The 144,179-nt window shown below is 41.4% G+C and overlaps 3 protein-coding genes across 26 annotated transcripts in view; 1 reads left to right on the top strand and 2 right to left on the bottom strand.

Moving 5' to 3' along the window:
• Window positions 1–18,981, bottom strand: part of CYB5R4 (cytochrome b5 reductase 4) — a gene marked incomplete at both ends in the record, with an annotated part of 46,303 nt that extends 27,322 nt beyond the window's left edge. The window contains 6 exons of the mRNA XM_081998194.1: window positions 393–447; window positions 7,037–7,078; window positions 11,199–11,283; window positions 13,396–13,496; window positions 17,490–17,643; window positions 18,907–18,981. Coding sequence (XP_081854320.1) covers window positions 393–447; window positions 7,037–7,078; window positions 11,199–11,283; window positions 13,396–13,496; window positions 17,490–17,643; window positions 18,907–18,981 — 512 coding nt within the window. The remainder of the gene's footprint in view (window positions 1–392; window positions 448–7,036; window positions 7,079–11,198; window positions 11,284–13,395; window positions 13,497–17,489; window positions 17,644–18,906) is intronic.
• A 2,054-nt stretch (window positions 18,982–21,035) lies between these two features.
• Window positions 21,036–23,000, bottom strand: RIPPLY2 (ripply transcriptional repressor 2; the record flags this gene model as incomplete). The annotated part of the gene is given in 4 exon segments (XM_081998668.1): window positions 21,036–21,201; window positions 22,462–22,526; window positions 22,667–22,982; window positions 22,984–23,000. Coding segments are annotated over 4 exon segments (564 nt in total).
• Window positions 23,001–73,295: 50,295 nt separating this feature from the next.
• Window positions 73,296–142,631, top strand: SNAP91 (synaptosome associated protein 91). Of its 24 annotated transcripts, XM_081997592.1 has the most exons (28): window positions 73,296–73,993; window positions 92,848–92,990; window positions 94,170–94,245; window positions 96,058–96,160; window positions 98,117–98,210; window positions 99,444–99,555; window positions 100,987–101,093; window positions 102,484–102,525; window positions 107,090–107,160; window positions 108,561–108,588; window positions 110,533–110,642; window positions 111,860–111,960; window positions 116,854–116,868; window positions 117,014–117,184; window positions 123,296–123,403; window positions 123,941–124,198; window positions 124,405–124,482; window positions 124,590–124,661; window positions 125,096–125,179; window positions 126,108–126,191; window positions 131,916–132,053; window positions 133,336–133,485; window positions 134,843–134,873; window positions 136,098–136,209; window positions 137,079–137,102; window positions 139,110–139,193; window positions 139,264–139,368; window positions 141,623–142,631. In XM_081997592.1, exons 1-28 carry the CDS (start codon window positions 73,864–73,866, stop codon window positions 141,713–141,715), a joined length of 2,724 nt encoding a protein of 907 aa, XP_081853718.1. In that variant the 5' UTR covers window positions 73,296–73,863; the 3' UTR covers window positions 141,716–142,631. The 24 variants fall into 24 exon arrangements, with proteins under 24 accessions (XP_081853718.1, XP_081853735.1, XP_081853736.1 ...); XM_081997609.1 differs by lacking the exon at window positions 137,079–137,102 and having other exon boundaries at window positions 123,941–124,195; XM_081997610.1 differs by lacking the exon at window positions 137,079–137,102 and having other exon boundaries at window positions 124,405–124,476.
• Window positions 142,632–144,179: the final 1,548 nt, after the last annotated feature.

Here is a 144,179-nt window from a genome sequence, read left to right as displayed (position 1 = left end):
TGGACAAATTAACTAAAGTAAAAAAAAAAAACAAAACCACCACCAACAAAAACCACCCAAACCAGCCCAGTTGGCATCACTTTCCAGGAGTTTTCTCAAGAAGGAAAGCTGAAAAGCCTGCAAATACAAGCCGTACGTATGTATATGATGCAAGGCAGTGCAAGTGTTAGAAACCAACAAAGCAAGCCAAGAACCTTGCATCATCACCTGCCTATATGCTTACCATGAACTTTGGCAAGTTGTTTAAACCTGAACCTCAACTTTCTTACCTGTAAGAGGATGGTAATGATATACACTCATTCAGCTGACATTTAGCTGAAACATCAATTACTAAGAAATGCACAGAATTATTAAATAGAATGTTCAACAGACAATGAAAGACAAAGGTTTACCTCGGAGTTAAATCTTTAGCAGAAGCGCCCGGCACTTTCTTCTCAGGAAGCATACCTACAAAGAGCAGAGCATCATCAAAGTATTTGTTGTGATACTCACTGAATAGAAATCATAATCAGAGATGTTTTGGGTTTTTTTTAATTGAATGTTCTAAATACCCCTCCACATTATTTAGTGGCTTTATTTCCACAGGCAGCCAGAAGTATCCATGTTCTTTTTAAAGGCTGCTGTTACTCAGCACTTCCTTTTGGAGAGCAGGCTTCTAGAACATGAAGTTCTACTTCAAAAATAAAGAGTTCCATATACCACAGAACCCATGTGTGCAGCCCTTTTGGTACATGTAGCTTGGTCTCAGTTTCATCTGTTACTAGCTTGTGCTTTCACACTCTGATAGTGAAGCATGGAAAAAAGGTTATCTGAATTAATTTCCTTTAACAGAACTATTTGTTTACACAATTCAGATGAAAAAATTCAATTTGGGACATCTGGACTAATCTAATTCACAAGTAAAATTTCATGTCAGTCAGTTACACGAAAATATCAGCCTTAGTCTCTCTACATTGCACTTTGCTAGGAATTTTCACAGAATTCAGCTACTCACTTTAATAATTAAAGAACAGGAAACAGTCTGAAAAAGCCTTTGCTAGGAAGCAACACTTCGTCAGTCTTTGTAAGTGTCAACTGTACTAATCTCCGGCCTAATAAAAATGGACTATATTTGGCAAAAATATGAGCAGAAATGACAGATAAAAGCAACTGCAATCCTTCATCAATTTTAACACAAAGAAGTTATATAGAATCATGATGGAGAAAGCTGCACAGACTGAAATACAGTATGATTCATAACACCACATGAACAACAGGAGTTTCCCTGGACAATGGTTAGGCAGAAGCCTAAGATAACAGTTAGTGAGTGCTGGTTTCAAGCCCATTCAAAGACAAACCTTGAAAACCTGAAATGGCTACGCATAAAATAATGAATGTATGAATTCTCAGTTACCTAGATGATTATCTTCCAAATGCCAGTAAGTTTTGTAGTTTGACTACTATAAAATTACACCACAGTAATTGAGTGGCTCCACCATGTGGGAAGCAGATAAAAACAGAGAGAACCATTCTGGTCTAATCCAATCTGTCAAAACTATTTGATCATCCAGATGGGGGAATTAACCCAAAGCAATTAAAACTTGCTGGAATTACTTATTCTTTGATCCTTAATTGCCCCTAAGTACACACCATCTGCAGCTGCCAAAGAAGCTAAATGGCAGAGCAGTCAGATCACTGCAAAAGAAAACCAGTCACCTAATGTTAAAAGCCTTCTCAAAGGCTAAGCCTTTCTTGAGAACACATATCATATGCTTAGGTTGGCCTCCATGGATAAAAGGAATGCGTGGTCATACACACTCCTGGTTGCTTTTGCAGGTCAACAGAAATATATGAGCAGGCACAATAAGATAGAACATTCTGGCAAACCAAGTTATTTATGAATTATTCTGAAATACTATTAAGACACTATGTGAAAACAAGAAGTCACACTGTAATAAAAAGACAATGATTCAGGTGATCCATGAATCAACTAAGGAAAGTGCTCTACTGGTCATGATGGTCATAAATAAAGAAAAGCTGGTGATGAAGCCAAAGGGTGATAGCAGGCATGAAATGAAGGAGTTTAAGGCAACCAGGATGCACAGCAGAATTACAACTCTGTATCTCACGAGAGCAAACTTCAGCTTGTTCCAGGAATTGCTCTGCAGAATCCCATGGGATAGCAAGGCTAGTGATCCAGTTTCTCACACTATCCTCAGAGCCACATTGGAGAAAGCTGGGTTTGACAGGTCGATTAACAATCTGGCTAGAAATTTAGTAGGGCTGCCAGTCACAAAAGGTGTGATCAACAGTACAAAGTCCAATTGGTGGCTAGTTATAGCTGGTATTCTCTAGGGAATGGGGAATGCCAATACTGTTCAATACAGACATTAGCAACCTGAAAGGCACACACTGTCCCACTGTCACAAAGTACCTGAGCAATAACAAATCACAGGAAGCAGTCGAAACATGAAAGATTATGGCTACCATTCAAAGGGACCCAGTCAGACTGAAGAAATGAGCTGACAAAAGCTCCATGAAGCTCAAAAGCAAATACAAAATTTTGCACCTGGTTGTTGCGTTAAGAGGTAGATGCCCAAAATCAGCGTTAGTAGTCCGGTCATGCCCAACCCCTTTCGCTGGACTCTCACGGGTCCGGATGCACTACTAACATCACACTACCTGCTCAGCCGGACACCTCCTGAACTCACATGGCCACACAGAGGTACAGTCACGTTCAGGGACAACACACACACAGCTGAGTCAATCAATAGTGCGATTTATTGAAGCAACAGATGCACAAGTTCTTTGGACTGCCAGTGATAAATTCACTGTCTGCAAGCAAGTGCACTAAATTGATTATGGTTGGGTTACACACGCGTGGGGTGATGAAACAACTCTAGAGATTCCTAAAATTCCCGTGGATCCACTCGGGATAGCCGAGTGTTCGAATCTTATCCAAAGGTGTCTCAATGGAGGGGGAAGAGAGGGTCAGCCCGTTGGCAGATCCTAAAAGTCAGGAGTGATGGTGTCTTCCCTAACATCCAGCTCTTTTCACACTACTTTATAGTGTTCTACTTTGCAGGTGGAGCTTGAGTGACTCTAGTCATACATACCTTTATCAGGATTGGTTCAAAAGTCTCTCGCTTCGCGTTTAAATGTACAGACTAGGAAAAATTCAGTGCACAAGCTCATTGAGGGGTGGTCGCACCTTGGGAGGTGGGCAATTTTGAGAGCGGTATGCATTTCAGTATTACAACGATATTATAATAAGCAAAGTTCACTCCAAGTACAGCATTTCATCAAAGTTGACAGGTCATTGATCCAGGGCATCACATGTGCAGCTTATTAATGTACACACTGTGTACCTTTAAATTCCCTTGTTCACAGAGCGTGGCCGCAACGTCTCCACTCCACTCTCCATGCAATTTCTCTTAGTCAGCACACCAAGTTCCCCTGATGTTGCCAACATCTAGGGTTGCCTAGGGAATTGCCACGGTACAGACTCATTGTACACTAGCTACGTTCCACCCTGTTTCAATGCTGTTCTTAGTGTAAATTTCCAAATTGCCCCTCAGCAATTACTCTACACTGGGAAAAGAAAAAAAAAACAAAACAAGTAGGAGGCCTGAGTGGATATAAAGGAGCTTTGCAGATGGGCAGATACTGCATCCTTGTGATGATGAAGGCCAACTTTATCCTGGGCAAGAGCATAGCAATCAGTTCAAGGTGAGCAATTCTTCCTCCCTGTTCAGCGTTTGTGAGACCACATCTGCGGTACTGTGTCCAGTTTTGGCTCCTCAGTGCAGGACAGACATTGATATACTAGGTCAGCTCCAGGGATAGGCCACCAAAATGGTCAGCAGCTGGAGCACAGGATATATGAAAGGAGACTGAGGGAACTGTGTTTGTTCAGCCTGCAGAAGAAAAGGCTAAGGGGGAAATCCAACTGCAGTCTTCAACTACCTAAAGAGAAGGTGGTGGGAGAAAAGAAAGTATAGAGAACATAGCCAGACTCTTCTCAGAGAAGGTCAAGGGGCAATAGACAAATATCAGTGAAAATTCGGGGTGGTGGGGACAGAAACCAAAATACCACACCTCTTTCCTTCCCATGAGGGTGGGGTTGCTCATGAGCAATCTGATCTAGTATTGAAGTTCACTCTGCTTTGAGCAGGAGACTGGACCGAACAAGCTCCAGGTGTTCCTTCCAATCCAAACTCCATCCATCCATTTAGGATGCTCTGAAAGCTTTCTGTACCTATAGTTTTCTTTGTTCTTAGAACGCCCAGAACAAGCTTGACGCATATTTGTAAACTCCAAATATTACTAAGAAAAATAAGAACACTTGTATTACTTATGCTAAAGAATTCCAGCTGGTTGAACCTCAAGATTTAGTTTTCTGGACTTGAAACTCTAGCTCAACCACTTGTCTCATCACCCTTTTCCACATCATCAGTTTTTTCAAGGTCTGATGTGCATATACGCAAACACCAGCTTGTTTTCACATAGTGGAACTGCCCAGGTAATTTTTTTTTAAACTATTAATATTACAAAAATCATCATAATAGTTTGGGTGAAAGAGAAATTCAGTCTAGCTCAAAAATGCAAGGCTGAAAGGATCATTCTTAAAATACGTCTTTGATATATATTTGTTCTCAAACATGAAGTTTTCATGCATGAAGTTTTTAATGGCGGCATTCTGAAATTTTGATGTCTTTTGTTTGAAACTCAAGCACGAACAGATGTTGAAGAGCACATTAGGCTACACCCTAACAGGCTGACTGTTATCACTAGGAATATATTCTGGAAGCTTCAGCTTTAACTGACCCTAACATTACATACAATTGATGTTCACAAAAATCAAGGATACATTTAAGTCGATTGATCTGAGAACACTCCAAATACAATTATTGTTTATACATTTTAGATTGATAAGACAAAAATGTCTTTGTTAGTGTCAACAACTTCCAAAAAAATCAGAGCCCATGCCATAGGCCTCTCCCACTTTCAGACAGCAACGCTTATTTCTAGACTCATTTTGACTTAAGTTTACAAGAGCTAAGCACCAAGACGCAACAACTGAATATGAACAATCTCATGGAAGAAAACCTCAGGAACTGATCTCTCCTATTTTGGAAAAAGTCTTGCCAAACAGGTGAACTGAACACAACAGGCAAGCATCAGTATCTTGGCAATTTCATTGTAAACTATCATCAGAATAATTTCCTATGTCTCCTGTCAAGTCACATAATCTGGACAAGAAAAGTTATTTCTAGGAACAGGAGGGGAAGCAAGACAGAAAGAAGAGAGAAGGAATATCACTTATTTCTCTTTACCTGGAAACACTGAGAATATGAAAGTTGCCTAGGAAAGCTCTGGACAGCTAGACAAGCATGAAAACTAAGGAATTCATGAACCAAAATAACAAAGATGGTACCATAGATGGTAAAATTAGTCTTCTACTTGAATACAAAATATTTATCGTGTATTTAATGACTACTAGCTGCTAGTGATATCATTCTGATAGAGTAAAGCAGAATTTGTTTTATAATACCCCCAGTCCTCCAAAGCAAGATCAACAGGTTCCAGCAACCTGTTCGTTCACGAGCAAAAAAAAGGAAAGTCAGGTAGCAGATCCTGTCAAAGTTTAGCTTAACGTCTTCTAAGGTCATAGAGCAAAACAGGAAGAAGTAAAACGTCTTGCTCACTTTTACATGATATATGTTTAATTTTTTGTGCAGCTCAGTGCTTGTGCATACTAAAAGGTAAACTGCCTTTTAGAAGTCAAATACAACATTAACAGAAAACAAAGGGAGGGCAAGGAAGACAGTGTGAGAAAAAAGAAAACAAATGGGAACTCAGATTCACCATAGAAAGCATGAACAAGTTATCTTCCCATCACTGCCTGAACTTGCTGTGACACCACCCTCAGAACTTCTCTCTGGCTTCATCTTCATCATGTGTTTGTTCAGCCTGCAGAAGAAAAGGCTAAGGGGGAAATCCAACTGCAGTCTTCAACTACCTAAAGAGAAGGTGGTGGGAGAAAAGAAAGCATAGAGAAGATAGCCAGACTCTTCTCAGAGAATATCAAGAGGTCAAGACACATTTAGGTTTCTGCTCCTCCTGCTGCTCCAAAATTTTAACTGCTCTAGACTCCTTTTCCAAAGTTTCAGCCTAGACTTTTCCATGACCAATTTGCACCTGTCCCCCCTTTCATGCCAATAGATCAGCCTTGAGTTCAAAATGTATTATTTCCCTTCACAGGTGTTCATCCTATTTGCTCCACCAACACACCCCCATCACACCTCATTCGATGGGACTTCATGAGCCATATTCTTTTAGGAAGCCTCTTACACTAATATGACTAATCAGTCTGTAACATTTCCCTAAAATCATCAAAATCAAATGGTTCTTGATCACTAGCAACCAAAGCTACCTCCAGTACTCAAGGAAGGGCTCAGTGAAGGCCTGAATGCTTCCCCATCTCTACAAGGACTACCGCCAGCCTCCTGATACATTCACAGGACTGTAGCTGCTTCTCTTAAAGCTACAGCAATTGTCAGCCCAGTCACTCACAGTTACATCTCAAATAGTTCAGTCATGCTGTGATCAGCTAATCTACCTCCATCGCAACTCGTCTCCCAGTGGTGATCTTCCAGCTTTTCGTAGAGACTTATTAAAGTCTAAGTGTCCCCCAAGATTTTGACTTGTCTCTGCTACTTTAGCCCCATGGCCACCTAGCTTTTCTGATCAAAAAGCCTGGCAATTTTATAGTGGCAGTAATTTGTGACCTGTCTGGTCTGACTTGAGCAGAAAGCTTGCCCATCTTATATCTCCCTTATCTATACCACTCTACTGCAGTCTTATAATACTTTTGAACACTGGATTCACAATACCTGATAAGGATTTTGCCTTCTGTAATTTCCACAGATCATTACAGCGTCAACATCAGATTCAAATATAAAGACAGACAGAAGTCTGGATAAATACTGCTCGTTCGGTAATATTCAGATAAATTTGAGATTCAGTCCCCACTTCACTCCAGGTGAATACTTACCATTAAGCTGTTTCTTCTCTTCAGACAGAGTAGAAGAAATCTCTACAAGCATTAAGAAAAAACGAGCACAACAGTAAGAAGTTACAGCACAGTACTTGTGCACACATGCAAAAAAAAAAAAAAAAAAGCCAAAGTAAGGATCTCCAAATAAAGCTTCCAAAATATTAATAGATTGACCAGGACACTTCAGCTCTCAAGAAGTCACAAATAAATGCAGCACTGATTACCATTGCAAAAGATTGTGTATAATTAAGAAAATACAGTGTTAAAAATGCCAAGAATTGCACAGCACTGAAGGGTAGGAAATGCTAGCACTGTGGCACTTCAAAACAAACATCACAAATTATCTTGTGCAGTTATAAACTTCATAGCTAAGAAGCTCAGTAAATCTGTCAGACTTTCGATGACACTTGTGTCAGGACAACACAGAGTAGACACTGAATCTGATGGCAATCTAAACCCAATCCTTGGCAGAAACCCACGGGAAAAAAAAAATAAAATCTTCCTCTAAGGTCCTTCTGTCAAATGGTTTTATTTGACAAGTTATTATCGGAGTTTTTCATTAAATCTACAGTATGCTGCAACTAGTCTAAACACACACACACTAGCAGACAAAAAAGAAGATAAAGACCAAGCAGGTGAATTACATAGTGTCAATTCATATATAAGGTGCTCAACTCAACTGGAAAGTCAGAGGACCTCTCAGGCACATATCCTTCTGCTCATAGCAAATCTGGAGGGAAACTAGTCGTCTGGATGTACCCTAGCCCCTTTCCGCCTTCTGTACATTGCACATCTCAGAATGTCCTAATATGAAGGCCCATTTTATATTCTTCTTAATGGGAATCAGGTTTGGGGAAGTTGGAGAAACCAGTATGTTCTTCCTGCTCCCTTATATGAAAACCAAAATGTGAATGTTTCTCCCCTGTTCTGAATCCCTCCCAGTGCTCTGCATCACAGCTGCCAGTGTTAGAAGAAAAATGCCATTATAAGAGAAGTGAAGGAAAGGCTCCTGGAACAAAGCACCAAACATACAGCATGGCAAAATTACTTCAGAGCTGACCAAGAATTGCCTTCATCAGACATTTTCATGTTGTGCCACTATAAAGTAAAAACAAAACACTCTACAAGATGGATGAGACAGTTCACCCCAAATTTTTGATTGAGGCTGTATTTGTCTGTGTATTCTGCTATACATCACTTCAAGCTTTCTGCCAGGATAGGCAAGTCATTCACAAAAACTCATTTCTGACTAAAGGTAATTTTTTGCATTCAAAAGTCTACTATCATTTCACTACATTTTAACACACCACACTGAAATTGGCACTGCAATTTTAAAGACATTTCCAAAAGACAGCCCTACGTCTCTTCTTTCGATGACACTATAGCTCTCAGTCTAAACTCACTGAATGAACAATAATAAAACATGCATTCCGACTCACAGATTATGTTACCACTGAAATAACATAGGGACACACGTCTGTGAGAAACATTAGCAGTACTAAAAGATGCCAGACAACAAGCCAGTGCACATTTCAGTGCACAGCTCCACTGTAAGAGCACAGAAAGGACACTTCAGAATTTCCTATCAGTTCCTACTATACCATCAAGCAGTGATCCCAAAAGACAAGTTGACAAAACATTAACTATCACCAGCATCTTCAAAAGAGTCTTCTTTCTTAAAGAAACCCTGGAGTATGCAAGGACAAGCTTCAGCTTCCTTAAACTGTTCAGTGAGCAAATAATTGTACCATCTTCCAAAAAAAAAAAAAAAATCGGAACACAGGAAACAAAAACTAAACAACCACAGATCTTCCAGCCATGCCCCAACAAACCTACAACTGCGTTACTTGCACTGTACTGAGACTGTACCAAACAGCAAGTACCAATGCTCACTCTACTGCCAAATACCCTCTGCCAGAAAAAGTAAGCAACGTATTCCATAATTTGAAGTCCTGTCTTTCCTCTATACTTATGGGCCCATTTAATCCTATATTCAAAAACATGCACCTTAACTTAGTATTTTATTCTTCTAATTTCAAAAGCAAACTTTGCTGAATATGGTCTTCTGGAAGGATGTGAGACTAGAATTACTGCTGGCTGATAGTGAAATTAGTCAATCACATTCTTGATAATTCAGAAGAGGAGGATATGTAACCTACCAGGAATCAAAGTAAACTTTGAGAATTCTACAGCGAAAAATTTCAATAAATCCAGTCTCATCAGTTTGATTCTCAATTAATGAAATTACATTCTCTCACGTCTGAAGTGGCTAAGAGAGACACAGGCAATAGAACTGGTTTTAGACAGTTGGAAACATTTATCCTGCAATTTTTACTACAGCAAAATGGATAGAACAGTCCTATTACGGAGGAAAGCAGAAAAAGTGAACAGCAGAATCACAGAATTTTTAAGGTTGGAAAAGACCTTTAAGATCATCAAGTCCAACTGTCCACCCACCACCACCATGCCCACTAAACCACGTCCCAAAGTGCCACATCTACACGTTTTTTGAACACACCCATTGACAGTGACTCCACCACCTCCCTGGGCAGCCTGTTCCAATGCTTGACCACTCTCTCAGGAAAGACATTTTTCCTAATACCTAGTCTACACCTTCCCTGGCACAACCTGAGGCCATTTACCCTCATCCTATCACTAGTTACTTGGGAGAAGAGACTAACACCCACCTCACCACAACCCCCTTTCAGGTAGTTGGAGAGAGCAATAAGGTCTCCCCTCAGCCTCTTCTTCTCCAGACTAAACAACCCCAGTTCCCTCAGCCGCTCCTCATAAGACTTGGGCTCTAGACCCTTCACCAGCTTCGTTGCCCTTCTCTGGACACGATCCAGCACCTCAATGTCCTTCTTGTAGTGAGGGGCCCAAAACTGAACACAGGATTTGAGATGTGGCCTCACCAGTGCCGAGTACAGGGGCACCATCACTTCCCTACTCCTGCTGGCCACGCTATTTCCACTAAAATGGACAGAAAATGGACTGTCATAGCTGGCAGGGGAAAGGACTTGTTTATTTTTTACTGACTGGCTGTCACAAGAATTCCTTTCAGTTGTAGAAGAGTTAGATTAATGAAATTGGCAAAAGTCAGGTTTACTTCTAAAGTTCAAACTCAGCTGACAAAGTAGCAGTAACCTATCTGTAACACCTCAACTCCATGAAGCATTTATGCTGTCGAGGTTTCTCCATACTTTGCAGCATTTACCTTAAAAGCTCGACACTGGAATTAGCTACCTAGCAACATGGAGACATAAAATACCATTCTCCTTCATGTACAGACCAAACTCAACGTAACTGTTAGGCCATGTGATCTAAGCGCTAAGCATATATGCAGTGTGTCTTGCCAGAAGCTGAAGAGCTACAAGAGATGGCTGAATTTGTGAACTAAAAGATGCCACAGAACTTGATAAAAATAGTTGCAACCAAGAATTCTTTCATGTTTTCACTGCAGTTTTGCTAAGGGTCAATATTCAGTAATAGCGTCTGCTTCCTAAGTATAGGAAATTTTTGCTATGGCCTACAAACCAAAACAAATACTGAAGATTAAAGTCTCTAGAAACCATCACCAGCATTTTAAGACAATATACTACATCTCTTGCTGTCCTGGCTCAGAGAAGTCTGTTGTATCAGCAAAATTTTCTCCACGTAAATTCAAACTGAAGGACCCAATAAAGTGTTCTGGAAAGGATAACTGTCCATAAAGTGCATTGAAATATCCAAATACATATTCAACTTGCCAGACCTATGTCTGGTGCTGAAATCACCACACTGAAAATACTGACTTTTATTCCAAGATAAGAGTGCTGCCTATGACAGCTTGTCCCCTGAAATCAGAAGAAGAAAGAGGGATCTTGGGAAAAAAATATTTATTTCTATATACATACACACATAACACACACATCTGTTTTCTCATGACTAAAAACTGAAGAAAAGTGTAGTAATACATTACTTATAAAAGTTTTCATGCATAAAATAGTCTCGTCTTCAGGTATCTGCTGTAAAAAGACTGAATATATGCAACAGTCTTCATCTTTGTGCAAGAATAGAGACTCTCCTCATAAATATGATGATTTAAGATTTCTCATAATTTCCAGATAACTTTGAAATAAAGCATAAATAGAAATTATTTCATTCTTTAAAACCTCACCTTTTGGAGCAGCAATAGGCTTGACAGTCATCCTCCCAACAAGACATTCCTTCAGCATCGATTCATAATTGACCCAACGATGAACCTATATTAACAAAATTGGTTTTCACTAAATTTGTAATTCTTACTATGTTGTTCTATGCACTGAAATAGAAAAGTTCATTTTTGTATAGTGGCTAATGTAATTTAGCAGATTTTTTTTAAACAGACACTCATTATTGTGTCGTTCAGCACTTATTTTTACTTCTATTATAGAAAGCATGTAATTAAGTGGGGAAAAAAAGTGACCGTGAAAAAGTGACAATAGTTTAATTTATTCATTTTGTGCTTTGCAGTATGTGAACATCATAACCTTGAGCTACAGCAAATATTTCAGAAGAGTATTTTTATGATGTATGCTACGCAATTAACAGAACAAAGACATCTTTACCACAAGGGTAATTAGTCTTGTTTAGATACAAGTGAGGGGAAAAGGGATGAAGGAAACAAAGTTAAAAAAAATAGTAGTTTAGACACACAAACATCTCCTACCAAGTTTGTGTATTTCTGTTTGTTTCTGTCATACTATCACTGAATTATCTGGAAATTACCTATTTTAGAAAGCCAAATAAAGTGAAGAAAAAGTAGTAGCTTTACAGACCAGAACTGGAGAACTTGCAGAGGAAATGGATGGCAGAAAAGCCAATTCTGATAGGGCATCCAGGATAACATCACAAGAAGAGAAAAGGAAATTAAGTGCTGCATGACAATTTCGAATGGTACGTAGAGATTTAAAAATAAAAACTTTAAATTGGACAAGCTAAGGAGATGAGGCAAAGAATCCCACCCACAAGTTGCAGTTTCCCCATATACAGATAACAGAATGAAATTAAGGATTTTGAATGACAGTTAATTTTTCTAGAAATTTGAGAAAAAACAGCAACATGCCAAATTCTTCAAGAGATCAGTATCCAACAGACACAGAATTCTAAAGCAGAGGGGATAGCAACAGAAATGTCTCCAGAACAGGAAAGATATCAGCCAGAAAAAAAAAAAACCATATTTTAAGGATCTGAACACTACTTTCCACTCCCAGGACAAAACAGACAACAAGAACAACAACAAAGTAGCAAGTATTTATCTGAACTTAGTAACAACTTGAGGGGCTTCCCCAAGTATCCCTGATGTCAAGACTCCCATTTCTGAGAACATCATAATTGACAGTGAACCAGGTACAGAATTCCAGGCCACAACTTGATACTGGATAAACTTTTAGGAGAGAAACTCCAAAATTTCTTGAAACCAGAAAATTATGCCCACATCCAACACTTAATTTGTGAAAGGATTAACCAAAGAGAAACTTAAAGCTAAAACAGCATTACATCTTTATTTATGTTCATTGTTAAAAACATTTTGCAAATAAAGGCATAACATACTGTGATGCACAAACTGTAAAGAGGTAACAGATTTCCTTTCAGAAACAGAGGAGGTTTCCTTTCTGTTCTTTCCCAGTTTCTCAGACAAACCTTGTGAGCCAAGGAGCCTCAAAAAATGTCTGTTTCTAAAAAAATACCAACTCAGTGAATCATCTTTTACAGCAGCAGGTTTGCAAGCAATTTCCTACAGAAAGTACACCCATTCTGCAGACCCTTTATTTTCTGAGTCTTTTCAAAACATTTGAAGAAATGGGAAACAAAGAAAAGTCCAACTGTCATGTGGTGATTTGTTCACAATGGGTTAACAGCAGCCCCAGTATTTTTTGTTAGTACTTTGCTCGCTGATAATGCAGTGGTCAAGTTAATAGACAAAAGAATACTACAAGCATTTTTCAAACAGTGACAGTTCTGAGAAGAAAATGCTTCTCAAACGACAGCAATTAGTTGTTGTAGTAATTTATTAAAAAGGTGCTATCTCAAGTTGATGCTAGCTTTATTGCTATTTCTGCTAAAAAAGTACTTTAATAAAATGGTCAAATTGAAGCATCATTCCAACAACATAAAGTGACATTTTCATGATTGTCTTTTCGACAAAGTTTAAACTACATGCCCCTTTCAGCATACCTAAGTGCCATTCTTAGCAGTAATGCATTGCCTTTACTTAGACCTGAAAAACTTTGAATCACCTTTTCCACTGGAATGCCCTAAAGATAATCGGGCAACTCTCGTTTTTCCGAAAACCTTTCAGTGAGCAAGTGTTGTTCGCTGCCAGTTGTTCTCACCTGATCAAAGAGATCTGTACCATCAGTTCCTGCTGCTTTCATCAGTTCATCCTCACCACCGGGATGGTATTCCATGTACGGTGTGACATTATATACAAATCCTACAGGAAATGGAATATAAAAACATGAACAGCATCTTTACAACAGCTACAACCACTCGTATCTCCAAAATCAGCCAAAAGGTTAGTGTATATTAAACACTGTAATGGCAAACAGTAGACATGACTGGAACAAAAAGTATGACTTCCCAAAACCAGAAACATGTGTTACACAATCATATAGAGCACAAGATATATCTTATTACACAAAGAGCCAAATCCTACAATGCCATACCACTTGTCCCTGTGAATGTCTGGAAGAACCTGCAGGGTTACAACTTTAATAAAATAAACCCTTGATGTTGAACATAATGTATCCTAGCAAGGGGATAAAAGAACCAGAAGCTGGTTTAAAGAGAGACATAAAATTGAGCCAGTTAACACACAGAATTCTTTTCACTGTCCTCTCCAATTAAGTTACTCCTAAAGTGCTGTCATAGTTGTTTCCCTACCACCCACCATCTATGGAATAAAATGCCTACAGGAATGAACTGCCTCCCATAAGGAAAAACTGCTACCATCAGCAACAAAACTCCATTCTCCACATTCGTCAATATAAAAAAACTAAACTATGTTCATTAAAGGCTTACAACTCTGGTACCAAATTTGTCCCAGTAAAAGGGCTCAGCATTCTTTCTACATGAGTACCAGCCTCAGTATTTCCAGGGAGATAAAACAATTCTTCTTCATAGGTCTGAAATGCTGAAGTCTAATTATTGTTGCTATGCAACTGGAGTAATTAGAGCCTGGAGAATGCAGCTATAAACAGATTTAACTACCAACATATAGCTGCTAACAAGACTACTGCAGGTCTACCTAGCAGAATATTTAAAGATACATAACATTATCAAAACAGGAAGCTACCAGAAGTGGAACTGTGCCAGTGCTTTCGTAAGAAGCTTTTAGCACGTTAAGAAGTGTACATAAATTACTCTAGAAGGAGAGGTAGACATTCAGCACCGGGCCGGGGGGAGACATACTCGCAATAATCCTAGTTGGTAAGAACAACCATTCCAGACAACAAAGGGAAGGGTCTTTGCATATTTTACTGACCTGATCGCCTGATGGATGTATCCGCTATGCCATCTTGTGTGCAGCACAGATTACTGCATGCAATAAAATCTAGAGTATCTACATAGTTAGGACCTCCTGAGTGTTAGTCAAATGTTCAATTTACTATCAAACTTGCAGGAGCAAAAGAAATCTCATTCATATACCCTTCACGCTTTTTTTTGACTCCCCTGACATCCCACTTGATATATAAAATTTGTGGCCTATATGACAGCTTTGATGATCATCATACGGGCTTTTTGAAGAAAGTTAGCTGTTGCTGTTCTTTTACTTCACATTCCTCTCATCAATCTCTGCTCCTTCTTATAGAGACGCAGTCTATCTACCAATGCAGACACCTCACTTAGCTTTTCCACAATGGTGTTATTTTACTACCTGTCCACATATCAGGTCTACAGATAATCTACCAGGATTCCCAGTTACACTGGTTTTTTCATTAGTAGTCCTACAACAAAGAAAAGGCAGAGATGTAAAAATTTAAAGACAGGTACAGAAGCAGCATGATGGAGTTCTTGTAAAAAACAACTTCAGAAATGCAGTCAAGGGGGAATAAGATATTAAAAACAAAACAGAAGTGTTTTTAAGCAGTGATTCTGTCTGCAGTAGATGTCTCTTTTTGAGAGATAAAAAAAGAACAGACCTCCACAGTAAATAAGCTTTCTTTAGCTCTTCTCCCACTATAGTTTTGCTAGCATGTGCAAAAGCAGCACACAGAGCATTAACAATCCTATTATTTTGTTCAAAAGCCAGTACCAAATGACATTTTACCCTTGCTTTCACTCTCATCCCCTTTAACATCCAACAAAAACACAGTTGCCCTCAAAGAAATTCTTAACTTTCTTTTGCTGGAGTTCAGAGATGACATTATGTTAAATATCAGTGATGTTCCTTACCAGATCAAAGTTAGCACTAAACGAACCACTCTTCCTAGAGTAACGTCACACTAGCTACTCTGATGTTCTTAATCTATCTTCATAGAACTGCTACTATCTCATAACAAATTTAAGGTGGTATTAATGTATTTTAGCAACTGAATGATTAAACTGGAGAGCGAACACTTTACTCCTTTCTGTAGGACAACTAGGAACATCCTTTTCAGCACTGAAAATACGCTTCTAGTCACAGCTATTGCTCCAAACCACCTTTCACACATTGTTAACTTATAACATATGATACTTTCAACTTTTGAGCTAAATTTTCACAAAAACAAGAACATAAATAGAATGGCTTAGTTTCCAAAGTGTATTGGGTTTACATGGCAAGGTTTTGGTAGCCGGGGGTGCCACAGGGGTGGCTTCTGTGAGAAGCTGCTAGAAGCTTCCCCTGTGATGAAGAGAGCCAAAGCCAGCCAGTTCCAAGATGGACCCCACCGCCAGCCAAGGCCAAGCCCATCAGTGATGGTGACAGTGCCTCCGGGGTAACAGAGTTAAAAAGGGAGGGGAAAAAATCTGCGTGGACAATAGCAGCAGAGAGGAGTGAGAATATTTGAGAGGAACAGCTCTGCAGACACCCAGGTCAGTGCAGAAGGAGGGCCAGGAGCTGCTCCAGGCGCTGGAGCAGAGACTCCCCGGCAGCCCCTGGGGAAGCCCATGGCGAGGCCGGCTGTGTCCCTGCAGCCATGGAGCTCCACGCTGGAGCAGATCTCCACCTGCAGCCTGGGGAGGACCCCACGCCAGAGCAGGGGGATGCCTGAAGGAGGAAACCCATGCTGCAGCAGGCTCCTGGCAGGACGTGTGGACCCGTGGAGGAGCAGGTTTGCTGGCAGGACTTGTGACCCCATGGAGGCCCCAGTTCCTGAAGGACGGCATCCCGTGGAAGTGACTCAGGATGAAGCAGTTCATGAAGAACTGCAGCCCGTGGGAAGAACTCACAATGGATAAGTTCATGGAGGACAGTCTCCTGTGGGAGGGACCCCACACTGGAGCAGGGCAAGAGTGTGAGGAGTCCTCCCCCTGAAGAGGAAGGAGCAGCAGAGACAGCGTGTGATGAACTGACCACAACCCCCATTCCCCATCCCCCCGAGCCATTGGAGGGGAGAAGGTAGAGAAATCAGGAGTGAAGTTGAGCCTGGGAAGAAGGGAGGCATGGAGGGAAGGTGTTTTAAGATTTTTTTCTTACTTCTCGTTATCCTACTCTGATATGATTGGTAATAAATTAAACTAATTTTTTTTCTCCAGGTTGAGTCTGTTTTGCCCTTGACAGTAATTGGTGACTGATCTCTCCCTGTCCTTATCTCGACCCAAAAGCCTTTTGTTATATTTTCTCTCCCCTGTCCAGCTGAGGAGGGGAGTGATAGAGCGGCTTTGATGGACACCTGGCCTTCAGCCAGGGTCAACCCACCACACACCAGTATTTGTTATGCTAGACAGAAATTTCAATCGCTCTGTGTGGCAACTGTAATTTGCCTTGCTAAGTTTTATGAAGTAATATGTGGGCTTGCACACTTATTTTCGAAAGACCATTCTACAAGTTTAAGTAACATTTTTAATATTTATATGTCTCTGGATACTTTAAAGCAATCACTAAAAATAGTCAACCGGTAAGGATAATAAATTATCCAAGACTGAGGAGTGTAAGTACATGTCAGCATTTTCAACACCTTATTCTTGCTAAGCCCTTGTTATCTGAGACATAACCTACAATCTTGTGTTTTATTATTTTCATATGCAGATATAAAATAGGCATAAAATATGCCCACTTGGAAGACTTCTTAAGAAAGGCTTGAAAGCAAAGAAAATCTTTGTAACACAAAATCTCTAACTTGAACAAAGTTGCATCCAATTATGTCAATTGGCCTAAACATAGAAGGCGCATAGTTTGTTTTGGGGTGTGGCTTTTGTTGCTGTTGTTTGGGTTTTGTTGCTTCTTTAAGTAGAGAAGAGAGAAGCTAGGCAAAAAAAGCAGAAGAAATATCAAGCAACGAACCTCTTATACATATCCAGCAGTCCTCCTTTGTGTTGTGTTTAGCAAGCTCATCTTCAGTCACTTCAATTAGCCTCCCTTTTAAACCAGTCAAGTCCTTCCCACTTTTAGATAGTCGAATCCAATCCATAAGACTCCTTCCTGGTTTTAAAGGTACCTGAAAAAGAACAAATGTACAAACATTTTTAAACTCTAAGGGAAGAAAGAGCCATTCAATACACTTTTCTAAGCTCCCTAGGACAACTCAGACAAAACAAGAAATAACACAACCCATACTCTTCACTGATATTTGGGAGCCCTACATGCAGTAAGGGTGCTTAAGGAAGTGTCCTATCTAGTAACCCAGACAAGGGAATTATTAAACATCAACAAACATTTAGATGACTCTTCCCAAAGCAAATTGCTGATACCAAGTCCTCCTGTGGTGGTAAAAAGTTTTTATCAGCATAATTTGAGAAATGGCCTGGGAACATATAAGCAACAAAGAAGAGAGATTTAAAAATCATGGCCAGGTAGGACAAGGTAGGAAATTTCACCTTCACAGCATTCAGAAAGGCTTTCCGCAAGCCCCACAGCAATGGGAAATCTCACCCAGAGAAAGCTGGGACTGAAGTATTCTAGCTTACCAGGGATGTACTACACTGTCCTGCCTGAAAGGCAAAGCAAAATCTTCAGGGTGTCTAGCACCTTCCTTTTCAACAGCACCACACACTAGGAACCCCTTTGATCCCAACTCTAACAGCAGGGAGCAGGGTTAAAGAATCGTGGTCTTACAAAACTGCAGCAAAACCAGAAGCAAGAAAGCTAAAGAGTGCATAGACCCACAAGGCTTGATGCTACTTTAGTCAGAGTTTGCTTTCCAGGTGATGTCTGCAGCCACCAAGTGCCCCCAAAACCACGCCAAAGACCCAACACATAAAGCGTAAACTGTGCGCAGTAATCTCAAGCTGAAAGTCTCCGTCTCTGCACAGGAGGAACCCGGGACAGCCTGGGAAGGCACAGCAGAAAGCGTTATCACCGCCGCCTTCTAAATCGAGAAGTACGACGTATTTTTCAGAGACGCTGCGAAGCCGGCCCCTCGCCCGGGGGCCCTGCCACAGCCGCCGCGTCCCCTCGACGGTGGCTGGAGCATGAGGCGTCTCGGGGGAGGCGGCCAGAGGCAACCCTGCCTCAGCCACAACCGGGAACCGACCGGCAAGCCACAGCAGCTCCGCCGAGAGCGCAAGCCACGCAGCCGGCCCAAACTAAGCGAGGGAAAACGCCCCGGCCCGCGCCCTCCACCCCCCCAAGCGACGGTCACCGGCAGCCCCGCGGCCGAGGCATAAGCAGCCCCGCAAGGCTCTAAGCCGCTGTGCCGGGGAAGGCCCCAAAGCCGACTCGCCACTGACTCCCACCTCCGCGGCGACAGAGCGGTCCTCACCTTGGCGCGACCGCCCGCAGCCACCCGCTGCTGGGAGCCGGGCGCGGGGAAGGCCTGCGGCGGCACGTTCAGCATCCTGCGGCCCGGGCCGCGGCCTGCGCCCCGGCGGCCTGGCGGGCGGAGCGCTGCGGCACGGCGCGCAGGCGCGGCGGCGGGCGGGGCCCCGGCCTGGGCGGGATTCAGGCGCGTTAGCGGCCTACGGGTACCGGAGCGGCCGCGTCGCTTCGGGCGGGCAGGAGCTCGGTGGAAACCGCCTGGGAGTAGACATCCCTGCTGCCATCTCGGTGTCCAACTGCGGGGCGGTGACAGGCTCCCCGAGGGCAGCACAGGCGGGTGTTGAGGAGAGAGCACGGTGCACCATGTAAGGCCTTCCTCTTGCCTCCCACACAGAATTTGTCTTCCATTACACTAAAGTTGGTTTTAACGTACAGGTCGCCCAGCGCTGGGTATGGTTCTTGAGCTCGAAGGTTGTTATAACAGGCACTGTTGCTGCTACCCACACTCTGAAGGTAAAATAGTGAGAACAGCTGTGCCTGAGGAGTTGCTCCTTCCTGCCAGGCTGTGCCATAGAATCACAGAGTCATTAAGGTTGGAAAGGACCTCTAAGATCATCAAGTCCAACCGTCAACCCAGCACCACCATGTCCACTAAACCACGTTCCAAAGTGCCACATCTACACGTTTTTTGAACACACCCATTGACAGTGACTCCACCACCTCCCTGGGCAGCCTGTTCCAATGCTTGACCACTCTCTCAGGAAAGACATTTTTCCTAATATCCAATCTAAACATCCCCTGGCGCAACTTGAGGCCATTTCCTCTCATCCCATCGCTAGTTACTTGGGAGAAGAGACCAACACCCACCTCACCACAACCCCCTTTCAGGTAGCTGTAGAGAGCAATAAGGTCTCCCCTCAGCCTCCTCCAGACTGAACAACCCCAGTTCCCTCAGCCGCTCCTCATGCTCCAGACCCCTCACCAGCTTCGTTGCCCTTCTCTGGACACGCTCCAGCACCTCAATGTCCTTCTTGTAGTGAGGGGCCCAAAACTGAACACAGGATTCGAGGTGTGGCCTCACCAGTGCCGAGTACAGGGGTACAATCACTTCCCTATTCCTGCTGGCCGCACTGTTTCTGATACAGGCCAGGATGCTGTTGGCTTTCTTGGCCACCTGGGCACACTGCCGGCTCATGTTCAGCTGGCTGTCAACCAGCACCCCCAGGTCCTTTTCTGCCAGGCAGCTGGGAGCAGAGGTGAAAGGGCAAAAGCTCCAGGGATGCTGTTGACATGCTGAGCCAGCCCAGCCTGCAGCAACACACACTGCCCCCAGCACACAGGCAAGGGCAGCAGAAGTATGCAAACAAGCTGTAGCCCCCAGAGGCATCGGCATTTGAATTCAAGTTTTGGATTTTTTTTTTTTTTGTCGCTTTAAGGGCTTTGGCCTGCATGATGACGGGTACCAAACTTTGCTTCAATTATCAAAAGCAAACTCACAATCAAGACAACTGATGTTAGAGCTTTTTCCTCATTTCTTGATCTCCACTTTACAAACAAAACTGGTAGTTTCATACTGTATTTATGTATAACAATACAGCTCATGTACATGAAAGAGCATGAGTGACTCAAGGCAAACCCCTTCTTTAAAAGCAAGAACTAGAGTAGAACTTAGACACTTCTCTCCATCTGGAAAACAGCTATATCGTTTCTCTTTTCCATGTTTGAAACTGTTGTAACATTGGAATACTTAATCCAATGATTCCTTAATATGCTTCCCCATGGAGCCCACTAAATCACAATGAAAAAGCTTTCCTTGTGTCCTCAAACTTTGAAGACGCCGCATAACCATAGAGCCCTTTAAAGCAAGGCATCCGTTTCCTCTGCTCCTAAAATTGATGTCCAAGTTGCGGTCTACAAAATATAGGGCCTCGGATAAAATTACTGATCAATACTTTCCCTGCCTAAAACAGGACAGGAATAGAACAAAGAAAAAAGGCTCAGATAAAAGTACAAAACATTTCAGTTTTATTAAGAATAACTTACATACAAATAAATTATCTTTAAAAATACTATAATACATGTTTATATTAAGTTTAAATTAAGTATTAGAAGTTGCGTTGGCCTTTCCTGCAATCAACAATCCGATTCTGTTCTTGAATCTTGTTCCAGTTCATCTTCATCATCTTCGCTATCCGAGTCTTCGTAAAAGGAAATTGTAGCTTGAACTGGAAAGTTTTTCAGAAGTGCTTCAGCTTCCTGATATAAGTAATCATAGCACCTTGATTTGGGCCAAAATAGCCTGCAACAAGCATACAGTAGGTTTGCTTATTGTTACATATTCTACTTGGAGGATGACTGACAACAAAATTTCACTGCTGATTCTTAAGACAAGCATCCTACAGAGTTTTTCCTCACATGTTCAATTCCTAAACTGCTTTCTACATTTAAATATAAAAAGTGTTCTCTGGATTCTGTATTTTTGCCTGAAAAGATGAAGATGCACTTAAAGTGCTAGTATTGCAGCAAAACTACTCTAAAGCCCAAGATCCACTGCATGTGAAACTTAGCACTCCAGCACCTCCAGTATTACCTGGGGTTGAGATCCAAATCATACTGCCCTCACTAGAACTATTCCTAGGGAATATAGCAGGTCTCAAACAGGATCCCAAATATATTTGCATTAAATTAGTATTTTTGTTACTGAAGGTCCCCAACCTAGATGGTTGACAAATCTCAAAGTGAAAGGAGTATTAAATGTGTAAAAGGGGATCAGGCCTTGATATTTCACCCAAAACTCCCACTTTTTCAAGAAGAATCATCCAACAGAAGATGCCCCATGGGTCCACATTTTAGTCTGTGTTGTATCCAGAAATTAACATGAAAATTGCTGATAATATCATGGTGTAGCAAGGCCTATCAGCTAGTGAGACAACACACTGCAGTTAATATACTCTATATATTTCCTTTTCAGAACTGACAGATACTGGCATTACATTCATCGCTAAAGCAGTAGTCATATGAGTATTTTTCTCGGCAACGCTGGCTTGGTCAGCCCATGCCGTCTCCTCCCGGCCACTCTTTCCCCGTGCCTGCACCTGCAGGACACTGGAGGTCTGCAGAGCAAGACAGCCTAGGAACCACTCCCTCTCCTTTTTTTAAATCCTGGGCACAGGAATGAGTAGCAAGGTGCTTCAGCCAACCATGCCACCACAAAAAAAACCCACCAAAACCCCCACATAACAGTGTAACACGTCTAAGTCCCACAGCACAGCAGAATGTCAACATCTCATCTGATAGATCTGGTAAATCCACAAGTGCGGGCAATCATTTGCCCAATGACCTGTCACTTCAAAAGCACTTAGATGGCTAAATCTCTCCGAAGGCACTTTAATATCTACACAAACACACGGGTGGGAACAAAAGGGGCGCGGCCAACCCGGCGCTACCCCGCCGAGCAAGGGGCTCGGGCCGCGCAGCACTACGGGCCCGGGCAGCGAGCGGGCCCGGGTGCCCGGCGCTCCCCCGCGGGAACCGGCGTCGTCCCGGGACAGCCACTTACCTGACGGGGTGCGTGTACTGCGCCAGCTTTCGGGAGGCTCCCGCCAGCCCGCGGGGGCTGTGAGGCTGGGGAGGAGAGAGAGCAGAGATCAGCACCCGGCCCGCGGGGGGCCCCACCCCGCGCAGCCCCCGCCCCCGCTGCGACTCCCCTACGCGTTCCTACGGCCGCGCCGGCGGCCGGCGCCTCCCCGGCCCGCACCACTCACCAAGCCGGGGCCGGGCCGCCGAGCCGCGTCGCCTGGCGCCGATACCCAGGGCCTCCAGAAGGGCGCGGACCTGCGGGGCAAGGGCAGGGCTGCTGGGGCCGGGCCGGGCCGCGCCCCGCGCCGGGGTGAAGAGGAGGAGGAGGAGGAGAGGGGCGAGTAGCCCCGCGGGGGCAGCGGCGCCGAGGGCGGGCGGGGACAGCCGCACACCGTCCCTCCGCCCTCCATCATCCGCCGGTCCGCGGCCGCTCGCCTGGCCCGGCCCGCCCCGGGCCCGGAGGCTTTTATAGCCGTCGGCGGCCGCTGCGCGCTGCGGAGCCCACCTCCCCCGGCTCATTTGCCAGCGCCATCAACAAAAAGGCTCCGCGCGAAGGCGCCGCTGTGTCAACACGGGGCGCGGGCGCGTGCATGCCCCAAATGGCCGGGGGGGGGGGGGGTGCGTATGGATTTAGCAAGTGGGTGTTAATCGCACTTGAGCAGACACATGGCTGCTGCCGGCGCGGGGGGGGACTGCCCCTGTGGGAACGGAGCGGCGAGCGCGGGGCGAGGCAGCGGCGGGGCCGTGCCCGGGCCGCCCTCCCGCCCCGGCGGCGGCGGCGGGAGGGGGGCGTCAAGCGGCCGCGAGCGCAGCCTTTTGTTGTTAAACCCGTGTTTGTTTCTCCCCTCAAGCGGCGAGGCGAGGCGTGCGGGAAGGCAGGGCCCGGCCCGCGCCGCGGCCGGCAGGGCCCTGCGTTGCCCGTCCCCCGGCCGGGGGGAGCGGGGCTGCCCCGGGGGAGCTCTCCCCGAGGCCCCCGCGCAGACACAGGCAGGGGGTTTCGCCTGGCGTGGTGCAAAAAACGACGCTACTTAACGGGGTCGTTACTTCATAACGCGTCAGCCCCCCAGTAACATCTTCCCCCGCGAGGTAACATCGCTTTCTTAGTTAACGTAGTGGCCGTTTTTGTCTTTAATAGGGTATTTCTTCCGAGGAAACGTGCCTGCCTTTATTTCGCATGTGGGCGATGCTTCATCCCACTGCCAGCACCAGATGCTCTTGCTACCTGCGCAAGGCTTTATGCCAAACTCGTACTGTTTCCATGTTCCCTGGTACCAAGGGAGCTTATTTTTATTCCCTCCGCCCCCCCTTTTCTTTCTGAGATTGCAATCACTGATGCATGTGAGGGGGACAAACAACGAAGTGATCGCATATAAGAGCCAGTAAACAGTAATAATATCAGCCCTGGGGAAGCGAGGAGGGTTGGTGGGATGGAACTGCCCTAGATGCTGAAGGAGGGCTTCAAACCCGGGTAATTTATAGGCCCGTGAAAGACTCACGTTACTGAGGTACCGCCAAGACTGAGGCACTGTACTCTTTGGATTAATATTTTGCCTTTTTGAGCGTAGCCATAAGGAGTGTGTCTACCATAGCACTGCCCAAGAGTAGCTGCAGATAGGTTGCTTGTGCCTTCTCCACAATATCTTCAGCACAATCCGTTTCACTAAATAGTATCAGCAATACCATTTGTAAAAAATGTTACGTATTTGAAGCTGTGTGGGAAATGTAATCAGATTAATAGCATTTTTTTCAGATGTTTTAAGTCAAAACCAGATGTAGACCGAATTGCTTTTCTGAAGAAAAGCAACCTCTTACTTCAAAAGAGAAGTAGATGGAAGAATGCACACGTTTAAGCTTGTGCATGCTGTGATATATTACAACTTCATCAGTGGATGTATGCTGTCCTTTTGGAGGTTTCTGCCATTTGACTGCTTGGAAAAATTGATAATTATGACTGTAGGAGTTATTAAAGGACAATGTATTTCATAGTGAAAAGCCCAGTTTAGTAGCACATTAAGCTTAAGCCCAATGTTTAAAAGATGTCCAGAGTAATTTTACTGCACTGTGATGTTTGTAGCCGTTTGCATTTTTTCCCGCCTCATTTCCACTGTGGCCTGGAGTCATATTAATTAAAATCAGAGTGAACAAAAGGCTTAAACTCCCAGTAAATATTCGTCTTACAGTTAAGAAATGAAGAATAGAGCAAAGTAGCTTGCGCAATAAGCTGAGTTTGATCATCAGCAAAATGTTATCTATTTTTTCCTCTGTTTCCAAATGGTTACTGTGAAACCTTGTCAGATGAGGTAAAGTGTAAAACAGATGTTTAAAAGCTGTCTGATGGTAGATTCTTCTTTTGCCTAAATGAAGTGAGAGTAATCATTTTTGTAGTTGGTATTTCTCTTTTGAGAAATATAACACAGGCAGTGTAAGGAAAAAAAAAGAAGAGGCTAGGTTCATTGTCTAAAGAAGAAAAGCAGAAACATCCTCCATCACTTTAGTAGCGACAAAGGACTAAGAGAAGATAACATCAGCTTTATCTGTTTGATAAAGCATAAAAATGAGTTTCAACATCTACAGTAAAATCAACAAGAGAAGGGGTATCTTTGGCTAACGTCTCTTAATTGTCTCAGGATTCTTCTTAGTACCTGCCCGAAATGAGAAAATGTCCTAGGGAGAAAGTGTGATTTACCCATTAGAGGGCAAACTGAAACTGAGGTGTTGAAAGGATAAGGAGAAAATAATGACTAACAGCTGTTGTTCCCCTGCATATTTTCACACTATATGACTCTTCTTGGCATTATAATTCAGTAATGCAGTCCTGTTTATTGAGAGAAATACAAATGTCTGTCTTTGCAATAATAGCTTGTTATCATTGACACCATAACCTCCCCGCAACCCTAACATTTTGCTGTATTCCCACTGACCTTCAAACACAGGCTAGAAATTTTTAAATCAAGGCTGGAAGATTCTTTGTCATGGCTGTCTTTTCTTCTTCGGTTTGTGCATGGAGCAAGAGTAACAGTGCATTGGTAAGTTGCTATCCAAGCCACAGTTTAATCGTGCTAAAACTTCTGTAGGTGGGAGCTACATACAGCCATTGAGCAAATAGTTGGTCAAATGGGAGTGATGGAACATGCTTAAAAAAATATTTTTTTTTATATAGTAGTGGAAAGCATAGTTCTGAATTCAACACGAAGTCTGATAGAGGCAGTCCCCTCATGCATTCTTGACTCATCTAATTAAAATGGTATTCTCCTTTCTGTGCCTTAGTTCCTGCTTTTTTGTATTTCAACTTTAAAATAAAAGTGTAACTCCTGAGATGAAGGTTGTTCATGGTTGTATGTGTATAACTGGTTTGCCTTTAGTAAAGCAAGGCTGGGAGTCAGGATCTAATACACTGTGCTTTAAATATTATAGTGGAATGAAAACTGAAATATGATGTTATATGGTTTTATTTACTATCTTATGCAATAATAAAAATATCCAGCAGTTCTCAGCTTCCTGAAAATTTCTGTCAAGATCATAGACACTTATTTCCTTATACCACTTTCCAAGCAGGTCATAGCTGGCAGTTTACAGGGTTCAATTCTGTTTAGCCACAGTTTGATTTTTATAGGGATTTTTTGTATAGTTGCAATTGAACAATTTCAGATGCAGTACAAAAAAATCTTGTACAGTTACTCTGGATTTACAGCAGTAGAACTAAAAACTCAATTTTGTTTTCTCAGAATGTATACCAAGAAGTATTTATAGAGAGTGAAAGTAATTCACTTGGTTTGGTTTAAATTGATTAAAAGTGCTTTTGTGGCTTTCTACAGTACGACATCTTGAAATGTAATGCACTGTTAATAGGATACACAGAAGAGCAAACACAGAGGTCTGTGCAGATTTGAGTGTGCTACTATAAACAAAGAAGGTGTTCACAAATGGCTTAGAGCTAAATTTGACAAGACAGTGCTAATCACACTTGGACATGGGAATATCTGGACAGAGGACACTCAGCTGGCTTCATATTTGCCTCTCTGAAGGCAGAGATAGCTCTCACTTATTAGTAAAACAGGGACATTGTATGAAAATTATTGCATGAGTTTATATAGGGTGAGAATTGGCTTGATCTTGTTAGGACTTTGTTTTAGTGAGAAAGGCAAGGTCAAGCGTGTGGAACTCTTCCTCTACTTACTGAGACTGGATGAGGAAATTGATTAACAGGCAAAATTTGATCTTGAGTATTCTATAGCCTAGCTTCATCTTGATGCTTCCAATTTTGGCAACACTTTAGGATAGGGTTTTGGAAATTAAGTCTATGCCTGGTATTTGCATACAGATATTGACTGTGCATGCATGTGTCATTTTTTTGAAATGTTTGGTCTTTTAACTCATAAATGGATCTTTTTTTTGCCAGTAAATGCAAAGTTTGCATAGGAAGTTTGTGTGCACAACTTTGGTAGATATTAGTCTGTGTGCAATTATAATTACTTTACTGGAAACTTTGCAGTAGTGTCTTATGAGGCATCAAGCATTTTTTAGTTGTGATACGATATGTAGGGCATTTTTTCTGCTATAATGTGAAAGTAAAGCATCAGTTTGTAAAGAACAAAGAGCAGCACAGATGGTTTTACCAACCTCTATCCTCACCATTATTTGTTTTTGATACACTATTTCCAATATCACTAATGTACCTGAAAGTGGGCTTGGTTCAACATTTCCACAAATGATTTTTTTTTGTCAGTAAATAATATGAGATCCAAATTATGTCCTAAGAACTGAAATAAATACAAGTTAAGTTTTCTCATGAAAAAAAATAAAAATAAAAGGAACAGAACTTAATCAGCAGATTGGTCTATTCATGTTACCAATGGCTAGAAAACTATTGCTTGGCTAAGAAAGACCATGCTTGTCCTACTGCTGTTGTGTACTTTTTCCATCCTATTTATATAAAAAAATGAAGCACTTACTCAAACAGTGTAATTCCACTTAAGCCCAAGTGCCCGGTGTTTCCTACAGAGATGCATGCTTGGAGTCCTGAAGATGGAGATATCCATCCCACTTCTCTCCATCTCTCTGGATTTTGACTAGGCTGTAAGAGTACTAACACCATTCTTTCATTGGATGGAGAAAATTATTCTTCCTCTCTTCTATTCAGCTGGACATGAAAGGTTGCAGGAACGTTGGAAGGAAAACTTTGTGAAAAGGAGGGATGCAATTTCCAGGAAAGCACATGTCTTTCCACCCTCTTTGTGCCGTTGGGAACCTGGTTCCTGGTGACTTAGGGTGAGAGGGTTCAACAGCAAATGGCCTCACTTGAAGGTGCAACCACTCTACAGTCCGCTCTGTCAATGAGACTGAAAACCTCCGACTTTCCCAGATTTATCCCAGCCCCGATGCTGCCACAAACTTTGTGGTCCCATGAGCACGTTTGGGGATCATTGGTACCTGCTGTGGAATAAGCAATAGGTTTGTGTTTGTGTGTGTGGCACACGCACGCCTACTTGAGGCCCCTGCGTGTCCATGTGGCAAGGTGTGACTCCACACAGCAGGTTGGGCTTCTTCATTTCCCTCCCCCATGGCACTCCGCTTCCAGGCCCAGGCTGGCAAATGGTAAAGGATAACGTATCCACATGGGAAAGCGACACATTAAGGGACTGAGAATGCGTAATGGGATCAGCCACCGGTTACAGGGGTCTTTTAAAAAATAGGAGTATCATTTGCTGTTGAGTTCTGGGCACTTCACATTCCATGCGGATAAGAGAGAGAGAGACATCAGTGCTGAACACCAATCTTGTAACTTCTTTTAACAGAATGGGAGTCAGTGAAACACTGATACATCATTAATGCCGGGGCTCAGCAGAAGTGTCGGGCTCGCTCAGCTAATGCAGCATACTGTCACAGCGTTTGCTGCGGTTGGAGCGCGCGGTGCTGCAGTGTGGCACTGGCAGCGTTTGCCCTCTCGCCTCTAAAAAGAAGTGAGAGGCAGCCAAATGAAATGAAGTTGCTCTAATCCAACAGCTATTGACAGAAGAGATGAAGAAATTAGATAACCATTGGAATGTCCTGATCTGACTCCTCTGACTGGTAATACAGTCCCTAGCAGTGTCATCGCTCCTCTCACAATGTTCCATTCAATTAACTGTTTCTTCACATTTATTCCTTTCCTGGCTACAAAGATAGCCATGGAAGCAGAGTGGTTGTTTTTCAATTTCCCCTGTGTCTCTAAGACATCAGCACAGCATCAGTTCTCCAAAAGAATGCATGCCATTAAGCTGGGGATGTATATAAAGCAGCATTTAACTTCTGGCGGGAGGGAATGATTTGGAAGAGAGAGAGTGATGTGTGAGCCGTACCTCTGGCAAACAAGCACCTGAGAAAGGCAACGTGAGCCCTAAAGATAGCGGTGCCAGCCCTGAGGAGTACACGCGGTATCTTGTACTGCGCTGCGGGGATGTCGGAGCTCTTACACAGGCGCCCGGAGATAAGCGCTGACAGAGACCCCCTCGCCCTGCGGTTCCTCCCTGGCTTCTGGTGACTGATGTTGTGAGGCTGCAAATTCCATCGTGGCAGAATCTCAGTACTTCTTCATGGCATGCTCACGTCCCGGTGATCCGTAACAGTAGCACTGAACACAGGGAATAGGGAGCTCATTGTGCGGGCTGGTAGCCTGCCTGTCTTAACGAAGATGCAGATAAATGGCAGAGTAAAAGTAAATGTTGGTATCACTTATTTTTAAGACTGCCTGTCAGTTCCCTTAAAAATCACATTTTCGATGGTTTATAACTTTACAAATTTTATTTGGACTAGATTTTTCCCTGGTAGGTTTATTCCGGCTTAGTTTGGGGGAAAACTGCGATGGAAATAAGACAGCTCAAATCATTGAGCCATTTTCAAGAATGAGGGAGAGATGGTAGAAATATCATCTTGCAACGTAAAAAACTTCTAGTGCCTTTTTTGGGGTGGAGTTTAACAAGTACAGGAACACTGCATGGTTTTGGACCATGAAGTTTGCCATCGCACCAGGAATTTGCCTTTTGTCTTTTCCCTGAAAATCCACTCAAATTCAGCTAATTTCCAGATCTATAAAAATGATAGTTCTGAGTCGCTTGCTAAAATGACTTTGAAGAATTTACGTACTAAATTCCTTGAAGAATTAAATCGGCCTGTGTCTCATTTCATCCAGAACTGACCAGGGCTCTCCTTGCAACCTAAGCTTTGTGTTGCTGGAGGCTGGGGTAGATCTTGAACTGAGTTATCTAAACTGTGAGGCCCTTGCTTGTCTTCTGCTCTCCTCCACTTCCTTTGCATAGCCCGAACACATGGGCTGCAGCAAGAGGAGGACAAGTGGAGGAGGAGAAAGTGGAAGAGGTGGACAAGTGCTTTGGTGGCAGACACACACTGGGAAGTGGGGTCGAGGCTGGGTTTGAGAACCAGGGGCTAGAAATTATGTTCAGGGGAGACAGTGGGGGTGGTTAGTTAGCCCAACAGAAGACTAAGCCTGGAAAAGGAGATGAAGGGGAATTGGGACAGGGTGGCAGGACCCCGACTGCACTAACAGGGTCTGCAGCTTCTCTTTTCTCCATTCCTCTGCTTACAAGAAAAAGATGTCTCCCCATACTTGGAGCAAGCAGCCATACACTGCTTGGGGACCACGGCAGACACCAGTCCATCCCCAGGCAGTGCACCAGCAGCCAGGCATGGGGCCTGCGGGAGGACATACCACCTGGTCACTTGGGCAGGCGGGTGGCCCAGGGCATGGGCCGATGCCGTTGATTACGTTCTGGCCTGTGAGACCTGTGACCACACCAAAGGCCTCTGCAAAGGCCCGGGGGCTCTCGGAGACTCTCTCCACACCCACCTACCTGTGGCAGCTCGCGCCCATGGGTTTCAGAGTAGACCTGTCCCCTCACAGGGGAATGCAACCATTCTGGTAATGGTGGACCTGTTCGCCAAGACAGCTGAGTTTTTCACCTTCTGAGTGTTGCCCATGGCCTTGCTGACTGCCTGACTCTTCCTGCCATGTTTTCCCATGCCATGGCCTCCCACATGGTATCATTACCAAACAGGGGAGCCCATTCACAGATTTTGGAGGGAGCTCCTGGGCCTCCTCCTCTAAGGCCCACTCACCTCTCCTCTTCATGCCAGCCCCCATCCCACGGACAGACAGACAGTCAGATCCTGGAGCAAAACCTCTAGAGTCACAGCAACTTCCTCCATGCTGAAGAGAGGGGTCACCCCCTCTAGCAGAGCCTGCCCATAAAGATAACGCTCCCATATCTGCATGGCAGAGCCTGTTGGTGCACCCAGAGCCCTAACACTGGAACCAGGCTGGGTGTGGAGGGAGGTGAGGAGAGAGAGACCCATGTGTCCTGAGTCCAGGGGACAGCTGGACCAGGGCTTGAGCTCATGAGGGAACCTTGCAGCTGGCTGATCAAAGAGCTTACATCCTGGGGAGGCATCCTGGAGGAGCTGTCTCCAGTAGATGTGGGGAAGGGTAGCTTGAGGATGTGGGGAGAATAAATCACGTTTGAGCAAGGAGACTGGATCCAAGTCCTCAATGGGTAGTGGAGAACAGGAGGAGGGAAGGGGCAGGAAAAGTCACTGAGGAGTGAGGTTGCAGGAGCAAAGCAAGAATGGGTGGAACAGGAGCTGGCGAAAGAAGACATTGAGCATGGGAAGGACAATTTGTACTTGAAAAGAGTAACGTGGTGATGTCAGACAGGAATGGGATCTGTGTGAAGGTTCTGAAAGATGGGTGGGATGAGAAACTGGGAGAGAGGAATAGCACTAATAGGGTAAGAAGGCTGAGGTGAAGGACTGAGGACAGGAAGAACTCCAAATGCCTGCAAATGGGGAAAAGACTGGGAAAACAGTCAAAAGGCATGAGACAGGTTCTTCCTAGTGAAGGACATTGGGCCTGGATGTCTTGGTCCCAGAGGTGGTATGGAGAGAGGTTTACAGCGTAGAATCTGGGGCTGGTTAATAAGAAGTGAGATGAAGAGCCAAAATTGGGCAGAGACATGACTGAAGTATTAGTACATTTAAGGGGAAGCGAGAGAGGAATCAAGTTTGGAAAGAAACAGGTGTAGGAGTTGTGGGCCCAGTGTATACCTTTCCAAAGCTTGTCATGGGTCTTGGGGGGCCCTACCCCAGCAAAGCCTGAGAAACCTGCTGGCACGGTGCCATCACCTTCTAGGGAGGCTCCAAGTCAGTACCACTGACAATTATTCTGTTAGCTCAAGGAACAAGATCCTGCATCACAGACCTGAAATTTTCCTATCCTGGTGCTACTATTGCATTACCTGATGATTTTTCCCCCTCCTGGTTGTTCCGTTTGCATTTGTACAAAGTCAGGAATTCGCCTCCAGACTGCGATGGGGAACACCTTTAACACTACAAAGTCAATCACTCAAAAATCCTGAAATTTCTGGAAAAAAAAAATTCACTGAGGTTCACATGTGAGTTATATCTCATCTAATTTAAATGTTTGATGGCTAGTCATCTAAGTCTAAGATGGTGAATTCAGGCTGCTGTTAGATAGGAACCTTCAAAGGACAACTAATTTCATCCTAGGATGAGATGTCCAGGATGACTGAAATGTACAGGGCAGGCAAGATGACAAGCTCTCTGGAACAGTGTATGCCTCTCTATTGACTCTAAAAGATGACTAGTTCAGCTTAGAAATGTCTAGTTTAGCTTGGAAATAGCTTTTAGACGTCTCAAGCTAGGTAATGTGAATCCCAATCACATGTTTCTATATTTCTATGTCTGATATGAGAGTCTGCAGTATGACTTGTAGACATGTTTAGAAGTCAAGCCCTCCCAAGGTTTGTAAGTGCAAATTTCCTCTTGCATTTGTGTGTCCTAAATAGTTTGGATGCTATGGATCTGAGGCTCATGACTGCAGCTGAAATCAGTGAGAATCCTGTCTTAAAGGCAGTACTATGTAATTCAAGGCTATGGAAAAATGAGATCATCATTATCTCAAACTGGCCAGCCAGGTTTAAAGAGCCTTTTTAACATTAGTGTGTGTCCTGAGTTACCTACATATAAAACGGCAGCAGCAGTAAGGCACCCCCAGTCCGTAAAGGCTCTGTGTAGTCTGTTCATTCATTCCTGCAGCCACCGCGGTTACTGGCACTGCAGAAAACTCATCAGAGCAGCATTTTGAAATCCTGTCTGTAAGTTTTTGCTCTGCAAGAAAACCATCAGAGTGTGCAGGCTGTACAGAGAGCAAATGATATCTTGAATAGCAATTCCATACATTGTCATCACCTATTCTGGGCACCGAGAGAGGGAAGGGGCTTGTGAAAAACAGAAGATGGTGATGCCATTGACTGCCTTAATGCATATACGCACACGAACTGAGTTTAAGCTGTGCAGACAATCATTATTCTGGCATTTTTCTAACTTTCTGGTGCTCGCTATCACAGTCTTAATAATGATGTTTTGACACACAGTTGTCTGGGAGTGTGAGACAGATGTGTCTCCGGTTTATTCCATCTGGAGATTTTGCCTAAGATCCTCCCTTTTTAATTTCCCTCGAAAGCTTCTGTGTATGTCTTTATATGCCCCAGCTTAATATTAAAGATATTGGAGTACTCACTATAAAATATATCAAAACATTCAATATATTTTATATCAGGTGATAAAAAATGTTTGGTTTTGATATGAATACATATACTCCAATTACTGCAGGGAAAATTTTCAAAGTAGATGATAGCAATTTTCTCGATAGGCATAAATATGTCATTTTTAAAGAACACAAAGGTCGCTATCAAAATGTCTTAAAGCTGCATTCTCAATATTTTTATCAGCTTCCTCTGCTCAACATTTTATTGATTTCTTTCCTCTTTAACTTGCAGCCACAGTCGCATTATCACACATTGCATTCTTGTACATCTTTGCATTCACAATATGAAATACAGAATAGCAAATCAGTGTGATATTATTGAAAATTTTCTTGTCTCATCTTTTAAATTTTCTCCTGACAGATTTTTTTCATTAGGATGCTTTAAGAATTCCACAGAACCCACTTTCCAAGTTACTGATGTGGCTTTACCCTGTGGAACAGAAGTCTCTGAATAATTAGCATTTTGTTAGTCAGCCAAGTATCTCTCTGGCCTCCAGGCATTACTGCAGCATAAGTATAAAAAAAAGTCTGACATTTTCCCCATTATATGTACCTCCTGTCTTCTTAAACTAGTTCTTTCTCCAAAATAACAGTTTGTATCATGTAATTTTTTTTTAATTGAAGTACTTTATGGCTATACTAGACATTGTAAATTTTTGCTGTTGTTTTTTTTTACCTTCACAGAATTTCTATTTCTATTTCTATTTCTATTTCTATTTCTATTTCTATTTCTATTTCTATTTCTATTTCTATTTCTATTTCTATTTCTATTTACTTATACTTATGTTTATGCTGTGAAAATATATTCGATATCAAATATATATTATATAGAAGAATATTTACTCTTACCATCCCACAATATATATAATATGTGCCGTGAATACATATAGTATGTGTTTATATATATATATCTGAAATACGTATTAAATTAACTTTTACCTGAATACATATGACCTAGTTGGAAACTGACACATAACAAATCTAAACCTTGTCAGGTATCTCTTCCTAAGTACATAAGTTTTGACAAATATATATTTTTTAAAATGGTGCTGCTGTTAAGAAGAAATAATTTAAAATGCAAAGAATGTTCAGAGTATTTTCCAGCTGAAATGCAGAGCTCATCATGGAAATTATTACCTTGGGTCTTCATTATCTCAGCACTGCAAGAGATCGCTCATATCATCCGTGACATTAGCATTCAGCAAATACTCCAAAATAAAATAGTTTGACATGCACTCCAAGTAGCTTTTTGTCTGAAATAAGTATTTTAAATACATTGAAACACCTATATTTGATGGTGGTGTTATTTATTTACTGATTTACTTCGAGAGGATTCAGAGGACATGAATAGGGAGTGCTAGGCATAGTTTTACAAATATTAAGTGAACAGTCTGTTAAAGCAGCTTTTATACATATACGTTCTTAAACACCTTGTTGAAACAGTCTTTTTCTTTGAATTTGGACCTATATTAGTAATGGATGAAAACCAGGGCTATGTAATAACTGCAGAATAGGTGGGGACTGCATTTCCTGGTGCATTTTTTGCTTTAATCCAAAAAAACCCTCGTGTTGACTGGCAGCACGCTGGCAGTCTAGAGGGGATTCAATGGCCTCAAAAGGAAACGCAGTTTTAAAGCCTGCCCTGGCTCCCTCTGCAACCTGCAGTGGCTTTACTTTGAACTTCAAGGGAGTCGTGTCGATTCTCAGCTGATGCCGCAGTGCCAATAAACACGTTCCCGTCAGAGGGAGGGAAAGAAACTGTCTCTTGACACTGCAAGACCCGTGTCTGCTCAACCAAAGTGAACATACCAGCTTCTGAGGATCCCTCCTTTCATTTCAACTCTTCAAAGAACTTGTAGAGCTAAGATGTCCTTCACAAGCTTGCTTATTTCCATGAGCGAGGAAACAGTGGAGGAGCCGTGCTTGTTTTTCTCCACGCTGAGGCCAAGAAAAAAATTGTTTGAAGAAACACCGATGGAGCCTTTCTAAAGAGGTTGCTATTTTTCTTTCCTTCCCTGCTACAGCCTCTGTTCTCTCTCATAGCTCTCTTTCCATGGTAGGAGAGCAGGTGCAGGGCAGACGCTTTGGCAGATAAAGATGTTCTAGTACTATAATTATAATCAACGTTTCTGTGTAAAATACCCAAGGGTTTCTGCATGCACAACACATATAGGAAGTTCCACATGGCATTTTCCGTTCTTTGCTCTCAGTCATCATATCATAAATGCTAACAGCTATAATCTTCCACAAAATTACAAACTGGGGGGGGGGGAGGCAGGAGTTAATATCCCTGGGAAGTACTGGCTTGACCAGGATTAATCCTCCGTTGCATCCACGATGTCCTTGGCGTAGTGGAATGAGAGAGGAAAAGTTGGGAATACTTTGCAAAGGCTTGGATTTATGAACGGCACCAGCCTCAGCCTCCCCAGCACACCCTTTAGGTTTGTATGTAAGGCTGAGGGTGGAGAAGGAGCCGCGGCATGCGTGGCATCAGGCTTTGTTATTTTCCTGCGCTTCGCACGGGCACGAGATTCCCTATCACAGGCCAGGTAGCAGGACAAATCTGGATGGATGTCAAAGACAGAAAGCAGCGGTGGAGTAAGCTTTCTGGGAGCACTCCCTGGAGGAGGAGGACACGGGTTTTGTGTCCTCCTCTGTGCTGCCTGTGCAAACCATAGCGACAGTTGGGGTAATGGCTTTCTGAGGCAGACACAAGAAATTAGCTCAGCTTAATAGCACGCCTCAGGGAACACTGGAACCGAGGGTATAATTTTCAACAAACCATTTACTTCAAAAGGTTCATCTCTGTGTGCGCGAGTGTGCGTGTTTCTTTATTGTTGTAACATAACTGTGAACAGGCTGAGAAGTACTTGAATTTTGTTTGTCTATTTAAAAACACACATCTCTATTTTTAATAAATTATGCACAAACTGGGTTTGCCGTTCCTCCTGACCAAGCTGAGCTGTGTTGAGGAAGTCTGTCAGAGAGATGGACAGACTCGCCACGTCCCTCTGCTCTCTTGTACAATTGGACTGCTATGATTAAGTTTCCCATGAGGACATTACACACTTTCATATTTATCAGTTAAGATTTCTATTCCCTGAAGATCTCCAGTATTAAGAGTCTTTGTTTCCATAAACCAGCATTCCAGTAAACAGAATAAAGGCAAACACAGAATGTGTGAAAACCCCAGTTTTCAATGTGCAGTGGAAGGAGTCTGCTAGGACTCAGGATTAAAAAAAGACTTCTTTAAAGACTTTTTTAGTAGGAGCATTTTTGAGTGGAGGATTGGGGACAAGATGACAGGTGCAGAAGAGCATGCCAGTTGGAGTGATTCATTATCAAAAGGGTAAAACTGAAAACACTCTACGTGCCTGAGAGAAGATGACAAAATCCAGATAGGAAACAACAAAGATTGGTGCAAACAATCCAAAGAAAATCGGGCATACTAAAAGGGATTAGATCAATATTCCACATGAAAGTGCTCTGTGTGACTGCTGGGAGTCTAAGGATGGAGATTAGTGAACTGGAACATTTAATTTTAAATGTTTGTAATAGTAGGCATCTGCTAGAAGATAATCAGTGGGATGCTATAATACAGTAGAGTACAAATATGTCTGAATAACAGAGAAGATTACACCATTAGAGGATCAGTAAAAAGAAAGCTAAGTTTCAAATGGGTAACAGAATGAAAATGTGCTGTAAAATCAATTTGGGTTGAAATTCCCTAACTGAAAAGGAGCAACAGCCAAAACCCAATTGTCCTGTACTTGGAGGTCAGACCGGCCTATCTAGAGGACAGCCCACCCCATCCCAAGGCAAGGCTCCAAATAGGTGGACTCAGCCCCACTCTGCAAGTGCCTGTCCCTCTCTGCTGACGACAAGCTCAGGAGCTTGCCTGGAAAGCTCCAACAAAATGCTTACCCATTCAGCAGGTAAAGTTAAGCATGATAAATCCACCTGATGATGGAGGCTGTGCTGGTAGAGACTTGACCAGGTGGTGACAACAGCTGAAAAACACCCTCAGATAAAAGGCAGCAAGGATCAGGTGGGTGCAATGGGAGACTTCAGCTGTCTGCAGGTGCATTAGGAAAAGTTCAAAGAATGGTATTATTAGGAAAAGACAGATTTTGACAGTTTTACTTCTTGGCCCAGCTAGTCAGATGATCCACAAGAGGAAAAGCAGAGCAGTCTGCAGGAACTATTTCTACATATGACGACGGAGGAATAACTCTGTAGCCGTGAGTCTGAGGTATTAAAATCCAGTATCCCTGCAAAAATGGAAGAGGCACCAACATCCCAAGTCCACGAAGGGAGCTGCTTACAAGTGACGAAGCCAGTCAAAAGTAAGTGACAAGAGTTGTAAACGAAGTAGAGGTAAATGTTTTATATGTGAGGGCATAAGCAAGGCTTGTAAAGTTTGAAGTCATGTTTCACCAATGTACCAGACATTGTTTAAGGTATCAACAAACTCATTCAGTGCAGATATCAAAACAAAACAGAACCCGTGATTATACCACCCTATGAGCCACTGGTGAAGCTGTATCTTGAGTATTGCGTGGACTTTTGCTCCATTGATACACTATAACTAGGAAAGGTACAGAAAGGCAGCAATTAGGATCAGAGACTGGAAACAGCGTTTAGGCAAGGGGAGGAAGCATTACAGGACCCTTCAGCTTAGAAAAAAGGTGACTTAAAGAATTTTATTGGATATCTATAAATCATTAATGATACAGAGATAGTAAACAGCTATTTCTCATAACCCAAGATCTAGAAGCATCATATAAAATTGCAATGCAGCAGACTTAAAATTAACAGAAGATGCTTTTTCATTTAATGTGTAATTAGATTGAGAAACTCATTGCCACAGGGTGCTATAGAGACCAAAAGCACAGGGAAGTTTTAAAAAGTATTAGACATAGATAAGGCAGATACATCCCAGCCTTCTCAGCATCCAGTGTCAGAGACTGAACTGGACAGGCGCCCTGCCTAGCCAGGGGTAGCTGTTCTTACATCCTAACCAAAGTCATTTAAAAGTTGGAGGAAAAAACGAGTTATTATTTTCTCCACTTCTACCCATCAGATAATAACCTTTGATTATTGCAAACCGGGCTGGATTCCAAGAGATAATTTCAAGATGAACAGCTCCATCTTAGTTCTCATATCCCAAGGGCTCTCATTTGTAAATGGAAAATAAACATGAATACCAAGTCTTTCCTAACTGAATGAAGCACAGCAGCCCCCTGTCTGGTTATTTCAATGAAGATAAACATCTCTAATTCATATGAAATATATCCCTTTCAGTGTGCAATTCAATTATTTCCACTTTCGCATTCTTCTGTTATAGTGAGAATTTGGTAAGAAAAAACGTTAACAGTAATAGGGTTATTTTCAGACCAATGCTCCCCCTCGTCACAGTTGGCTACTCAGAAAACATGGAAAATGAGATTGTGCTTATCTGCCTTTTTCTGGTGACTCGGTGCATTGTGACTTGTCTTGGGACACCGTGAGCCAGGAATGATAAATTTAATTAAGCTCCTTGAGCAACAGTGTTCTGAGTCAGTAAACATTAACACTTCCCCTTATGCCTGAGCAAACACGAAGATCTGATCTCAGCTTGGGAATAGTTCAGAGTGCTAATACAAACAACACAACTTCAGCTATTTTTGCAAATGGTCCTGAAAGATTTTCTAGCAAGTGTTAATCACACATCTAACTTAGGAAGGTAATTTTACTCTGTTATTCTGTATCTTATGAGTGGAATCTTTTGTGCGAATATGTGAAATGATTTCTTTGGGATGAGGAGGTGGGGATCTGTGCTCAGAAGCATCTAAATGGTCATCCCATAGGTAAAAAAACCACAACAAACAAACAAGCCCACAACCCAGCCCCCCAAGTAACTAGAACTTAAATCTGCAGATATTCCCCAGTGATATGGAGTAGGTTGGATTTTTTTATAGCCCCCCATCACAGTCTGGAGGGGCTAGAGTTACTTTTGTCCAAGTTTGTATCAGACCAACCTACATTTTGCACAGATATGTAAAAGGCACACGAACACAGGCATGTGCATGGTTATACATGAGTTCATGTATTGATCAATAAGGGCCAACACTGGCACACGAGCATCTCCTAGAAATTTGAGGTGGCCATATCAGCACGGGGGTTGCATCTCTGTGCCAGACCAATCACTTGCTCACGCTGCCCCAGCAGGCCTTTCTCCCCATCCGAGGGGCTGTGTAACGCTCCACTCTTCAGAATTCACTTTATTTGTGTTGGTTTTTTAACCGCTGACTGGTGTTTGAGGTGGGCAGGTGGGAATGCAGAGGAACCATAGAGGTATTGCCCATCCTGATACTGTGGAAGTGTGATCGCACATGTTTGGAGCTCCAGGATCTCTTGGGGAAGGAGGACTCTGCTCAGGGCATACTCAGAGAGGAACAGCATTGCAGCCATTGACTCTTTAACTCATTCACAGGAAGAAGATTTGGGAGCAACGATGTGGTAGAGCGATGGCTTACTAGTGACACCACGGCTGAGGTCCTGTGGGCCTCCTGGAGGGTCTGTGATGCTTCCCTAGGGGTTTGGAGCAAGGCAGCTTCGGAGCACAGTGGGGATGTGTGCATTGCACACTGGCCCAGTGATGCATCAGAAAATGCATTAATTTTAACTTAGAACTAATGAGACTGAGCAATGACGTTGGATCTCATTTCGCTTTTGAATTAAGCCATGTTTAAACTCAGCAGTGAAAATATGGTAAAATGGGATTTTTTTGGTTGTTGCTTCTCATGATATTCTTATGTAATCTTATGATTACAATGTAGAAAGACAAAGCTGAAGGGATTTCTAAATTGTCAGTATTTCTGTAAAAGGAAACCAAAGCACCTGCATCCATTTGCACTGGAAGACACCAGGCCTCGGCCTGGGTACTTGCCTTGATACACTTTATTATTTCTATTTCATCCAAATGGAATGCAGAAAAACCAGTTGTTGAGTTTTTGTGCTTGTCATTTTGTGTTCTACTGCTAAGTGGCAAATTTCATGTTGCAGAATCTGAAAATAAGGAAACGCTTGCGTCCAAGATTATTTTTCGTTTGAAATACAGGATAGGAATATCATTTAAATAAGTCTTTGAAGTTTTATGAGCACTGAAGGCTCAGTTGACCCAATTAATGTTCTGTTCAGTCAACACATCATCTAGTCCTTACCCTTTTCCTGACTCCAGACGACATCTTGTTTACAAATGCATACATGTTTAGCAATCAGCCTTTTTGGCCTATGTGAATTTTGGGTCTTGTAGGTTCTGCGGGAAAGTGCCGACTGGTTTAAAGGATCCCTATTATTTCACTATCTTTGTTTGCAACTGTGTTTTGTTTCCTTTTAGGAGTCCCACTCTCATTCATCAGGTTTCTTTTGTTCCCTTTTATTATCAGGCCGTTGTCTAAGAGAACATGAGCTAAACACCAAACGCCTCTTTGTTAGTTAGTTGTTCTTATCGTTATCATCAGGATCAGTTCCCTTTACATTTTCGCGTCTGACCAGCCTTCCTGAAAGTCAAAATTATAGTACAATTAGAAATGCCGTAGACGTAATGTGCACAGGAACTTCCTATTCGTATCCACAGAGTTGTGTATCTTAAACCAAGCAGAAAAACAAATCACTGCGTTTGGAGGGCTAAATTCAGGAATAAGGCAGTGTGGACCACAGACTGCTGTGGGATATGTCCATTTTATCTGCCTTGTTTATCAGCTGAAGAGGGGTTGGTGATTCTTACAAACCATCTGAGAGATCTCAGCTGAGTTCTGCCCCAGGATATATCTGTTTAACTGTTATCTCAGGCTGAAGGAACTGAAACTCAGGTTTTCAACTTCTCCAGAAAATGGCCTAGTCAGGTGGCAACAGGCCATCCTGACGGGAGAGGGAGAAGGTTTCTAACTCTCCCAAGGACACGTTTTCTGTTGTACAGAAAAGTATTTCAGGATTCACTGGCCATAAGATAGCGGAAAGCATCTCCTGAATCTGCAGAGGCAAACAGGAGAGGACAGTAGGAGCCCAAGCCCTCTCGGCACGGGTAAATGGGTGTAAGGAGGAGGATGCATGGAGAAACATCTGAGGGGTGTCGGGGAAGAGCAGCCAGACAGGGAGCAGAGGCACTGATCTGGCAGGAGAAGACCACAGCTGTCGGGTGTGAGTGCCTTGCTACCGAAACCTCCGCCTGCAGTCCACGTGAGGAGGTTGCTGTGAGATGCATAAACGTGATTTATATCTATTGGCATGATTATCCTGGGAGTAGGAAAGTTGCACTGTTCTCAAGATCCTCCTTCATGGGTTAGGTAGTTAAAATGTCCTTTGTCGCTCAAATATGTATATTTTTCCTTTGTTTTCAAGACTTGTGCGGAAGCATTTCCGACGTCTTTTTTCCTCCTTGAGAACCTCACTTGCCAACCATGTCACCAATACAGTGTCTCTTGGAGCTGATTTTACCTTATTCTCCAGCTCACTCACCTTCCCTACATTCAGCACAGGGTTTCTGAGCTCCAATTTTAACTCTGCCTGTCGGCATTTCTTCAGTATGAGAATGACATGCCTTTTCTCCAGAGATCAGCAGAGAAAAGAAGCTGAATGTGTGCTGTCTGTATCTCTTCCCTCATTATCTCTCCTGTTAGTATGAAACCTTTCATTTTTTTCTTCCTCTCTGTAAACCTCAAGAGTGTATTTTGATAACCTCAGCAATTCTCCGAGCAGATCTGGCTGTACCTTCAATCGACACAGTGCACAAAATGAGGCAAGGAAACTATAGAGTTTGCAGGTACTATTACTTGTAAGTATAGACACTGCTTGTCTTTTTGTTGGGCAGCACCTATGGAGAGACTCAAGGTGAGCAGTCTTTTGGAGGATGACCTTTATGTTCTCTCCTAACCCACGGAGATTTTGTGTAACGTTCTTAGGCTGCGTGTTTCCATAGTGTAAAATAAAAATAGGTTGAAAGTACATGCCTTGCTCCAGGTGCACAAAAAGCATAGTGGGAAATCTGCAGATCATTGTGTTGCACCCAATACCCTATGTATTGTTTCTCATATAACCTTTCCTTTCTGAAGAAGATCCTCTGTGTCTATAAGAAAAATTCTATACAGGTATTGACGTTTTGATTTCTTGCTTTCCAATTTTTTAATAGATCAAGATTAGATGCCAACATTCATAAGCCAAATTTCACTCCCTGTGCTAATATTGATTTAACAAGAGGGCAGTGGAGGAAAACAGCAGTTGGGATTGAATGATGTCAAGACTTCTTCATCAGGAAATGATATCAAAACTGGAGTCACACCCTGACAAGAAAGCAGGTGACACAAGGCTGGTCCTGGGGATTCGTTCAGTTCCCAGAGCATGCCTTTGCATTGCCATGAACTGTGCTATGCTGAGCAGAGCTGGTGCTTCTCTAACTGGGGGATCCTGCTCCACTGCAGATCACCTGCCTCTGCAGGACAGTTTGCACAATCTTATGCAGAAAGCATAGAGTCCAGGGTGAAATTTTGGTCATAATCTCTGATTTTGTGTGTCTCAAGCCTGAAGAGCCTTACATAAGATATTTGAACACCTTCAGCCTGGTGAATAAACTATCTTTCAGTAAGTAAGGGATGCTGACACTTTTTAAAAATGCCTGACATAGAAACAGATCAATTTGAGATTATTTTTCTTATACTCAGACCATTCTGCTTTCTAATTCTTTTCCTTATTTGAGAACTGAATGTTTTACTCTTTGTCCCGTTTGATACCTTAGGGCTGACTCTATATCATATAAACTGAGGAAAGAGATTATACAATGTGGTTGCTTGTGTTCCTAAGTCAAAAGGAGTTTTGCCATCAGTGAGAACGGCATCATATCATAATTCCCACGATAGATTATGATGACAAACAGGATTACAATCTGTGCCTTAGTATAGGAAAGAAATAGTGGAAGGAAACAAAGTCTTAAGAAACAAAGATCCTGTTTTCTTTCATCTAGATTTAACAGCACAAAATAAAGCAACGTCCTGAGAATTTCAATTTGGGGGTCCCTTTTTATCCCGAAGATTTTCATCATCTCTCTTTTGTCACAATCGCTAAAGCATCAAAGTTGGGGTTTGCTAGCTGGCAAGTACAATTATATGTGTTACACTTCATGATACGAAGGAGGAGAAATAAAAAATCTGAAAAATTAAAACCTAGTAACTGAATCTAAGGTAGAAGGCAAAAATGTAGATCTTAGACCTGTGATTAAATCTCCCCTAGTTAACTTCAGTGGAGACCAGCACTCACAGGGGTATTGGAGCATCTAAGACAACAAAAGCTGAAGCCCTGCAATGTCACAAATCAGGAGCCATCTTTTTAACTTCTCAGCCATGCGGAAAGCCTCAGAAATGCCCATTCAGCCTGTTCTAGTGCAGACTTATTTACACTGGACACTTGATTAAAAAAGCTTTTTAATGATAATGTTTCATTTGAGCATGTTCTGTACTTTAACGCTTATTCTCTTTTCTTGCTTTACTAGCTTAGACATATTAGAGATGAACAACTTTTTTTAAACTTACTGCAACCAGATCATTAGTTCAGAACCAACTGCCAGTGAGGAGTAACTCCTGAGTTACAGTCTCACATCTTTTAAGTAAGTAAAGCACTGCCCTTTAAATAAATTGTACCCCATTATAGCTGTAACTCCCATATGGGTGTCCCCTGGGGAAGCAGCATCAAAAAGATATTATTCTTCCCGTGTTCAGATCAGCTCACTGAAAGCAACTGCCTGTGATTGCAGACTTTGCTGACCTGTCACTCAAAGCATTCTTGGGGATAGCTGTCATTTCAGGCCAAGGTGCCGTGCAGACAGCAAAGTCCCATGCCCTGTTAAAAGGATCTGGGGACAAAACTTCCCTACCACTCGCCATCCGTCGTGGCTCTACTTGAGCACTGTAAGTTTTTGCATCCTCCATGCTACCCACAGAAGGAAGTAAGAGATGGTTTGGAAAGCTAATTGCATTTCTAACAAGAAGCCAGGGAAATACACCTTCTCTTCTCAAACTGCGAGGTGTTTCATTTGGTATTTTCATCGTCTCCTCTGTGTCTCCTGGAAAGAGGAGTGGAGGAGCTCCCACACAAAGCAAATGCATTTACAGATTTGTTTTATAATAAAAGCAATGCTTTCCCAGACCTACGCTAACAGTTTTATCGCACTATGAATACGTGCGACTTGTGTTAATGTATCTATTGAATCACTGCTTGTCTAGGGAATCTGTAATTCTTATGTATAAAAAGCAGAGTGGTCTAAAAAGGCTCAGTTGGGATATTTAGTTGTTTTGATACTATGCATCTTCAATATTTTAGCAAAACCACAGCTCAGCTGAAAGAAGCCCCAGGCATGGAGGACCAGTAATTGCTCTCAGCCTGTGCGTGGATCCAATGTCAGTGAGACTTCCCAGATTTTGCAGTTCCTTGAAGGGCTGGCTTGGTTCCTTTAGGATGAAGAATTCACCTTTAATTATATGTTTATGATTATATTGCTTTTCAGCTGCTTCACATGCTTGCCCAACATAGGCCAGCATTTAATCAACATATTTTAGCATTTCTCATCTGTACTGCGGACACAGCTATTCATTATAAAAAATAGGTTCATGTTTACTATTTCCCCTTAGCATTATATAGCTTCCGTGAGAATGTGTCTCACTTAATGGTAGTGAGAGGATATATATGAATGCTCTGACACAGTAAGAATGAGTTAAGCTCACACATGCATGCCTTCAAAGGTATATTAACTTAGATGCTGTCAGGTAATTTAAGTCCAAAACAGTATAATGCAATGTTTAAGCATATCTGAGCATATCTCTCGCTCTTAGTTGGACATGATTTTGTCTACCTGCTTAGCTCTTGTGGACAATTTGGTTAAAACATCAGAAGTGTTTTCCAAAACCAACTGGCAGCAGAAAGCCTTTCAGTTAAAGCAGCTGGGCTTAGGTTCACATCCGTAGTACATGAGAACCAAACCAATTCCCAGCACTTTCATACCATGCTGTGAACGTAGTTCTTTAAGTGAAGTTTTCTGAAGCTTCTGGAACAGGTTGCCCAGAGAGGTGGTAGATGCCCCATCCCTGGCAATATTCAAAGTCACGTTGGACGGAGCTCTGAGCAACCTGATCTAGTTGAAGATGTCCCTGCTCATTGCAGGGGGGTTGGACTAGATGACCTTTAGAGGTCCCTTCCAACCCAAACTGTTCTATGATTCTATGATTCTATTATGTCTCCCCAAAACCCACTCCGGTGATGGATGTAAGCTAGCCCATGGGCATCAGCCCACACGTGATGCCTGCCCCAAATCCACTCCAGTGATGGATGTAAAGTAGCTGTAGGAAGCCTATTTCCACACTGAAGGCAAAATGGTCTAAATAATCTCCTCCCATTTATGTAATTTAAAATTCAATACACTAAAAATTATAATTAGCATTTGGTGCAACCTGAGAGCAAAATACTGCAACAGAAAGGCAGAGTTCCCAAACCACAGTCACCAATAACATCTATATAAATTAGGGTCTCTTGGGGAAGGCCTGATGTCAGTATCGTAAGTAATAACTGTGGAGAGAAAACAGGACTGGTAATGCAATTACTGCCAAGATACACAGTAACTGCTTTGCAATCTGCTAAATTTTGTAGGGCTTAAATACACCCTGAAGATTAGAATTAAGTGTTGGGGAGATAACAAACTGTAGAGCAGGGGGGAGTAAAGGCACAGTGTATCATTAAGCAGTGGTTAAAGTACTAAAACCAGAAATGCTGCTTTCTTTGCAGCTCTCCAAATGCTTAGAAAAATCAGCTGGTGAATCACATTGTGTCTGATCAGAATGCAAATCCGAAAACTGGAAATCAAGTAGCTGAAAGGGAATTCGGTTTACGGCTGCTTCTCAAGGGGAAGCCGAAGATGAAATGGCCGTAAATGTGCCATGGGCAGCGGTGAACGCGGCAGGCACCAAGGGGTGTGCGGTGCAACGCGTAGCCCCGAACGCCCACCGCCGCAGTGGTGAAGTTCTCACATGAGGCTCAGATTTTCTCCGTAGACTTCAGGGCTGTGAAAGAACAGCCTACGTAGGGAAAAAGAAAAGCACAAACCACAGCAACAATTTTTCAGCTGGCATAGAAGTTCTCTCTTTCATTTTTATGAAGTTAACACAGGAGAATGCAAAGCGGTGCCTACTAAATGTAAACACTTCCAAATGTACAGGTCTAGAGATTTCACACTAGGGACTTTGAAGAAAATATTTGAAGAGATCTTGTAACCACTAACACTAATATTTCAATGTATTGAAACACTTCAATGTTAAAAAGAGGGGAAAATATATGGAAGGTAACAGGCAAAACGCTGGAACGGTTTCTGTAAGACTGTAGCAGCAAAGAGGTAGAGGCTGAAAATACAAGTAATCAATGCCGTGGTTTCATGGGAGGTAGATCTTCTCAAACAAAATTTCACTGTCTTTGACTCAGATACAGTTTGGGCAACAGTATCAGTATGTCAATACCATCTACTTGGGTTTCTGCAGAGCATTTATATATATATTTTAATATATATAATATATATTTATGTTTTTAGATATAAAAGCTTTTATATGATGAAATTAAGAAGGCAAGTGGTAAATCCAGACATTCATAGACATGTGTCAAGCTAAATGAGAATGGAGACCTCCAACAAGCCGCACTGGTTTTGCTGGGTTTCCCACCATTCAGTTTCTAGTCCAAGGCTACTCAGCATTTATGTTGATGATTCACAAGGTGAGTCACAAAGTCTTTGCTGACAAGATTTTGGATCTCAGAAGATTGCATCAATACCACGTACTAGGAACTGGCTACTTAGTGCTCTGGATCTGCTGTGTACATGGTCCCGGTATAGCAGGGTTTGTTGTAACATCTACAAAAGAAAGATCCAGTTATTGAGGGGAAAGGCTTATTTCTACATCTGTTTTCAGCGTGAGAGAATATGGTGGAAATGAGCAACTCTGAGGAGAACAAAATGGGAAAGGGAAGCATGGGGGAGAAGACAAATCATGGTGCACCACTGCTTCTGCAGCCGTAAGGAAGGAGAGGTCTCCTCGGTGGGCGGGTGGCCTGTGAGCGAGGAGGCAAACCTGCCCCACATGCAGCCCAGCTGGGAGAGTGCCCGCACTGTGCCGGCCATCAGAAGAGACCCAGAAATAATTCAGAGATTAGGAAAAACCTTTCAGAAAAGGAAGCTGGGAGGTGACTCGATAACCTTGTCTCATATGGAGAAGCTGGGGTGGTTTCATCCTTGGAAAGAGGAGTGAAGCGTGGTCCAGGAATTATAAACTGAGCTTAGATGAAAGGAAGCTTTCTTTGAACAGAAAGAGGAGTAAATGACTGAACACCCAGGAAAGCAATAGATGCTGCTCACGTGCTTTCAGGTGAATTAGCTGTCTCCCTCCTGCCTGTGGGTGTGGTAGGGAAAGCTGTGTGTCTGTCTGCGTGTGTGTGCATCTGAAATCCAGGGCTCACCCCATAACCCCACTGGTGGTCTTCTATAGAGAAAAGGAAACTCGCTGCTATGCTCTTAATGCTCATAAATTTTGCAGCTCTGCAATGGGACAATGATTATAATCAAATCTCATGCTTCAAGGCTTCAGGGTCAGGAAAAAATAACACCCTCCATGCCACTGTCAGTACATGCTCCAAATCCCTCTGGCATCGGATGAGAGAGTCTTTTCATTTTCCATGAGCTCAGGCATGCTGGGGACCTTGGGAACTTCCTACCTGCCTGTGCATATGGAGATGGTTTTACTGCCTGAGATCATACAAACCCACCCTCAGTGCTGCTACGTTTTGGAAAATGGGTAATGCTCAGCCTATCTAAAAAGCATCAGTTTGATATTAGGTGTCCTGGGATCTGGAGGAAGGCAGGTGAATTTATCTGGTTCTCTGGTTTGGACTTAATTTCTGTGAAGGAGATGACAGAAAATAAATGCCAAACTGAAGGTGAAAATATTCTCCTTTTTTTATATTAATATTAATTGAGAGGGGGTCATCAGTAATACAGAAAAGCAAATCAGAAGGAAAAAAAAAGACTGAATGGCTAAAAGGAGTGGAAAGACAGGTGAAGTTCAGGAGAAGCCATAAAATACATTTGCTATTACATTATTAAACAAACAGAAAGAAGGATAGAAAACGGTTGTTTAATTCCAGCAGGCTCAGATAAGGGTAGTGGCCAGTCTAGTTATCCTGCCTCTCCTTTCTGTTTTCCTGTAGCGAGCTGACATTAATCAACATTTCATTCTGTTGGACAGTAATGGAGAAATGTACTTTAAAGAAGTAAATATACTGATGCAAATTACAGAAAACTTGTGAACATGGAATCAGCTGTTATGTGGATGCATCACAGAAATCATGTATGACCAGTAGCCAATACGCTAGGAGAGGGATGCTTAGGATATTTTGCTTTGTGCTAATTGAGAGAAGAAGTTGTGATATGTGAGCTTGGATATCAGTTTATCTATTTGACAATTTATGCATATGCTCAAATAAATGTTGGTGTTAGTCAGAAGCCTTGAGACTACATTAGCTTTGCCACCACCACCTGGTCAAAAGGAAAGAAAAAGATGTCAAAGACATGAAATCTCTAAGCAACAAGAGCTATTAATCCTCAATTATTTAAGAAGATGTAACTTCTCAAAGTGCATTTTACTACAATGTTGAGATGAGTTGAGCATAAGCAGGACATAAATCAGAACAAGAGCCTGAAAGCTGCAGATGTAAAGCAGTATCTCTTTATGTTCTCCCTGTCCTTTTGCCTTCTGCTAGGATGAATCACAGAATCACAGAATCATTAAGGTTGGAAAAGACCTTTAAGATCATCAAGTCCAACCACCAACACAACATAACCATGCCCACTAAACCACGTCCCAAAGTGCCATGTCCACACAGTTTTTGAATACTTATGAAGACCTTATATGAATTTTTGGGCTGAGCCAATTGAGCCTTTTTTAGATTCTAGTTCTGCACTTTGTGTTCAATCTTTACTGAGGCAAAACTCCCAACAGAATTGTTATTGATTTCATAGCGAAAGTGTTCTACAGAATACACAAGACAATCCTTGATTTCTGGATCTTGTAATTTATGTTAAATGAGAGACCTATGCTGAACAAAGTCTTAAAAATCTGAATCTGTGTTTGCAAAATAAATTTGCCCATCCTGTTTCCATATCCATGTGGAACATTCTTCTTTTTAGTCCCAGAAGCAATCACTCAGTATCAGTCAATATTCATTGACTAAAATGAAATGGAAATTCAATGAAAGGAAAGGAAAGAAGTCCTCTCAGATGTAACACTGTACATCTGAGTTGAGGGTTATGAAAGCAGACATTCATACCCAGCAACATGCAAACTTCCCAGCCCCTGTTCTTAATTGAGGATACACAAAACTTCACTTTAATGTGTGCATTTAAGTTTGCAAAAAGACTAGTAGAGCTGGACCAGAGTATAGTAGCTATGCTTGGGGACAAACTAGCCACCTCTGTGTAAGTACTGCAAATGCACCTCCAGCGTTGTCAGTACACCAGGTTGTTGTTTAATCTTACCGAGTCTCAGTCTCCTCTTTTCAAAATAAATGACCTATTTCAGAGAGGAGAGAAGCCTGAATGGACCTCTGCAAAGTCTTTAATAAGTCCTCCAAATGGAAAAATATAACCTCAACTGTACAAGGAAGGCCTGGTGAGGGGAGTTTCAAGGTGGCCATAAACTGAGAAGGATGAAAGGAGAAGGAGGGATGGAGAGTAACAGCACATTGTGCCTGAAGGCAAACAAATGATTTGAAGGAGAGTACTCTGAGAATTGCTGGAGCATCTCTACAGGGATCCAGTTTAATGGCTAAGCTTGGGGAATGGGAGTGCACTAAGGTGCATACAGCTGTGGGACACCAGTGGGTGAGGGGAGAATCTGGCTAGCATGCTGGAGGAGACTGATGACCCTAATGGCAAGACTCCAGGACAACAGGTAATAGCGTGAAGACAGTTGAGAGAGGCCTTGAAGTCATGTGTCGTCCACAACGCCTGTTTTCTATCCTCCATGGTATGCTCCTAACAGGCAATGGCAGAAACTTCCAAAGCTAGTTGAGAGACATAGTCTGCCCCAAGCCATCTGCACCACTGCTCAAAGCCATCACCCCTTCTCCAGTGATCCCATTGCCTCACCTTCCTTTCCTGTTTACTCCTTACTCATGGCCTCCAGATGGCCCTCAGCAAGCCTTTACCTGGGCTGCGATGCTTTAGCCACAACAGCAGCTCGGCATTTTGTTGGGAGCCAAGGAGTGAAAAGCTCTGGGCATATCTTCAGAGTAGGGTCATGAAGGCTAAAAAGGCACATGTCTTCCTCTGAAGCCTGTGACCACATGGCTGGGAGTCACACAGTCTAATGGGCCTGATGGGAAGCTCTGTTGGGCAGGAAATACAAGGTAGGGAGAAGAGCTATTTAGGTTAAAACACAGTGTTAGTACAGAAATGAAAAAAGATAATATGTCCAGAAATGCATCTAAGCTGGAAATGAAAACATTTCAAAGCTTCAGAGAGGCACAGGAGCAGAACGCCCTCCTGATAACTGTTGTGGGAATAAAAGACAGTAATTAGATTTTAAGGTAGAGCTTCATCAGTTTATGAATAGGATTACTTTACCTAATTGTTTGCAAAAGCAAAAATTAGGCTTCATGACATACAACCCTATGCAACAGCCTATGCAGACTTCAGAAAACGATGGTCCTTCCCTGTGCTCTTTCAAAGTGCCAACATACCACATCCATGACTGTGGCAGGGCTTTTTTTTGTGCTGCTGTGTATTTAAAAAAAAAAAAAAAAGCTCAGAAAGGCTACTTGATTTTTGGGGGATATACAGAATCGTGTCTTGGACGAAGGAATTGTGAAATTTCTAGCATCTCATGGCAGACAGTCTGTTTGCTGGGGTGCCCCGGGGTACAGGCAGAAGCCAACAGCCTCAGCCGGGCTGCTCCAGCAGCAAGAAGGGATTGCTCCGCTCGTGGTGGTTTGGTGCCATCTACGGCCAGATACTCGTTCACACATCCCAGGATCATTTTAGGAACGCAAGCATACAGATATGTTTTAATGAGATCAGCAACTACACTGATAAGCAATGCATCTATAAATATATCTGTGGATATTCACGTTTCACTTCTCTGCCAGCGGTGAGCTCCTAAAGGCTGTTAGTAGCTTCTGGAGACTAAATACTTTTCAGATTTGCCTTCGTAGCCAAAGCACAGTATATTAATTTGGCGTATGGAGTTAGGAAACTTTACTGGAGAAAAGGAAGCACGATGCTGGAGAAGGTACAGCATCTGTTTTTCTACACAAATGATGTATTCATTACAGACGTCAGTTGCTGTGTCATCCCCTTCTTCCTCCCACGTACCCTCAAAGACAAGCAGCAGTCAGTGCCATGGCCAGAGGTGGTTGGGTTGTTTCGGGGGTTGCTGTCTGGCCATGCCCATGGCTTTGCAAAGACGGGTCTCAGACGGAAAAACTACGGAGTGGCTAAGCAGAGGCCTTGGTGGCATCGTTCATCCCCAGCCGTGCTGCAGCACGTCTGTGTGTCCATCTCTTGGCGAGCAATGTCGGCAGTGCTGCCTATTGACCCCCTGCCCAGCAGCAGCTCCTCTGCGGGCTGCAGCCAGCGGCGCCGGCAAGGGCATGTGCACCAACCCAGCGCTGCCCGGAGAGCTGGCCCGTCCCGAGGCAGAGGTCTGTGTCTCCTCTCTCCTCCCTCTTGGCTCAGTCCCGCTGTCTGACTCTGTGCTTGTGGACGGCCGTGAGGCTTCCCAAAGTATCTCTGGAGAAATTTAGGGCACACCAAGGTGTGGACCAACCCTGGGTATGCCTAAACAGCCTCTGAAATGAGTCTGTCTCCTAGATGTCATACAGGGAAGGATGCAAACACCTGCACATAAATGTCTGCATATCTAGGTCTACACGTCAGCCAAGCGTCCAAACACCTGCACCACTTAGAGCGGGCATGAGTGAGATGCAGCGCCCATGCACAGGCACCTTGTGCCATTTGAGATGCTCTTGTGTATCCCAGTCATCCACACAGAGCTGCCACACATGACAGTGGGACCTGCAGGAGACCCAAATGCTTCTGCAGCAGGAGCTGGCGGCCCAGCAGGACACCCAAGGGATGTTCAAAAGGCTCTAGATGCCTGTGTGTGGGCAACAGTAGGCACTTAAATTCAGGTGTGTTGACCTGGAGCTGAATCCCACTGACTGTATTGCTGTCTTTTCAGAGCTACTGACAACACGCGACCAGCTGGTGCAGCTCTGTATAAAACAGACCTCAGAATTTCCTCCAATTGCTCATAATATTGCACCAACAATTTCTACTGACATAATTAATGACTGCAATGCCAATTAGTCAGTTTAGGTTGTGGGAACTTCTACTGGATTGAAAAGAAGGATATTTTAACTGATTATTTAAATAGCCAAATTACTAAAAAATTGTCTACAGATCCATATCTGGTCTTAGTCATCTGATGTTTACTTATGCAGCGCATGACAATACTTAGAAAATGACAATACTTAGAAAGAGGTATTGCTTCTAAGTATTCCAAGCTGTAGGAACCAAATGTAATGAACCAATGCTAGTTATCTAAACTGTTTGAGAGATAAGTATAATAGAAAGCAATAAATGTAGCTGGGAAGTAGGAAAAAAACCACTAAAACAGATTTGTATCCCCGACATACAAAATACACAAGGATATTAAAGAGAAAAAAAAGCCAACTATGATTATACCAAAAGTGGGTGCAGGATCACTGAAAGAGAGAGTACCGGGACCTTTTCCTCCTGAGGTGAGTAGGTGTAACATTACAGCAGCACTTATAAAGAATTTTGATGACTTTTGTGATATCGAAAGTACAGGAAATAGGATTGGATATGGCACTGTAAAGAGTGTCTGAATTTGATCAGCAATAGTAAAACTATCGCCTAGTAGTCTAATAATCATAGCAATTTCGTAAGAGGTCTTTTACTCAATTATCCTCCTATTTTCCAGTTTAGGCCAGAGGCAGAAGTAAGGCTGGACCAGGCAGACCTCTCTGGCATGCTGTCATTCTCCTCCCGCCTGACAGGAAAGGAAAAAACAGAAGAGGGGAAAACAAGGTACAATGAACTTTAGGAATACAGGTATTTTCACTGAAGTGACCGTGTTGGTATGGCGCAACTGGCATCGTTTGTGGTTTGAGCATGGTGTATAGAAGGCTTGAAGAGGCTCCTGGCTTTGGAAAATCAAACTGATCAATACATAGTCAGAGAAATAACGTTTTAAGCTTTACAAGTGCAATCACTTTAAGGGTAGGAGACATTGTGGCCAGCCTCAGCAAGGTACACCTGAAATGATGGGTTTGGTCTTCTTCAGACGACAGGATTGTAATACTTGGCACTTACAAGTGCACTTACTTCAACAGGAAGGAAAACCTTTTTTGGTTTCGGATAAGGAGGTGAAGCAGCACTGAGTCTAAGTGAATCCTCCAGGTCATCGGTCATGTCAGAAAGGGCAATGCAGAATTCATATGTCCTGGGTCTAATTATCATGAAAAAACACAGCAATTTTATGCAAATCAAACATGTGAAAGTGAATGCAAGTATATGAATGCCATGTTATCTTCTTTCCCGTTTGGATCTCAGCACATTCATACCATTTTTTTATTAGGCTGATCACTACAGCACAAAACAGGTCCTAAATCCTTGCAGTAAATGTTTTAGAATTTATTTTCTGGATTTATGGCCTGGCATCTATATTCTTGTAATTAGATGATGAACTTTTTAGCCTAGTCATTTATAAGGAGTTTATCATTTTTCTCTTTTGCATGAGGGTGTCCCAATCTGGGATCTGTAGCCCCAGCAGAGACTCACAGTAGATCATACAACGGTATAACTTCTGTCAGCTCTCTCACAATATTGCTTTTTAATGCTTCTTTCGACCTTTGTCACACAACAGACCCATAAGAGGATGGAGGAGGGTTTTCCACATTGCCTCAGTGCAATAACTGATTTAAGTCAGCTGCCTTGTCTTCCTAAGCTCTGTCTCTGCTCAGTTGCACTAGACAGGCCCCAGCATCGGCCACCCCTGAGCAGAGGCCAAACTAAGACACTCTGGACCAGACACTAAAGGCTTCATCCTCCCGAGAAAGACCAAGAAGCCCAAGCTCTGTATTTGGATGGCTAGGGCAGAGGGGTATTGACATAATCTTTGTTCCAGGATGAGGTTGTTACAAACTCAATTTGGAATTTAAGGGTTTTCTGAATGAGAAAGGCATATACCAGGGAAAGTTGATAACCTGGAAGCCACTCATTTATGCATTTCTTTTCTCTCCATGCTCACAGGAGGAACTGATATTTTCAAAGAGCTAAAGAATAAAATTAATCATTATTATTTGACTATTCTTGTGGCTTCGCTGTACATACTCACTATCAAAAATATTTGAAATATTTGATGTTGAAATCCTTTTGAGGGCTATTTCACAGACTTTCTGATCAATTGTACATTTGTGGTTTTGCCTGGAGGTGTGCATTCATCTTGGATATATGTCCATATTTTATTAGATCAGGTTCGTACCTTAGAGGGACCTCTTGCATTGCGTGAGCCGGTGCCTCAAAATGGAAACAGAAAAATCAAAACTATGCTTTCAGTATCTGCAGTATTATCAGAGCATTTGCTGTACTTGACCTTTAAACCCAGAATATTTTTAATTGTAGCAAAATGTTCTAGCTCTTCTTAACATGGAAGGGGTTAAATAACTGATCAGCCTTTTATGTGCAGAGTATGCTGCAGAGATAAAAAGGAAAACATTTGCAGATTTATAACATTTGAACATGTCTTTATTAAAAGAATCTAGTATATAGCCAGCAGCCTCACTTCTGGCAAGGCATCTAGATGCAGCTATACAAATAAGCCAGTGTCTGAAGTTGAAGCAATAGTCAACGCCGCTGAAGCAGAAGAATCTATCTTTTCTCTTGGCTCATTGACAGAGATGCAGTCATCTCCAAAGCCCAGAATTATCCACTGCTGTTAATCCTGCTTCCCTTCACTGACAACGCAGATGACCTTCAATTTGCTCCATCTTTGACAACTTCTCTCACCTTCAATTACCAAAATTGCATCCATTCTTTCGGCAAAATGTGGATCCTCTCATCTGCTGCTTTCCAAAGCCTGTGATGCAGCCTTGGTTCCTGCTGTACATGGGGTTATGTCCCAGAAGTGTACTATAATTAGAACTGACCACACAAATGTGCTTCAAGAGACTATGCAGCTGAAATGCAGACAATACTCATTAAAAAAAAAAAAAAAAGTAGTTGGTTTCAACCTGCATCATTGCTGCTTTCTGTTGGCAGCTTTCCCCCATAGTATTGCACATCACTCTGCCTCCATTCATTTGAGCAGAGGTAATTAATACCTTTTCCATTATAACCTTTTCCATTATTAAAGCCTTGAGAACAGTAGATGAAATCCTGCCTTCGTTCAAGTCAATAGCAGAACTCCTGTGAACTACAGTTCCTTGAGTATCAGGCCAAAAGGGATCTTCAGATCATCCTGTATATCACTGATATTGATGTTGTGTTGGACTACTGCCTATCCTCCAGACGGCATCCAAGCTGTGAATCCAAAGGGACAGAAAATCCACTGCTATCCTTGGCAGTGACATGTTCCCATGATTAGTTACCATCCCACTAAAACAGATCCTATCCTTTATCCTATTAAGCTTGCCCAGCTTAAAATTCCAGGCACTGATCTTTTTATAGCTTTCCTTCCCAAACTGAAGAGACTTACCCTACCTATCATATTTTCTCCAGAAAGATGCTGATTTATTGCAATTTAATCTCTTTTTAAAATTCTAACATCTTTGTTAGATACCCCAAGTATCGACTGCAATTTCTGGTACTTTGCCAGAAATTACCTCATTTCTGTATCTTTTGCCTTTTGCACTTTTTTTCATTCTCCCCTATCTCCCACAGATGTGTACAAAGGACTCTGTGTGGTGTTTCAATATCCATCTCACCAGTTCCACCTACAGCATTATCTTCCCACACTTCTGCTGGTTGCAACCCCATCCAGGCACACTGTGCGTGGGGCTGGGTTCTCACGGTGAGCTGCGTGTCTGCTGTGGTCCTTACATCCTCTTCTGGACACATCTCCCTTATATGTAGACACAATTTGAGTACGTTGTTCCCAGATGTATAAGACTGCTTTGGGCTATATTAAAACATATTTTGGTGCGGTTAACCAAGTAGTTCAGATCGGTGTGTATGATAGACCAGTCCTCATTATTACCATATTGCCAGTCCTTGTCCTCTGCAAACTGGGAGAGTTATAGATTTGCTATAGATCAGGGAGAGCATTGCATACGCTGCAGCCATGCATCCTGTGTAGAGCCCCATTCGAAATATTCACATCAGATAGTAATCCCCAATGATAATTCTGAAACGCTTCATTTAGCTTGTTCTCAATCCTGTTTAAATATTCCTTATTGGTATTTTGTGCTGCTTAACCCTATTCAGAAAGCCAGGTTAATTTCCCTACAAAAGTCTCTCAGGTGTCAATCACATAGCTACATTTATCAACTGAAGTTAGAGTCTCACAGAAAAATGGAATATGTGGGGCCAGGCTCCTGAAGCCAAGACTCTTACAAAGATGATGAAGCAACGCCTACAGCCATAAATGGAACAGGTAATGAATTTGCCAGAAGCATGGTATTAAATACATAAAACTACAGTGAAATTCAGTTTGGATTCTGAGTCATCCCAGTTAAAGGCAAGCTGTATGTATTTACTTGATGTTCCGCGTAAATACAGCTCTGAAGCCAGGCAGTGATGCTGGGCGTTTTATAGTAGCCATCAGAGCCTTGGTATCTAATCATCATGGTCAGGAGAAGGAGAAAGAGTGATATTAATAAAGATATCTTGTACAGCAGGTAAACAATTTATAAAGCCTTATCTCCTAATACAAGTATACCATTATTAGTATTACATAGCACCACTTTATGTTTGACACCACTATTGCAGCATGCTATTGCATAATACTTCACACTTTCATAGCATGTTCCACCTAGAACTCTGACCCTCTACCAAGAACAATGAGCCAAGCACCAGAAAACCTCCCTGAAGCAGACCTTGTGTCAGTCCCAACCCCAAGATGATGAAAGGGAATGACAGCAAGGATGACGAGTGCCTGAGGTCATAAGAAAGTCTATGGCAGAACCGATTCTGGAACTAAATTTCCTATTTCCTTGCCTTAGGCTTTCACCACAAGACCACCCCTCTCTAGAGCATAACACTGAGGGGAAAAAAAAAAAAAAGAAAACGGACTTTTATTAAGAAACAACTTCAATATTTTGCATGGAGATGGCCCCAGGAGGTTAGTGCATTGATGTACTAGAGAAGGCTTAGGTAGCATGCAGTGAAAGAAAGCAGCGTTTGCAACGTCAGGCTCTCAATAGCTGGGAAATGCTAGCATGAAGGTTCATGTGCAGCTTGGTCTGTTTGCCTCATGGTATTTTTCTGAAGATCGTTCTTTCTCTGTACCGAATAAGTGGAGATAACTAGAAAAAAGTCATATGCAGTCATATAATTAAAGAGGGTTTCAGGGTCATGTTAGCTGGTCTAGCTGTTGTCAGTGTGACTCCTGCTTCACTAGCTCCAGAAGTTATAAAACGTGCAGTGAACAAGGTGGAGGACTGCAGGCAATTGAATGCTGCCCTGGAGAGATTGAGGCTATCCCTGCCTCTGTCATTTTTCATTTTCTTGTGGCCCAGCGGCAGACATCTGGGTCTAAATTAGAAAAGGGCTGAACATTCACAGCTGCACTTAAAATTGCTGCAATTTGAACACAGAGAAAAAATCAGGCTCTGAGCTTCTAAAATTGGGCGCCTAACATTGAGACAGTACTTGATAATTCTGAGTTTAACTTTTGTTCTTCAGGTCTCTCTGTCTCAGGTCCCTGGGCGTAAAATTGAGGAAAGAGTAACTTCAAAACAGAGCTATAGGGATACATTAATTAACGTTGGTAAACAGTGATAATGTTGCAAAGAGATCATCATAGTAAATCTCATGAGGAGATTAATAATTCAATAGAGAATTTGAATAATTGTGTTAATAAGGTGTAAGTAAGGCTTGAGTTTACTGAAAGTGGAATATTTGATTAGCTTGCCCCTCAGTGAGGTCCATCCATCCTCCAGACAAAATGAGGCAGGAGTGCTGTGGGAAAAGGACATGACTGTGTCATTAGGTATGGTATTATTAACTGTACTCACAAGTGAGATAAATTCAAGTTACTCTCCTAATTTTGGCAGTCCCTAACTTTTAAGAGGCTAAATAGCTCTTTAAAAACATTAACATTCTTTTATTACGTGCCTCTGCATACTAAATGCTATGTATACTAATTTTTTCGTATAATTTGGGTGTAATTTCCATATACCCAATGGCAAACAGCAGCTCCCACAAACTTGCAATTTATGTGACGAGTACTGGGAATTATGTATAGGGAAGGTAATCCAGACTGCTGTTGTGAACAGACTGAAAAGTCATATACAGATAATGATCAGTGATGACCCTTTGTTTTAAATAGGTACTTTTTACGCTGCCTTCCCCTGCTCAGGCTTATTTACTATGAAAATCACACGTTTCTGCTGCTCCTGAGAAGCTGGTATACTTTCCGTATGGGAAAACCTTTGGTCTCACGGTGGGAGCACAGGCTGTTACACGCGACATACAAACCGCTGCCTTCAATTACGCAAGCGCCGCCTCCGCAGCATCACAGAGCAACCTCCATGAGGTCCTCGACAGCCCACCAGTGGGTTTTGGCAGACCGCGCCCCGGCAGATCCACGCCAGGCAAAACCAGAACGTGCTGATTTGGAAGGGATTTTGGCTAACCGGCGCATGGATGTCGTATTTCAAAACACAGGCGGCGGAGGGTTGCTGACAGCAGCTAGCAACCGCGGTGCTGCCGTTCCTCTGCCCCAGGAGAAGTCCTCCTAAGGCTTTGCCACCGCGAGCCCTCCCCGTCCCCAGAGGGGGTTCCCTGGCAGTTTCGGGACGCGGAAACCCCATCCCACTGTCAGGAAGCACCAATATAGCAAGGCTGGAATTTTTTTCACTGATTGTCATCAGCCTGCTTACGGGACGGCCCTGCGGCTGCTGCTTGAAAACCAGGCTACGCAGAGCTGTGGCCACGACAGACGATGGGTAATATTTGGAAAGGAGGATGCAGCTCGATGAAACGCCGCGTTTTGGGTTTGTCTTCTGTCTAGATGCACAACAATACAAGCTCCAGTCGATTCTTTCGACGCCACCGGCTTCTCTTCAACTGCTTCCAGGTATTGGCAGCGCCCATCTCAGTTTGGGGCCAGACCTTGCAGCCCGACTTCCACAGCACTAGGAAATCGTTCTGGTACTTTTACTGATTTATGTCTACCCAAATAAGAACGGGACTTTCTTCTTTTAAAAATCAGTTTTTTACCTGACAAAATTACACAATGACAATAATTAGAACCCTGTTATCTATTCCAACACCAAAACAGATACCTTATATAGCTTAATTCTGATGCCAGCTTGTAATGAAATGATCTGTTTTATATTGTTTCTGGTCTAACTTCATACAACAGATTTGAATGGTGTTGTGGGTTTTTTTACAGTATTAATTTTACAGTTTTAATTTGGAGAGGAAGGACTTTTTCTTCTAGCTTCAGAGAACTTTTAAGGCAGTCAGCCAACATAGAAGGTGTATTTGGAAACTTTCCCTTTGTTCAATTAAGATAGCTGGGAGCAATCCAGATTCAATGCAATGCTTTCTTTAACCAGCTCTCATCAAATTTATTATTCATTTTTTTAGCATAGCTTTCAAGTAAAAGTGATGAGGATATTAAACTATGAAAAAAACATCCAGATGAAGGGCTGACTTCATCTCTCAAAAAGCAAGAGAGCCAAGGTTAAAACTGTCACTACTAGGAGACCTCTGTAATATTAAGGAGACACAATGAGAGCAAGCTGAAAATGATATTTTAGGATTAACTAATTTTTTTTGTGTGTGTTTGCAGATTTATTACAGAACCAGCTCCTACTTATGTTAGGTGACTAATCTCATTGCAATGTAATAACTTGCGTAAGTAAGGCAAATAGGACTTAGCCTTTACTGACTGATAGCCCACTGAATTAAATTATCGTTTATTTTAGTAACTCTTTAAATATATAAACCCTTATCTTAACAGCTACACTGATCTGTATTTTCAATATTTGGTCCTAACAATGACAGAATGAGTTGGATTTTAGAGGGAAAAATCAGGAAGAATAACTATGTAAATCACGTTCAACAAACATTGCTTGGCATGCTCTGAGCACTGCCATCTCACGTGAGACAGAAAACAAGCATATCAAATCAATGTCATATTTAACTCTGTCCCTTTGTCTTACAGATTTTTAATTAAAAAACAAAAGGAAAAAAAAGATTAACATCTGCCATGTGTGCACAGATTGGGCTGAATTTTGGTTTTACAGTGGTGAATTGTTCCATGATTGTGTTTTAATAGTAGAATTAGTCTTATGTCTAACTGTGACTTCAAAACTTGTAGCAAGGATGCTGGTAGCTAGTGATAAAATACCAGCTTGTTTTATTACAGAAACATGACATGGTAATTTGGAATGAAGTATGTACCTTATTCGTCATCCATCAGTATGCAAAAAAACCCAAAACAACAACCAAAAAACCCAAAAAAGATTTGTCAGAAGGTAAAATAATATTTATCAAGGTTTTATATTAGAAAAAATAATATTTATCAAAGTTTACTTCCCAGAAGTGAAAGCATTGCTTTTTTACACTGAAGGAACTAAATACAAGAAATATAAATATACTAGGCAGCAATCAAATGCATCGTGAAGTCACAGAAGGTACTGCATTGTAGAGAGAAACATTAGATGAAATGAAGACTCTTTTCAGTTCTGACAGATTATGCATTAGCTCTTTGTTGCAAGAGTGTTGGAGCAGTGTATGTCATGAGGATCTATGCCTGCCACACCTATGCAAGTTCAAAAATTGGGGAAAGGAAATCTCAACAGGAAATCTAAATATTCAGGATATTCTCTTAAATTCTAAAACTTTTATGCACATCAAAGAATAATTTATTGCCTTCATAGTACCATAGTCAGCAGTCACCTTCCACAATGAGTAACTTTTCAGTAGATACACAGTGACCTGCATCTTTCCTACTAGTCGCTTCCCTGATGCTTACATATAAGCAAATTAACTTCTATTCTCCTTCAAGGAAAGATTTTTTCCCAAGTTTATATGAACTTTGAAAAAGCACCGAGGGCTACTGTGCAGGCATATCTTCATATATTTCCCCTGTGTTGTGGTGCCTTCTTGTTTTGTGTGATCATGAACTCTAAAATCTCCATCGCATTATGTGTGCTTGTTGGCACACTTGTGCACATGCACACGCACACACAAGATTCTCCCACTACATTTTCTTCTGACATCCCCACTAGCTAAAAGGCACTAGAGCTGCCACCAGGTCTGTCACTGCACTGGGTACAACAGTACAGACCATCTTTTCTAAATTTCACACACAGTTTCTTCTCCTAAGATAGAATAACTTGATTTACACTGGATGAAGACCTTAGCGCTGTTCTAGTAAAATCTGTCGTATTGAAGTCGACTTGCTGAGGGAGTGGGATGGTAATATTAAAGCAAAAGTGAAATATTAAAGCAAAACCCTTTTACCCATCCTGCACAGCCACATGGACAGGGTGGGGATTAGCCTGTGGGGTGCCTGAGCAGTGTGGGAGGGGAGTCCCTGAAACAGCGATGTAGTCAGCTGAATAAATCACAGTAACTTTCTCTGCTCTAGTATTACTGGGTCATGTTAAGTAGCAGGAGTTAAAAGAACATGGCACAAATAGGTCAGAAACCCTTCTGATGGTCTCTTCCAGGGAAGCAGCCACTACTGCAGCCCACTGGAGGAGCAGATGTCCTGTTCATCCTCCATCTGCATCTGCGAAACAGAGGGAATTTCCTTTCCCTTCTATTTCTCCACCACTCCCACTCAGTTTCAAGGAAAAATATTAAAGCCCATTTACTCAGGATTTGTGGAGAGTTATGATTTCGCCCCCTCTAAAATCTCTTTTCCTTTTAGAAGAGGACTGCAAAGAAGGATGATCTGAAGTATTTTCAGCAGCTCGGCGGGTCTCATGTTTTGTGACCTTTGATACAGCCTGGAGCCTTTATTATTGCTGAAGATCAAGTGTTCATCCTGTAGCCTCCAAAATTGTCAGCTGTAAGGAGCTGATGACACTCTTGATAACCCTGGCAGAAGCATATGAAGACGCTTGAGAGGTTCCAGTGTTATGTGCTTTCCAGAGCTAATACTTGTCAGTTGTCCTATCCCTTCATCTCTGCTTTGCATCATCCATTCAGGGATAACAACAGTGTTAACGGGGAAGTAAAAGGCATGGAGTTTTAATTACATTAGTGAAGCTGGGACTAAGATTCATCTTAGGTCACTTTAGATGCCCACACCATGGCTATCTGTGTGTAAGCTCGTTACCTGGCTTTCCTTTATTGTCAAGGGAGAGAAATATGAGGGATTCATCTGATCTTTATGAAGACATCCGTTTTATGATAAGATGTATTGTACCTCAGAATTGCCACTTTGTGGCTAAAAAGCAGATAAATAGCTCAGATAGTTGTCCACATTTCAACAAAAGAATCACGTTCCTAGAACCAGATCTCCACCTCTTCAAACCTGTGATCTTGCCAGAGCAATGTACTCTGCTATAATGATGACAGGAGTGTAAATGAGAACTAACACCACATGTAACTTTGAAGAAGGTTATAGAATATAGAAACAGCCAAAGACAAGGATGTCACCCTTCTGAGTGAGAACTGGAGAGCAATGTTTCTGTAATGGTCTCGTGCTTCCCCAGTTACAAGTGTCTAGCTTCTTTTATTTTTTTACCCTTTTTTTGTTACTTTTTTCCCCAGTGATTATTTTTTTAGGAAAATTTCATATTGTTTACTCTTTTCAAGACAATCCTTACATGTTAGGTACTGTAAAAACCAACATGAAAGTCTTCCTTGTTTAGGTAACCTCCTCTCAAGAAACCATCCCCAAAGTATCCTCAACTGATTTCAGACTGAGTATGACTCACCTCATTTTTTTTAGGTCATTAAATGTTAAGTAGTTTTTTTTTACTTACCCCTCGAGTGGGTGCTTGAAGCAGGTTTGCTGCAGATTTTATTATTGTTTTAAGAATATGCTATTTTATTTTCCCATTGCTGTGAGTTTTTGTAATGTAGTATTGTCCCTTTGGGAGAACAGAAATATAATGACCCAAGCTGGAATATATCCAAAGCCACTCAAAAATATTATCTAATTCTTTATTTGTTATGTATGTTACCTGGAGAAGAAATGCTTAGTTATCCTTGCTTTAAAAAACCCACAACCTGAAGATGCATATGCACTTGAACAGGTATCTCAGCTATATAATTTTCCCTTAAAATACCACAAGAAGTTTCTTGTTGCTGTGGATTGAACATGAGCCAGAGCCAAGTTTATAGACTCGCAGCACTTAGCAATTGTGAAGAATCCACCTTGTTCAATTGTCCAAGCAAACTTCAGTGCAAAACTTAAAGATGGCTCAGTGAGTTTCAGAGAGAATTTTTCTTTGTCGTCAGGGTTGACAGCAAAGGCTATAATTAAACCCAAATTCCAGACCCATGAACAGAGAGATTTCTGAAAGTTTTGATAAAACCTCTACAGCAATGCAAATGACAGAACTGTAATAAAAAAAAAATATTGTGTCCAGGTTCTTCAGATTCCTGCATTTGTGTGGAATTTTGCATTGTAAATATAACGTGCTTGACTTTCATGAAGACTTCTGTCTTCCTCAACCCCACTCTGCCTCAGAAGAATTGCATCGTTCTTACAGAGCCTTTTGTGCAAGGTCTTACACTTACTGTAATTCAGACCAGTGAATGAAGCCCCTAAAACCCAGGTTCTTCTTTTACATCTGCATCAAACACATACAGAAAATCTGCCAAATTTTAACATTTTCTATTCTGTACTTTTATATACCCTTCTCTTACATTTCATGCTCTCGTAAAATGCCTATATGAAAACTTTCTACAGGAATACTGGGCCAGAGCATGGCTGAGTTGTAAAACAAGGCAATCATCAGGTATTTACCCTTCAAGGTAACTAGCGTGGAGAATTTTAACTGTGCGAGAGATGCACGGTCAAAGCTGCCTGTGTCTGATTTATTTGGTTAAAGAGGTGTTACCTCATGAACATTTGCTGACAGTGCACAAGAGAAAAGCAAGCTTGAAGAGTTCTGGTTCTGTTTTTCTCAGTTTGTGATCCAGTGGTACAGGAGCAAACTTCTTTTTCTTTCTTCAGAATTTTTTGAGGCAGTTGAATAACATTTCAAGGTTAGTGTGTTGGTTCTTCACTGAGTGCAGTCAAGAAACAACACACTAAAAATCAGTGCATGCAGGGGCATTTCTGCGTTGTCTTGTATCATCCAAACAGTCTAGATGCTATGGCAATGTCTAACAGTTTGAATTAACTCTACAAACTGCTCTGGCATTTTAAATACAGGCTTACCACATAATTTAGGCCTAGCTTCATCAATATGGCTGAGCTACTGTCTATTTGATGCATTGCAGTGACCACTAAAATTCTCGTTGGTGCCCCACGTAGCTCAGAAAAACCATGATGAAGGGCTGCAGTGTCCCCATTACTGTCATTCATGGTTGCGATCAGCCATCTTTCCTACCCAAGGGCTGGAAAGAGACAGCATGCCATCCATATATTTTTTTTATGCCAATAGAAATACTTGTGGTATGATCCTGGTAGTTTTCCAGTTTTCTTTTATGGGGCAGGAGTGGCACGAAAGGGTGGAAGCAAACTGGAAATCCAGCCCCACTATTCCGCTCAGTTCTTTGTTTGCTGATGTAGATCATTAACAGCTACTTTTAATTTTCAAAAATGGGTGTTTTAAATTAATAATGACGTTGACAAGATGCAGCCTAAATTCCACTTCATTACATCTATTCCAAAGTCATTATCGGAGATCAGAATGACTATCAAGCATTCTGGATATCAAACTTTCATAATGGATTCGGTGAACTCTCCAACGTCAGTCTTGAGAGAGAAGGAACAGTTCATCTCTATCGAAATATTAATTTATTTAACAATGATACTATTAATGTACATAAAATGCATACATTCCAGGTTTAAAGGATGGTATGCACCTTCTGTCTTTTTCATCAGTAGTTATCAAATAGCTTTATAATTCCAGTGAAATTTAGTGTAAGTAAAAATCAGTGTCTAATCCAGATACAGAAAAGGCTGTTTACTCCTGTGTATGCTAAAGAGACATAAATGCATATCATTAATTATTGAAAAGACACATAAATATCAACATAAATATGTTAGCATTATGCAGTGGGGTAGCCTCCATCTACAGTAGTCCCATTCAAACTCATCAAGATGAAACACCCACAAATACTGAGTGTTCTGCCCTGATCTGCCAAGTCTGACACTGTAAATGCAAAAAAGATGCAAAAGGATAAACTTCCATATTCTCCACCGTTAAGTACAGCCGTAAGACTCATTAACTGCCATTTACACAGCTGAAAGCCACACATGTGCATCCATGTGCTTATTAATATTGTTTGTACACCAAAATATAAATGGAGTGTAACATGGCATATGTATTTTCTATATGACATCCTTGCTGTGTCTTTTTATTATTTTTTTCACCGAGCTGCACTTTCCTGCCCATTTTTAAACTTACTGCCTAGAGATTTACTAGCAGAATTGTTTCACATTGAACAAAGATAGCACTTCATTGGTTTTGCTCCTTAGGTCTCTAGCACCGCAAACAGCTTATTAGTGAAGGTCTCTAGCAGTGCCAGCTAGCCTAGTAGAGCACTTCTTCAACATAAAGAGAAAGCAGTCCCTGGGGGTATTAATACTTACCTTCCACACAGTGAAGTCGGGAGGTTGAATTAGCATTTGTGAAGTATTTGGATTTCTTTGAATGAAGGATGCCATAGAAACGAAGGCTAAAGCAAAGTACCTTGTGAAGCAAAAATGTCAACAATCAATGCTATTCAATAACGGCCATAATTTTTTAATTAGCAACACACTGAAATGAGACTCATGCTAGATCTGGATCAGTTATTATTTTAGACTGAAGTCTTCCACACAGGTACCTAATTGTATACCCAGGGATATGAACAAGTAGCCCAGTAAACATGGTCAGATAGGCAATCCCTGTCCACATCTTGGTCTCGATCCATGTTTGCTTCCAGAGGCTGTTCCTCTCTTTCAAGCATAAGCGTAATAATTTGTAATTGTCTGTAGCCTCCTGCTCTTGCAGGTTCTACTATGCTTTCTTTTTCCGGCCTCACTCTGTGAGAATCTGATTATCAAGTCACTTCCTTTATCACAGTTCCTCCTAGAGATCATTTTTGCCATTCTGCCCACCGGAAGCAGCATTTCTTCATGAAACCATGCATGCTATGTATGTAAGTGTGCATACTTAACAGCATTGTATTTTCTACGCAGGAAGTCAGGAAGAAGGAGTTGACTGACTACATCCCACCACCAACATGGCCCTTAGGTTGCCACTGGAGGCCAGTACAATCAAAAGTGTCCTCCTGTGGGTGGACAGATTCGCTTAAAGAGCAACTTCAAGCTTGGAAGAGTAGGAAGTGAGAACATACCGAACCGTACCGGTCAGGCTACCGCTTCAAAAGCATAGCTGAAGAATTTGGTTTTACATTAGCAGACTGAGCTTTATGCTCAGAGGCCTTAGCAAATTTATAATGTGCACTGAAAATACCAGAACTATTAAAATATTAGGGATTAAGTATTGCTAAAAACATAGAAAAAAATCACTATGATATACATATCTGCATATATAAGTTTTAGCATACATTCATGTATCTAATTGCCTAATCCAGCGTCTTTTCAAGTGAACAGAGGTTGTATTTGGTCACAAGGTATTATAATTCATAATATCCCTCCCCTATTAAATGCATGCTTTTTTTTTCCCCTTAAAACTTATTCTACTCTCTGGGTTGAAAATTTTACTTTTATTTGACATGTATCTGACATCTATTGAACATCTGCTGAACAAATCTGTCACTGAAATTATAACTTCACAAATTTCTTAGCAGACTTTGACAATATTTTGCTGTCACGTTGCTGTACAGCTGTGTATTTCTGAGCCCAGAGCCACAGCAGATGGGGCACGCAGTACGCGGTCGAAAGCTCCATCCTAAGTTTGGATGGTACCACACTTCCACTGACTGTGAGGAAAATGCATTATGCTAAAGCCTGGCAACCTCTTCCTTGTAGTTCAGCTTTTTTCTACAATACACCGAGTTCTTATTTGGTTAAAACTTGCTTCGAGGATGCCAAAAAACTCAAATAAACCATTCAGGTCACCTGGCAGAGCTCTTGAACAGGAGGTGTGTCATTCTTCCTGGCCTGGATTGAATGCCCACTTTTATAGCTTTTGCCTAACACTCTCTGTCCCTCAGCTCCTGCAACTGGAGCTGGACAACACATAAAATAAAAACGTGCTGTAAATGCACATAATTCACCGGTAAGTATTCAGCACATTAAAGTTACTGTTCAATGGCAGCCCCCCTTCTACAGAAACGGACAATTTGCCACCTAGATGTGGTGGCAAAGAGCCAGACAAGTAGGTGAGAGACCAGGCGTACCCTTCAGGACGGCAGCTATGCTTCATTGATTTAGCACAGCAAAGAAATGAAATTGCCTTCTCTTGACAGGCTTTTCTTTTTGCAAGAGCATAGAGAAGATTTCTCCTTTGCCAGCCATGGCTAACTGCTGCTCAGCCATAGTTTCAGCCACTTGGGCTGCTTCCCCTCAGTGTAAGCTACGGCAGCAAAAGGCTTGCATGGGCAGAGCAGGCAGAAGCTGGACAAGTGACAGCCACTGAAGCACCCCTGGCCACAATGGCCATAGCCAGAATACGACTGCAATTGTCTTAAAAGACAACTATTGCAATTGTACAATTATTGCAATTATCAGTACGACAGCAATTCACCGCTGGCAGCAAAATGCTGGCACTGTGTCAGCATGAATAACAAAATAACGCACCTTTACCAAAAAAAGTTAGTTTTGCTTGAGCAGGAAAATTTAATGACTGCAAATCCAAGGCAGGCTAAAAGCCTGTTGCCTGTTCCATGGATCACAATTTCTTGTTAAATATGGCACATGGAGAAATCAAATTTGGACTTTATTTCAGGCAGCATCCTTCCCTCTTGGAGGAAATGATGCAGCTGTGATCAATGCGTTCAGAGTTACTTTGTGTTCTGTCAATTAGTCAATGAGTAATAAATTTTAAAAGTCAATTAGTAGTAAATTATCTGTTTCTCTATACTCCTGCAAATCTGTTTCATGCTAATGTCTCTGAAGCCTAGCACGACTTCACCTAAATTGTTTGACGGATGTTCCCCTTCCTGCTCTCAGCAGTTTCAATGGAATATTAAATATTTGTATTTAAGCTGACCAGTGGACTTTTTAAAATTAATTCTCACATCTGTCTAATATCAATATAAAGCTGCTATTTCTACATTGAGTATATTAGAATCCACATTAGCAATAGAAGCAGCAAGCTGGGTAGCTTTTGGTACACAGACTTGTTTAAATAAATCCATAGAATAAGATTAGTGCTCAGTATAAAAGGAAAGGTAAAAAAAAAAAATAATTAAGCCCAGCTTGAGTCTGTTGTGTAAGACTGCAATATACTTCATAACTCCAGACTTTTGCATTGGAGGTACCTTGGTTTACTACAAAGATCATAAAATTAATGACCAAAATCAATACCAAATAGTGAGGAGTTTCATGGATACTGATTTACTTGATTACAGGACTTTTGTCCCACTTCTGATACGTGTGTCCATCTGTCCCATTTCTGGTCTATTAAATTTGGTGTTATTGCCAGACCCAAGCCAAAAGCTACTCCAGCAGCAAAAGTTATCCTTGTGATGTGGATGACTGGGTCCACTAATGCATCAGATGACAGAGATTTCTAAGATTATGCAGATTTTAAGGTCATCCTTGTGGCAGCCAGCATGCTGGATCAGGGGAAGGAACATACCTGGTTGCTCCGTACAGAACAGCACAACACGTACCAACTGCCACCTAAGTCTGCAATATGCCAATCGCTCCATATTCTGCAGAACATGACCTTGGTTTGACATGGTTTAGAGACCAGTAAAAGAGCCTGTTAGCTATACTTTGTAAAATTTTCTTCCTCATATTACTTGTCTCCCTTATCTAAATTATCTTTTTGCATGTTTTAATTTCTTCATAAGCACAAAAAAGGCCTTTCCTACGGGATATAGAGTATATACACCCACTTCCTAGCCTGTATGCTTACCACTGTGTATTGTTACTCTCTTAGATTCATACACAGGAAAAGTAATTACAGAATCACAGAATCTTTAAGGCTGGAAAAGACCTTTAAGATCATCAAGTCCAACCATCAACCATCAATTCAAGTGGTCCCCCAAAATTTAAAGAATAATCTACTTGGGATGTATAAGCGCATCCAGGCTCCGTCCTTCTTGGGCCATCATTCTGCTGGAAAATTGAGCCTGCTTTAATTTCTCAGTGGTGCTTTTCATCACAGGAACCGAAGGAACTGCTGGAACAGCTGCCATGAAAGAGGGCAAGTACAGAGGCTGAACGAATTGTTGTGGACAGAAGCCGCACAAGACCGAGTGATGAAGTTATATTTAACAGCAGAAGCATAGAAACTCCTGGGTATTGCATGATTTGGGTATCTATTGGTGTTTTGCAACTTCTGCTGCATGTGCCGTAGAGGGAGACTATTGCTACCTACCTGGCTCCATCAACCTGATGCAAAGTCGGGAGGACGCTCCTCCTTTGAAAAGTCATTTTCTCCCCCTTCCCAGAGCTAAACAGATCTGTTCAGGATGCTGCTCTCACTATGGTTACAGCCAGCCTCTCTGGGAGCTCTGTTTGTACCACTCCTGTTTTGTAGAATTGCTGGGTTTTTTGGGGGGATGGTGGTTATTTTGACATCCAAAAGCAATACAACTTCAGTAAATCACATCCCTTTACTCTGAATTTTTAGAGTACTGATGTCTTCTTCTTGTCTCATCATCTTAAAGCATATTACGTTTTCAGAAAGATCAAAAATTCAGATGACAAGCTTGTTGAAGAATGAGATTTGTCTGAAATACCTCTTGAACCTCTCAGGGTCAAGTAAACCTGGCTCAATAAAATCTTTGTATGCAGTGGTCAATGGAAGTCCATCCACTGACTTTAACAAGAAATACAGAGGACTCCCATGTAGAGCAGTACTGACCAAACGTGATACAGATGTCAATAAGACAAATTTTCATAGCGGTTTTTATTCATGACACTGGTTATTTGTTGCTGAATATGCAAGTAATGGCAGATAAATTACCGTCATAAAAATGCTTCTGTAATTCCAGTCTTGCATTGTGTTCCTTTGCGTACTCCAGCTCATGACTCGGGAATCTGCTGGCTTATAACCAAAATACTGGAGTTATTTATTTTTTGCATTTAAATTCAGTTTGCCATACATTAGTTTTAAAGGCAATAGTACAAATTGTCTGACTTATCTTTTGCTTAAATATTTTGCCAATATGAAAATATGAAATGAGTTGAGTATTAACAAACCTAGTTTTTGGTGACACAGACGAGAATCTCAGTGACAGAAACGGCTGATAACAATATGGACTAGTTCAGAAAGTATCCAGACCTTCACATTAATCTTAGTTCAGAAGATGTACACTAGACATTAATAAGAAGTTGCATCGCTAATTAAATACTTTGCCTAGCATAAAGTTGAAAACTATCTTGCTTGCGGCAAGCAAAGCTACTCTAAATTTCTGCTGGGTGAAATCAGCAAACTCTGAAAGGATTTGTGTATTTTTTTCCCTATAATATACCAGTTAAAAAGAAGTCTCTTGTCTCTTTGAAAGTCAAGCCATTCTAAACTCCCCGTCAGTATTACCAAGAAGAGTTCAGAGGCACTCTTAATGCCAGTAATGGAACATGAAGTAGATCCCAACTCTTTCTTCCCTCCGAAATCAGTTGGCACTATGACCCCAATAACTGACCGTGAAGCGCAGAGGGCAAACTGTTTGTATGCCTCTACTAACACATGCTTCTAGCTCCCCCAAATCAATCCGTTAACGAATGATGAATCTCTAGGAATGGAAATTAACATTTCTGTGGTAAGTGAAACACGGTTTCTTAGTACTAAAGCCAGAGACTCCAGTAGTGCTAAAGAAAACAGTGTTATATTATTTTTCTGTGCAACTTCAGCATTCATTTCTTCGTCACTCATTACTGAATGGAGCTGAAAAACGTGGACACTATGGTTATACACGTTCTCACTATTGGAATACGACAGTCTCACTTATGGGAACACTCAAAGTTTGCAGACCCCTAATGCTTATTGATAGCAGTCAGTAACATACGCTTTATGATTTTTTTGAAATGAAATCCCTCTCCGTATTCAAACATTGCATCTGTGAAATCCAAACATCTCTTATCAGCTCTGCAGAAGTGAAGGAGATTTAACCAATACTGCAAGCCTGAAAATTCAAACCCCTTTCTTTAGTGGACGCAGGCACAATTTGAACAGTTATTTTAGAAGAGATTTTCCATAGACGCAGTAACTTGAACTTTTGAGCACTGTTTTAGCAGATTCCCAAGCTTTCAGGCTACCTAGGACTTTAAAATCTCTTGGTTGTTAGATAAAAAAAAAAAAAGAAGTAGTAAAAAAGCTGCTGTTTCGTACTGCCACAGACCACAGCCCTTCGTCAGCATTTGGCTCCTGGCATAAGTGAAAATGGTGCCGTAAGTCTTTGTATGCAACACAAGCCAATTATCTTCATATGCACAAATCTTCAGTACTGACTGGACGTCCTGTTTTCTTCAGCTAATTACATTGTCTTAACACGCACTTCACATCGTCTTCTGAAATTTGTTTTAACGGCAGCTCGAAGTAATTACTACCACTACCATCTCGTTCAGATCCCACCCACTTAAATCACTTTACCCCAAAACTAAGTTCAGCCGATTTGAGGTAATACACGTACACCGCGTTTCTCCCTACTCCACAGGTCACTCCGCTAGGCTTCAATCACACCGTAAAACCGTGGCAATGCGTCCTCACTAGCCTTGTAGCCAAGAGCTTTAGGATTCCTTGGGCAACTGAAAGAAAACCCTCCTGGGGACATATTTCGGATGTCTCTGATGACAACATCAGAGTTGTTGTCATCAGAGGCAACATTGTCTCTCTCTGAACAACAACGTCATAAAAAGGTTCTGGAGAAATCTAGCGTTATGTTGCAGTTTGGGGATCCCTCGGTGCATTATTTTAAGCGTGAATGACAGGACCACGCTGCAAACAGGGCTCCGGCTCCCCACAACCTCCGGGCCCCGCCGATCCCCACCGGGCTGCCCCAGATAGACCCCACCGGGGAGCAGCTCCGCTCGCCCGCCCCCGGGAAGCGGGAGGCGAAGGGGGGGATGGGGGTGGCGACCCGGGCCGGGCCGCGCCTCGCCGCACACCGGGCGGGCGGCGGGGCGCGGCGTCCCCTTTAAGAGGCGCGGCGGGGCATGGGGCGGGGGGCTACACTCTGCCTCACGGTACCGGGCGTCCCGGCTAGGCTCGTCCGCGCCGCGTGGGGTCACCTGACAGCGCCGGGCCACCGACCTGCGGCGGCAGCGTCGGCCCGCTCGCTCCGCTCCGCCCCGCCCTCCGCACCGGGGTAGGGGCGGCGCTGCTGCGGCAGTAGCGCGGGGATTAGGCTGCGGGAGGATTAAGCCGCCGGCTGGAAATAGCAGCGGCGGCGGCTCCCGGGCGTGGACGCCCAGCGCATCCCCGGCGGCGGCGGGAGGGGGCAGCCCGCATCTGGGGCTACCGGGGCCGGGGGGAGGGGGGGGGGGGGGCTGCTGCGCCGCGGGGCGCCTCGCCTAACGGGCCGGGCGGGAGGCGGCGGTGCCCTCCCCGGAGCGGCGGCCGGAGGACAGGAGGGAAGGACCCGCTGACAGGTCGGCCGCTGGCGCTCGCTTCATCCTCTTCTCCCCCCGCCGCGCCGGCCTGGGCTGCTGCATGGCGCTGGGTGGGGAGGGGGTCCTCATCGGGGCCGGGGGGGGCCGTGGAAGGCACCGGCAGGGCATAACATGGCGCAACGGTGCCATAATCTCCCACCGGGGAGGCGGCGGGGCGGGCGCTGCGGCGGGGCCGGGGCGCGGCGGAGGCTCCCCCGGGGAGCGGGCGGGCGCTGCCGGGGCAGGTGGTGGTGGTGTGGGGGTGTCCTTCCTCCCGTCCCGGGGGCTCGCACGTTATTTGTGTGCAGCCTCCTCCTGCCACCGTCATTATTTCTCCTTCGTCCTTTCCCTGCAGCGCCTAAAATACCCTTTTTTTTTTTTTTTTTTTTTTTTTTTTTGCCCCAGGCGCCTTCTAGCGAGGCTTACACAACGGGGCGGGGGGGGGGGGGGTGGGCGCTGCCATTGTGCGTGCGGCGTGACTGTGTGTGTCCGCGTGCGTGTCTCTGCCGTGCCCCCCCCCCGGCGATAAACCCGGAATCTCCCCTTCCCCTCCGTGTTTTCCGCCTCTGCAGAGCAGGCAGCAGCAGGCACGCCAGCGAAGATGTCGGGTCAGACGCTGACGGATCGCATCGCAGCTGCTCAGTACAGCGTTACGGGATCAGCCGTAGCCAGAGCCGTCTGCAAAGCCACCACGCATGAAGTGATGGGGCCCAAGAAAAAGCACCTGGACTGTGAGCATCCCTTTTCGTATCCCCAGCGAAGACCCGGGGCTGAGGAGACTGCTCACGGTGCTCTTTAGTGTGCCCCTGAGCAGCCGCGCTTGCTGTAATCCAGCTTGCAAACCCTAAGGGTTATGAGAAATCTGCAGGAGAGGATGAGTTATTATTGCATTTCTTCTCTTATTGCATAATACTCTTTTCAGCCTTTTTTTTTTTTTTTTTTTTTTCCCCTTTTCCTCATGACCTCTTGCTTTTTATCCGGGAAGGCAGTTTGAAGCGTGCCTTGCGGAGCAGGGTCTTGGAAAGAGGGGAAGGAATTGGACGCAGGGCAAAATGGACACGCGCTTGTCGCTGCCTGCTTCGGTCAGGATTAAGCTAGGCAGAGACATAAACGCTATGCCAGGAGCTGGCCAAGCACCAGTAGGAGTGCGGGCCATCTCCACAGCAGATTTCTGAAGAGGTTTAGATGGTGGTGTGTTTAGATGGCAAGGCATTTGGACAATGCCACGCTGTAGATAGGGACAGCCTTTGGAGAGTGTAAGGGCTGTTGGTGAGGTTCCAAATATCAGAGAGCAACTTCGTGAGCTGCCTGATGGTTTGCATCACGTTTCATTGAAGATGGCTGTAGCTTTGTCTCAAAGATTTACGATCAATTCTGGACTGGCATTAGCTAGTTAATGCATGCAACAAGGTTGAAGTCAAAATGTTTCTTAAAAAACAATGAGCTAGGGATGTTTTGTCTTGACAATTTTCTTTCTTTTCAACCCACTCAACTGTCAGTCCCTGCTTGGAGATACCAAGGAGTAGAATGGTGGAAGAATTTAATTGTATGATGTTAATTGGCCTTGTTTACCAGTAGTAACTCTGTCCAGCATTGAACTCAGTAGATCAATAGCAGGTTTTAATGTCTAAAATTAAGTGTTTTTTCCAGGTTTTTTGGGACATGCTAAGAAACACTTTCAAGTAAAGATCAGCAGGTTTTATATCAAGCAGCCTCTTGGCTGCTGGCTGTTACTAAGTAATGCTGGTGCAGGTGCATATAAGTACAGTTCTGATGATGCTGTATTTCTTAAAAGAGGTAGTATTATCTCTGAAAATAACTCCAGATTTCAGTGCTAATGGTTTCATAGCTGACCCTTAAAGTGGCAAACAGTATGTGGGTCTTCCAGTATACGTAAATACTCTTGTATATATATCTAAGAGATGCTGACCTAAGCAGCATTCATTAAAGACTGACTTGAGTCTAAACCATCATTTAAATAGATCGACTGTCTTGATATCATGTATTCTCTCTTGTTTATTTTAAAAAATTATCTTGATTATTGATATCTCTTATGTTGCTGTTTGGTAGCTGTTGACACTTCTTAATCTGTAGGCTGTGTCGGGACAGTCCCTGTTACTAGAAGCTTTAGCTTAACCACACGAGCTAGGATTTTTTTTTTTAAAAGCGTGCTGTGTCTCTCTGTGTGTATTTTAACATGTATACACACACATACAGAGGAACATATATATATTTATAAATAAAGTACTATCTGCAATAGGCAGGATTAAAGTGAGGTAGAAATAATTTACTAGTGCTGTATTAAGGTCTGGAAAGGGATTGTGTTTGGATATTTGCGCTAATACTACTACTTCAGAAAATGAGCGTGGGAGAGACTGAAGCCAGTAGCATTCCATACAGTTTCATACCCACCTGCATGTAGGACACACAAGAGGAAAAGAAATTATCATTTCTTGGGAGGATGCATCCCTGATCAGTTTTCCTTCTATTTTCCAAGCTGTATAGAACAGTTGAGAGTTTAACTAACTGGTATCATTAAAGACAGAATCTTGTCAGTGGGAGATACACACATTCAAAGTTGTGGACTATAAATGAAAATCAAGTTCATGTTTTAGAAGAAAAAAATATTTTCAGGCTCTTAAACCCGAGTCATCTCCTCAGAACTATGAATTGCTAGGCAATTCCTTGCACTCTGATGTGTATCGTGTGAACAAGTGTTAAAATAGGACTTATATATTGTAATGAGAGAGTAAATTAAAAGTTCATCCTTTGAAAGAGGAGTACCCCCAGGCATGCAGGAGGTGTACTGCTGGGTGGAGATAGATCTGAGCCACATGGCTGGCTGCATTTAAAGTTGGATAAGTAGCATTGGAAGATGTGACATAACTTTCCAATGCCTTAAGGTAAGTTTTAAGTCAAGATGTGAAGCATTTAGATGATTAAAACTTAAGGTACCAGAGAGCAGTGGTTGGAGTGATGCTTTATGAAGAGCTGTAATGCTAGCATTGGTGTGGGAGTTCTGCGTCCTTAGGGTACTCCACAATTTTTATTTTGTGTCTTGGTGGCCAGGTGTCATGTCCCACAACCTATCTTCTGCTGCCCTGTGTAGCAGCTGGGCTTTGTAAATTAAATGGAGATGTCAACTATTTAACATGAGTTAAATAGTCCTGTGAGGATGGGACACAATGATGCCCGTCCTCATATGTTTTCTGCAGAACGTATTAGTTCCAGATGGTTATATAAAGATGACAGGTGACAAGGTGTGGGGTGGTTTGGTTTTTTTCTTGTTTGGTTGGTTTAGGTTTTTTAGTTTCCCTATTTAGAGGGAATTTGCTCTGAGGAATAAAAAGCATGATTTTGTTATGAGCGCATGTGCGTGAGGAAAGGAGAACAGAATAAATGCCTTCTGCAGAACAAAAGCTGAGCTGCTAGGTGTTTACCTTTGTGTGGTTTTCTGTATTTGCATGGCTTACAAGTGTGCAGGCTTTAATATGGAAGTTGCATAGTGACAGGAATGGGCTCTGGGTGCTGCACAGGCTTGTCATGTAAAGAAGTACTGAAGTATGTTTAGGTTGCTATCATATACTCATCAGTAAGATTTACCATTTGCTTGAATTCCAGCACTCATACCAGTGAATTGCCAGCAGCTGTGGAAAGTAGTGCCAGATGGCAATAAAGGCATTTTCCAAGTGCCTGTGGGGAGAAAAGGAACATAAGTAGGGATGCTCTGATGGTTTGGGGCAAGCTGTTGCAGTTGGCACTTAACAAACTTGTCGTCTTGAAGCCATATCATTGTGGTGACTTTATCTCCCTCAGCTGACCATGTTATGTTGAATAAGTTACAATTAGGTACAGCAAGGGAAGCATTTCCATGGAGAAGTGGGGATTAGCAACTTGATTTTGTGGTAGTGAGAAGGGCCATTGCAGAATGGGTGAATGAGGTATATGGGCTATGGTAAGGATAAATGAGCTGTGGTGATTTAACTGGGAGGGCAATCCTAGCGCACAGCGTAGAAGTTACATCTTTCAGAACAACCTGAGAATGAGTTACGGCTTCACTGAGGGTTTAAATATGTGGGGCAAGTAAAAGGCAGCTTCCAGCCACAAATAGGGGTTACTGATGGTGTCAGCAGGGAAAAGCTTTCAGAGAAGGGAAATAACTTGACTTTCAAATGTTAAAACACATGATAGATCAGGGAAAAATAGGTAGATCTGAGCTAATCTCCTTTTATAAAGGATCTCACTCAGAAACAGATTGTCAAGCTTTCATTTAGAGAAGTAAACTGGAAACCAGTGAGGTGGTTGTGTCTGCAGTCGGTCCTAACAAGTTCCTGTTTCTGAAAATGATTAAAATGGCTGGGACTTTCCTTCACTTAATTTGTTGAGTGAACTGCTTTGGAGCAGGAGGAAGTTCTGGAGTGTGCAGTCTAAAAAGACTACATGGTGCCTCCTTACTTCTTCAAAATAATTCTCGGAAGGTAGAAGACCCTTCTGGTGGCCTGATCAAGTGCTGGGAGACTTTCATGAAATATGGGAACAAAGCAGATGAAGATCAGGGCTTGATTTTCTGTGGCTGTGGAGATGACCTGTGTATCTGTAGTAACATCTTTCCATCACAGGTCTAATTATTAATATTTGTATGTGGCTGACAAACAAAAGCTCTAAAAGGAAATTTATGGTTTAATTCATGCTGGTAACTGCACTGCAGGACTGGTGTCAGTATTTTGCTTTTACAGACACTTTTGTTCCTGCAGTGTTTTGCCTTTCTCCTGAAAACTGTAGGGATCTCTAACAAGTTTGAATCACTGTGGTCTCTAGTGTTGAAACAGAAGCGACTGTTGACCAAAAGCAATGGGTTAAACTTTTTTCCTGGGCTCAGTAAAGATAAAGTTGCTGGATCCCACAGGTTAGTCTTAAAAACCTCTATCTCATTCCTGAGGAATATGTGTGTGTGTCTGTTTTTTGGGGGCAAGGTAGGGGTCAGTGGAGCTATTTTGAGTCACTAGGCTTCAGTGACTGTTAAGGTTAACCTGGATGCATATTTCAGAAGTTGCTTGCTGTGAAGTGATTTGGGGAGTGTTCCAAGTCTGTTGGCACTTGGGGCCCTTTCCTAGCAGGAGTAGCGCAGATGTACAAGTACTGCATTGCTCTGCAGTCCAGGTGACACTTTGTCTCTATGGCTGTGGAAGTACCTTTAAGAAAATTGCTAAGAAAGGAGTCACTGTACAAAGTGGGCTTAATCCTTCACACTTCACTAATGAAAATACTTTTGTATGTCTCGCTGTATCTTGTATTGCAGTAACTTGTCACAGTTTCCACTTAAGAGAACTGTCTTTGTTTAAAAGTTAGCATTGAAGATCAGCTGTAATACAGTGTCTTGGTTTTTATTGTAACAGCTGGGGTGTATTCTAAATTGTGAACTCCTCCTTGTCACTCCAGTGAATCTCTTTCACACCTGGAAAGAAAAACATCTAAGCAAGAAATTCCTTTCTTTAATTCATTAATGGATATTGGATTAGCACTGCTTTTTGTGTGTAAGGACTTGTCATCAGTCTCTGTGTTGAATAACACTGTTCCTGTGGGCTTCTCTCATGTCCTTTCCCAAAACAGTACTAAGATTCACTTCATTTGGATGTGTGTAGATCTCTGAATAGGAGTAGAAATGTCCGTCATGGGTGAGGGGAGCTAATAAGAAAGCATTTTAGGTTAGTTGATCTTTAATATTTCATTGGCATTAACTTTCAATTTCCCTCCCCCGGCCCCATACTGTTTTTAAGGCATGTAGTACCAAGAGAAGGCTGCCCTTTTGGTTAAGCTAAGACTTGGCTAACTAATGATTTTTCAAAATATGTTTGAAGCTTGGGTAGAAGTTTGAATTCCTATTAAGATACAAAGGTTGAAACACGGGCAGGATCACCTGATCCTGTGCATCTGAACTCTTCGGTGTTTAAGTCTTCTTATGGTACAATGCCTAAGGAGATGGAGGATGAGGAAACAGAAGAGTGGGTAGACACTGTAATATTAAACTGCCATTCTTCCAAACAGTGTAACTTGATAAAGCTAGATTGACTAGTCCTACCCTCCTTCCCCTTGGCTTTTGCTCAGCTGAAGGCATGAATTCTTAGGCAGTTTTCAACAGTCATCAAGATCCTTAGGTTAAACATGCTTCGTCAAGGTCATAGATGACAGTCTGGGACAAGCCAGGTCTTTCTGCTGTACTGATTTCCATTAGTAGACTTTGATAATGGAGCAGCCGTGTCTGTCTTTGAGGCCCCTTGTTCATGAGATGGTCTGTAGGACAGTGACCAGTCCATAGTTTTAATCACTTCTATTTAGTATTTGAATATGTTTAACAATAGTCACATAGTGTTACTGCCTTAGATCCTGGATGGCAGCAATTGAGTATCTTTTAAACAAACAAAAAAATCTGCAGTTTGATTTCCTGTGGTTTGGTTTGATCTGTGCCTCTGATTTCCCAGCCTGGCTCTTAAACCTTCCGTCTTCTGTGCATGCCTTACCTGGGCCTGTCCCACTAGTGAGGAATTCTGTGAAGTCTCCAGAAAGGTACTCTGTTAGTGTGGTCAGTCCATGCTTCTGTGTCTCTGTCCCATGAAGGATCCTCTGAAGTGCTTAAAAGAAGATGACAGTCAGGATAACTCTGAAGAGTGTACAGCATTTTGGGTGCTATTCGTCTACCCTGCTTCTTGCTGGATGGGGAAGTTGGTAGCCAAAGATGAGGATTTGCTGCCCGTTTAGTCCGTACTTCTGAAGAAATGGTAATACAGCAGAGGCGCACCTGCCTGTAGTATTTTTCTGCTTACGTTCAAGATACTTGAGACTACTTTGCTCTTCCTACCCTACTTACCTTTCCTCCAGTACTGGGACCCTGTCCATGACAAGGTGTTGGCTGCAGGAATGGCCTCTGAGAAGAGACCAGGGCCTGCTCCATGCTGGACACAGCTGGCTCCACAATGGACCCACCATAGGAAACAGCTGAGCCCGTCCATGAAGCTTGTGGCATCTCCAGGAAAACATACTTATAGGGCAGAAAACACTGGACAGGCAGAGGAAGAGGAGGAGGGAAAAAGTGAGAAATGGCAGAGGGAACACCAAGGTCAGAGGTGGAGCAGGTGATACTCCATGGTGCTGGAGCAGATACCCCTTGCAGCCCATGGAAGAGACCCTTATTCTTCAAAGTCACAACTGCAGCATCCCCTCTGCTACCAGTACCTTGCCATGTGCACCCAGTATACCCTCTTTTCCCCCAAGAAAAGAAAGGGAGAGACCTTCCTCAGTCAGCTGTGGACCTATAGTATTGCTGAAGGAGCTGGCGCTACTGTTTTACAGGGGTGGGGAAAAGTTTAGGGTGGGGGACCACATTATATCCCTTCCCTTAATCTTACTATAGTCTAAAGATGAGTCAGTGGTACCAAACAGTATCATTAAGTTAACATTCCCTGTTCTTTTTTGGAGCTTCTTTTCAAGCCACAGATCAGAATGCGGGTAAGGGTGGAAAAGCACAAGTTCTGGTGTGTGCCTAGGGGAAATGCAGTAGTCTCACCCATGAGTGTCTCATGAGACTTGAATCTTTAAACTTCAACACATGGCATGCAGATTAGGAACGGTATTCTGCCTGGCTTGCAGAGAGGCGTTTCAAATACCATGAAAACAAAAAAGCAAGGAATAAAGCAAGCCAGGAAGTCAGGGTCTGAATCTCAGCGCAGGACGTCTAGTGTGCTGACAGAACGGGTCATCTAGCACAGGGCTGAACCCTGAACTACAACTAAATGATGTAATAGAAGAAGCTTTCCTAGTAGGTTTGCAGGCAGTGATCTGTAGCACAGGGTTTGCAGCAGTGGTTTTGTTCCCCTGAATCAGCAGCGCCAGCAAGATTGCAGTGTGAAGCTTTATTGGTAAGTTGCTATTAGAGTATCCCACCCCATCTGACTTGACATGGTTGCTTGATTTTCCTACTAGCCAAAATTTTCCTTGGGTGAGAGCTTGGTGGCTTAAAACCTGAAAAAAACAGATGTCGGCAGTTGCCAGAAGGCAATCAGAATACTTGGCAGAGGCTGGCTTGTCACTTTACGGAATATAGTTAAGTTTGCCTTTTCTGGAGTTTTGCAAACCGCATGCTAGACCCTTAAAACTGTTTTTAATACTTATAATCTTGCTATTTTGACCATGCTTACTTCTGCAGAGCTGCTTGAAAACACTGAAAATCAATACAAACCGAGTTTTGCAAGGGTGGGCTCAGGTGTATATTCAACAGTCATAGCTGGTATCCAGTAAGCTGCTTGTGCTCATAAATGCTTGTCTTTAGTTTGTGAAACACATCTGCTGAAGCAGTTGAAAGTTGTAGCCCACTAGGAGAGGGAATATACCAGCAATCTGGCTAGTGCCACAAATGGTATTGGACATCAGCCTTGAAGTGTCACCGTGAATGTAGGTGGAAGACTAGAACAGTGTTTTCTAGGCTGCTGGCAAATGGTGCATCCACGGGGCGTCCGAGCCTTGCAGCTCAGTTGTAGACACAGTATAGGAAATGGCAGTGCATTGTATTACCACCAACTTGCAGATGAACCAAGCAGAAATACCCTTCTGTTCCTTCTCTCTTCCCAGGATAATGCAACCTCATGCTTTGTTTTAGATAATATTTGTATCTTAACTTAGTTTAATGAAAGGAATTGGATGCTGAAAAGTCCTGGTGTCGTGCTGATGTTGTGTATTTGTGTAGTCTCTACTCTGGGCATTTGAGTTGAGGCAGTGTGTCGGTTGCCTTTCCTAGAGTCTGTTTTTTATAGCTATTGATAAAACTGAAATGTGTTACAGTATTTCTTACAGAGGAGATTTTGCGAGTATACAGGCATGATCATGCTTGAAGGCCACCAAGAAAGCGGACCCTGCCTCTCATATGTACACACCGTGTCTGCAGCTCGGGTCTGACTCGTGGCAATCAACTGTTTTCTTGGTCGTAAAGCAATATGCAAAATTACCACAGGTAGAAGGCAAGTTGTCAGGAACTCCTGTGTTGTAGTTGGGCCCCAGAGCTTTAACAAAACAGTTGAGCTGTGTACTTCGACAAAGTGGCTTTACTTTCTCAAAGAAGGAATGAAGAAGAAAGCAATGCTCTTTGCTAGTTGTCTCTAGGTATTTAGGAGACTAGGTTATACCTGACATGTGAAACACCTGTAAGGGTAGATCAGAGAGTTTGGTGTCCACTTGAACTAAGATTGTTCTACCCTATATTGAAAGGACCAAAGAACATGTCTTTTCAAGAAAGTTTCTTAAACTTTGCAGTCCTAAAGAGGTGGAACAAGACCGTGGCTTGACTACGGATAGTATAGTCAGTCACTTCAACCTGACTCTTGGCTTGGCACGAGCACAGATGGCACAATGGCAGTGGGCGCTTCCATAGCAGATGGTCAGCGGTTAGCCTGCAGAGCCTGGCAGGCCCTTAGTGCCTCTGGCATAGCTTTGTTATCTCTTAAGTCTCCCTGATAGTTTACAGAATGTTCTAAAATGGTCCTTCATGAGAGGAAGACATGACTGCTGAAAGCATGAATAAAACATGGTGTCTTGTCGCCCACATTCTTAAAATGTATGCAAGTTTACAAGTTTGGAGGAAGGTCCTCAAAACAAGGCAGTGGTTGGTTATCTTGCCACAGTGCAGGACCGCTAGCTAGAGCATGCGTCTTTAGACATAACTGAAGAGCCTACATAGATGCACTTAAGTGGGAGTTCAGACTGTTTTTAAAAGGACTCTTCCTTTCACTTCTTGTTTCAGAGAGTGTAGGACTTGTATGGAAGGGGGAAGCCAGCTGGCTTCTGTTTCCTGGCTCTGAAGGCTGCTGTTTCTCATTATGTAGAGGTCGAATATAGATACAAGCTTTAACATATCACTGCATCATTTCTTTAACAACCCTGAGTTTTAAAACTGAACGTTTGCAAATGGAGACTTGGTTTTGGATCTTGCTGCATGATTCTGGAATCCAAAGTACAGTTTTTGTCCCTGTAGCTCTTAATCTAAGTTTTATAGCTTCATCTAAACCTATTTATAGGAGAATGTACATTCTGCTAAGGGGCAACAAGCCAGAAGAAGTCAGCATATCTAGTGTTCCAGTGTTTTGAAAACATATAAATTTTATCATGAGCGATGTTTTGTTACTGGCATCTGAAACAGAACGCTATTTTCATATGTGAACCTTGCCTGTGACTTTCTGATCTGATCTTGCATTCTGAGCCATTTGGAGTCTTTCTAGTTTTGCTAAGCTTGATTTAAATTTAAAATTGCTCTGTTTTTTGTGAATGACAAGAGTACTAACAGGCAAAGTTTGTTATGTTTGGAATAGGTGAGTTTAAAGAACTTCCTCTTGTTTATCAGGAAGCTGGGAATTGCTTAGGCAGTAGTATGCGAAACCACCTTTCAAAACTCGCCTCCATAGCGTGCTTCGCAGTTTGACACATCTGGGTATTCCAGTCGAGAGATCTGGCTCTGCGTGAAGATTTGCTGCCTGGATGTGAGCCTGCGTGATGGATTCCAACTCCCGCTCATCAACAGCTTGATAGGAAACTTCCACTGCCAGTGGCAAACACATCTTCCAGAGACATTGGTGACTTTGAACTGTTAGGTAGCAATGTACTCCTGTCAGGTTTTTTTAAACGTTAGTAGCCCTAACTGCATCTTGCACCTCTCAGGTGGATGGATGTTCCATTGAGTTTAACAGAATTCTTTTGTGATGTCAAGAAATCTGCAGTATATGAAAGGCAGCAGGCTCATGTTGAAGAGTAGAGTCTACTGGTAGTTGGTGTTAGTTTTTTCAAGATTTTGGAGACTTAAACTCACCTGTCTGTACAGCAGAAGTGAAGGATTCTTGTTTAACTGGTGTAGTACAGGGGAATGTACATAAATGAATTACACGTTTGATTTTTTTTTTTAGCAAGGAAAGAGTAAAGCTCCATCTCATCATGAAGGATATCAGTCAGTTTGTAAAAACAAAACCAAAAAAATCCCAAAGAAACCCCCAAAAACAAACACCACCCTATCACCACCCCCCAACTGTTTTAAGACACAGCACTTGCATGTGAGGCAGCCATCTGGTTTTAAGAACACTTACAGTCTTTATTGTGTTATAGATAGATGGTTACAAGACAAAATGGATTTGAAATGGTTGTACCCATGTTATAAAGTACTTGCTGTTTAGTTGCAACTGCTTTGGTATGCCTCTAGGAGGTCATACTGTTGCACTGACTGGACGGGTTTGCGTTGCACTTGGTTTCTTTTTCCTACAGATATGTTCATGTTTTCAACAGGACTGTCTGCACAGTTGTGGGCATTTCATTCTCAGTGAAGAATTTGAACTCATGCTAAGCTTCTGGCGGCTTATCAGCTCGACAGAGTGCATGGGCTCTGGCCTTGTTTGGTTATTTTTCAGGCTGACCCTACTGAAGGTTGCATTGTCCCACGACCTCCACTGAAAAAATAGCTGGACTTGTAGAAGACTCTGGCTGAGATAGTAGGAAAAACACAGACCATTAGATGTGTCAGCTGCTGAGCCTGCCTACTCAACCGACCTGTTTCTAGCATGCAGGCTGTAGCTAATTAACATGTCACTGAAGTTGCTTGCATGTTGCTTCATCCCCACCCCATTTTCTTTATGTATTCCCAATGTGTGACAGCTAAGCAGTGCAGCTGAAACATCAGGCTGCTTCCAATATATTTTCAGTTTTATTCAGACCTGTAGTGGATTACAAGTTGCTGTTCTGGGCAGAATTGATAGGCTAGTGACAGTTTCACTTCTATAAGTTTATTAAAAATGGTTTTCTGAGGAACGTAGATCATTTTTGGGGTGGATAGCACTAACCAGGGTTCATTCTTCTCAGAATAAAAATGACAGCAGCATGGCAACTGAAATAGCTCATGTACCATGCCTCAGTTGATTGCCACTTTCTGCCAGATGTGGCTGGAGTGTAAGATCAGCCCAACATGTAAAGGCGGATTAGAAAATGCTCTAGGGCAGCGTTTACAGTAAATGACCCCATGCTGCTGTGGAAAACATGAAATCCTTGCTTTTCTAGTGTAGCTGTGCGGTTCCTGATAGAAGCTGCAGTTAATCCTGTTACTGATACTCTAGTAAACAACCAAGTGATAAGAGTTACAAATTGATATAACCAACAGGTAATGTTAGGGGTTGTTCACCCTCATGGAAGGATAATCACAGGCCACAGCTGGAATCCTGATAGCCAGTTACAGTAGTCAATTAACTAGACCTTACTGGCTTTTCTCCTAAGCAATAATCTTGCAACAATATAACCCCTTTAAACTTGTGCTCTTGTATGCAGCGAGACCTAGGGGCTGTGGCTTTAGTGCTTGCATGGATGGAGAGAACAATTCTACCCCTTAGAGGAAATTGGATAAGTGCTTTGAAGGCTTGGCAGAAGATTGGCTGGTGGCCGCAGTTTCATATTTCTTCTCTAAATTAATGTGTATTTTGGTCACGGCTTCCAGGTTTGAACTGCTGAAGGAAATGGCTTGTAGAATGAGGTCTGAGATTTGCCATGGGGCATAAAAGTTCCTTTTTATGCAAAAAGTTGTTGGTCAAATGCTACTTGTAATGTTAGTAGGGTTTTTTCCATGTCCCTGCCTGCCCTAGAATTTGGCATCTAAGATGCCGTATTACAATAGGATTTGCATTTAGGAATAGCATTTCTCCAAGACAATTTTTTTTAACCTTGTGACCATTGGTTGGTGCCCACCAAATGCAAATGGCATTTTCTATATCTTAAACTATTGAGAGCTATGCAAAAAAGGTAGTACAATAGTGATTTGTGGCTCAGCTGCTATTTGCAGAAAATGAATAAAATGGAGAAGTGGCACATCTAGCTTCAGAATTACTGGCTGCTTCATATTGACTTAAGCAGAACTGCTCAGTTCTTGTCTCTGAGCAGAAAAATACACATATCTGAGCTATTTGTGGAGGAGGACTTAGGTGGAGTGAGAGTCTGGAATGGCGCCTCTGGGTGAGAAGAAAGGAACATTAGAGCAGTGATTTCTCCTCTTTCTCCTGCTTTGCTGAACTTGTATTCTTGCCTGAGACAAATTCTTTAGTATTCAAAGTGAATGAATTCTGTACAAATGAGACCCAAGACTGAGCTTCTTACTACTTTGGACAGGGGAAAGACTCCATGTTTAACAGTTAAGGCTTTTGCTGCGCTGGCTGGGGTCAGGAAGAAACCAGGCAGGATTCTTTGACCATGGGGCCTTTTCCCCTTTGCTTAGTGTTTTGGCTTTATGCGCGCGAGGTTAAAAAGCTGCTTTCCTTACTGCATTTGTACTAGGGAGTTTGTGTAGCCTGTCTTCTGGGTGTCAGCTCTATTGTCGAGATACTTAATTCCTGAGTAAAATTGAAGCTTTCATTCTTCTGAATAGTTGGATCATGGGTGTCAGTAAGGTCTTGGACCTTGTCCATAAATTATATTCATCACTAATTAATTAGCAGTCTTAAAGACCATACTTAAAACCCCAATGACTGCTGCTTAAACTTGAGCTTCTACAGCTGGCCTGAAAGTTGTATTACCCTGATGGAGAAAACTCAAATGTAAACACTAAAGGTAATGCACATTATTCTTCCCCAGAGTCAGTGGAGCTGTAAGTTTTTTGGGAACTTTTATTTTAAGGAAAAAGTATTCATAGTTCATAGAACCTGAAGGAGTTGCTTATGGCAAGAATTTTTTTTAACACATTATGATCACGCTTTTTCCCTGTTATTAATACTTAGGGAAACAGCTGCCTTCGTTGCACCCTTTCAGTTCCAGTAGAAGACTACCTGCCAGTTGGCTTTTATTTTCCCCTTCCCAGGAGAGCGGCACCTGAAGCTCTCAGGAGGAAAAGCTGTATTAAGGACAAAAAGGGGACGCAAATCCAACGTAACTTGTTTAAACTGCTAGTGAGCTGGGGTGGTTTTTGCGCCTGACTTAAAGCCAAATACTTTGCCTTGATATGGTGGGGGAGGAGGGGTGCAGACTGTGTGAAGGTGCATTGGAATAAAATCCAGCAATGTATATGGGCAGTAGATTTTTGAGCTTTGTTTTCAAAACAGGTGTTTGATATATGAAGTGGTGCCCTTTTGTATTTAAAAAGGAGTAGTGTGGTAAGATGACTCTAAGGCTTATTAAACTTTCAGTTTGAGAAATTGGAGGAGGCTCCAAGAGAAATTTGCTGGTACTCAGTCATCTGCCCTGTCTCTAGCAAAGTTTTCATGTGATTGATAGGGAAGAAGAGACTCTCTCTCTCTTTTGCGAAATGGGTAGTACGACTATGCCTACGAGTAGACAGAGAGGAAGACATTGTAAAATGTTGTCTTGGTGTAGGATGCGGTTGTGTGGTTCGAAGTCTGACTGCCATGACCTCTCAAACTTCAGGATCTGCAGCAAGTATTTGTCCTTGCAAGAGTCTGAGATATGTTTGGGAAGAAGCAGGTCTGTGAAGTAAGGCTGGAGAGAGGAGGTAGCAGTCCCCCTAGTTGTTTGTAGTCATAAGCACTATAGTTCAATTACTGGGCGAGTCTTTATAGTATCCGGAGAGCATGTGCTCTGTGGAAGATTATGTTTATTAATTGATTGATTGTTGAATTTGCATAGGCATGAAAGTGCATCAGCAATATCTGGAAGATGCTGGACTTTGATGAAGGGTAGGCTTGCTGGGATCAAAGTGAGATGTAGTAACTCCTGAGGTAGACTTTTGGGGAGGAATGAATTGCTGTTCTGCTTGGGAAGATTATTACAAGCCAAATTATGATGCATGTTTGTGGAGATGGGGCAAGCTGGGGGTGAAAAGAGGAGATGAATAAATTCCAATTTCCAATTTCAATAAATTTATCCCACAGATAAATTCCCTACTCTTGTTTGTGGAATTGCTTGATAGTCAAAGACAAAAACATTACAATCATCTAATGTTCTCATGAGCAATTATCATAGAAGCAGAAACAGATAACTTTGTTCTGCTTTCCAGTACTGTTTTGTGGTCAGCCTTCTGTAGACCTGGAAGTTCACAATGGTGTAGTAGCTTCCTGATACAGTTCTGTCTTGCAAGGGAGGACTTGTGCTGTTACTTGGCTATTTAACTTTTTTGGTTAAGGCTTTTAAGCTCTTACTTTAAGCCACTTCTTTCTGTTCTTGACTAGTCTGGATTTGGAACGATCCTGCATTTCCTTTTCTGTAGGTTCAGGACGTTATTTAAATACTTACAAACCAGAAAAATAACTTGTGAAGATTACTGTAGCATTCAGCGTAATAGTAAGGAAGGTCTGTAAGGGGGTTACTCTGAGATATTTGGCAAAGTGTAGGAACTGAATGTATGACATAGCTCAGATGCTGAGGCAGCTCGCCTGTTAACTCAACCTGGAATGACAGCTGCTCTTAGGCTGGCATCAGTGTCCCTCTGAACAGAGAGGTCTTGTACTCTGCTGCTGTTTCTCTACATACTGAAATGTAAATTGTGAATAATTAACTTTGAACTGGGGAATCCCAGGTCTGTCTATTACAGTAAAAAAAACCCCAGCAAAACAAAACTAGAAAAACAACTCTGCCCCAATCCAGAATACAATCTGAAAAGGTAAAGGAATAACTTAGAATCTTTAAAGTGTTGTAGAATCTCTCTTGTTAAAAAAAAAAAAAAATCTCAAAATCAGAAAGTAGTTTTCAAGTAGTAGCTTCAAGTAGTCTGAAAGTCTGAAGACAGTGAAACCTTCTTGCTGTTCTCTTTTTTTTTAACCTTATGAGCTTAACAAACAAACACCAAAATTAGTTAGATCTTTTAATGGTCTCTTTAAAAGCTCACAAAGAGTTAAGGTGTCTTAACTTAACTTTGGTCTTCCTCATTGAACCCTCTACCAATCTTCCTCAGTTTGGCAGGTTTGTCGTACTATTAACGAAGGTGTTAATCATACTCTAGCCTTGCTTCTCTTCCCTGAATAAGTTGCAGGTGTCTTAAGGCTGAGGCAAAGAATTGTCTAGTCAAAGAGTTTATAAGCTGGTGGTTAGATTTAAGTTATGGTGTCCAAGAGTTGATCAGCCATTTATTCCTTCAATGTGTATAGGTTTTGCATCTGAAAACTTAACTAGAAAAAGTATACATTTAATTTAGACTCGAATATAATTTAAACAAGGATCTCTAGACTGAAGGAGTGTTCAAAATAGCAGCTAGCAAGATGCAAAGAGGGGAAATAGGAGAAATCATGGATTGTGATTTGGCAATTATAATTTAGTCCCACAGTAAAGCAGATTCACATGAAGGGCATAGGTCGTTTTTCTCCAACTTATCCACTTGTGTGAAAGTTGTTATGAAAGCACTGGCTGCTATTGCCGTACCACTCCTGGTTTCTTACTCTGCTTGGAATTTGTATTTGAGCTCAGTTCTTGGGTTTGGGGATTAGCTGTTAGTGTGTGTGACATGGATGCCTGCAGTAGCAGAAACTTCATCAGGAAGGTACCTTTAATCCTTGTTTTACTACTTCTGTGTACCCCAAACATAATCACCTTTGTAAGCGTTGTTCATATGGCTTCTGATGGGCTGTGCTTCACCTGATATTTCTGAACATGATCTAGTTCATGTTAACAAGTCCACCTGTGACTTGCTTGGAAGACCTTGAACTTGATGTCTCTTTTGAAAACTAAGTTTCTGTCCCATCAGTAAATACCTGAATCGTTTGAAAATGTAGTTTCTAGATTTTCTTTTTTCTTGTGTTTCCTTTTTCCTTGTACCTATTCTTCCCTACCACACTGAAGGCAAATTAATTTTGCCAAGTCTTATTTTAAAATTCAGCTTAGCCACCAAACTCTGCTGCTCAGAGTTCATTAAAGTTAGCTATGCTTCTGAGTTGCTTCAGATGCTGACGATTGCTGGTTAAGCTGAGATGCTATGGTATGGGGGAAAGAAACCCAGGAAGCTTGAATTCTTTAACTTTGTGGTGTGACTTAATGGGAAACAGCTCTGCAAGAATTAACCCCCATCTCTCTTCTCATCTCCCCCCCATGATGAGTAAAATCTTCATGCGTGGTTTAATTCTTTTCTGTGCACTGAAAGTAGTAGGCTTAAATTTAATCATACCTCCCTACTCAGCACACTATAATTACTCGTGTCCTAAAACATTCAGAGCTGCAGACTGAGATGCCGTACCCTCCAGCAGTTTGGGGAGGAGGCAGGAATGGCTGGGTGACTTCAGGAGAGCTGCAGTAGCGTATAGGAGTACTGCCTTGTCGCCTCTGCCAGCATTGCTGTGGGTGGATTCCTCTGAGGTTTCATTATCTAACATCCACCGATGGAATACATAATTTATAGCATCCCTCTTCCATAGTGAGCTGCGTACTGAAACTTAGGACTGAAAGCTTGCAAATTTGATGCGTATTTCCTTATACTAAGGATAAACGCTGTCATCTGCAGTAAAACCTCTGAACGGGGTGAACGGTGAGCAAGCCACTTGTGACTTGCTTCTAAACCTTTACACACTACTGTCTTCTATAATGCATTAATCAGCAGTACAGCATAAAAGATTATTGGCCTGTATGTACAACAAGATCAAGGAGAATTGTTGGGGCTCTGTGAGCTTGAACTGCTGTCATTCAATAGCATGGCTTTACTTCTGTAATACTTTGTCTGCAGAACTGCCTCCTTCAAGGGTAGTGTTACTGAGGATATAGAAGTTAACTTTACATTTCAGAAGGTATTCTGCAAAAAACCGAAACAAAACCAAAACAAAAAGCACCACGATGACAAACATTAAGATCAAACTTGGCAAACAGATCACATAATTTTGTTTTCTGTCTCATTACAGAAAATCATTCCACTGACCTGAAACTGAAGACTATACAAAATTATGCCCATACAAAAAACAATTTTACACACGAGCACTGCAGTTTTCTCAGGCTTCTGACTCAGCTATGGATTTCTTGTATCTTAAATGAGTCTGTTTAATAGAAGTAAACCCCCCCACGAAAATCACTTGCCACAAATTTAAAAAGAATAAATAAATTACTAAGCTTCTGAATGCTTCCAGTGCATGTCTGAACACACCAGGTGGTTCTCAACAGCTGATGCAACTCATCGGTCTGTTCAGACAGACCTGTCCTCTGGACTTTTCCTGCCCTGCAGAGGCAGAATCAGTAGTTACACAGCAGTCCGAACCATGACTTTCTGCTCCCAGCAGCATTAACATCCTCTATTATATGGGGTTGTGTTGGTGGGGGGAAAGCAAGTCTATGGAGTGTTTACAGCAGACTTGCATAGTTTAGGTGTGCAAGGATCAGTCACAGAATAGCCTGTCTGCTTCTAGGGTAGATTAGCTGTCATCACTGAATGACTTGACTAGTTGGATGAACATTTCTAATCTGGGGGTGGGAAAGAAATAAATGGAAAATCATTAACAGCGATTACTTTCTTCTCGGGGAAAGTAAAAGATTAGTTTTTTCATTACTAATGAATATATAATGCTTAGTCTAGTAGTTAAACTTTTTAATTTTTAACTTTTTCTACTTAGATCTTCAAACTTTAAGCTTAAGCCCTACAGTTAGGTCTGTGTTCTGTGCTCTTTGTGTTGCATGAAGTTGTTTCCTTGAAGTCTTGCTAGGGCTGTGTCTGGCATCACATGGGTTTTGGTCATGCAGTTGCAGTATGCGGTTTCCAACTGTGCCTCAAAAATAGCTTGTCGAAGGTCATTGCTGTCTGCCTAGCAAGAGTCTGTAGGTAATAAGTGATGCAATAAATCAAAGGTCCTATCGGTAAATGTGGAATATAGATGCTCGTGGAAAGTTTGCCCTGCTGTTTATGATTTAAGTACTTCTCTTAACTTCATGCACTGTCCTGTGCAAGTCTACACCTTCCTAATGTACAGAACACAAAGCTGTATTTTATACTCGTTCCTTAAGACAGTCTAATGTCTTATGTCTTCTATGTAAGGTGCAGTTGCTTGCAGAAGACTGTTTTTCTTCACTATAAATGCATGTCTATCATTGCTGCCTTTCTTGCTGTTGAACAGGTCTTAATGCATGCCTGAATGTACTCTTCTGCTGTCTAGGTCTGTAGAGACTCCAGGAGGTGTGCTGTAGAATGGTGATGAAACTCTAATCTCTGAGCTGACTAGAGTATCTGGTTTTGGTGATATCTCTTTTTGCTGACGTGACTGGGTTCAGTGTGCTTGACGTATTACCTGTAGGTGAAGAATTCAGTAACGCTTACTCATCTAACCCAGAGGTAGTGAACTGCCACAATTAGCTTGAAAACCCACAAGCAGTAAAGGCATGTGATGTTGTGCACCCTAACTTTGTCTGGGATGAAGATGGAGAAAGGTTGGGACATAGCTCAGGACAGAATTGCTGGAAAGCTAGTACTGTTGGATGAAAGAGTCAGACCGGTGGTGTTGTCAGCATGTGCTAATATAATCTAAATTTGTTGTGTCTTTTAAAATGTCAAATGTAAGCACTCAACTTGCTGTTTGTCACAACCATGGCCTGCAGCCTGGTGGGCTGAGAGCTTGGCCACGCTGCAAACGTTTTTGTAGCACCTAACACCTTCTTTTTCTCTCTCTTACAGACTTGATCCAAGCAACTAATGAAACAAATGTGAATATTCCTCAGATGGCTGATACACTTTTTGAACGAGCAACAAATAGTAGCTGGGTGGTTGTATTCAAGGCCTTAGTTACCACACATCACCTAATGGTTCATGGCAATGAGGTAAGTGTAACCAGCTTTCTCTTGAGACCACATTGGCACTGAGCAGACTCCCAAGCCAAAAACGTAGTAGTGCAATGGCATCTCTCCTGAAACAGTAAGGACCTGAGAAAAAAGGGCAAGAATGATTCTTGATGAGGAGTGAACTTACCTTTAACAACATGGTTGGAGGCATGCTGATTATCTGTCTTTTCATTTACAAAACTATAACATAAGAACAAGCAGCAGCCTTTTCCAGGATGTTGACAATTTATGTGCTATCTGAAAACAGCTACACAGGATTAAAGACTACCAGGGATGTTTTGACTAGAGTCAAAGTTGATGTTCTGGCACATGTGTACTGCTGCCCAGGTAGCTGCCCTCTCTGCATGAGCATTAAAATCTTCCTAGAGCTGTAGATTCAACTTGATAGCCTTTTGGATTGCTTTTTCCTTGCCCTTGCTTTTATTGACCTGTATAGACTGGTATGTCTGTGTTTTTTTTTTTAAAAAAAAAAAGCAACAAAAACCCCACCACCACCACCAACAAAAAACCCCAAACAAAACCAAAAAAACCCCAAAACAACACACCCCCCCCCCCCAATGTACTTAAAGATCTTTAGTATGACTGTGAAACAATTCCTCCGTGGCCATGTATAAAGTGCAATATTTTCATGCAATGAACTTCTCCAGTGTCAGAGCGTAAATTTTTACTCCTGCCTTGTTTTTCCCGTTCCAAGTTCTGGCCGATATTCTGATTTGCTCTCTGTAACTGTTTCAGTCTGTTAGTCCCTGTACTTGATGTGAGGCCTGCTTGTTATTAAAACAGGCCCTCTGCTTGGCTGAAACTGGGGACTGCTGGATTGAAGTCTGGGACCAGCCTGGATATGCTGCTTTACAAGCAGATAAATCTTGTGCTTCCTCAGATCTCTTTGAGAATTAACTGTCTTTACTGCTCCTTCCACAATCTGGTTTGTATTTGCACAGAATCTATTTTTATGTATACAGTAGGATATTTAGTAGAGATGCAGGCTAAACAAAATTAATCTGAATGGATGAAAGGTTTTGGGGAGGGTATTGCAGGCAAAGACAGAAATCTGGGTTTTCATGTTGTGTGTGCTGGAGCCAGACTGGTAATCTTCCTGCTAGGAGGTACAAAGCCTTCAGATAAAACCTGTGATAAGAAAATAACTTTGTGTTGCAGAGATTTATTCAGTACCTGGCATCTAGAAACACATTGTTCAATCTCAGCAATTTTCTGGACAAAAGTGGATCTCATGGTAAGCCTACTCATGTCTATAATCTTAACAAGATTTCAAGTAAGATACTATTGTTAATTTGCTCCTTCATTCATAAGATGCAAATAATATGAAAATGTGCTACCAAAGCCTTTTTTTAGGTAGTTAATGAACACAAGAGCTCAAGTCAGCTGCTGGACCAGTTCAGAACAATGTTTCTCAGTTCCTGCAAAATTTTTATTCAGGAGGTGAAACCGTGCAACTCCCTTAGAAAGTACTGGTTGAAATCAGGGCCAGGTCAGCTATCTCCTCAACTGTTACGGGAGTTAAGGATGAAATGGATAACTTTCCATTTAGTTTTTTGGGTTTTACTCAGTGTTAAATGGTAATTTGGTTGCTTGGGGACACTGCATTACTTAGGAATTGTCTATACAAATGTTTAATTTGGGGACGCAGGGGGAAGACACCAAAAGAACTAGCTGGTTTTGATTTGAGTTGTGAATTTAGAAGGTCTAGGCAAAAATTAAGGAGTTGTTCTTTTTAAAGCTTGCAATGTCTGCTTTTTCTACTTTGACTCTGGAATTATTAGTGAGTTTTCCTGTTGCCTCACTTAACAGAAAAAGCTTGTTTCGTGGTAGCTCTAGTAGAGAAGAGAGGAAACTTACAATCTGGCAGCTGTCAAGGAACATCTGTAGACTATGCAGAATGCAGGAATGCTGTAATAATGGGCAAGATAGAAGCAATGCCATGTTACTCCATCACTCAAAGGGAGAGCTGTGACACCAAAAAGACTTGAACATCTTTTAGAAATGGTAGCACAGGGCAGGAACAAAGCCAAACAAATACTAAAACTGTGTTTATCTAAGCAAAACATGCTATGCATGTTCAAAGATACTGGTATGTGGTAACAATTCTGTTAAATGCATGCTTTTGTGTTCTTTGCCACTTTCTTTAAACTTAAATTGCCTTTTCATAGATAATACAACAGTGTGTCATAGATGAGGCATCAGAATTGGTAGTATTAAGCCTGAGTTGGTGGAGATACTTAATGTTGAGAGATACTAAGGAAAAATACAGTCAATGACTAAGTCAAGGGGTGTGGATTTTAACAAAGGTAGCAAAAAGGGACTTGTATGGAAGAGGAGGAGTTGCCTTCTGCACGCATTTCCGTAGCTTAGAGGAAGAAACTTTGAAAGAGTTACCTAAGGATGGACTGTAATACTAACTGTTCAGAAGTCTTACGGGCTTGAAGGTCACTGAAGTTTGAGGCTGCTTGTACAGTATCACATGCCTTGAAGATCTCTGGTGTAACAGTTCAAAGAAGGCACTAATCTCTGTGAATGCCATCATAATTTCTTTGTTCTGGTAAACCTAGTCAGGGGAATTTTGAAGGCCAATGTAAGAGTTGGAGGGACTAACATACATGAAGTAGCAGGAGTGGAGGAGTGGAAGTAGATTCTCCTGGAAGTCATGTACCAGTTAAGTATAAACTTGTTAAATCAGCATTTTTTCCCGTTAATAGAGGGGCAACTAATTTCACCATCAAATAATGTTACCATGTAACTCTGTAGGAACCACTAGCAGGCCTCCCCAGGAACAGTGCCACTGGTGCACTGGACGAACCTGTTGGAAGCAGATGATAGTGGTAGATTTTTTTTTTTTTTTGGTACAGCACTACTGCTTTTTCTTCAGAAGCTGGAAGATGTCTTGTGATGCCTGTTCTGTATTGTGTGGTTGTCTAGTGCAACAGACATCACATAACCTTAGGGCCTGTTGACTGTGCATTATCGCTTACTAAAGAACCTCCAAATAAGCATGAAAATTAAATGTAAAATGTGTAACTGTTCTTTGCAGGTTATGACATGTCCACCTTTATAAGGCGTTATAGTAGATACTTGAATGAAAAAGCGTTTTCCTACAGACAAATGGCATTTGACTTTGCAAGAGTGAAGAAAGGGTAAGCAAAGTTTAGATATGTAAACTGATAGGGTTGCTTGACCTATGAAAATTGTTTGTGGCATTATGCTTTATTTTTAATGTCTCAGTGACTTAGTTGTTGTGTTCTTTGTTTAGTCACAATGAAACACCAAAATGTTTGGATTTCTCAAGTATTTGTAATGGGTTAAAAATTGCACAAGGAGGAGAGGAAAGACTGTGGGTAGTAAAGCAAATACTGAATATCATAGTAAGGTGCCTTGCAGAACTGGCAGCTTTTAGTGCTAGGTGTTAAATCTGACTCTTATTAAGTTGTGCTGTAGCAAGACTGTGTTTAGGATCTGGAGAAGAAAATGATCTGAAACTATATTTAGGATGCTTCATTACTCTCCAGACCCTTTGCATAAGAAAGGTGACCGATTACAAGGGAAAACTGAACTGAACACCTGAAGTTCTTAGCAGGCAACACAGCAAACAGTTGTAAACTCACCAGAATACGGTTGTAAACTACTGGTTTTATTTCCCACAAGGACTGTGTTTAAGAAAAAAAAAGTTAACACAGCCCAGAGTAGTATGTTGGTATTTATGAGGACATTTTTTTGGTTTCTGACTCTTCTAACTGGGACTTTAATGGCTCTAGGTTCTCTCTTGAAGCACAAACAACGCAGCAAGTGGCTTAACACCCACTGAAGGTGCAGCTTAATTGACTGCATGCTAAAGATGCTCCTGCTGATCATGAGTTGCACACAAGATTGTTCTGGTGCATTCTGCAGCTTGGGATTCTGAGCTATTAATGCAGACATCACTACCAGGCTTTCCTTTCCTGCCTCTCAAACTGTCATGTAGCTGGTTGCCATTACCACAGTGGGGAGCAAAGTAGTTATCTCTTGAACCTGTCTGGAATACGGATCATTTAAGAAGTTTTTAACATGAAGACTAGTAGCTAGTTGGATTGATACTTCAGGCAGACTTTGATCCAGCAGGCTGCAATAGTGCTAGCATCTTAAGTTTCCTTTGTCACCTAGCACCTTCAAATACTTGATGTTAAATAAACATGAGTTTGAATTGCTGGGAGTCCGATGTCTGCCTTGCTATATGTTCCTGGAAAGGCTTTCGATGTGTGTTATTTCTGGTGCTCAAAACAAGGTGCTGCCTCAGAGTATAGCATAGAATAAGTAAAAATGGTGGTATGCATTCCCTGAGAGGAGATGCTATACCTGTCAGTGGCCAGAATGGAGCAATACATAATGGTGGTTGTGCAGGTTTGTGATATTTGGAGATAAAAATGTGCATGTGTGAAGACTGGTATAAGACTATGGGTGGCAATTAAGGAATGCTACACATCCATGGCTGCTGTGTGGTCCCATTAGAGTAATGGTACAGGACTGACAAGGCAGGTTAGTCAGTGGAAGTGCTATGGAGGAGTAATGGGATTAATTAGTGCCCAGGAATACTGAGGAAAGAAGCTCTAAGCAAAGATTGCCCTGATTTAAATTGTCACTGAATTGGCATGCATATATTGTGGCACTTGATGGGGGAAAAAAAACGACCTGTAGAGGTTTTTTCGTCTTCAGTGACCACAGGCATGTCATTAAAAAGTACTCCTTAGCAATGAGTTATCATTAGTTACTCACAACAAACTTCAATGCACAAAGACTATCAATTCTCTAAGTACTTCTGTGACACTATTTCTTGTCAAGTTATTTATAAACTGTGTCTTCTTTCCATAAAGACATCAATCTCTTGCATTCATCACTCTAGCACAAAACGCTTCCTTGCCTGCTGTCAGGGCGGGTGACTGGATGAAGTATTTTCCATGCCAGTTCTTGTGATGTTGTGGGAAGCAGGAGAATCAGACAGTGCTCCAAATGTTTGAAATGGGTTATAGCAGCTTTAAGCTTAAATTTAGACAACAAATTGGTTTGGGGAGAGGGCGAGGGGATACACCATGGCTTCTAATCTGTATTCTCCCTTGCAGAGCTGATGGTGTAATGAGAACAATGGCTCCTGAAAAGCTACTGAAGAGTATGCCAATATTGCAGGAACAAATTGATGCACTACTTGAATTCGATGTATGTACTGAAGCTGACCCAGCATTAACACTGAGCAGTGACTTATAAATGCTGCATTATAATTAAAACATTTCGCCTTGTAGGTAATGCTTTACTGATCATCCCATTATGTAGGAAAAAAAAATACCCTTTTCAGTATCCCACTGAGGTAGAGTGAAGTGAATAATGGCCCCCTATATGTACAAAATGTGCAAGTTCTACTTTTTTTCTGTAGAGAAGGTAGGGGAACAGCGTGGGAAATGAGGGCTGTTGAGGAATGCTGACTCTGAGCTAGGAGTTTCATTTTCTGAATCCATGAGGGGAAGAATTGGACAAAGCAAGGAGACTGAAAAGTCTCTTTTCTGTCTCTTGGCAACCAACTTCTTTTTGGGGGTAAAGAAAAAGCCATTAAAATATCACATGTACATTGTTTGGCTTCCTCAAAAACCTTCATTTGGTTTTCAGCTGTAAGCTGGTTTGGATAAACTTTAATCTACACTATTCATAGAAATAAATGTATGCAATATATTTATAATACAATAAAGTTATGAATGTTGGTGGGATTATTTGTCTGTCTTAAGGATAAAAATAGGACTCAGTTATTGTAGGGGGTAGTGTAACCTTACAAAGAGGTCTTTGAAGGAATCCGTTCTTCTGTTCTTGGTGCGCAGAAGGACACGCTCCAAATATAAGGCAGGACCCACTACAGCTTTCAGAGGAAAGCCTTAGAAATATGTCTTGCTAATGTGTTTTACTTAAATGGCATAGGAATTGCAATAACAATCTTGGAAGAGGAGGTATTTTTTTAGTAAAACAAAGGTCTGTTATTAAATAAGCACTTCTTTTCTGCCCAAGCTAATGTGAGAACTGGAAGTGTCTTGACATGATTAACCCAACTGTATTACCTAGTAGACTACTGAGGTTTTGTTTAGTTCTGCTGTGAACTGACATCTTTTGTCCACTTTCGTTAAAGCTTTGTTAATAGAGTCTCTGCTTTCCAGCTCTGTGATAGGTGAAGGATTCAAGACTGAGATGTTTACTGTTGATGAGGATACTCCTCTGCTGTAGTGGATTGTTTTGGAGTGGTGAAGGAAACAATTGTTGATCTGCTAACCGAAACCTTTGTTTGATTTCTTTGTGTGAAAGCTTGCATTCAGTGCTTGGTTCTATAACAGCATCAGATACCTGGTGCAAGCTAAAACTTCTGATTGCATTCAGTAAATCTGCTGTAAATAACTGGTATTTTATTTGTAGGTTCATCCAAATGAACTGACAAATGGTGTCATAAATGCTGCATTCATGCTTCTATTTAAAGATCTTATCAAACTTTTTGCTTGCTACAATGATGGAGTTATTAACTTACTAGGTAAGTAACCTGGTGTCTATATCTTACATACTCTGAATAAGTGAGAAACAAGTTTCATATCTCCTTCAGTTTTTCATACTTAATTTTCATTATAACGTAATACATTTTTATTGACTAGTCTATTGTGAAGTGAGAGGAAACTTTAAGCCATAACCTCTTACATTAGTGTTCATCTGAGGCTGGATTGTCATATGCCCTTAAAATTGTACAGAAGTCTACTTAAAGGTACTTAGCATTTCTGTGCTTAAAGAAATGTACAGTGCTGTGTGACTTTCCATAATATGTCCTGCAAGGTTAGAAAAGCAACTTTTGCTATTTGATTGTGTTTTTATGATGCCCAGATTCTTCTGTTATATATGCTATGTGATAGCCTTATATGAAGTAATATACTCCTGAATAACATTTGTGATCTGTCTGGAAGCATGACTGCCAAAGCTGGATCCCCTTCAGAACCCTACTTGCTGGCAGCCTACAGAGTCTATAGGAAGCTGTGAGCACGATCTGAAGCTCAAACAGCTTGGCATGATCACCAGCGTAACATGCCTTAAGCTGTCCCTGCAAAAGGCTTTGTTACAAAGTCTAAAACCAGAAGTTGCCATGAGCTGCAGGAAACATAACTGATGCTGTAGAAAATGAGCTTCAACTATTAAAACTTGTGAATGCTTCAGCTGGTCTGTAAAGACAGCTAAAAACTAAGATTGCTTGGCCAGCGTGGGTGACCTAAAACTCTGGCTGCAACTACAACAGGGAGAAACAGAATGGTTATGGAACAGGCAAAAGGATGTCCCTGAGCTGTAAAGCTCAGACAATTTTTTTGTATCCATGTTGCAATGCTTTCTGATGGTTTCATAAAAGTAAGTCTTGGGTGTTTTGACTGAAACTATGGACATGGGAAGCTTATGGAGCAGAGGCAAATGTGTTGGGCTTAACAACTGGATTGAGATTTTGCCGTCTGCTGCTACTTAAAGTGTAAATTCATATTGAAATATGTAGCAGTTGTGCTTGATAATGGACACGAACCAACTTTAGAGTGCTACTCAAGTGGAAAAAGTACTGTTCTTTGGAGTGAAGACAACTTGGGAGAGGACATATTAATATATGTTTAAGTATCCTTAATTACTTTGAATTTTAACTTTGGTGGCTACTTCACCTGCTTATTTTTTATCTTTAACAAACTGATTTACATCACACACAATGCTATGGCTGGTTGAGGTGCAATTTTCCAGTCTATATAATTCATTAGCAGCTCAGCAAGGCCAACTTTTAAATTCTACTAAGTACTATGAATGCTACTAGATTAGTGTCCACATAGAAAAATGTTAATGGAGTGCAATATTCTTGAAATGTGATTTTCCTGAAAACTAGAGTTGCTGATGAATGCAGACCTAGTATAAGATATCTTAACTGAAATTTGCCAAATTATTTCTCTAGAGAAATTTTTTGAAATGAAAAAGGGGCAATGTAAGGATGCTCTTGAAATCTACAAACGATTTCTTACTCGAATGACCAGAGTATCAGAGTTTCTTAAAGTTGCAGAGGTAAGTGACTTCCAGTCTTCTAGAGTCTGGCACTTAAGTATTTTGTGAATATTTTTTAGCACCTATATAAAATATTAATTGCAGCTGTTAAGCATCTGATTCACTGTGTATAAATGCGAGGCAGTGTAGAAGTTCCTAGATCTGCTTGTTCAGCTCTTGAACTAGTTAAGCCCTGCTTAGGACTTCCACATGTCTCTACTGTGCAGCCAGCCTCAGCTTTCCTGGTAACATAACAGGTGACATGACTTCAACTATATCAATGTTCCTTGGAAATGCTGTAATAAATATGTGCTGCTAGGACAGGATTGAACATTAGAGGAAGATACAGTAACCAGAAATAAAAACATACTGATTTTATAAGTCTGCTCTTTTAAGTCTTTGCAGCCAACTGCAAGTTAACTGGAATGTGAGATTTTCCTGGTTTTGATCCTTGTTATCATCCTCTTATGTGGATAATACAAGTATTACATGGTTAATTAACTCTTTTGCTGGGCTTTCATTTGTGGTAGTTGGCTCCTTGGCACAATATGCACATTTTCCATTTTTCATGCTTCATTATAGTGGACAGCAGTAATGAGCCGAATAAAAAGTTTGTTTCTTTGCTAATTTACTTAACTGTTTTTGAAGGAGCCAGCTAGACTCCCAAACGGCATGTAATGTCTGATGTGAGTGTTGAACTGGAGAGAGCAAAGTACTTTAGACACCAGCTTTGCCTGACACGGATTATAGTGATTATACTTCAGAATTATTAGGTGCAGTGGAGCTTGTTCTTCTTCAAAAGCTAAACCAACAGGCACTTTGAAGAGCTGTAGTGAAGCAACAGGACAACTAATAGAAAATTGCAGGCTCTGATCTCATCTTGCTGTATTGGAAAATGCTAGGAGAGAAGGGAGAAACAACATAGTGACTTGAGCTTTTAGCATTTTAGGTGATGTCTTCTAGGATTTGCTCACTTGCTGAATTTCAGAGAACTTCATTAGGATAGTCGGGTATCAGGGTAGTATGTGTTTGGCACTTCAGCAATGCTGTCCTCTGAGGCAACAGTGTATGACCAGAAAGCCCTGCCTGACTTGCAGTATGGAGTATGAACTTTACCTGGGTGGAATTGAACTTTGCCCCCTGCTTTTTTTTTTTAAATGGATATTTAATTAAAAAAAAAAAAATCAATCAAAAACCCCCAAAAACCAAAGCAAACAAAAAACAAAACTGCTGCAGGTTGTTGAAGGTAGCTATTGGAAAGATGGGCATCTGCACTTGATAACTTCGTAGCTTTTCTCTAAAGATAAAGTGTGTTATAGGTTGAAGAGTGTATAACAGTTCTAGTAAAAATTAGTTTAGTGCCTGCTGCAGCGGAATAATGTACTTACATTTTACTTTTTTATATCCACAGCAAGTTGGAATTGACAAAGGTGATATCCCTGATCTTACACAGGTAAGCTTTTCTTGTAGTCTGTTTGGATCTGTGTAATAAATAAAAGCTCTGTAGTTAGGAGGCACACCAGGAATGTAAATGTTGGTAGGAAGTCATACCACCTAACATTTTAAAGCCCTCCCAACTTGCAAATGAGAACTGCCCAAAGCTATTTTTGAAGACTGACTCACAATGACTTCCAAACTATAGTTGAAGGGTAGACTGTTTTGCTCTTTCCTTGCTAAAGGATGGACTTTTACAGCTTCTAGCTCGAGTTTATTTTTGATGACAGACTGCATAGAGATTGCTGTCTTCATTTTCTCCCTGACACAGTGTTGGTCCAGAGGTGACATTCAGAGCAGCACTGCTGTCTTGGTCTAGGTATAGTGAACTTAAAGTTTAAATGCAGTTGTGATTTGATCGCTGAACTTCTTTGTCAGCATGCATCAAAACTTTTAACATCAAAATTCACTTATGCTGTAGCTGCTTAAATTCTATTGTGCTGGTTCTTTTTTCAACATCACTTGCAAATTGGCCTGGGTGCCTGGCTTTGTTTAATGTGAAAAGGATACTTACTTGTAAGAGATCCATGCTAAAGAGTTCACTCTTGGCAGTTTTGATACCAGTAAAATTGGGACAGAATTGCAGACCAGACTGCTTAACAGTTGTAAATCCTAAGTGTTCATAACCTATGATGAGTAGTTTTTGAAAGCCTCTTGAAAACCTGCTTTAAATGAGCATCAGAATAGTGATTCTCTTAGTTAAAAAAAACAGTTAAAAATTCTGAAAGTGAGACATGATGTGAAGGTGGAGAGTTTTAATCTTTATGGGTTTCAGATGCTACAGGGCTTTGAAATCTTTCAGCAGAGGAAAGCTTAGACTTCTAGCAACGTGTGGAATACCAAACCCAATTATGAAATAGCTGAAATAGTATATTGACCTAACTCTGAACTTCAGGGGCTCTTTTTTTAACAAGGTCCAGTCAGTCGTGAACCAAGTCCTTGAACCAGAAGAACTCACCTTAAGCTCAGTTAATTAAATATGCTTTATAAATTCCTGTAGCACTTCTATCTGCTTTGGCTTGTGTTGTGTCAGCCTGCTGGAAAGGCTGCCTGCTGGGACAGCAAGCCTTGTTCTGCATCACTGGTTGGTGCTGTGCTTGCTCAGCAGCACCTTAGTTACTGCTGCTGGAGGATCCCTTTTACCTCATGAACCAATGCTTGAAAACCTAATAGAATAGTTCCTTTGCAGGGACGATATCTACAACAATCATCTAGTCCAACTGCTTGACCACTCCTGTGGTCTTCTCAAGTAGTCCCTCATAGCTTTATTCTCCCAAAGGCTGCTTGGGACTCACTTTCTAAGGCTAATCTGCAACATGCTGTAGATTGTGTATAAGATCTAGGCAGTGTATTTCAGTGAGAAATAAATCAAAAGTGAATAATAAAACTGAATTTCAGCTAATAAGTAATATATAATTTTATATAATATCAATGGTATACCTAAATTCCTAAGGCAAGCCATGGCAGTAGTCAGTAGTATTCAACAAGAAGTTGGTTGTGTTGACACTTGGTGTGTGTGTACCGATCCTGTAAATCCGAAAAAGTGGTCACAGTACTGAAATACAAGTTGATAGCTGTCATCTTTGGACTTTCCAGTGTAGCTGCAAGGTTGTGGAGGCTGAGGAGCCACCTTGGCAGATAAAGAGCTTGGCTCATTTTTATTTATTAGCAATTCCTAAAGTATGGCAGTTTTGCCCCAGATAGCTAGTGTGGAGCCTATATCTAAGGTTCCACCATGATGCTGACTGATAGATTAGTCTAGTGTTGAAGCAATATCTAGAAGAAATTAAGCAATGTTCAGTGTTGCAAATTGGATACCAGATAATATTTAATTTCCAAGTTGTTGCATCTGGATAGAAATTCTCACAGAATTACCAAGGCTGGAAAAGACCTTTTAAGATCATCAAGTCCAACCATCAACCCAACACCACCATGCCCACTAAACCATGTCCTGAAGTGCCACATCCACACATTTTTTGAGTACTTCCAGTGATGGTGACTCTACCACCTCCCTGCGTAGCCTGTTCCAATGCCTGACCACTCTCTCAGTGAAGAAATGTTTCCTAATATCCAATCTAAACCTCCCCTGGTGCCACTTGAGGCCATTTCCTCTTGTCCTATCACTAGTTACTTGGGAGAAGAGACCAACACCCTTGTCACCACAACCCCCTTTCAGGTAGTTGTAGAGAGCGATAAGGTCTCCCCTCAGCCTCCTCTTCTCCAGACTGAACAACCCCAGTTCCCTCAGCTGCTCCTCATAAGACTTGTGCTTCAGACCCCTCACCAGCTTCGTTGCCCTTCTGTGGACTCGCTCCAGCAGCTCAATGTCCTTCTTGTAGTGATGGGCCCAAAACTGAACACACGATTCAAGGTGCGGCCTCACCAGTGCCGAGTACAGGGGCACAATCACTTCCCTACTCCTGCTGGCCACACTATTTCTGGGTGCTGTTGGCCTTCTTGGCCACCCGGGCACACTGCCGGCTCATGTTCAGCCGGCTGTCAACCAGCACCCCCAGGTCCCTTTCTGCCGGGCAGCTCTCCAGCCACTCCTCCCCAAGCCTGTAGCATTGCATGGGGTTGTTGTGACCCAAGTGCAGGACCCTGCACTTGGCCTTATTAAACCTCATACAGTTGACCTCAGCCCATCGATCCAGCCTGTCCAGATCCCTCTGCAGAGCCCTCCTACCCTCCAGCAGATCAACACTCCCACCCAGCTTGGTGTCACCTGCAAACTTACTGAGGGAGCACTCGATCCCCTCATCCAGGTCATCGATAAAGATATTGAACAAGACCGGCCCCAGAACCGAGCCCTGGGGAACACCACTTATGACTGGCTGCCAACTGGATTTAACTCCATTCACCAAATTTTCCTCTGTGAATTCAGTTTGTTAGATGAGTTTCATATTACCTCGTTGGCTTTTAAGAAACTTGTGAATAATATGTTGGAAAGTTGTTTAAAGTGTGTAGAGGTGTCTGGTAACAGGAAATAATAATGGATTTTTTTTTTATTGAAACATAGCTTTCTGCTTACATGTTTAAGTAGACAAAAATTGTATCTTATATTACAGCTGCTTTGAATATGTAGAAGTCTGCATCTTTGGGGTTTTTTTGCAAATGAGAGCCTTTGCTCATCTTTTTCTTGTTGCTGGAATTCTTGTAAATAAGTCACTTGTATTTAACTGAATTCTGTCTTGTGCTCAAATTAGTTGGAAGTAAATAAATATGCCTATAATATCAGCAGTGGTTAAGACATTTCTGCATTGCATATGTGCATGGGACATTTAAACTCAAGACATAATTTAAGGTTTTTTGTCAGCATTTTAAATTTCTGAATGTGTGAAGTTACCTTATTGCTCAGTTTTAATAACAAAATTAATACACAGATGCTGTAAGTACACTTAGCTGTGCATTAGTACTAGCAGGTACTGAGCATCCTGAAACATCTGATTTAGCCAGTCACGTGGCTTTCAGCATACTGTACGTATGAGCAGTGGATAGTCTGTTTTCAAGCATCACAAACTGACTTTTTGATGCATATATATACCTTGAAATTAAAGACTTTATGAAAAACACCATAGGTATTGCTGTCAGGAATTGTGGTTGATCTGAAAGAGACTGATAAAGAGAATTCCTCGTTTAAAGGCTGTACCATTGATGAACTGGTAACCCTGATGAAATACTTGACTATTATATGCTACTGTATCTCTCAAGGGTTTCCTCCTTGCTTGTTGATCTTGTAGAATTCTGGTTATCTGGATGCTATTTTTACACTGGAGTAGCTAAGCACACTGTCATTTTATTTAGGACTACTTTTCCTATCTCTCATTGTTAACAGCAAGCGCGTGCCTGGGGGTATTGGCTGGCCACAAAAAGGTTGCTTAAAGTCTTTAAGATTAAGAAGGTTTGAAAAAGCTTAGGTTTTTTAGATGTCTAAAATAGTAATTCTTCCCAATTTTGAGTTAGTTGCTGGGTTCAGGAGCCTGTGACTGGCTGTCATATTGAGAAGAAACAGCTACAGGTTTTGTGATGGTGGGAGTCTTGAACCAAAGGTAGCTGCTTTTGGGGGCATTGAAAAGGACCTTTGGTTTGTTTTGTTTAGACTGCAAATATTACCTAACCCTGTGGTCATGAAAGGTATTGGGAAGTCTGACTAAAAGCAAAACTGAAAGGATGACCTTGAACCTATTACTCTTAAAATTAACCCTGTGGATGCCTGTGCTGTTGTCAATGTTTAACACTGTCTCAAAGCATGATGAGCAGCTTATCCTGGATTTAGGCTTCAGGTGCTGTTTAGTAGAGGTAAAAGTTTTCTCTCTGCAAATTTGGGCAAAGTGTTATCTTTCAAAAGCTGTCTTTGCCAGAATACTTCTTGCATGGAAATCCACTATTTTTCACACTTGCATAAATAAAATGACAGCATGAGCATGCACATGGTGGACTTCAGGGAAGTTGGTGTTGGATTTTGAAGTATCATCAGGTCAGTGTATCGTGTTTAGAAGTGTATCTTTCTCTTTGCTTTCAAGGCTCCTAGCAGTCTCATGGAGACCCTTGAGCAACATCTAAACTCCCTGGAAGGAAAAAAACCTGGCAACAAGTAGGTATATATGTTGTACCATGTATAAGGGCACAAGAGTTACAATGTGAGACTAGCTGATGTTTAGGTTTGCCTCCCCCAACTGTCTTTTGTCACTTAGCTGGAAAGTAAGCTGTGTTGAGACTAGGCTTTTCCTTTTCCTTACAAAGTCATCTTAATGGAAGTTTTTTTTTCGTACTGGGGAGTGGGGGGAAAGGACACACCGAACAACTAGACACTTTCCAAAAGGAAGTAAAATTAAGTATAGAAAACTCCTAGAAGGAACTGTTTTTCCCTGCAGCTACGGCTTTTATCATCAAAATCGATTTGTTTTCTCTAATGGCTTTGCATCTTCTTACTAGATACTTGTCATGGCTAAGTCTAGGAAGGATTAAGCTAAACCTGTGTTTTCTCTTTTGCTGTTGCTTTCCTTGCAATTTAGTGAAGGGTAAGTATGTATGTTTATGTATCGCTTGCATGCAGACATGGTTATGTTTTGTTTTGGGTTTTTTTGGCATGGCTTGAACAATTTGAAATAGATACCTTCTTTAAATTGTACCTAAACTGTTGCTTGCTTTTTCTGTATAGTCATTAAGTTATCTTCAGTCATTTCTGTCTTAGCTCCAGGTCTTCTAATCAGTTCTACAGCTCCTAGGACTTACCCAATTCAACCTGTAGGATGGATGCTAGTTCAATACTGGTGCAGTTTTAACTTCAACTCCTCCTTTCATCTCTTAGATCAAAGGAACTCTAAAAATATGTAGCAGTATTTTCATACCTCATAATAATGAAAGTAAACACATGCACTGATGTACACTTTAACTTAAGATTAAGGCTCTGTCGGTTAGTGTTAGTGTGATTTTCTTGCATGTGGGAGGACTTTCAGCTTGGAAACAGTTGGAAAGTCCATACTATTAAATACCACTATTTTAATGTAACTCTGACTTTCTGGAAAAGAACAGTGGACTTTCAAAATTTGCTGACACATCCTCAGAAGATTTATGTTAGATAACTGCTTCTGTAGTGGTCTTATTCTGCTGCTGTTGCACGGTTTTATAATACGGCAACGTCTTGTCCCAATAACTCTTGCCTACTGGCTTCTGTAGGCCCTAACTCAAGACACTTGCATATATCTCTGCCTTCCCTCCATTTAGTAGAGCTTATTTAAAAGGGAGAATAATCCTGTGATACCAATTAGCTAAAAATATTCATTTAGGCTTTGAAGTAACAGTTTGCATTCCTTGTCTACAGTGACACGTGAAAGTTCGAGGAATGGGGAGGGCATGCATTTGTAGAGATCATCAGAAGGATGTCATGCTTAGCTTTTGGTCTTTTTGCATGAGTTTTGATGACTGGAAACATGGTTTCCAAAAGTGTACTTATCTGAACCTCTCCTTTTTTTTTTTTTTTTTTCTCCTTAGATCTGGGGCTCCTTCTCCTCTGAGCAAGGTAAATACTGTCAGTTGCTGTACTAGTTAGTTCTTGTTCAGGTGATATGCTCTAGAACATCTTTAGGGCATAAGAAGTTAAATTTCAATCTCCTAATCTGCTTTTTAGACTTTGCCACCTAGGCCCTACTTAAGTGACAAATATGCGTCTTTAAATGGCCTTGTAAATAATGGCCCCATAAAAGCACTTTGCTGATCTGAAGGGCTGTAGTTCTTATACCAGTGTGGGATTTGATGGTCACGCTTTGTGAAAACTTTAGATACCCATAGCTTTGTCTCAACTCTTTTCTAAATCCTCGTGTCAGTGAGAAACTTACTCTGTACTACTTCTCCTCCAAATTCTGCGCTCTATTTGTAGCTTTTTAGGAGGAAATGATGACTCTTAAAACCATCTTTATGTGAAAAGCCAAGAAAACTTCCATCTGATATACCTAATTTTGGCATTGACCTTTATTAGTGAGATGGCTCACCTTAATCTAAAGCAAGAGTTGCCAGTGAAAACGTCTTGGTTTGAGTGTCAGATAAACTAATGAGCTTTACGGTGTTAGTAATAGTAGTTCCTGGTATCTGTGAAGCATTGCTGGGTGCCATAGTTCTGTGTCTAATAATGGCTATTGTGCAGGAAAAACTCAATGAAAACTCTGAATCTGAGGGAGACAATTCAATGGTCGATTCTAGTGAAAGCTCTTAAACTTCTTTTGAAAGAGCATACTTTTAAATCTCATCCAATACAATAGCAGTTGGTGAGATCTACATTATGGCTCAGAAAGTGTTCTTACAATGTTAAGTAACCCCCTATTCCCTGGTTCACATGAAGAATTTGGACCAATTGAGTCTCAAACCTTAGTAAAGGCTTGAGGAGAGTCTAGAAAACTTATATCCATCTCCTGCTAGAGTTGTGATGATGGGATGGCAGTAGCAGAACTAAGAAAATCACTTCAAATTTGCCATTCTTTTTCTTTCTTGGAAGCCGTCAGAACAGCAAACAGTACTAAGCATAGGACTTGTTTCATAGGAAAAGGATATCTCTAGCGTGTGAGATGCTGTAACAAAGCTTGTGGTATCATTTAGAATTAAATTGACACTCTTCAAGGTAACTTGAGTCTTCAAGTACACAGAAGAGTTGCAATATACTCTCCTGGGTGTCTGTCCTTGTGATACTTAAGGTGTCTTTATCTAAAACTGGAGGAAAATCATAGGCTGAGCTGTCTTCTACGTCTTCCCAAGCATTTAACCGTTAGCACTGTTGATGGCTCTTTAAACTCTCTTCAGTCTGACAGTTTATGTACACATTTTTAACTTAGTTTCTAACCATTTCTCTTCTCCCACCGTTTCTATGGTTACAGTACTTAAGGTGCTGTTGTGGACAGGCAGATATTTCACTCCACAGACAAAATGAAGGGTCTGACAGATGTAGAAACAAACTTATATCATATCAAAATACTTTATTCCTCCCATCTTCAGGATGGTCTGAAAACTGAGAGGAGGGGGTTTGCTGGAGAGTGAACTATTTTCTTGGAACTTGCTGAGAATCCTTTGACACATAGGAACTCTTCATTACCCTAATTAAGATTTTAAAAGGCAGATAAGGCAACTCCAGGTCACAAATCTCTGAGTTAGTTGCCTAGATGTTGGGTTAGTCTTGAACCCAAGGGACTACAGCTCATATGAGACAGGTCACCAGTGTCTGCAGGTGCTCTGAATGCATGCAATAAGCGTTTCCTCCTGACCAGGCATTGCTAGGTGGAGTCATCTTGAAGTTTCCCAACTCCACCACCCTCTGAAAACTTAGCCCAGTCATCTTTAAATTCTTTCAAAGGGGAGAACAGCTCACAATAAGATGACTGGATGTCAGAATTGGATTTTTAAAGGATGTGAATCTGTGCATGAGTTGTTTGTGGAGAAATGCTGGTATATTGAATGTGTATTTAAAATATTTCTCCAGTCTTCTCCAGCAACAACTGTTACATCTCCTAGTTCTACTCCAGCGAAAACTATTGATACATCTCCTCCAGTTGATCTTTTTGCAACTTCATCTACAGCTGCTCCAGTCAGGTAAGTTAAAAAGCATATTGGAGTTACTGAGCTTGATGTAGATGCCAAAGTCACACTTGTAACAGGAGGCTTGCGTGGAAGATTTTGCTTATTTTACATGTAGTGTACATCAGTATTGAATGGGATACGTTATCCTGCTGGTATAGATCACAAATGAGCTCTAACAAAAACAAACAAACAAACAAAACAAACAAACAAACAAAAAAACCCCAAAAACCCACCCAAACCAAAACCCCCAAAAAACCCCTGTGGCTACTGTGATTTGCTTTCAGTGTAGTGGTGATGTTGTACCATTGCCAACATAAACTTTTAATTGAATAGACTGAAGTAATGTGCAAATCCAAAGTAGTCTTTGACTTTCAGTATTCTGTTTCTAAAACTGCTGAATTAAGATTCCTTTTTCTTGCTGTTGAAATCCGTTAATGAAGCACAAAAATAATGAACTTTTGGAGGTTAAAATAAAAATTAAACATTTGACCAATGAGAAAATCTGAAACTTGCTTTCAGGTCAAAACCAGAACAAACCACTGTTGCTCATTGTAATGAGCAGAAATGAAAGAACTCTGGACTTTTTGTTTCAACCCCAGAGCTTTTACATGTCTGAAGATATGACTAACTTCAGTTAAATGTCATGTGAAGTACTTCACTGAAGAAAGAGCTTCTATTGTTTATTATTTAAATGTTTTAAATGACCAATACCTTGTTTCCTAAGCAAACATCTGGCTGGCTTAAGCCATAGAGGAGTTTTACCAACTCCATTCTACCTAATGCCTATTCATTGCCTGGAAATGCAGGTTTCTTGCTTTCTGACATCACACAATGAAATAATGAAGTAGAAGGAGCTGTTTTCAGTCACAGCAGTTACTTGCCCTGTTCCTAGGGACCACCTGGGATTTTGGGTTTTGGTTTTGGGATTTGTTCTTTGGGGTTTTTTTAGGGTTGTAAAAGTCTCATAGATCTGTTATGAAGCCATTGTCAAATAATGGCAGTAAGTTAAGGCCCCATCCTGGGGTGTAATGTATTCTTGGCACTTACTGCAGTAGAGGTGTTTATGGCCACTGCTCTAATCTTAAGGCCTGAAAAAATCTGTCTCTTAATGGTTTCATCAGTCATCCAAACTAAGGGTAATTCCTACAATCCAGTCATTATTTTTTTTTTTTAACTTTATTAAAATGGAAAAATGCCTCCACTATTTAATATCTCTCTCTCATTGGCAGCTCTTCCAAACCATCCAGTGATCTTCTGGACCTTCAGCCAGATTTTGCTGCTACTGGGCAGGCAGCTCCAGCAGCCCCTGCTGGAGCCACTTCATGGGGAGGTAGAGAAACCTCACTGTCGACATCTTTTCTGGCAGTCTCTTGTCTTCTTGCCTGGCTGAACTGAAACCTGCCTCTTTCTCTGCTAGCACAGGATGTTCCCAGCTCACTCCCAGTTTTCTGCTGACCTGGCAGTTGGGCATCCCTTCATCGTGCAAGGCTACTCCTGTTTTCCAGGGATATGCATAATAGTATAAGCTGCTTATAAGGGCCTGACTGCAAAGCTGGGGGCAGCCGGGATTATGTGACTAAAAGTGAGCAGGAAAGGGATGGCTGAGGGTGAACAGGTAGGGTAGGCACTTTAAAACAGAAGACCTGGAACTGCTCATGTGCTTATTGTCAAGGTGAGGGCAGGAATCAACTTTTCTGCAAAGCCCGCAGATCAGTAGGGGGAGGATAAAAAAAAAAATTTTAAAACAAAAATGCATCTAAAGCCAATGGTGGCAAATTAGTTCTGCTGCAAGTGTGATTACCTCTGACAACCTTTAACGTATCTTATTAAAATCTTCCTTGTCTGCTTAGAATAACAATATGAAAATAGAAATAGAGGGCTGACTGCTTTCAAATAGGAATACCTAACCAGCTCTCCGAAATCTGAGCTCTGTGGTGAACTGAGCCTGAACTGAGTTCCAGGCAGCACTAGCAGCTGGTCATCTGAAGAGGACTGCAATAAATGTAGGCAGTGTTTACTCCTGTCCTGTGAAGACAAGGAATTAGGCCAGTAAATGTGATTTAACTTACGTAGCTGTAAACCCACTGTGGTGTAATCTTAAGAGATCTTTACTTGTGTAGCAGCTTAATGAACTCATCAGCCCTCTCACGGCAGCAGTGCTACACTGAGTCATGCTGACTCTGCTATGAATGCTAATACCAGGTACGAGTGGCTTCTGCACTCCCTGTTTCTGCTTTGGTTCATTAAAGATGACATTGTATCTCAGCTGCTTCATTATGAGATAATAGCTATGGCTGTCCTGTAGACCATGTTTTGCATATTTGTATTTAATCCGTTGAACTGAATATTCCTTTTTTGCACAAGTGTCAATTTTATTAACTGAAATGTAATCTTACCCAGAAAGCAAGACCAAAGAGTCATCTATTCTAAGATGCCTGGGACTAATGATTTTCTGCAATTTTTGTGTCCTATTTGTCTTGCTTTGTCATTGTCAAGTACTGGAACACAAGCTTTTGAGGTGTTTGAGGGAGGTCAGGTCTCTAAGCTAATTTTTTTTAAACAGTTGCTCATTTATGCAGAGTAAATAGCTATTAATATTGTAAAATATTGATTCACATTGTAATTGAAAGCTGATTTATTTTGGGTTTTTTGCTTTGCTCTTTTGGACAAAGCATCTGTAGTTTGGAACTTAGGTGTTTTATTTTTCTGAATTACTGAAAAATTTTAAAATTGACTAGTAATGCACCTAGTCCTCATATTCCACAATGGAAAAGCACCGCTAACATTTTTCCTTTGGCCAGGATTATTGCTTAGCTCATCAAGTATACTTCAGTCTTATCTTTCAGAATAGCATTTTGGTAACTTAGTAGGCTTCCGGTTTGCTTTACTGCTGGCAGGAGTCCAGGTATGATGACCTGCTACTACACTTGAATCTTGCATTTTTTGGCCTCTTTTTTTCTTATGTTTCATCTGGTAATGAGAAAACCTTTGAGCCTATATTAAGGGTTAGGAGTTTTTTTTTATTTACTTAAACTAGATCTTCAGGTTGAAGCTAGTAGTCACTATAAATTGTATGGTCTCATAGGTACTACAAACCTTCTAATTAGTGCAGGTGAGGCCACATCAGGAATACTGCATCCAGTTTTGGGCTCCCCTGCTTAAGGGAGAGGGGCTTGGCAGCAGGCTGCCAGGACTCTAGGGAGCTAGAGCACATCTCTGAAGAGAGAGATTGAGGGAGCTGGGCCTCTGTCATCTGGCAAAGAGGAGGCTAAAGGCATCTCTTAATAGTGGCCTACAACTACTTGAAGGGGAGTTAGAGCAGAGCCAAAATTTTCTTGGAAATTATAGTTAACTATAATGAAGGGTAATAACAATAGATGGCAGCTTCAGAGGTTGATTGGACATGAGGAAAAAATTATTTCACTTGGAGGGTAGGGCAGTACTGGAGTAGATCCCTGATGTGAGCTAGTGGACTCCCCTTTCTGGGAGATTTTTCAAGACCTGACTAGACCAAGCCATGACTGCCCTGATCTGGTGTTGCGTGTAATGTCGTTCTGAGCAGGAGGCTGGACAAGATGACCTTCCTTCCACCCAGGACTTGTGGGAGGATGTATAACAGTGCCTCCCTACTTCCTGAGCTTCTTCCTCATCTGCAAAACTCGTCTGGCCCACAGCAAGTTAACGTGGGAGCTCATGAGAAAGCATTAGTAGGGGGAGGAAGCTGGAAGAATTGCTGCAGTTCAGAATAGCTAGGAAAATGTCAATATCAAATACTTCAAGATGCAGCATCAAACTGGCACTTCAGATGTCACATAAACCTCAGGAATACCTGTGACCAAACAATCCTGCTTTCTCAGTCTCACTGGCAGTGTAGATTCTATGTATTCTGGCATATACTGTATATGTAGTATAGTACACTATATTTAGTGGTATATACAGTACACTGTATATTTTGTTGTATACCTAGTATATTTCTGAATACAATGTAAGTTATCTAGCAAATGAACGATAACTTGTGAAAATCTACACTCCTGTGCTGACAGGAAATGATCAAGGTAGTAAATGGCCTGCAGCATACTACAAGGTGAATAGATAGGCATTTGGCAGGCAAACTAGACTGTAGTATTACAAAAAATACAGTAGATCAAATTCTGCATCCTCCTGAGGTCTGGCTCTCAGATATAAAAGCAAATTGACTTGAATTTCTGCTCTGAGCTACCTTGCAGTGTGCCTTAGAACATGGATTTGCTATTTGTATTGTTACTTTAATATTACTATACAATAAAGCCTTGGTTTTAATCCTTCCCATATTAAGAGTAAATGTAGCTTGCCATGATGGATGACTGTAATTTCTACTGTATTGTGATCTATAACATAACTGAATAACAAAAAGGCTTTGAGGAATAAGCTAATAGAAGGTAGAAGTTTGCCAACAGTCGCTTATTTCAAGTCTAACTGAGGCGTCCACCTGGTGTGCAGTAATGAGATACCAGATTGCTGCATTTTTAATATACTGTTCCACTCCTTCAGCATGGTATTTTGATGTACCTCAGCTTGTGCAGTCAAGTCTCAAGTAGAGCTCTCCCAAGGAACCAATTATGAAAATACCTACATGTGGTTTTTTGGTGCCTTTTTAACAAGTGTTGTAAAGTAAAGACAAACTTGTGCAGATGAGCTGTACTTGCTCAAAGCATTTTGCTTACTACAAACTGACCCATAGTAAAGCATCTGGACTCTGTGCTTGCTGTTCAGTCTGGATCAGATGAACCCATGACCCTGTTAGGTGTACAATGAATCTAGGAGCAGCACTGAGCTATTGGTTAGTAGATAGGTAGTTGTTGAGCTCAGACTATTCTAACTGCAGTATAAAAATGTTATAGGCTGAACTGGTTAGTTTTCACAGGTTTTTATAGCTTATAGTTGGTTTTTATGTCAGCAAAACTTCCTCTGTCTTTGAGCTCAATCTGGCTGATCTCAGAGGACATCAAATTGTAGGAAAGTCTGTCATTAAAGATGCTTCATTGGCTTCCAGAAACAGTTGACTAAAGAACCGAAGTTGTGTTTCATACTCCTCATAGCAAGTGTTACCAGAGGTGGGTGTTTCTTCATAGTATGCTTGCTCTATCACATACACAGGAAAAGCTTTCAAAAGTCTTTTTCCTTCCCTCCCCCCCGCACTTGTCTTGGGTACAACAACCATGGCCTGTCTGCCTCAGAATATATTTGGGGCAGTAGGGATGCCATGTATTGTACCCTGAAGTAACTTAACACTGTATTTACAAGTGTATTACAAGTATTTACAATATATTAACAAGCTGCGCTCTGCTAGAGTACCCTGGCTTTAGTGCCAGTTGTGTGAAGGGTTCCGGGGCTGATGGGTGGATCACAACAGCTCACTTGGCAGAACAGTAAGCTGAATTCTGTCTACTTCTAATGACTGTAATGTTGATTTTGACTGCTTTCTGACTACTTTGGTCGAGAAAATACTTGCAACTAAGCAATTATCTTGAGATTATCTTTGGTATTTGAGTACGTTCTGCTAATAGCCCATTGATTTAAATAATCTTCAATTATGCCTGTTAACTGTACTTACATGTGATCACTGGGGTTCATTGAGGCTCACTCTTCCCCTGCATGCTTTTACTTGGTGAAAGTCTTGAATCTGTCTGCCGTTAGGTCCAGGGACTTGCATTTAAAATTTTCAGTGTTTTAGGGGGATGTTAGCTGTTCATAAACTTCAAAGAAGTCTACCTACTTCTGGTCTTACTCTTACACTGCTAAGCCAAATGCAAGAGGGAACTAGTAAAGTGGTGAATTGAGCTTCTAAAGAAGTGGTCCTTGGCCTTACCTTCCTGTCAACCCTTAGAGGTCACTACTTGCTTCTCTCTGTTACAGTTTAGAAAAGAAAAGAAAACCAGCTGTATAAAACAGAAGTGATAAATACTACCAGTGTTTGAACGTCTTGTTGATTAGCTGTTAAGGAAATTATCAAATATGTGAAACTTACATACTGGTTCTGTTTTGAATAGAGCTGTTAAACAGAATGAGCTTTGTCCTGTAACAATAACTTCTTGAAAGTTGAAAAATCAAGTGCAGAAATTATGTTTAATCCAGACATGTCACTTAGGGAATGAATATATGGCTAATGAACATCTTCAATCTGACAGTTCTTCTAATTGGTCTGTTTCTTTATTCTGCTGCCATTTTAATGGGCAATCACTAGACCTCTTGGGAGAAGGTGAGTAATATTTTTGATTTGTAAGACTTTTGAATGTTAAGACTCCTTATTAAAAGCTCCAACTTTCTGGAGTTGAGTGATTGTGGTCTCTTTCCCTCTTCCCCTTACTTTTCCTGTTTGATCTTCGTTATATGGTTGCATATAGATAATCTGGCTGCACTTTCCGGTGTTACCTCTGAGCCACAGATTTCAGATCCATTTGCCCCAGAGCCTAGTGCAACTACTGCTGCAACTACTGATACTACAACTACTTCAGCTGCTGCTGCTACAACTACAACTATTACTGCTGCCACTGCTGAAGTGGATCTCTTTGGAGGTTAGTTTGGTTGCTCTAGTGCTCTATGCCAGTGTGTAAGGTAGATGAAGCAATATTGAGTTCAGCTGTTGTAACAAGGCCTCTAATTTAACCAAAAATACCAGAGTTGCCTGTGTGTTGGGTGCTAGATGGAACAGGAAATGTAAACTGTCAACTACCTCTCTGTTTGCTGTGCTTTTAGCTAATAGACTCCTCTGCATATATGTGGAAATGGAAAACTGTATACACTTAGACTGAGTTACCTTATGGTTGAACAGCTAAGAACATTAGTTTTCAGATCCACACTGGGGTAAGCAGGTACTCTTTCCACATTAGTCAATAACTATGCACTGTACTACATTTTCTGGGAAAAGCAGTTGTGCTTTCATAGTTGAAGAGGATGGATGCTTCCTGCCCCTTCATTCATTACATGTCACGCTTGAGCTGTGTTGTGTTTGGTTTGGATTTTTCATGTAAATATAGTATTGAGCCAGCTGAAATTACTATATTTCAGCATTCTTGAGTCTGGGTTTTATCTCACACAGCATTAACAGTAAATTAAAGTGGCAATGAACTTGTACTAAATACCAACTATACAACTGATGTATAGGAAAAGTATTCTTATAGCTTAGTTATGCTCTTTCAGTCTCTAATGTTAGCTGCTAACCTCTTTAGTAAGAGGAAATTACAGTATGTTGTCAGTTTTCTTGTCATTGCTGTGGAGCAGGAGGCTTCTCAACAGCATGTCAGAAATTACAGTTTCTTTTCAACACTATACAAGCTCAGGTTAATGGAGAAATCTTCTGATTTACTAACTGTTAACATGTTTAAGGTCACCTGATCACTGTATTTTTCTAGCTTTCTCTTCATGTGATGCACGCTTCCAGCATGACAGTGGATGTCAGGAATTAGTAATGACTTGTTATCAAAACTGAATTCCAATGTGTTCTCTGAGGGCTGTGTTTATCTATCACTTCTAGTGACAGGAGTGCTGGAGAGGTCTCATACATAAACAGTCTGGCTACAAAGGTGTTTCCTAGAAACTGAAAGTTCCCAGTAAGAAGTTTTGTTTAGGACTGACTTCAACAGACAGCTCCAAGAATCCCCAATAAAACTACTGAGAAGCTGTAAGAAAGGAGTACAGCTGCTACCTGCTACTAAACCCCTCCTTTTACGAAGAAGGATAATAGTCCAAGTGCCACAGGGTTGGGCAGTTCAGAAGCAATTTTAAAATAGTTGTGGGCAATGGTTCTGGACACCTCTAGGAGCAAGAGAGTCTGATGTTGGTTACTTGCAGAAGCCAAGGTCTGTGCTCATTAACACCCCTGCAGATGCATAGTGTGTGAAACTTCTGGTGTGTAGACACTGGGGTTGAGCCAGTCTTGGATATGGCACTTTCAAATTGCATTACTAATTTAACATTAAAAAAAATTAAACGGCTAGAAATCACCGTAAACTTGCAACAGGATTAGAAAAACACCTACCCTTGCCTATTCTACCAGTACTACAGTGGCAAGATGTACTCTTCTTCTACCTTTTACAGTATCCTGTGCCTAGAAAAATGGCTGCTACCAAATCCTGTGTCTACTTCCATGTTTATAAAGTAGCAAAGAGCTGGATGATTTTAGTTTCTAGAGATTTAACTGATCATTAGATTACTTAGAGGCACATGTTAAGAAGTGGAGTTGTCTTCATCCTCCCAATGTGGAAAGAATTTTACTTTTGCAGTTTCCAGATTTCCATGACTTGATCTCTTCTTTTAAAGAGAATGTATTTTCTTGCTCAAATACTGTAAATCTCCCATGGATTGTATATTAGATGAATGCTGACTTTTTCCTGGAATGTTTCGGGAAGAAGGAAAGTTTTATTATTTACAATAGCAGAAAACCTCTAGTTCTCAAGAAGAAAAAAATCTCTAAACACACTCAGCAGTAAAGGTAGTTTTGCAGTGCCGTCAGGGCACCCACAGGCCAAACCCTGTTAAGATCCTGGAGTCCATACTGAACTTCTATCTCTCTACTTGTGGGGTTTTTTTGTTTCCTTTTTTGTTTGTGTTTCTGAAGCCTCTGCTGTAAGTGATGTCCCATACTAACATTCTTTGTTACTTTAAGACTATGTATAGAGCAAGCAGTGGTAGTTTTTGGGTAGGCACTGTTGCTCTCTAGCTTTTGTGGTGCTAGGCATGCTGACACTTAAGTAGGTATTTGGCCTTTGAGGTATTCTAGAGATACAGTCTTAAGGGTCACCTTAACTTTTTGCAGATTGCCAGTTCTTAGTTGCTTTACATGGTTCCTTGCAGGTGTGGTAGGGGAAGGTGCAGGAGCAGTGATCTCAGGAGAAAGAATGTAAAGAGTCTGCAAGGAGTGGCTGGCTAGGGAAAGGAAGCTGAAAGCTGCAGGAAAAAGGCAGCTGAGCTGATGGAAGAAGCAGAAGAGGGGACTTTGCAGGACTGAGTGTTGAGTGTTACCCTCTTGCACTGTATTGCTGGTACTTTAGCTGATAGGAGCCTGCACGCTGCCTGTAACTGGGCTTTGTCTTTAAGAGCAAAAGCAGCTCTGCGTTATGTCTTCATCTCTAACATGGTCTTGGAAAGCAGATGAGAAATTCAGGATTGATCCAGCATAGCTTTTTTTAAGAATTCTATCTGATTAATGGGCAAGCTTTCAGCTAACCTGGGCCAACTTGAAGAATTCCTTATCATATTTCTAAGACAAGAGAAGGCTGTTTTCAACATGCAGCTGGAATTATTCCTAAGAGGGAGGAATCTAAAGGTAGAAGAAAGGCAAAGTATCTTGAAATGCCATATATCTCAATAATAGAATTTGGGACACTAGTGATGTGCTCTTTAGTTATATTCTGTTGTGTGATTACACTGTAGGCCATGCAGGTAACAAGTCATGGCAGACACTGTGCAAATGTCAGTTATTAGGCATTCAGATGACATGAATCGTAAGTGGGCAGGAGAACTATCATTTTCCTTTTAAAGGCAAAGTGATGAAGACTTTGGCAGTTGAGGGCTAATGAATGTCCCTTGTGCTAGAACATGCTAATACAGCAATTAGTGTTTATTTTAAAAACAAACAGCAATAAAAAAAATCCCATAATTTTTGTGATTCTTTCCTAGCACTGAGCCTAGTGGAATACTTCTTGTTAGCTCAGGTCAGGTTCTTCATGTCAAAAAGTAATGAAGGGTGACTAAATTCTGATTCTGTGATTCTGTGAAGAGGAAAAAACCTGTGGAAACAGGAAAAAAATTATTTTCTGTACACTTTAGTTCTATGTTCTTTCCTATACTTGTGGCTTTCCATAGGGTTATTTCACATGTTACAATCATTTAATGTTTTGTGCAAGTCAGCTGTATTAGCATGTGTGAGTAACTTTTGTTATATATTGATGCCATGGCATCAGATAAAGCCTGCGTGTTTGAAATTAAACAGACCACTCCAGGAACACTTATTTTGCTGTGCATACGATGTACTGAAGCACTACTTCAGTACTTCAGAATTTAAAAATGCCCTTGTTTGCACATCATTGCAATAAGAACTATTTTTATTTAACAATGTAAGTATTATGCAGTATATAATATATATCTATCGCTCCTATTAGATGTTCCATGCAGTATGAATTTGCAAAGGTTTCAGCAACATCTCTTTTAAGTTTCCAGGCTGTCTATAGACCCAAGTGAGGATCATGTGCTAATTGATTCTAGAAGTCAAAAGCTAGATTCACTTTTAAAGCAGAAGATGCACAAATGTAAGGAAATGGCATAAACTGAGTAAATACAGTAATTGCTTTAAAGGGAGAGGATCACTTACATTGTTACTGTGCCAATATGGAGAAACAAACAAAAAAAAGCCCAAATGCAGTACTTAATTGTATCCATTTCTGCATATGATGCTAGATTTTAGCAGAGGGTATCTGTGTAGGGGCAGCATGGCCTTTTGAAAGGCTTCAAAGAACTTGAAAAGCATTAACTTTAACAAAAAAAAAATGAACAACCTAACAAACACCAAAAAAACAAAACAAAAAAAAACCAACCCAGCCCTCGGTTTGAGCTGTGAGTTGTAGGGTTACCTGTTCAGGTTGGTCTGTCTTTATGCTCCTGTAGGTTTCTTGAACTTCTCAGAGTAACTAATATTTAAAGTTCTTAACATGGCATTTTTCCTTTAGATTCCTTTATGAACTTAGGTGTTTATCCCACCTACGATTTAACCCAAGTATGATGATAAAGAAAGTGATAATGCTTAGCTAGAACCTTACTCAGAAGTGGCAATAAAGCAAGCTGGTGCCAAGCTAGTTAGTGCAAAGCTAGCTGGTCCTTCCGTCTGCGGGCTGGAAGGAATTTGTGTCCACCTGAATTTCTGTGGCTGTTGCATGTGGAACTTCATTATTCTACATCTGGACAGGAATAGGTGTTACTCTAGGGCTGACGTGGTCCCAACATAGAACTTGTGACTAACTCTATGCATTACAAAATCTGGAGTCTATCCTCTCATGCTGGGAAGTAATTATAAGTAGTGTTGACCACCTTCTGTGCTGTGGGCCTACAAGCTTTTGTGGGTAGAAATGTGTTCTTTTGAAAGAGCCCAGGGTGACCCTCCATCTGAAAGCTGGCCCTGTAGAGCAAAATCCCACACACATGACCATATACATAGCATATTCTCAAGTAGTACAATTCAAAACTCTTCAGTCCAGTTCTGTGTTGAATTTTTTCTATGCAGTGTATTCCAGTGTCTGGTATACATACAATATTGTGACATTTGACTAATTATGATTTTTTTTACTTGGACAACTGCCATCCAGTTTTATTGTTGTACCTGTTACATGAAAAATAGAATTATATTTGAAATGGCTTATTAGCAGGCCTTTTTTTGCTACTAACTCATTTTAATTCTATTGTACAAGACTGGCTTTCGTCTCTTCTGTTGAAGTTTCAATGCATGTTCTTTTAAGCTTTTTAGATTAACTGGCACAAACTTGTTTTTTAAAATGGTTGTTTTCATTTTAAAATTGACGGTCAAGTTAAAGCATGTTAAGCTTTTTCCTGTAGTAGTTTGACAGTGCAGTTGCATTATTCCCCAACAGAATTTTTGTAACTTGCTGACTTCGTAGCAGTAGAGATATGGCCTTTATGAGCATCTTGAAGTATTTAATCTTAATTACGCAGTCTTTTTGTGAAGAAAATGCTTGCCTATGAGGATAGTCCCAGATGGCACTGTCCATTAGGACTACTTCGTGGAGTTAAGAGCTACAGATGGTGGTTTAAGCCTAGGAATAATGCTGTAAAAGTTCAGAGCTTAAAATTTAAACATACCACTTAGCAACTGGCAAACAAACAAATAAAAAAAAAAAAGTAAAAGAAAACTCGTGAGCAGGTCATTCCAAAAGCCCAAAACTGTTGTTTTCCCTGGCTTGACTGGTTGGCCTTAGAGGTGATCCTCAAAGAAGGAGGTACAAACTATGGCTAGCCAGTAGTTAAGATGAACATTCTTCATCTGTCAGAAGCAAGCTGAGTAAATATAACCTATGCATCAGGTTATGGCTTCAGAAAGATCCGATTGGAATACTGTTAAGAAACAAGTAAGTTCAATTTCTCAGATGTTGCATGACTGACTTGGCTCAGAAGCTGGAAATGGTAGATGCAGATTTCTGCTAATGTAATTGAATTGTTATTCGTAACAGTGCTTAAGTTTGCAAAGCACTATGCAAGCAAATTCACAGTTGCAGATTAATCACATGTATTATGGGCTTTGAGCATGCAAGTATTTAATATCTTTATTAACACCAACTTACTGACATACCTCTGCCCTTTCTTCATTAGTTAATTTTGGGTAGTACATGGGCATGCTGCTCTGAACCCTTATACAATGAGAATAATTCCTTCTTTCACACTCACTGTACTTCCTGTGGGCAACCCAAGAAGCTCCATCTTCAAACCCTGTCTAGAACCTGCTCGTGTGGGGTTGGGGGAGACAAAGCGTTTTGCGCTGCATGACTTGTCTTGCTGTCAGAGTAAAAACATTCATGTTGTATAAGGGGATCTACCTGTGCAATTTAACTTGGTTCTTTTACTATATTTTTCTTCTCTTTATCCTTTTTCCTTTTAATTTCCATTCTTAAACTGCACCCAAGATGCCTTTGCAGCTTCTCCTGGAGAAGCCCCTGCAGCAGCTGAAGGGGCAGCAGCACCAGCTACCCCAACCCCTGTAGCAGCAGCTCTTGATGCATGTTCAGGAAATGGTGGGTTTTATGTCATTAGATAGTCTCTTGTTTTGCTGTTGTGTTTTGGTTTTTTTGTTTTGTTTAAACTACATGGCAGTGTGTTTTTCTGAAATTTTCATGGTGTTTGCAATTGGTCAAAACAAACCTTAGACTGAAGAGCATGCTTAAAAAAACTGCCTGTTTCTGAGTCCCAGTAACTTTGTGCTTATTTGGTTGTGCCAATAAACAATTCTGGCAGTGATGAGTTTTGTAAGCAGTAACCTGCTAAACTGGATGTTATTTTGTCATATTTCTGTCTTTTTTTTTGGCCTTGTCAAACAGCCTTTGAAAGTTCTCCCCTTTAGTAGCTAGACTACTCAGCCTTTTCAGATGGTCTGTTTTGATAAAACATGAGTAACGTGCCTGGATAAGTAGGCTAGATGTTAGAGCAACCTCTTCTGTGTGCGTGTGTGGATTCGCAGTACGTGCATTGCCTGTAGTTGCTTTGTTCTTGACTTCCTCCCTCACTGATCCTAAGTATGCATACACATATATTTCCCCTCTCCTTTTTACAAGACCCCTTTGCCCCAACCGAAGGTAGTGCAGAGGCTGCTCCTGAGCTGGACCTCTTTGCTATGAAGCCAACAGAGACTGCTGTTCCTGTAGTTACCCCTACAACTAGTGCAGCCACTCCAGTTCCTGCAACAACTCCTTCTCCAGCTGCTGCTGTTGCTGCTGCTGCTACTGCTACTACGGCTACTGCCACTACCACTACTGCCACCACTTCTGCTACCGCCACCACCTCCGCTCCTCCTGCTCTAGATATCTTTGGTGGTAATTTTGTTTTTAACTCTTTGATTCTGGTGGATTGATCTGTCAGAAGTACAGAACAAACAAATCATTGTTGCATGCATGCTGTGTGCTAGGCTTTCAAATCAGAGAGCCTATTAACTCCAAGTACCATGTGCAAAACTTGAAAGTCTGCTTTCAGTCCTGCCTTTCAAAAATGAGTTAAAGACATGTTATGTTCTTGGCCTTAGATTTATTTGAGTCTGTTCCTGATGTACCTGCAGCACCTAAACCAGATGCTACTCCTAGCATAGATCTCTTTGGTACAGGTAAAGAGAGAATTCTTACAATACTCTGCTGCTTTGATGCTGTGTAATGGTGTAAACTGACTTGAATGATACTTACTTCTCCTTGGTTTTTCTTTCATTTCTGGCAGATGCTTTTTCATCACCGCCGCATGGAGCTTCTCCTGTGCCTGAGAGTTCTCTTACTGCTGATCTCTTATCTGGTAAGTGATTGTCTTCACAGGCCATCCTGCAGGCTTATGGTTTGGGTTTTTTTTTCTCAAGAGTTTAACTGACATTGCCAATTTATATCTTTAAGCTGAAATACTAAGTTATGGGTTTGTTGACACTTTGGTCACAAGATGAGCAGCTGCTGAAGATGCAAACTATGAAGGGGCTGACACTGAAGTTGAGCAAGTAATGTGGTTGTTGAGAGAGTAAATCTTCCTCTAAGCATAAGAAAATTCTTAACAAACAATTCTTTGAAGTTTTCATTTGCTGTGTGAGAAATGTAACACTTTCTGTTTGCAGTTCTGAAGACTGTTACCTGAATTTACTGACCCTGTGGTTCTAACTGGTGGAGACCATGTGTCTTTGAAATATTTAGCTATCGTTGCCTTGCTGATACTAAATATTATTTATCCTATGCTTACTGCAGTGGATGCATTTGCAGCCCCCTCTCCTCTACCCACTGCCTCTCCAGCAAAGGTGGATTCTTCAGGTGTGATTGACCTATTTGGTGGTGGGTATTTTTCTTTCCTCACCACTTCAGAGATGAATCACTTCATTTTAATTACCTTTGCGCTTGGCTAAAGCTGCATCTTCCCCTTATCACAGCTTTTCTATGTAGCATCACGGCTAATACTAACATGTCCAGTTCTTCATATTGCACAACAAACTGCAGATAAGCTGTCAGTGTGGCCATTCTGTTGTCATTGCACTTGCCATCCTGTCTTATGTCAATGCATGTATGGCTCTTCCTCAGAGGTCCAATGAAAGTTGTGTGCTTTTTCTTCTTCGCAAGTCTCCATGTTCATGTTGTTTTCTCTCAGTTCCATTTCTCAAAGCAGCTGAAGTTTTGAGGATGACTTGTCTCAAACTGGGTATCTGAATCACAGGATCTGTGTTGGGTTTGTGGTGGAAATTAGGATGGGCACAACCAACTCTAGAAGTATTGTAGAACAGAAATGTTTCTTTAGAAGTAGTGAATTTTCAATCATCAGTGAAATAACCCTCTAAAAAGAATGAATGTGAGTCAGCAAATTCTGGCTGGAATTACTCCAGTCCATCATCCAATGTATTCATCTGCAAAGTGCTTAACCCTCTTGCCTAGAATGCTGTGGTTTGTATGGGTTTTCTGAGAACAGGCACAACTAAAAGGACCCACAAACCTCACTGACATAATATTGATATCTTTGTCAGTGCTCTTCTTCCCTGTAGAAAAAAACAGATTTCTTTGAAGTGCTGTTTTGTTGTACCTCCTTTTTTCCACCTGAGCTTTGCATCTGTGGTACTGCTCTGTAGTAAAGATGGCCAAGCACTTTCATTTTCTTCTTTTGATGAATTAAGTGATTATCCTTTTGTCATATTTTGTTTAAGATGGGTCATGGATTGACACATTTAATATTGAACTCTACCTTTTTCTTGATGCTTTCTGGAATTCCCTTTAGATGCTTTTGGAAGTAGTGTTTCTGAACCCCCGCCCACAACCCCGGCTGCTTCTAGTTCCTCAGCTTCTGCAGACCTACTTGCTGGTAATAAAGAACTTCTAAAAACTTGTTATTTTAAGACAAAACTAAGAACTAAAACTAAGAAATGATCTTTGAAATCTTTTGTGTTCCTTGGGTATAAATGGACTTTTGCAGCAGAATTAAATTCTTGTTCACAAGATTTCTTAGACTACTTTAGACAAAGTAAGGAGGCACTATACCAAAGTACAAGTTAATTTCCTACATTATCTTCTTCCCATGATCTTTATTTTCCTACCTCTTACACAAGCCTTATTTTTCTGTACTGTTTACTGAATAGTGGTGTTTACATAAAGTTTCTTTGGCTGACTGTAGCAGTACTGAAGTTAAGCAGTATTACAGGCTATGCTACTTATTCCTTACTGCTAATTCATCTTTGTTTCTTGGTTGATTTAATTGAGGCAGGTTACATACTTAAATGTTAATAGCTTGAATATATGACTTGGTAGCAGTCTTGCATTTAGCCAAGGAGAGTGGAGTGATGAGAGAGAGCTTTTCTGAACACAAGGTCATAGAAGTGAGAGAGACCTTCAGTAGAATTGGTTGGTGGGTTATTCTTCATGAACTTTGGAGGTGATTGTTAGCTTTATGTTGTACCTTTTACTTTACTTCTGAGCTGGAGTGATAGTCTGCCCTTTAAGCAACTGCTAACCACCCTAGGCATGGTGGACCCTGATGTCAGTTGCTGTCTGTATGTCTGCAGGTCTCTCATGCCAACTCACACTGTATCAAAAGTCCAACCCTGTATATGTTTTGCCTTTATATGCCCATGAGAGGTCTTCCATTGTATGAGGAATACTTAATGTGAGATACCTCAGTACGTAATCTGCTCTAAGTGCTATGAGTTGATACAAGTGGGTGCTTGCACACTGAAGCCATCTCAGAAGAGGACATGTTTTGTAGTACCTGCTGTAAGCGTGGGCATCACCTAGTTGTGCTGCAGGAAGTAGTCTAGGTAATAATAATGTATGTGTCTGTTCCCAGTCAGTTCCAGTGCTGCCAAGCCAGCTGCTTAGTGTGCATTTACGCATTATGTCCCTCTAAAGCTGTAGTACAGGCAGCTTTGGGATTTTAAGGTAGAAGACCACCTTTAGTTTTAATATTGCTTCAATAGGTCTATATTAGTTAATCTGTGGATAGCTTAAGGCTAGAGATCAGGTTTTAATTAGCAGATTCTGAAACATATGGGGCATTTGCAGTTGTGTGTGTTATCAGGGGACTGGGTGCAAAGATGTTGTTGGGCAGAAGCTAATTCTGCTTATGCAAACATTACAGTACGAAATACTTTGTCCTTATCTGTAACTAAGCTTAAATTCCAGTAGGAATTATGCTCCAGATGGCTTAAACTTCATCAGCGTGCTCTCTGAATCTGATGACTCGCATTAAATCAAAACCTCAATTATAAAAGGGATGTTAAAAGGCTAAATACATAAGGAGACCTGAAGCAGTTGGAGTGAATAGATGATTTTTCTAAAATTTTATTTTTTTTACTCTGAGTATATGTTCAAAAGGGCTCCAAGTAGATTTGATTTTTTTTTTTAGCAGATATAGAGTCTGTAAACATCACAGCATATTGCTAAGCATTTGTTTAGCTAGATAATGGCAGATGAATAGCCTGCAGTGTACTTGGCTTTAAATTTAAAAGTGTCCAAAATCCATATGATAGCTGAAGGCTTGTCCCTCATGGTTTATGAGTGTTTGGTTGTACTAAGTGTTTATATGCGTAATGTTAAGAGTATACTTACTATGTATCATTGTCTTAAGTGTTCTGCTGTCAAATAAGTTTCTAGTCTCTTCTTGACTCACTTTCTAAGCCTCTCAGCGGACAAGACTAAAACTATGCTGATAGTCTAGCCATTTTCGGGTCTAGATCTCTCTATCCAATTAAACTGTGTGCATGTGTATCCTAGTACGTACTCTAATAGTATGTTCTTATAAGAAATCTTACTTGAACCTATAAGTAAAAGCAACCTCAAAATCAGGCAGTTGGGGATGTCCAGACCACACATCTAACTCAGTTGCTGCTGTTTCTGCACACTTAGTTGTCTAAGGCTCGCACAAGACCCAGACTAGGAACTTAATCTGTTAAAGCATGGCTTCTGTGTCTGATATTGCTGCTAAATTGAGCAAGGCTAAAAGCTATGGAATTAAGACCAATCATCTTGCAAACTTCACCTGACGCTGGAGAGAACTCTCTTCTGTAGCTGGAGAAACAGACACTTTGGGGCTTTGCAAAAAATTACATAACTTTCTAAACAGAATCTTATAAACGGGTATTAAGCTGTACCTTGTTCTCACTTAGGAAATAGAAAGGATCTAACTGAGCAGAGGACCTTTAGATGGCTCCAGTGCTTTAAGAATTGCTGCAGTCAACTGCCTTTGTCATCCCTGTATCTTGTCAACCTCCTTCCGGTCTGATTCTTTGAAGATCAGTACATTTTGCAGAGAGTTCAATGCCTGGAGCTTTGCCTTGGGACAGGTGATGAACTAGGACAGAGCTTGTATGTAAGGGTCAGAGGACAGACCAGTATCGGTGATGTTTTAGCAAGTGGCTGCTAGAGACCGGCCGATCAAGAAGAGGCAGTCAAGGAAGCCTTTTTTTTTTTTAGGCAGCTGGAGAAAGCCTCACTATCACAGACTGTGGCACTCATGGGCAACTTTAACCACCATAGTATGTGCTGGAAGGGCACTGGGGAATATGGCTGGGCACAGATAATCCAAGGGACTTCTGGAATATATTAGAGAATCTCTTGATGTAAGTGATCAAGACGTAGCAGAGTGAGTTCAGTGGAGAGCCACCAAGATGGTGACTGGTGCATATGACACATGAGGAGAGGCTGAGAACTGGGTCCATTCAGTCTTAGGAAGTGAAGGCAGAAGGGAGGCTTTATAGGTGTCTAAATTACCTTACTGGAGGATACAGAGAAGACTAGCCAGGTTCTTGGAGGTGCACAGCGATAGGAGGAAAAAAAAAAGTAATGTGGGTGGCAGATTCTGGTTAAATACTAGAATTTTTTTTATTTTTACTGTGAGAATGGTCAGATATGACAACAGGTCGCCCAGAGAGACAGTGAAATCTCTTTTGGAGTTGCCAAGGCAAATCTCTGGGCAACCTGATTTGATTAGACCTGCTTTGAGCAGGGTGTTGTGCTGGTTGATCTCCAGACGTCCCTGCCAAGGGACCTAAATTATCCTGTGACAAACCCACTTCAAGAACAGAACTTGGAGAGCTGAGGGCAGATCTCTGATCCCAGTGCATTTCTCCAGATTCAGAGTTGGTATCTGTGAGTGTGCGAGTTCCTGTGGACTAGGATTTGGGTGATAAGGGCTTCTTGGTGCCAGGACACTGAAGTAGGACTAATAAACACAAGGAAGCTCACGTAGGTTTTTGAAATGCTCATGTCTTCAGACTGCAGAAAGCAAGTTGCTCTGCTTCCTGCTCCTGGTTCCCTGGCTCCAAGCAGTGCCCTTGGTTGGTAGCATCTGAAGGGACCAATTTAAGTTACGATCTGAGTGGTTTTGGTTATTGCCTGCAATCTGTCAAGCTTCAGCTGAAGGCTATAATTTGAGGTGTTTCTAATCAGGTTGTGTGCTCCTGGACCGGTACTGCGTAGTCAGGTTTGCTGTCCTCCCCTGCCTGTGTCTGGGGCCAATGTATTTATTCATATAGGCCAGGTGTTCCACAACTAAAGCCTGTCTGCTGGTGGTACAGCAAGTTGCTGGCCTGGTGCCCAGGACCTGGTGATGGCACACCACTCTCATTTCCCTGCTGAGATTTTTGGTTTGAATGCAATTAGCTACTGTTAACTCACTTCTCTTCTAAAATATGCATCCGATGTGTAAATAAGTCTGATGCTTGCATCAAGTGTGTGTGTATAAATTTCTCTTATTCCTTCAACATTTGTTAAGTGTTTGGTGTTTAGCCTTAGTTTGTTCTCTAAGAAAGCAAAGTTTTCAGGGTGAGCGTCCAAGATTTCATAGTAACACTTGGTATAATTGATGCTCACAACTTGAGCACAGGTTCTTTATGTTGAGCTCTAGCCTGTCTTGTAGTTAAATGTCTGGCGGATGTTTTATTTCATAGCTGGGAAATGTGCTGTTGTCACTATTGGTAAGATGTCTGCATAATGTGCTCTAATTGTTATACCCTGTGACTGTGGAAAGCAGTGGTTAGAAAAGTGGTTAGCAAATCTTCAGAATTTTCTTTATTTTCCCATTTTTAAAGAGCTGACTTCCCACTGAACTGGTAACTAAAGAAAGCTGAAGAAAGAAGAGGAAGAAAGGAATCAGCTGACTGCTTAAACAAGAGTGTGGCAAACTAAGTAAAAAGAAAGCAGTGATAAAGGGTTAATGTAAATAGATGATCTCTTCTAAATTGTCAAGTTGTATTTGGTACTTAATTTCAACAATGTCACTGTTGGAGTAACGTGCTTAATTTTTCAGATTTCACCCACATGAAAAGATCTGTATTTATTTTGGATGAGAATAGGACTTAAAGTGGTCTCTACAAATTGGAAAAGATTATCCAAAGGTTACATTTCAAATGAGTAAATGTTCAAGCTTCTGTCCATAGGCAGAAACAATTAGCTGGACAAATAAGGGCAGTAGACTGTAAGGCAGGACGTTCCCTGAAAAGGAGCTAAAGGCAGTGGTAGAGCGTTGGCTTGTCACTGTCTTGTGCTCAGCTGTGGCAAAATAATATGCTTCCTACTCTGATAATAGTGGGGGGAAAAGTACCTGTGGGTTGTGCAGAGTGCTCTTCATGCTCTATTTTCGTAGTCATGGCTGGAGCACTGAGCTTGGATCTTGCTATGCAAGGGTGGCTGGGAAAAAACAAGACCGAGACTGAAGATGTAGTATGAAGGTCTCAGACATCACTGTCAAGAAGAGACTGAGTAAGAGGAATGGCTTGTAGACTAAAGAAAATTGAGAAAGTGCCATATGTCCGTTCTTGTTTTGATGGAGTCCTTGCATGTTTAATCAGTTTCCAGAGTCTGTAGATAATACAAGTAAGCTTAAATTGCAAGGGAGATGAAATTATATAGAGTGCAAGGGAGAGATTTTAAGAATAGTCAAGCATGGGAATGCATTGCTTGTAGGCTAGAGAATCTCCATGGGTAGGGTTTATTTATAGAAATATAGGGTTTATAATCTATACATTAATCTTAATCATGGAGATTCTACAAGCAGTTCACCTGTGGATGCTGTTGATGCTGCTTTGACATGGGAGTGGGGGGGGAAGCTACTTGAAGACATCTTGACAACAGACACCAAGGTGTTTTAAGATGGTGAGAGAGGCTAAACTGGATTAGTAAAACACTGTCTTCTGAACTGAGACTCCAAAGTAGTTGATAGGTGATCATATGCTTTTCTCAAGTTAGTCCTCTGTTTCTTTCTTTTTCTGAACCAATTCTTGCTTGTTGCGTTCTGCCTGTGAGATTACTTACCTGGAACGATAGCATGTAGTACTGGTAGAATTGTGTTCTTTGCAGCTTTGGTCTGCCTCTGCAGAAATCAAAAACTTCAATGTTTGTTATTTAACTGGTGACTCTCAAAATCTTAAATTCCCTGGGTCATACCTGGCATACCAAGGATGCTTATGTAGTACTGAGTTATTTACAATGGTGTAGTAAGAATTGTCTCTATCATTCTGCCTTCCGTAGACTGAGCTTTTATTAAACACAGACCAACGACTCTAATGTCCACACCTCTCTATGTGGCTTTTTCAAGGCTTTGGAGGTTCTTTCATTGCTCCGTCTCCATCACCATCCCCAGTCACTCCAGCTCAAACCAGCTTACTACAGCCTAACTTTGATGCAGCTTTTGGGACAACAGCTCCAACGACTGGCAGTTCATTTGATGCATCAGGTGAGCCACAGGGTTTCTTCCTGTGAATTTTCTAAAGTGTTTTATGTGTTAGATGAGTTAATGACACCATATTTAGGCTCTGAGTACAAGCAATAACAGTGATTTCCCTGTTCCTTCTCTACTGGAAGAAAGAGTGGTGTTCAGGCTGGTCTGCGCCCAAGAGCTCTCTGTATCCATTTTTTATTCTACCATGTCAGTAAAAAAAAAAACCAAATTAGTGTGAACATCATCCTTGCATGTGCTTGATTGCATGAATCAGGAATTACACAAGGAAAGCACTGTTCTGTAAATCAAGTATATAGGCAAGTCGTGTTGCTACTGGTGACGCTGTTCTTGAGCTTGCATGGCACCTGAAAGTACACGAAATGGAGACAGGTCGTGTTCTTTGCCTGACTATAAGCTTAAACTTTCATCACTGCTATCATCTTGTTTGTATCTCTTCCATTCTATATTTTTCCATGCTGGGTCCTTGCTACACACTTAAAATTGGTGAGTTCTGCAACTGTGCAAGATAAAGGTTGAAGTAGTACTGCTGCTTGATTATTTGGTTGCTTGCCAGTGCACATGCTACCCCTTCCTATTGACTTAACATTAGCATGTACCTCAAATATGGATCAGAAGATAGAATGCTGGCATGAGATGTACCAGGCGGTTTGACTTCTAAGGGATCTAAAAAGTGAACTTTGGAGTTAGATGACTGAACTAAGGAGGCTAGCTCTGTCAGTGTGGATGGTTCTGGTTCCTTCTGATCTCATAAGATGTTAGTAGGTTTTCCTGATTTCCCTGCTGCTTGCAAATGAGTAGTAACATCTTGAGACTTTCAATCCTGTTGCCGTAAGATGTCAAGGTATAAGTCTGCCTTTGCTGCAATAATTCTGACTGGTATTTACTGCAAGATGTTCATTTTCAAAAGCTTTAAATGAATATCTCCTGACAAATGTGTGTGCATCTGACATCTTTCTAAGGATGGCTGTAAGAAAAATAGTGTCATGTGGAAGTGGTGCTGTATCTATGTAGATTCAACTCTTCAGTTAAAGCCCTTTTAGGCATGTCCTCTTATACTAGTTCTCATTGGTATAGCTTATTCAGGATTACTGTACATTCAGCGTCTAGTAAAATGACATGCATGCCCTTGTTGGCATTACATTTAATGTCAAATGGTGTTTTGGTAAGACTTGTGACGTGGTTGTCTGTGCTATATTTGTTGGAGCAACAGCAAAGTGGCAGGTAGTGTTTTCTTACCACAGCTGCTGTTCTAACCCACTTTTCCTTTCACTTCCAGTGTTTGATGGCTTAGGTGATCTTCTTATGCCAACTATGGTTCCTTCTGGTCAGTCTATAGCACCTTCAGCCACAGCAACAGTCACTGCTTCAGCAGCAAGCAAAGGCCTCGGAAGCGATCTTGATTCGTCTCTTGCAAACCTAGTAGGCAGTAAGTGTCAAATTTTGGTTTTAAGTGGTGTGGCATACAATTATGTTACTTTTCCACAGAGCCAAATACCTGACTCTGTTTAGCTTGCTTCAGTGTCCTCCTGTTTCTCTCGAGAGATCAGGGAAGCTTTAGGCAGGAATAAGGCCTGATTCAGGTAGCTGGTAGTCTGGGTTCATAACTTGTCCCTCTTTGTACCCAGGATCTGAGTGAAATAATGGGACCTGTTTGGTAGATATGACTTGTAACGTATGAATGTCCCAAGTACATTCAGGGGCACATCAGACTATTAATGGATGTGCCCCTGTGTAATACTAGATGGAAAAGTGAAAATTGTCCAAGCATCTGATAGCACTGTGGAATTGAAGCAGAAAAGCTGGTAGGCACAAATAGCTGACCGCTTGCAATAATGAGAGGAGGAGTAGCAGTGGGGTGAGGAGTGCATAACAGGCAAGAACAGACCTTCTCTCAGACAGTGAACTTTCCAAAACATGTTCTTGAAATGTTAAACTAAAAAATGTTCTTTCCTGTAGTAGGAAAAGGGCTAGAGCCTGTATAACTAGAGATCTGTAGCTGCAGCCCCTCAAAAAACTTGAGACCCACCTAGGCTGAGGTGTCATACTACTGCAGTTGTACTCTGGAGGATTGTATGAAGGTAAACACACAACAGCAAAGATATAACTGATCTTATGATGCATACTCTTCTCTTAGATGTGTGGGGAAACTACCGTGCTTAGAAGTCAGCAGAACTCTTAATCACTTGAAACCTCTTCTGCAAATCATTTGGTATATCCAAGTTTAGGAGAGAAAAATCAAACTTAGCAATTTGTGACTTACAGGACATACACTGGTCATGTGAGAAGAGAATTCTTTAAAACTTAGCTTAAAACATCTTCCAAAGAGTAATTAAGGAAACTACTTGGAGTTCCCATGTATGATAAAGTAGACAAAACAGTGCAAAACTTCCAGGTAACATTCATATTTAAATGTATGTGAAAAACAGCTTTTTATTTCCATATGTATAATGAGGAACAGAAACCAGTGTTGTCATTCATGGTAAATAGTTGAGTGCTCTTAAATAACTTAGCATTTTGTAGACCTAAATATGTTGTTACTTTGGTTTGCTTACGGAGCAAAAATGGCTTCCTCAAGTATAAGACATCTGCAACGTTCCTCAAAAGTTTGTCCCGAAGAAAGGGTAGATGTGGTAAGTCCTCTGATGCTGTCTAAATGAAGACAGACAAAACGTTATTACTCTGTATAAGCCCATGTGCAAGGAAATGTGAGCTGTTACTTTGACATGCTTTCATTTACTAAACACATGACTACTTTTTGTCTCCTTTTTTCTTATAATTTTCAGATCTTGGAATTTCTGGTACCACTTCAAAAAAGTAAGTTCAACTTTGTTTAAAAAAAAAAAATGGAAATTTTCAACTCTGCTGTATAGTCTTACATCTATTTCAGTGTTTATTAAGAATCAATTAATTGGTTATGTGCCCCTTCCCTTTCAAAAAAATCAGTTCAGAAGAATTCTGGAAAAAGTATTCTATTCTATACAGGTTCACTGAATATTTAAGGCTAAATGTTCCTGACATAGCTTTTAAACTTGATGACTTTAATCTGAGTCTTAGAAATTTTTTTCTGTAAATTACTGTCTTCATATTGGATAGCTGATTTCCAGAAAATTTAAAATTAAAAAGTAGTCCAGATAATAATTGAAGCTCCCCTCAGTAATCTAGGCTAATATGTAATAGTTTTGTTATCTTTTTACAGACGCTGGATGTGCTTATCATGTAGGCAGTGGAATACTTGTAAAATAGAAAAGAAGTTCATTCCATGCAGTGAAAAGCTTCTTTTTGCAAGAAGAAATATTTACAGCATTACATTTATTTTTTGAGTGTGTCTTCTTAATCTAACTGATTGCTTACTTCGGTGCCAAGTTATCCTCCGTATGCAAGCCCAGTTTGATGTGTGTACTTCAAAATGTTTAGTGCCTCTGTGGACATGATACGTATAAACACATCACAAGGTTTATCCCCAAAATTCAGCTTCCTTCAATCTATTTCATTCAAATGGTGTATCTTATTCTGGATAGAGCAGCCTCTAACAAAATCTGGTTTTGCAACAGCCCTTTTATTTTATGAATGACTTGTTTCTCTTGTATCTATCAACTTTTTTCAGAACTGAATACTTTCCTCCTTCAGCTGTCTTGAGCAAGATTTCCAGCAATGAAATGACCTTTCAAAGACTTCTAGCAGGCAGCTCTACTGCCTGGCCCCAGTAGAATAGGCAGTAGCAGTCCCTCTTCCTACTTTGCAAGGGTATATGCAATAATACGTTACCTTCAGTTAATACTAAGTAAAATTTCTCTTTAATTCTCACCACAAAGGCGATAACCACATAACTGACTTCAGTATAGAGTGTACTGGTGTCTACTGCTAACAACCCTTGAAACTGAGTGGCACTAAAAGTGTGTCTTTCTGTTAATAACTTAAACTGCATACACCATGAACTAACGTAGCTGCAAGCCTGATGTTAATGTATAGTGCATTTGGTTTTCATTTTCACTGTGAGGGTATGTAAATAATAATTCTGTGTCTCTCCCTCTCTATTAGGGGAGACCTTCAGTGGAATGCTGGAGAGAAAAAGTTAACGGGAGGAGCCAACTGGCAGCCAAAAGTAGCACCTGCAACATGGTCAACTGGTGGTGTCCCAAGTGGCCCACTGGTAGGTGGTTAATACGTTGATACCACTGGTATTGAAACATCAATATTTTATGAGACTATGCAACCATACACGTAGGCACTGTTCTTGTCTACTTCCGCTAAAGAGTTTGCTTCTGTATAAATGATTTGATTGTTTCAAGTCACACTTAAGACGAGATTTACAGCTGGCATAAATAAATCATTGAGTTCAGGTCCATGAAAACACACTAGCATATGTATCAAGACACTACTCTACACGTACACTTAATACCTGTGGCCATTTCCACCTGTGTGGTTAGCTGTATAGGTCTTGCCAGCAAAAAGCCCAGGTTGATTGTCCAAAAGACAATGGTATTGATCCAAAGCTGAAGTACTGGAAGGAGAAAAAATAAATAGGTTTTTCCCAAGCTTTCCTGAATGAAGTAAATCAAAAGACTGCACAGTATTCCTACTGATCCGGTGATTGATGTTAGATTAGAAGTGGATAGCTTGTTTAGCAGAGTAAAGCAGTCTGTTGGGAAAGTTGCCCTGTAAAATATATCAGACGGCACTAACTTTGAGAGAAGAGGGTTGAATTGAGCTAAAAATCTAAACTTGGCACAAAGGCAACTTGATCATGAGTAAGCCACAAGAGTAATCTGAAGAGGGGTCATACCTCATCTCAAAGTCACACAGGGCATAAAACAGCCTCCTTTTAAAAATTGGATTGGGAAGGAAAGGACTGCCAAGGGGGAGCATAGTTCAGTTCCCTGCTGCCACAGCCAGATGTTAACATGACTCTTAAGCATGTTCCAGCTTCTTCCTTAACCTTATGGAAGGTACAAGAATTCCCTGAACTTGGTACTTCATTGAATGTATTAGTTGTAACGTCAATTTTTTTTTTTTTAATAGAAAGGCTGGGCAATACTGTACACTGTAAGTGAATTTTTTTGATCTCTTATTGTGCTTACTCACTAAACACAAAGATACTAACAGCACCTCACTTGCACTACAGTTATTACCACTGGCTTAAAACTAGCTGGAAGCTACCTAACACGGCTGCTCTTGGACTGTCTGTCCAGCAGACAATTCTCAGGCAATGTGTTGAATATGGTAGTAGTGATTAACCATTTCTGTGCTGTAAGCTTGAAAATAATGGCTTCAGACTGTCTTTGCTTTACTTGGGTGTGAACTATCTGATGACTTGTACTACCTGAAATCTCTAACTTCTGTAACATCAGCCTGATCTTGTAGTGGTTTTACCATCTGGTAAGTAACTAGCCTTTCTGGAAAACTGGGTGGGTTTGATAGCATTTCATGAAACATGAGTCCTATATATATTTCTTCAAAATCATATACTTAAGTATTTTTTTGAAACCAAAGAAAACCAGATCTGCAGGAAAAATAAATGTGGAGACCAAAAGCCACCCATCACTGTTGAACTACTTAAGTTTTGGTCGCTTCTTCCCTTCCTTGTGACCTGGATTGTGAGCTATAATGTGTTCCTGTGGCTGCAGTCAGATCACTGCATCTGATGTCATTAATCTGTGTCTTCTATTCCTTGCTTTCCATACCTGAGTGTCCAGATGTTGGTTTTCGTTTGAGGGACAGCTGTGGTGCTAGCATAGTACAGCTTTTAATCAAGTGCTCCCCAGAAGACTTTCAGACTGGAAAAGACATTCATCATTAGCTAGAAATTGTACAGCGTTTGCTGACTAAAGAATTTGGAAGAGGTTATCTTGACTTGTCTTCAGTTTTCTAAGAAACTGGAATATTTTAGTCTGGAAGCAAGGACCAACCAAAGGCACTAAATGCAGCATTCATGGAAGTGGACTGTGCAGTGAGCAGTTCCCACATATTTCCAGGGACATGCTGTCCTTTGAACTAAAAGTGTGCTAAATGCTCTCCAAGCGTGGTGGGATATAGCTGATTCAAGGTAGGAGCAAGGATGTGGAGGCTCAGGCATGACTCTACAGCTTCTGTAAGAGCTTGAGAAATTGTGTCAATATACTTACAGTAGTCATGAGGTTCCTAAAATTCCTACTACCATTTTTAAACCCCTTCCTTGAATGCTTCCTGCCTCTCTTCAGAGCAGTTAAGAATTTGGATCGTATATACTCCTGTGAAAAGGAGAGACTTGGACGCTTTCAGTGCCATAAGGAGACTCTGTGCATAGGAAGTTGCAGACAAGGGAACCAAAAGGGAGGATGTATAGGTTCTGCTAGGTAAGTGAGGTGGCCTTGTTCGAAGATGCTCTTGTGCTGTATATCCAGTGAGACTACTAAACTAACAGTTCGCTCTTCCTGAATCCTAGTGAAAGATGACCTTTTTTTGTCTTTTTTGAATGAAAATAATAACAAGTTAAGCATATGAATGAAAAGCATAATAAGATAAACTCTCCTCAGTAAAATATGTAATGGTTGAGATTGTGGCTTAAGTATGTGAATTTATTCTCTAACTTAAATCTCACTGTATAAAAATACCAATTTTTTTTTAATTAGAAACAAATTATAGCAGTTATTTCCCTTAGCTTTACAATCTGCTTAAACTGTTACTAAAATACAGTGGTACAATTGCAATAGTGTGTTGGGTATCAGCTATGAAATTGGATGCTTTCTTATACTATGTAGAAGGAGGAGGAAGGTCTGTATTATCTTGGGCCTATTTTGAGTTGTATTCAGTAAATGGACTCCATTCATGAAGAGGATGGAGTCTGTCACCCTTGCTTTCGTATGGAAAAGCAAGCTAAGCATCAATGTAAGGACTCATTCAACTCTTTCATTCTTTTGAAGCATTGTGCTTTTGAGGTTAGGTATTATCTGCTACATAACAGTCCTACTTTCTAGAACAACTTTGAGAATGCTGGAGACTCCATGTGGTTTCCAGATAGTTGGTGCCATAGAGATTCTTGCATTTCTTAATTTTTTTGAATTTTCTTTTTAGACGGGAGCTGTGCCTCCAGCAAGTGCTGTTCCTGCCACAGGAGGTGCTCCACCTGTCCCACAGCCAGGAGCAGCATTTGGGATGGTGAGTCTCTTTTGTTACGCTGCTCTCCTTTCTTCGTCTAGAACCCTACTCACACTGCATTAATTTACAGCCCCCAGCAGGCACAGGCGTACCCATGATGCCCCAGCAGCCAGTTATGTATGGGCAACCTATGATGAGGCCACCATTTGGAGCTGCCACTGGCCCTGGTGTACAGGTAAGTGTTGCTGCTAGGTGTTTAATTGCTCTCCATTTCTCTAGAAAGTAACTTGTGTGTATGCATTATCTCAGTTCAATTCTAGCTGTAGGTCTGTAAATGAGATTTCTTAGAGTATCGGCTGCCTGACTTGCAACAGATCACATGAACCGCCTTGGTTTTCTTCAATTCCCTTGTATGAGACCAATGGAACAGGTTTGAAAAGTCTTCTACAGCTAACTACATCCAATATCTGTTTTGGGGGATATCTGAGTAAAGCTCAAAGTGGAGCTGATGGGCATTCCTATTCTGTTTAGAGCTTGTCAAAATTCACTAGACCTGCACTCAGCATCTTCCCTCCCGGTCCGCCAAGAGATTCCTCAGAAAACCTACCTTCTGCTTATGAACAAGTTAAGGTCTCCAGTTCTTGGATGACAGCTGTTTCTTAGTAAATACAACTTTATCTGTTTCAGGCTGGTAGCTTGCTAGGTTTCTTTTGGTGCAAAACAACTGCATTCAAGTATGAATTACCGGAGTGTATGTAACACTGGAGTGCTCAGCATGCACGCTTTTCACAGCAATGTGCAAATCTAAATACTGCAGAGTGAAGTTTTTCTTCTAACTTTCATTAAGGTGGAGGAATGCAAATGAATAATCTTAATCTTCAGTCACTCTATATTCTTCTGTGAGTGGGAGATGCATGAGACTGCTTCATTTTTCATGTTTTTAAACTGTACTTACTTAGTCTGACTTTGTGACAATCACATAGATAGACATAAAGGGGACACAAAGTTGGGCCACCTAAAACCAAAGCAAACCTATTCTTAATTCTATACTAATTAAAAATAACAAGGAAGCATTGTGTCACAAGTTACTTGTTGCCAGGGAGAGATGAGTCCTTTCTTTAATATGATAAAAAAAATGCTAATGGAGTAATTAATGATGAAGTAGGTTGAGTGAATGGAGACATGCCATCCTTCCTGTTGAACTGGGTGGTATCAGCTACTTCTCACAGTTTCCTAAGGATTCTTTTTAAAGCTAGTATGTTTGGAAGTGCAACGCTCTGTACCCACTCTGGTGCAAAGCTTTTAGCTCATAGCCACTAGGTGATGCAACATAAGCCATAATACCTGTCCCAGGCTTTTTCTTCCAAAGTAGAGTTTGGTTTGTAATAACTCTGAAATGGAAAGGGCCCTTCCAGGGGCGAGGCAGGGAATGACTTAGCTGTAGTATTTTGCTTCTTTGTAAGTCAGAAGTCCATCTTGCCTTTCAAATAGGGTGGGAGATGGAAGTTGATGCTGCAGCTCGAAAATCTGACTTGTAACGCTTGAAACCAAGCCACCTCCCTTTTTTGCAAATATTAAGCAATCAACCTGTAGCAAGCTGCGCTTTTTAAGTAGGGAACCACATTCCTGTTGAACTTTGTCTGGGTTGTCTGTGTAGAAATGGGAAGAACTGGAAACTGCTGTAAGTAAGAAGGTATGTTGTAGGTATTAGAGCTTTGCATTTCATATATAGTTACTTGATCTTGCTTTTCCTCCCACCTTAAACTGTCTCTGCATTTATCAAGAATAGTATTATGGAAGGCACAAACAATTTTTTTGTCGGAGAAGGGTAGTCATCAAGGTGCCAGGGCTAGATATAAAATACCTCTAGTGCCCAGAGTAAGGTAGAGAAGGGGAGGAGTAAGGACAAGATGGGAGAATCATTTGCCACCTTAGTGAGAAGAGTTGCATGGAACCTGAAAAACTGATGTTTTCTATGGAATAACTGATGATTTTTATACCTACCAGAGGAGGAACAGAGTATAATATAGTCCTGTCTCCAGTACACTTTGGACTCTTATTTCTATTATCAGTGTAGAACAACTTGTACTTAAATGCCAGTTGCTGGGATTTTCAGACCTACCCTGCAGCATGCACTCTGCTTATTCTGCACCTTGGTATTCAACATCTAACAATTGCTGAACTTCTGTCTGGGTTGATGATCCTAACACCGTTCTGTCTTACAGCGAGAGAGTGATTTGAAGCTATGCTAATTAGAATATGCAGTGTTTATAGCCTTATCCCTTAAACCAGCCAAACATTGTTAATCCTGTAGTGAGGATGGAGTCTAAACAATGCTTGAGCAAAATGGCAACGTGCTGAACTTGCAGAAAAAGGAGAACTTTGTATGCTTGCAATGTGCTTGTGTGAGAACCAGCTATATCTACCTAATGCTTGTGTATCCTTGTCTGCTTTGTTTTTTTTCTGCTTTCCTGGCTGGTGTCTGTTAGCTTTCTCCAAGCCCAACTCCTGCTACTCAGAGTCCCAAGAAACCTCCAACAAAGGACCCGTTAGCGGATCTTAACATCAAGGATTTCTTGTAAACGATAAGGTATTCTGTGACTGCCTGCCTAAGCATGTTACGCTGTGGTACGTGTCTGGCGCACAGATGTTGATTAGGCCAGTAGACTGAACATGACTGATAAAATTGTAGCTGCAGAGATAGGTAGAAACATGCACTGATGATGTGGTGGTTTAAACAGAAAACAGAATTCTCTGTCCACACTCTTAGTTTTAGCCTGAAAGCTTGACATTTGGCTAGCGCTTTTTTTTTTTTTTTTGCCAAAAGTGACTGCCAGGAAAAGTTATCTTCAATCTATAACTTTAATTTTTGCCTTGTTTCCATTCAATCCAAGGGTTCATGTTTGTGTTTCTTTTCCCCTGAGATTAATACCGAAACAAATAGAATCATAACAGGGTACAAATACTGGGGGCAAAACAGTGCTGAAGAAGTTTGTTCCAGACTTGTGAGTGTGAGAACAGATTTGGTATCATAGGTGTGAGGGGCTCAAATGAGGAAAGACTTCACTATCCTCATCACCAAGGGAAGGTTGTTTGCATCTCTTAACTGCTGCCAGCTAATGTTCTCCTCCACCATACAATTTTTCAAGGCACAGTTTTTCTGAATGTGAAGGCATGAGGTCCTGAGCAGTGCCTTTTGGAACAACAGCAGGGAAAAACAGAATAAATAAAAAGAAAAAAATGGAGGAGAAACACAAAACCAGTACTGCAGAATGGAAGGGGGGGGGGGAAGCAAAAACATTACTGTGAGGGTTTTGGAGAACCATGTGAAGAGGGCCAAGTGGAAACACCAGCTTGAATTGAACACTTAAGCCAATTAAAAAATAATAATGCAGAAGTAAGGTAGGCATTTTATAATTAAGACTAGAATAATTTGCCAGGTGAGGAAAGAACAATCATTACATCTCTTTGAAGCCTTTTTCATAAGTCCCTTTTCTTTCTTCCTGTAGCTTAATTCTGAGACTTGTTCTAAGCCTCTGCACTGGAGTTAGCAGCAGTGGATTGGGATCGGGCTGCTCTTAGCAGGCACCACGCAGTCCCACTTCCCCCTTCTCCAAATTCCAGCCCCAGGGAAGGTTACCTGGTGCTTGGAGGAGATGGCCAGAAGTGGAGATGCACCTTCATTGCTGGGACTCACTGCTTTCAACTTGGGTTTATGAGTAGGCAGATCCATAACTGTCTGTGCGAAGACTGCTGTCTCATAAAAAACTGGTAACGACTCCTTTGAGGTGTGAAGTGATGAGCAAGATTTAGTGCTCTTTTCTAGAACATGCTTTACCTAACTTATTATTCTGGTTTTTCATCTAATACTTTTCTATATTCACAGCTGCAGTTTTTCTGACTGGATGATAAAAACGTGAGTCTGGAGTCTACAAACAGATGCTCAGAGTTTCAAAGTGAGCCACCAGTACCAAACCCAGCGCTTACTCAGACTTTCTCTTCCTCCTGAAACGTGTAGCACAGCTGTGAAAGTGAACATTAGGAATGTGTACTACCTTAGCTGTTATCCCTACTCTCTCGAAATTTGTGTACTTGGGTTATTTGTGTTTTACGATTTAAACAATGGATGTATGTTTCTGATGCCTTCTAGTGCTTTTCTGAACCTATCCCACGGGGGCAGATTATGCAGCTGTTGTTTGGTGAGCCATTTGGAGCGATGTCTGTGGTTTTTGAAGGTTTCAATGTATATAACTTTTTGAGGACACCTGGAAGTTCCCTAGGACTCAATTTCTCCTTTATCTGTTACGAAACATAGTGTGATAATACCAGATAGTAAGGAAGATACTTATGAAATTGTGTGGAATACAATTTTTTTTTTCGGTCACAGGAATCTCAATTGTTGTGAAAAATGTTTTATTTTTGTGGCACTGTATATGTTAAGATAATTTAAAGTAATATAGAGGTAAACTTCCATGACAAATACTTTTTTTGATGATTTACCAAGAATGAAAAATCATATCTGAAAGAATACCATATTTATTGCTGTTTTTATTTTAAGATCTATTTTAATTATTTAAGTTTTTGCGTATAAAATTGGCATATTTATCAGTTCTTGCTAAATGCACTGCAAATAAGTAAAGGGTCAGTTTCTCTCCATGTAGATGGAAACAGCAACCATAGTTGTGCTGGCATTAAGGGATTTCAAATATGAGAGCACTCTTTGGTATATCTGTAGTCAAAACATTACAAGTGGTGTTACTCATCTCTGTTCGGTTCTTACGTACATCTCTTAATTTAGTGCTTACCTGTGTATGCCTTAGGCTAGTGTTTTCTCCATTGCCCCGAATGCGCTGTGAGTAGCTTTTGTACTATTGGTGATTAGATTTAATTCTGATCCAGAGTTCCATGCCCTTTACTGTACATACTGTGTTTCTTTAATTTTTGTTTGTTCTCATACTGTTTCTGCTGACGGCTTGGCGTGAGATCTTGGCTCTTCAATGAGGTCACTGTTGATCAGTGTTACAAGTGGCTTGGCAGTTCTCTGTA

Source organism: Phaethon aethereus (genome assembly GCF_964289735.1).
Source record: "Phaethon aethereus genome assembly, chromosome: 3".
NCBI classification, from domain to species: domain Eukaryota; kingdom Metazoa; phylum Chordata; class Aves; order Phaethontiformes; family Phaethontidae; genus Phaethon; species Phaethon aethereus.
The sequence above is the reverse complement of the archived record's forward strand: the minus strand, read 5'-3'. Positions and strand labels throughout refer to the sequence as shown.

Bases quoted from the DNA above. Each gene is read 5' to 3' on its own strand.
- SNAP91 (XM_081997592.1), top strand. From the start codon at position 73,864: ATGTCGGGTCAGACGCTGACGGATCGCATCGCAGCTGCTCAGTACAGC. The intron at 94,246-96,057 runs GTAAGCCTACTC...TGTTCTTTGCAG, and splicing joins GGACAAAAGTGGATCTCATG to GTTATGACATGTCCACCTTT. The intron at 102,526-107,089 runs GTAAGCTTTTCT...TTTGCTTTCAAG, and splicing joins ATATCCCTGATCTTACACAG to GCTCCTAGCAGTCTCATGGA.